The sequence below is a fragment of the Salminus brasiliensis genome, chromosome 19, assembly GCF_030463535.1.
Source record: "Salminus brasiliensis chromosome 19, fSalBra1.hap2, whole genome shotgun sequence".
Lineage (NCBI taxonomy): Eukaryota > Metazoa > Chordata > Actinopteri > Characiformes > Bryconidae > Salminus > Salminus brasiliensis.
In genome coordinates, this window is record NC_132896.1 from 26,595,986 (window position 1) to 26,737,877 (window position 141,892).

Below are 141,892 nucleotides of genomic sequence, written 5' to 3' on the forward strand. Positions count from 1 at the left end.
CTGTGATCTGATGAAGCTGGCCACAATAAAATGACATATGTGTAAAGAAAAGGGGTACAACTGTTAAACACAGGGGTAAATCATTCATGCTTTAGGCTTGTGTTGCAGCCAATGGTATACAGAACATTTTCTTGGTAGAGGGAAGAATGGAGTCAATTAAATACCAGCAGATTCCAAAAACATACGCAGTGGGCCACCTCCAGAGGTTCAAGCTAAAGGTTTTGTCTTGGCCTTCACAGTCCCTCTGTTTTGAAGGAAGAATGGGTGGAAAGCCCATTGGAAAAAATATTGAAAGCTGGTTAATATGCTGTGATATATCCAGGGCATGTAACTAACTAATATTAGCTTCTGGCCCTCTTTCTTTTAATTGTTATTTTAAAGCTGTAACATTTTAAAAAGTAATCTTGCTTAAAATATTTAGGAAATGTCTCATCTTCAACTTCAAGCCTTTTGGAAATGAGGCCATCTTTTCCTCACTTGGCTCTTTACAGATATTTTGACCAGGGTGTCCAAACCTTCTCATGCCACTGTGTATTACATTGTGCCGAGGCTCAGAACCCACTAAAATGTTTAGGGCAGGTGTATCTCAGAATCTGAGGTTAAGAACAGGCCTATATGATAAGATTAGGCTTTTTTCTAAAGCCTGCTGTAGACCCATATTTAGAAGTTGAAGTATTTGCTTTAACGTTGGCTTTTTTATTCAGGCCAGCAGTGATATTGCCCTCTTTGTCAGTTAATGTCATGCAAATGAATGTCTCTTCTTCCCAATGCTCAAAGCCGCCTGAGTTTCTGAAGGCAGGGAACCTTGACCTACTCATTCTTCTCGGGGCTGCACCCGGCCCATTGGCAGTGCGACCACTGCAGTTCATTGAAAAGCGCCATTCAGCTGCCATCATCAGGCTCTGTTCATTGTTTGGGAGCCAGACGCGTTATTTGTTTCTCCGCCAGTGTTGCGACAAAACCCCGCCCACTGCGCTGCGATTGGCTGGAAGTTCATATACAGGCATGCAGCTCGTCTTTCGACTTTCTTATCTATTTCGTCGATGTCACTCAAAAACCTTAAAAAAAACAAAAAAATCTCTTTATATTTTTTTTTCAGTTTTTTACTGCTTGACGTAAATTAAATCTAGCATTTATTGATATTGTATCAACATGTCATGGTGAATGGACCAATAGAAATGCTCCAAAATGACTTGACATTAAATTTTTAATAAGGGTTAAAAAAAGGTTTTTCCTTCTCCTGTTGGCTTTTCAGATATACGAGTTTTTTGTATCTTTAACATGCAAAATGTAATAATAATAATAATATGAGTGTTAGTTTTCTCAGGAAGTAACATTAAAGCAACCCTATTTTTTCGTAATTGTTTTGTATATTTTAACATTTGTTCCAAATATGCCAAATAGATAATGATGTCCATCAACTAAATGAGGGAAAGGACAATTATAAGTATTGGCTTTCCATTACAGACCAAAACAACGGTAGGAGTAACTACCGTTAACGAACTATTATTTATGTATTTATATATAAGACATTAAGAAATTATCCATCTTTTAAATTAGTTGTTTATATATATATATATATATATATATATATATATATATATATATATATATATATACGAAAATAATAAATAGCTGCCTTAATGTTACTTTCTTTACAGATATAACTACACTAAAAGACGGCGGCATACTAACCAACCCAGCGTGCAGAGGGCGGGGTTTGTCTGAAAACGGGTGCGGACTGAAATAACGCCAGATGGACAGAGGAGCCAGAGCAGCGCCTGAGATTGATAAAGGACCCAGTCGCAGCTGAAGTGTGCACAAGTTTGCACTAAGTTGCAGGCTAGCGCGAAACAAGACCACCTATTCCAGTGATGGGTGAGTAAATCCAGGTTGATCATTGGCTTATTTGGTTCAGGGGGGCTTTGAGCTTTTTTTGAGCTTTACTGGAGGCAAAGTTTTTAAGTTATTTGTGGATACTCTGACTTTGCTGCTGGTCTACCTTTGTCTGCAGGATTGTCTGTGTAGACTCTGTTTGGAACATTTGGTAATAAACTAACCATAAGTCTGTCTCCTCTAACGCTGTGATCAGGCTGGCATAGTAAGCTGTGAACCTTTATATACTGGGGAAAGTTCTCCTCAGTAAGTTTCTATGGGCCTTTAAACTCACTTTGCAGCCTAGCATATCCTGAAAAGTGGCCTAAAGGTTATTTCAGTATTATTTTGTAGTTTTACTGTGATTATTTTACTTGATTATGATTGTACAGAGTGTTTCTTCCCACTAGGTATAAATATTGCCCACAATCCACATTAATTTTCTTCCATCCCTAAATAAGCTACTAATAAATTCACTGTAAAATGCATAGTATGTAGTCTGAATGAATTTACCTGTTTGTCTGTGAGTGAAATAGCTGGAAAAATCCATTATTGTCATGTGATATTAACTGCCTATTCAAACAAAGCCTCTTGTTCATGTTGATATCCTGAAGTTTCAACTGAATCCCCATGTCAAGTGGCGCACGGACCTGCCGTTGGTCCTGCATCCTGGGAAGGCTGGCATCTTCCCACGCCTCCTCCACCCAGTCTTCCATCTCTCCTGCAGTCACGAGCCAGCTCCCCAACCCCCCCACAAACCTAAAATCAGCTTTCAAAAGTGGATGTGTTTGTGGCCGAGATGGCTGTGGCCTTTTGTTTGCTTGACATTGCTTGCCCTTGTGTCCCCGAGCTGCTCCAAGACAAAGCCCATTGTCAGCGAAGCCACAAAAGGAGACACTCTCCCTCAGCACCTCGGTCCTCCCTCTTTTCTCACACTCTCGCACTCCCAGTCTGCTCCGTCTTCCACACGCCGCACGGTGGAGAAATCCCCACTAGCCTCTTTCCTCTCTGCTGAGCGCTTTTATGGCCCCAGCTGGATGTTTAAATTGGCACTGTGTCGTCTGTGATGGAATCCGGCAGTGTTGTGCCCTGGGCACGTGTATACAGTCAATGAGATGCAGTCATTGAGTTCTGTTATTATTAATAGTACTCTGCATTAGATACGGTTCTAAATCCATTCATGTAAAGCAAGTGTTGGTGATTGAGGGTCCCTGGAAGACAAAGACTTGACGAAGACAATAACAAACTTGTATTATGTCATTTATCCAGGCTAAGAACCATTGAGGCACTCAAATCAATGATCAGTTTCAGTTACTGTGGTTCTATAGAGAACCACTGCATTTGCTGAAGTACCTTTAATAACATTGCCCCTTTTAGGGGTGTAGCATATTTTTTTTTGGGTGTAACTCCTTCATTAAATTTGGTTTGTCTCTAGACCATGAGCACAGAAAGTCTTCAGGCTACTTCACAACAGTTTAATGATGTATGATCAGTGAGTGTTAGATTTTGAGACAAAAGGAATGTTTTGCCACCTGTAGTTACATGACATTTCCTTTGGGACTGCCAATTAACCCACCCATACGTACATTAGGAGAGTACTGGCTTATCACATGTCTCCACCGATACATGCAAATCCAGCCACTGCCTCTTTTTGAGCTACCGCCGCCATTGCGTCATTGTCGGGCAGCCAACACACTCAGAGGAAAGTGCCTAGTCCCCAGCTCCACCACACCAGCCATCAGTTGACGTCTGTGCTGGCCAACATTGCTTTAAGACTGATGAGGGGAGAGAGCGCTATCCACCCACCCGGAGAGCGTGGCCAATTGTGCTCTCTCGGACTCTGGACAAAGATGGCAAAGCGTCATGGCTCGGTATTTGAACTTGCGACCCCCAGGCCATAGTTGTAGTGCATTAGACGTTGAGCCACTCTGAGCGAAATTTGATTGATTTTCTAAGTAAAACTAACCTCATAAAAGCTCTGCGGAGAGCGATGTCACCCAAATACCAAAACCAAATACTAAATCAGAATTTCAAAGATTCTTCTTTTCACTCAGATTTATACTAATAATCTAATCTGTAATGAAAACTTTGTATTCAATTAGAAAAGAATGCAAATCATTTCTTTTTACTAGCGGTCTCAGACTTTTGGACCTCACTCGATTGATGTGCTTTTCCCCTTTGCTGTTGATTTCAAGGAACATGATGGATGATCCCCCTTTTCTAAGGGATGTCTTGTTTGAGTATTTTTGTAGCTTCAGAAGGTTTAAAGTATTGTGCGAAGTCTTTGTGTGTTGAATTGAGAGGCCTGTATTGAACTGTGTTATGGGACTCCGTACATGAGCCTATCCTCTGCCAGCTGTAACTTAGTCAGGCTTTGGTTTATCTGTGTCCAATGACCAGTAAATATGTGAAAAACCTTTGATCAACAGAGCCTTTGTGTGAGAACTGTGAGGCAATGTACCTCCCCTGCTGCAACAGGAAATTCGATACATTTTTCAAACTTTCTTCATAACTTCATCATTAAGCTGAAAATCGTGTCATTCAGAGTGGTTTGATATGAAGTGCTCTACTCCTCACATAGTCTGAGTTGTTCACAGTGGTGGGGATAGAAACCAGTCTGAAGTGTTTAATGCCTCTACTCAGAAAGCTATCGCAAAAATAGACTTCCAAATAAACTACCTGAGCCTGAGACATCATTTTATATTGCTTTTGAGACAGTGTTGGCCTAAAACCTTTTTCAGATAACTATTTTCCTTCATCAACATTACATATTGTTGTGTCATGTGGGTATATGCAATGATGACACCTTTGCAAGAATTCAGCTTTAAATGGAATAAAATTATTTTGTTCCAAGTCATTATATATAATTTCTGTTCTATTTATTATGGTTTATTTACAATGTAAAGAACAGCTGTCAGATTCAAATGATGGCAAAGTAAAAAATGATAATGGCTATATACAATTGTGTAGGTTCACTTGTGGTTCTGGATAGTAAATAAAATATGTTCCATACAAACATAATACGAGCAATCTGGATGCCATCACCACAACTGTAAAGACGTATCGGTCAGATGCACCATTTCAAAAATGGCTATAAATGCTGTGATGATTTGACACAATTTTTAAGTTACCATCAGTTAAGGTAATCTTAACATTAGCGTGCTTTTGCTAATAGCAAATGAAATCGCTACACTATATATATATATATATATATATAGTGGTGGTTTCCAGCATTCACTCACCATAAGTGGTGTTGGCATGTTCAATCAAACTATTCCTTTAAAGAGTTGCACTTGTTATATATTGTTACACATTACAAAAGCCCGGCCACTTGTTTTAAAATGGGAGTTCTCGTAACGCTCAATATGATCTTGTTTTACGAACAATATCCCGCCCTCCTGTGCAAGTACAGTAGCCAGAACAAGCTTTTTTTTTGTGCATTTTTTTTTTTTTGCTACAAAAAGTTCATGAGTTGCTTTTCCAGATTTTATCAGTCACTTAAATTAATAATAAAGAATATGTGTTTGAAATGGCTAACCTTCAGTTTCCAGTAATTTGGTCTCTCTCCGTTCATAGAGATAGAAGCCTGGATTTGTGTGACTGACAATAACTGCCAGCCAGCATTGCAAAGACGGCAGCTGAGTAAACCAACTTGCTTTATAGGGACTTTGGTAAAAACCAATGCAAATGTACAAAGCTAGCCAGATAAAAGGCATTAGCGTAGTCACATTATCCATGAAATGTTTGACTGACGGTTTTGACGGTCATACACTCTTAAAAAATAAAGGTGCCATAAATGGTTATTTATAAACCATTATTTAATTTGGCTTACTTCATTGAGTCGAATAAACCCAGGTCAATTGCTTGTTACCACATGAAGTCTTTTTATTTATTTATTTATTTTTAACAGTTTAGAAGAACCACTTTTGGATCCATAAAGAATTCTGATTGCATCGGTAATGTGTGAGTGTGTAAATGTTCTTTACCAGTTTAAAGGTTCTTCACATTCTGTTGCAAACATGGTTCCTAATGGAACCAAAAGTGCTTTGTTTTTGGCAAAGAAACATTTGTAGCACCTTTTTTTTGCTGAGTGTAGTAGAAAGTAGGCCTCTCGCCTCCACAGTGTCAGAGCATGAGCAGACAGCACAACCGCGACGTACTTCAATCCATATTTCCCCAGAGTTCCTCATTAAGACTCTGGCGTAGGAAAGCAAAGTGTTTATGAAGATGACAGAACTAACAAAGTGCTAGTCGATGATGATGGTTTTGGTGGTGATGATTATGATTATGATGATGACAAACCTGCTGTGCCTTGCAGGTTGCTACGAGTGCTGCATGCGTTGTCTGGGAGGGGTGCCCTACATCTCCCTGGTGGCCACTCTCCTCTGTTTCTCTGGCATTGCGCTGTTCTGTGGCTGCGGACACCAGGCACTGACCGAGACCGAGAGGCTAATTGAGAACTATTTTGCCCGCAACCTGCAAGACTACATCACCCTGGCCTACCTGTGAGTGTCTGTATTAACCGCCTGCATATTGCCTAAAGAGTACAAAAACCCCTCCTCTAACTCTGACAGACCACTTTAGTGTTAAGAGTCTGAAAGCATAGTGTTCTATTCGTCTGATTGTGAACGACTACCCAGCTATACGAAACTGATCCATTATCAGCAATTTCGAGACACTAGACGCAAAAACTCGATATTGTCACTGTAGTGTCAAAATGAAAGGGCACTTTACAGGAAAAGGAAGAAATCACAGCGATTAGGGTCATTTTGGACCTGTTCTGCTGGTCCTTTACTCATTAAATGTTCACGCAATGTAAAGGATAACTGAGATTTTTGAGGGGTAGGACAAATTGAGTTAAGCGATGGTGTTATAACAGTGACAATGTCTCTCCCTCTCTTTCAGTATTGAGTATTTCCAGTACATAATCTATGGCCTGGCCACCTTCTTCTTCCTCTACTGCATTGCGCTGCTGGCTGAGGGCTTTTACACAACCAGTGCGGCGAGGCAGACGTTTGGGGAGTTCAGGAGCACAGTGTGCGGCCGCTGTCTCAGCACATCGGTGAGGGCTTTGTGTGTGTAAATGTTTGTTTTCTAATACCACAGGTAGCACACTTTTTAATAGAATGAGTGTTTGAATGATATTAATGTTGAGTGGTCTACAATGTCCAAAACAATGGCATGAAAAGAAACTACATACAACAGCGTGATAAGGGAGAAATGAGTGAAACAGGCTCTACATATTATGCAGGTGGTGTCATAAAAATGTGCCATACAGTACAGTGTAAAGGTTTTAGGCACCTGTGAATTAAATTGCTCCTTATCTGAGCAGTAAGTGTTTATTTGGTCAGCAAAACACTCATATTAGAATGAACACAAATAACATTAATAGGAAAAGTGGTGGTTTTATGTCACAGTGTTTAATGAAACATCTCCACTGCTCCCCTCATGGTAGTCTAGCATTATTTATAATTAACATTCAACACCTGGTTTGCTAAATCAGTGCTTAATGAAGTTAAATCAGACGAGCTGGGAACGGAATTGAAACACCCCCGCTTGGTGGGGACATCCCGGACGTATCTGGAACAAACTTGCTTGTTTTGTTACTTGTATTAACTTGTTAATTGTTGTTACTTCTGATCTGTATTTATGCTTACTTTCATTTGTCCTAATGTAAAGAAACTCTCTCATTGCAGAAATAAATCATTTTTATTGTGTTTAGGTGCCTAAAACTTAGGCAGAGTACTGTTCATCCAGCAAATATCATAGAACATGTTCACATTGTGTTTCATTTAATTTTTTTATTTTTTAGCTATGATATTAAAAAACGGGCCTTCTCTCAGGACTGTCTCAGCTTTCTAATGCACTACCACTACGGCCCAGGGGTCACAAGTTTAAATCCTGACCATGCCGTTCTGCCATCACCGGCAGGAGTCCGAGAGGGCACAATTGATCGTGCTCTCTCCAGGTGGGTAGATGGCTCACTCTAAAAGCGATGGCAAAGGCGCCTGTTAGCTGGTGCGGTGGAGCTGGGGACCCGGCGCCTTGCTCTGAGCGTGTCAGCTGCCTAGCAGTTCGCTAAAAGGTGGTTGCTGGCTTTGCATGTATCGGAACAAATGTGTTCAGTCCTTACCTTCCTAGTGTTGGAAGCGTTGCTCATACTAGGCGGAGTTACAAACAGGTGGGATAATTGGGGAGACAAAAGGTGAAAATTTGATTGATAAATTAATAAATAAATAAATAAATAAATAAATAAAGGAAGTAGCATTTACTCCTACGGCTTTGAGTAGTTTTTTCACCAAAATCTTCATATGTCAAGCCTGGTCTGCTACCCATATTCTATCAGCAAGGTCACTCCACAGCGGTATATGGGGATCATTTGTTGTACCTTGGGGGCCACATCTGCTTTACTTTTAGGGAACATCTAAAATACTAATCCTTTTTACAGGTCATTGTGATTTCCTATTTTTGGAAAAGCTAATTTTCTGTTTTTTGCTCAGTAATATTTGAGAAAAGAAGCGGCGAGTCAGATCTTCCAATTTACCCTTTGACATTTACTTTTTTAACGGGGCATCAACATTACTCGCATGTCCCTTTTCATTCACAGTTCATTGTGATCACGTATTTCCTGGCTGTCGTTTGGCTCCTGGTGTTCGCCTTGTCAGCACTTCCCGTCTACTTCTTTTACAACATGGCCACCACCTGCCATACCATCAACGTCCTCTCTGAGACGCCCTCCAGCATCAACCAGCTGTGTGTCGATGCCAGGCAGTATGGTAATGAACTCTCACTTGAATCTTTTAATATCTTTATTGCACCTGTTTTGCCTCCTGTCGCAGCCGGAATTTGATTTGGGGCCCCTTGTAACACTGATTAAAATTCCAAGGTTGTGTCTTTTTTTTTTTTTTTTTTTTGTGCTGCTGTAATGGACGGTAAATGAGGCCATTACTAGGAAATGGGCCATGAGTGGGGGAGTTATGTAGTCTTGATAAATAAGCCTTATTCTGAATATTTGAGACTCTACACAGAAAAATCCCTTATGGTGGGGAATTTGAACGTTAACCTAAAATGCTTTTGCTGATGGAAACATTGTAGTGCAATTTACGTTTACTGCACTAAAATGTGCGTTCATTTCTTTATTTATGTATTTCTTGTATAAATTGACAATTTGTTTTTACTGTATTACTATTTTTAATACATATTTTCACTTGTAGTAGAGAGGTCATATCAGTACCGATGATATTGGTATTGGGCTAATATTAGTAGAAAAGGTTGCATCTGATTTATTTTTAGAAAAAGTTATGTGGTGATGTTGATGTTCTGTCCTGTGAGGTTTTTTAGTAGTGTGAGGCTGATGGCTTTCTTTTAGACACTAGTTTTTAAAGGAAGTGCATCAGTGAAACAGCTCATTTTAAGGCTTGGTAGTTTCAAAATAAAAAGTGAAAAACAAACATCCAGTATGCCTGGGGCCGGATTCACAAATGGTTTTCAAAGAAAACTTCAGAAAGATTACTCAAATTACGTATTTACCTTTTTTTTTGGGGGGGGGGGGGGGGACTTATGAACAATATAGCAGTGGAACCTATGAACAAAGTATGGATTATTTTCAATAAAATCTTAAATATGTTGTTATTTATGGTATAAGAGAGTTAGATTTTATTTTTATCTTTAACGGCATTTTTACGAGACTAAACTGCTGTGGGGTAGGATGTGTAAATACACTATTTTTGTGACCCCACAAACAACGCAGTTATAACGGGTTGTTAAAAAAGGTTTTGAAGCACCAAAACATCAGATTGGTTTACCTCCTTAAACCCTGTACATAGACCCACCCTTCAGTTCTTCACTCTTAAAACTGTGGTACTCTCATAATTAACATCAGTTTCATAGACCTAAACTGAACCTTGTGGGACTTCACAGAATATGCTAAACCAGGCTGTTTAGCATAGATTCTTAACAAGTTCATTTCCAAGAATAAAGTGTTTTAGGCTTTTTCTTAAGTATGAAGATACACAGGTGCACACACATATGAAAGCTAAGATCTTGGTAGCTTTTTTAATGCACTGACATTCGTTTGGGAAAGCTGTGTCATAGTTATGTTGTTATTCTTGTCACCGAGGCAGAAAAAAAAGGCTCAAAGACTTCTTGCTTCCTTTAGGTTTACTCCCATGGAACGCAGTGCCGGGGAAAGCTTGTGGGATGACCCTGTCCAACGTGTGCAAAACAAGGGAGGTAAGTCGTGCCTCCGGGTGTAGTGTGTTTCCACATCTCTCGTTCTGTGTCTCTCTCTCTCTCTTTGTGTCTCTGTGATTCCTCTGAGAGACAGCCTCAAAGGCTAGCCAGAGATGGAACTTACATCAAACGGTAACTCTGTGCCTTGGGGCATCACAGCTCTGACTTTGTGGATTCTGTCCTTCTTCGCAGTTTTTCCTGACCTATGATCTCTACATCGCCGCCTTCGCCGGAGCCGGGATCACGTTATTGGCTCTGGTGAGTACGAGGCCCAACAATGTAGCCAGAACGCAGCACACAATCAGTCATGTGTCCCAGTGACGCCATGCAGCGGCTGTAGGTGTGAAAGAATTCAAACCCTCCATTAGTTATGAGCTCAGCTTCAGAGCGACTCCAGTTACTGTAAAAACGGCTTTTAAATGCAAATTTGCAAAAACAGTTTGTGCCATTTCAGGCCTGAGCGAGAATGTCATGATGACATGATGATGTCTGCATGTGACTCAGTATTGACCACAAAAGAGTTTTTCTTCCTCTTTAAAGACACCTGGCTTTAGTTTTTGCAGAGGTACTGACTAAATACAGCATGCAGCTCATTTAAGAACATTAAAAAAAAATAATAATAATGTTTTAATTAATATCTTTTTAACACTATTTTTGAAACCACTGTAGCTTATGCTACTAAGATTATACTAAGGATTCTTACTATGTATGACTAATCAATGAGCAAATGACTATAATTTGATATTATTTTAAAGACCCTTATTTCATTATGATATGTATTTCTATGACCTCCACCTATGATGTTTCTATGCTTTTCTAACCTCTCCATCATCTAGAATTAGACTGGGGAAGGGGGGGGGGTAAATGTTCTGTATAGGCAAACTGCTGTTGGCTGAATTGGCAGAAATATGTAAATTAACTTGTCTTTGTGCCATCAAAAAAACTTAAGAATTTGAGAGGTTTAGTTTTTATATCCAGGTGTGAACAATAATGCTTTGAAACTTTCACAATGTTTAGACACTCCAACAAGCCCTTATTTCAAAAAAAGGAGGGAAATTCAATTTTGCATAATAAATAATAAATGTTGTGCTTATGCTTATTAATGGAATTCCTCCCAGCCCGATGTTACTCTGATAAATCTTAACAAACAGAAATATCCTAAATAATTTTTTTCTGCCTGTTTTTAGTGCTGTTATAATAAAGCTGACTCTCTTGGCTTGTGTTCCCTTTTCTGTCTCCCTTTCTCTCTTTAGCTCACTTATGTGGTCTCCACTACCTATAATTTTGCCGTGCTGCGCTATCTAGGGAGGAAAGGCTTAGCTCCACGGTGTTAGACCTCCTGTCCTGTCCTGCAATCCATGCTGTCCAGTCTGTTCCCATCAACAGTGCACTACATGGGACACTTGAAGAAATCTCTTCACCTACCTGTTCAACATCACTCCATTATCTCTTCTGGCTTGGGGAGCAATCTTTCCTTCCAAACTGACTGCTTTCAAACTGCCCAATTTATTTTTTGCCCAGCAGGTGGTGCTGTAGTTCTGAACCATTGAGCCTGTGGGGGCGAGTGGGGCACAACTGAACACGTTAGCTATTTAATGAAGATAATTCATATTTAATATTAATATTCTTAATAGAAGCGACCTGCACATCTTGTTTACAAATGCGGGAAAAAACGTTTTTTTTCCAGAAGCAATTCAGCTGAAAGTGTTACAAGTTTAAACGTAAAACCAATAGGGTTTGTAACCAATAAATAAAAAAACAAACAAAAAAAGTGTTATTGCAACTAAATTTGATTAGTTAAAAGGGTCTGCATCCGACCATACATTGCATCAAAATGTATTACTGGACAGTAAAACATCACATGAAATTTTACCCCGTGGCAAATACTGCTATATTTTATTTATATGGCACCTGTTCTTCAGTTTCTACTATGAATGAATGAGAAAATGAGCTTTTCTCATTGTTTATTTGCAGAGGCTCAATTGAAACACTGTATAAAAACTAACCCCATGGTGTGGAGGCTGTATTTTATCCTCTCCAGCTCTAATTATGAGTGGTTTACATGCTTCAGAATGGTGCGGCCCTACGGCCACCAAGAGGGAGCTTAAAGGTTATTGATGTGAATTTGGAATTTGCACAATTCTGGGATGGGAAAAGTCACTTTTCCTGGTACAAAACAATCTTCAAGGTGAATCTGTAGATACATATGTCCGATTGATTTCTGAACGAGAAAGTGGCCAAAAGCTTCAGTTAGATCAAGAACATAAAACACCTGTGTTACATTTTACTGTGTTAGGTTGTGCCTCACTGTCCCCTATAAATCATGTAAAGCCACAGTTTTGTGTGATAGTGCCTTTTCTCTCTCCCCTGCTGGACAAAAACTGTTGTGAACTTTGACACTTTGCACCTAATCGTTTCCCAGTATGGTGTTAGTTAGAAGGTTTCTTTGATTTGCGTTTGATTTTCTTTTTTGTTGCTTTTATTTTATTTTTTTAATGTAATTCTTGTTCAAGGCGCTGCTGATTATACTTGTTTTGTGTTTTGCAACTCCAAATGGCATTCTTGTGTCTTTTTTGTTATTTTTTTAAACTAGTGCCTGCATCCCTTTTATAAGTGTGTGTGGGGTGTATTTTTTTTGTTTGTAAATCATCCAACATGGGTGTTAATATGTAGAGTAATTGCGTAGTTTATTAGACTGTGTGAAACATGTCCTTTAGTTAAGGATGTAAGGAATGATGAAGAATTAGACACGCCATCCAACGAGACCTAGACTAGGGTTTTATTTGGATTCTCTTCTTCTTTTTTTCCTTTTTTGCCTGGGGTGCACCAAAAACAGCTCTCTCGTGTTGCTGATGACTGGTTACTATGGTGACAGTCTTTCACATCTGGTTGCCATGGTGGCAGACAAAGCAAAATGTGTGCCTAGTTACTGTGACCTCAGCATTTTTTTTTTCTCCTCCCTTCTTCCCCCTTTTTTTCTCACTGTCTTGAGAATAATGGAGGTGGGCCCACTTGGTGAAGGAACCAGTCAGAGGAGGGTCCTATCAAAAACCTAACACCCTTGATAGGAGTCAGGTCCAAGTGCAAAGGGAGACCCCCCCCCATCCCATGACAAAAAAGGGGGCAGAAACCTTTCAACTAGCTGGGGTACAGAGCGGGAGAAGGCCTTATTTGATGGTTGTATTCTTTGATGTGTTGTTTGTGATGCAAGGGTTTTTTGGCCGGTTCAGACTTGTGCGTAAAAAATCAGGGAGGCTTTAAGGACCTAACATTGATCGAGGCTGGAGTGTGATTTTTTTTCTTTTTTCATATATATAATTATACAGTATAAATATTTCAGAAGGCTGTCCCTCACCTGTCATTTAGTATTACTAGAGGGTATTGGGTTGAATGGATGCTTTGGCTCCCCCTAGTGTAAGGTGAATATTCGTCTTAAATGCAAGTGTAAGCTTAGCCATCACAGAAAGCTTTTGTATTGTCCCTGTAACTATCAGGAGAGTATTTGTAGTTATTGTATAACACCATTTTAATTGAGCTAGATATTTACTAATCATAATTTACACTTCTTATTCATCAATTTTATATTTTTTGCTACTAACAATATTTGTTGGAACCTTTTTTTAAGTGTTTGTGTATTATATGGTGAATGCTTTGTCCAACCTAGGTTGCTGTTTTTGTTTGTTTTGGGATTTTTTTGTTAGCTGGCTCTGTTGGCCGGCTCTGTAGGTTTGCTATGTTCTTTTCAGAGAGTTTGGAGGGACTTTGGTAATAAAGTGAAATAAATGCCTTTCAGTGTTTTCCATGTGTGACGGCAGCTTCTGTAGCAGCCTGGCATCTCTGTAAAACCATCAGGGTGTGTGAAGAGGTTCTGGATAGTTTCTTTTTCTCATTAACAGGTTCACTGTCCTCTGCACCTAGCCACATGGCAGCTTCTGCTGAAAGACCACCGCCGCAGAGTTAAAGAGGAGAAGAGACAATACACCCTGTACGGCCACCTCATAAAAGGCCAGAGCAGCGACGTCTGCTCCCCTTATGCTCCCAACCCCAGTTGCCCAGATGAGTTATGATTGGACATAACTCACATTTGTGTAGCTCATATGTTTGTATATTAAGTTCAAATATTAATATTCAGGCTGATGTTAATAGTTATTCAAAAGACAGGAAAATGCTTTGCTTTCAAGCTGATTATGCTGTTTATTAAATTTTTGTTGTTGGCATTCACAGAAGTGTCCAATCTTATCCACGATGGGTGTAGGTGCAGTTTGTCATTCCGACAAAGCAGAGCTGATAAGATTGACTGTTTGATGACTGATTAAGTCAGCCACCCCTGCGTATCATATTGAACACCTGTGCATTAAAGCATCACAGTATCTCACTATGTATCTTTAGTTAGTGGAGCAATATGAAAGAGTTCTAGTAAAAAATACATGTTGGCATTCTTTCTTTCCCATTTCAAAAGATCTAGATCTCCACACAGAAGTCCAAAAACTCATGGTCAGTTTCTAAGGTTTATTCATCGCACTGGCATCGGATACTTGCAAACTGATTTGTAAACAAAAGCAGTCTTGCCCTCCTTTATTGCGCAGGGGTGAGGGGGGGATGGGATGGGAGACAGTGGGTTGGATGTTTTGAGGAGCTGCCCAGCCATTCGCAGGCATCATTTCACAACTTGAACTCAGTTCAAAGCACATCAAGCAAACACTATGCGACATCAGAGACAGCAATTTGCTACCATGTCAGTACAGCATTTGTGAATGAACAGCCAGTGCAACACATACAGCATCTGACATCAGCTCGCCAAGCCACTGCCTAAACCCGGTATTCAGGGCAGAGATGGTGGCCCCTGTAAATAACCACAGACTTGATCCTCAACGTCATCTGGAGCAAACAAAATGTGGTTTGGAACAGTAAGCGACACACTTCCAAAACTGAATACTGTGGAACGAGTAGAACATAATGTGCAAATGTGTGTGCATGTATGTGTACAGTAAGGTCCATAAGTATTAGAACAGCAATTTTGCCTCTGTACTCTGCCTGGGTAGGGACTAAACTGCAGACTTTCAGCTTTTTTTCAATGGATTTTACAAAAAATACTGCATTAATCATTTAAAAATTACAACTATTTTCACAGGCTCAAATGTAATTGGACAAATTGTAAATATAAGGAGTGTTGTTAATATTAGGAAGCTAATATCCTATGGCTGCCTGAAGTCTGCAAGCCACTGACACAACCAGATGCTGATTTAATGCTTGTCTGTGGGTCTTGGCTTGGCTTGTTGCAGCTTCAGTTAGTTAAAAGCTACTGGTTTGAGGTCATGTCACTGGTCAGGTGACTGGCTCTGGCATTTAAGAGCTTTCAGTTCCTTTTTCCAGTATAGTTTGCGTCACTTTCCATCGATACAGTGAGGCGCCTGCTACCTGTTTTGGAGAAGCTGACTGAATCTGAAGCTGTCACATCCTCTATAAAACACCAGTGAACCAGTTCCACTGGCAGCTATACATCCCAATGCTGTAACACTGCCTTCGTCATGTTTGGATTGTGAACCCTGCCTTTCTTTTTTCATATTCGAGATAAGTTTGGTTTCATCTGTTTGAAGAATTTTGCTCCAGAACATTTTTCAGATCAGATTAGTCGGACTGTTCCGTTCTTGAGTGTTACCAGGGGTTTACATCTTGAAGTTACTCTTGATTGTAGACTTCAACAATGATAAGCCAACCTCCTTGAAAGTGTTTTTGGCTTTTTTTCCAGCAAGGAAAGAATTCTGCATTTATCTACTTTAGCTGTTTTCTTGGCATTGCTGAGCTCGCCAGTGCATTCCTTCTTTTTATAAAAATGTACCACAATGTTGATTTTGGCAACTTCTTAAGATTTGATCTCTTTGATAGGTTTGTTTGTTTATTCAGCTCAATTCAAACTCAATACTTGGAATCAACTCCTGACCTGACAGGACACACCAGGCCATGAGACTGCTCATCAGTCAACAGTACAATTACTTTGAACCTGTGAAAATGGAGGGACTATGTAAAAATAAAAAGGGCTGTTATTCCAAAATGGTTTATTTAATATTTGTGTCAAACTTGGTGAATAAAAACTTTAAAACACACTTAAACCACACTTTGATAACTGCAATTCAACTCCATTGTGGTAGTGTACAGAGGCACAATTATAGAAAACTGTCTCAATGGACCTGACCTGTATACTGTATATATACAGTAACATAACAGTGTTAATATTATCAACAGAAATATAACTTAAGCGTACCAGAACCAGATTTTAGTTTTAAAAAACAAAACAAAACAAAAAAATAATAAAAAGACATTGCAGCCATTTAAGGTTAACAAACTCATTCAACAAGTCTAGATACTTTAAAAAAAATTTTTAACTAGACTATTTAAACATATGCAAGACCATCCAGCTTTGATTTACATGACCAGATACCTTCCTTGGAACGCAACATCTGTAACGCAACACCTGTAACACAACACCTGTAATAAAATACTGTAAAACAAGTTACAGTAAAACCAGATCAGAATCACAGTGAACACACTGTCGCAGCTTATTGTGGTACCTCAATTTAAATATACCGTCAGCAACTGGCAGTTGAATACTGCTTTCCAATACAGAGGTCAAATACCTGTATAGCTTTACATACCAAAAAGTAAACGACCCAAAGGGGGAAGCACAGTGCCTTAACTGATTCTGTTTCACAGTGAACTATTCTCATTAAACATCAGAGTAACTGGTAATATTGTATAGGGACTGGCAAAAGGTAGCCCACATGAGGCCCACTCTAAACAAGCAACAATACAGTAGCATATAGCGCTGTGGCAGTTACATGCAAGTGCGAGGCAGACAAACCATTTACTGGGTTAAAAGCAAAGCTTTTCAGGCTTGGAAATGAGCATATGTCAGTAAACTTTTGAGTTGAAGGGCATCTGAGCTACATCTGTTGCTTCGTATAGGCAGCACTAGTGAATATCAAAATTCTTACCACTAAAACTGTCAGGTCAGAGGCCACAAACCGGAATAAGTGGTCAACATCTAGTATGATTAGGCTTAAAAAAACAACAAACAAAACCCCAGAAGATTCAAAGAAAAAAAAAATCCTATCAATAATATACAACATTTTAAGTACCAAAGCTGGGTATCTTGTCAATTAAGAAACAACAGGATTGTTCACAAGTGCTTTTTAAAAGATTAGAAACCAAGTTAAATGCAGAACACCAGGGCAAGTGTGCTTTGGTTTTTTCACATTCAGATTAGATGGAACTGAAAGAACATGAACATGAAAGTAGTGAACTTTCTTAGTTCTGAAACAGCCAAGTAAAAGGCAGTGAAGCAATGAGGCATCTTTTTTACTGACTTCCTTAAAACAAAAATGCTGTAGTAAACACTACAGAATAAAATTAGCGCTGAATTTGTACAAACTTCTTCAAAATGCGCATCCACACCAAACTACAGCAAGTCATTCAGTTTCCTGGGCCCTCACAATTCTAGAGAGCACAACAGCCCTTATTTCCACCATGACTGTGCAGTGGAGCAAATCACAAAGCTCTATCTCACACAAACAAAACCTCTCCAAATCATACAACAGAAGTTTCCAACTAAAACCAAAAACAATAACAGAACTGTACCACAGAGTAACATAAAGTCAATGTACCTAGAAAACAATGAGCAAACAAAATCACACCTTTTTAACACCACATCAAAGACAATTCCCTTTTCTCAACCACACACACACCTGCGTAAATCTGTAACAGACATTCTGATGTTTTAGACTTGGAAAGTAGACTCCACATCTCTCTCTGAGGTTAGCGTATCATAGAACATCAAGCAAAACACACAAGCAAAACTACGGTACCGATAACTGGCAATACAGCAGGAAAGAACTCCTCCTGATAAGCTGAAAGGAATGTTAATGACAAGCTAAGCGTTAGAGGCAGCAATGAGTTGTGCAATAAAGCCGACTGTGCTCTTGGGGACAGCAGTATGTTGCGAAGAAGACAGGAGCCTATTGACCTTCAGGGTAAGAAAGCTGCATTGTTAGAAAACCTAACACAACACAAGCACAAGAAAGCATAAACTATGATGTTATAAGTGCCAGACTGCAGAAAGCAGATGCATGTACCTAAACAAAATGCTACCGGTGATGGTGTACCAATTACTGGTTAAATTTGTACCTAAGTAACCCAAGAATACCCCCAAACAAGGTTACGCCCTCCTTGTGACATGTCCTCAACTCTTGCGAGTGTGTAGGCATGGCAGGACTACAAAGGCACCGTGGTAACCCATCACGCCTCAGCAGCAGGAAGAGCGGGGAGCCTTGCGATTGCCGTGGAGGTCAATGGTGCTGCTCAGCAAGGCGTGGTCAATCTGGTCCTCGCTGGCCAGCACCTCCCTAACAGCCGCTTCGAAGGCGGCGCTCACGTTGGTGTCATCCTTGGCACTGGTCTCAAAGTACGGGCAGCAGCCATTCTCCTCGCACCACGCCCGGGCCTCATCCTCGCCCACCTCACGGTTTTCTTTGTCCACCTTGTTTCCCAACACCACAAAGGGGAACCGCTCAGGGTCACGCACATCCGAGTAGTACATGAACTCCTTCTTCCAGCAGCCCAGATTCTGAAAGCTTTGCAGGTCATCCACAGCGAATGTGAGGAGGCAGCAGTCAGCACCACGGTAGAAGGGTGTGCGCAGGCTTTTGAAGCGCTCCTGGCCTGCCGTGTCCCAAATCTGCAGTGTGACCAGTCGCCCATCCACCTCCAGGTCACGGTTTAGGAACTCCACACCAATGGTGTGGAAGGACTGTGAGTCGAAGCGGTCCGTCACATAGCGGTTCATCAGCGAGCTCTTTCCCACACCACCATCCCCCAGGAGGATCACTTTCAGAAGGAGGCTCTTCCCACTCATGTCGCCAGCGAAGGCTGGGTGACACACAGGCTCAGCATAACCTAAGACACACACACACACACAAAAACACACCCATAAATATATGTAATATATCTCACTATTAGAACCACAGAAAATCAAAAAGTAACCTTTTTGCAAGTGTAGACCAAGCATGCTGAAAGCAATGTAGCAGAGAACGTATTTAACAAAAACAGCTGTGCTTGAGCAGTGTTTATCTGGGTGGATGACCCTGAGACTTTGGACAGGGTACCTCCCTCTTGCTGGACACACAGAGATTGGATAATTACAGTGATTTGAGGCCCTAAGAACTACACAACACTGCTTGAGGACTTAATAGACCTTAGCCTGTTATTCCGGACTCCTAAATAAAGACTAATCAACATTATTGATCCTTTGGATCAGTGGATCACTGCCCTGCACCTTTTTACTGTATCCCCTGCCCCGAGCACACTTGTCCCAGATAATCAGCTCATGAACAAGCGTACAGTGGGTTGAAGTGTGTACCACAGCAGGGGAAACACAATAATGTGCTGTGGAAGCAGGGTTGGAGACCATATCCATAGATAACCTAGCTACCCTTCACAGTGTAAAACAACAGTCAGTGTATATACTAAACTATATGAACGGTTATGGAATCAAAAGCATATCACTTTAGCCACGTCAATCTGTAATAATATGTAATTACGTGTAATTACGACTAAGTTAGATAAGGAATTAAACAGGAAAACACATGATTTTACCACCCCTCCCCATCAATCTCCTTCGCGCATGCGCAAACAGCCGTGACAGGCACCAGTATTCGCACCCTGAAACTGTTGAAACTATTATTTTGTTGGTAAATAATTTCTTTCGCAAATCGAAAGCGTGAAAATGAAGTTGTATAATTCCACACATATTTAGTCTCTCTTGGCAGTGCTACCAAGTCTGAGCTGTGCAAAAAGCAGCCCGGAATCCTCGGAGGCTAACGTTAGCCTTCAGGTTTAGCTAGCTAGCTACATCATCCACCGCGTCGCTCTGTTGACGCTCGGCGAAATAAATGCAGGACTCGTTCATTAAGCTACTCTGAAACACGGCTGACCTCGACGGCAGCAAATTACAACAGTAAAATGCCTGCAGTTCACAGCTAGTTTACTGAACTTATAATGAAACCTGTCTCTTTACCTCATTCTGTGCGGAGGCGAGTGGCCGCGCGCTGTTGCCGAGATTTTGACGCGGTGCGCGTGAGGTCGGCGTCCCCGCGCGGTCCTAACGTCCATTCCCGATGCGCTAGTCTCAGTCACACCGGGATACGGGGACAGTCAGGGGGGACAGCCAGGGGGGACAGCCAGGTGCTGGATTCACAAAGGATATTCTGAGACAAAAATGTACGAAGTATCTGAAGATAAACATGAAGATAAACAGATGTTCGCTAGACCATATCTACTTAAATAAATTATTATAATTATAATTAATTAAATAATTAAATAATTAAAAATAATTATTATAATTATTACTACTTCAAAAAAAGGTTTTACTACATTTTACTAAACATGCCTGAATGTTTTTTTTTTTTTTTTATTCAGCCTTTTGTAGCCGTTTTACAGCTTATTATAAACCACCCGAGACACATTTTTAATTTTTGGAGGAAAAACTAAGCGCTCAAAAGAAATTCTGTAAACAAGAGCTAGCAGTGGTGGTGGATGAAACAGCCAACGGAAGAGCAATCCTTTATTTTAAAGCAATCCTTTATTTTATTTAGTAATTCAACTATTTAAACTGGTCATTCAGGGGACTACTGGTACTGGTGTTCACAAAACACTACTTAGGGAAAAATCGTAGAAAGAAAAAACAGTAATAAATTCATAAAAATTGAGACCTATATAACAAACGTTATATAACAGTTTTCACGATTTTAAGATTGCTGAGAACTTCTTAAAAAAAAAAAAACATTTGTAGGAAGATGTTGGTGAATAAATGCCGAGTGATCTTAAATGCAGTCCTTTCTAAAAATAAAAATAAAATAAATAAATAAAAAAAACACATATGAACTTTTGTAATAAGATAAGATAAGATAAGATAGTCCTTTATTAGTCCCACAGTGGGGAAATACTCAGTGTCACAGCAGAAAGGGATAGCAAGACAGCTACAAAAAAACCTAGATAAATAATTTACACTATATACACAATATAAATAAGAATAAAAATGCAATAGCAATATTATTTACAGGTTATTGCAAATGACTCTTAATTGCACGTGGGGGGGGGTATTGCACATAGTATTTTTACATTGAGGGACCTCTGTTCCCTGAACATGTGTGTGTAGTTAAGTGTGTAATATTATTCTATATATACAAATACATTATTAATAATATATACATATTTCTCCTTCCGTTTTTTTATTACAGAGGAGAGCAAAATAGAGGAAAAACAATTCAGTAAACAAGAGCTAGAAAATATGGTGGAGGAAACCACCAACAGACATTTAATTCCATCTCATATCTGTTATTCTCCTTATTTAGAAACTAACAGTGCTTTACATTATTTTAAACTTTACTTAGTAAACTAAAGGCTGACCTGAGCCTAAAACCAGTGTGAGGCCATGGTAAAGTTGACAGAATATTATTATTTTATCAAACATTATTTTAAGAATACCAGATCATTTTAGATGTTTTCGTAACAAAATGAGAAAATGCATGAAGATTTTTGAGGAATAAGTAAATGTTATCTTTCGTTTAATTCGTTTTGTCTTTTCATTTTATTTCCGTCCCACCTTAAATATTACAGTAGCTGAAGTCTGTCTCGTGAGCAGGCGCCTGAACGCAGCTACTGCCTCCTTTAAGGTGGACCTGAAAAGTCGCGCAAGGAGGCGACATCCAAAGCTGCAGGTGGCGATAAAGCTCGCTGTTTCTTTCTCATCGTCCTTAAAGTTGACGTGGAAGAAGAAGGAAGGCTACAGCCCTCCTCCACGTATTGTGTTTTTAACCCCGTTGTTTTTCTCCTAAAGCACGAAGGCCAAAGGAGTTCAAGCTGCAGAGCATGCGGCTGAATGGTAAGGAGCTGGTAAGGAGCGTGTAATTGCCTGTTCGAGTCTAGTGTCGTTACCCGGTTGTGCGACTTTGCAGGAAGGCTGTCAGCTGTTCATAAATCTGGGTTCTGTGTAGATCTGATGATCGTTTCAGTCTAGTCTTTATGAGTGTTTATCGTCATCAGAAAGGGTACAGTGACAGTCAAAAGTTTGGGTGTTTCTGTAGGTGGATGAACTAACTGATCTTCAGGAGGTATAAAACTAGCTACTTGACCTCAGATAACAGGGTTTACCAGGGTCTCAGTCCATAATTAGCTTGTATTGTATTAGTATTGTGGCTTGTTCACAATCATTGTTCGCAAATCCTCAAACCGTGTCCTCCAAGTGTCTGTCTAGCACTCTGAGCATGCGAATAATTGATGCCCACAAAGCAGCAGCAGCAGGAGGATATAAGAAGAAATATCACCTCCTATAAGAATCAAGGGTTTTTTGATTTGCCCACTCTAAGACACATAGTAAACTAGGTAATGCAAGAGTCCACCCCCCCCACACACACACATAATAATAATAATAATAATAATAATAATAATGACTACCATAAGGTGTGTCCACAAGGTAATATTGAGCCATTATTATATTGAGGTCCTGAATTTAGTCATTTGTGGCCACAAATTAATACACTAACCTGTAATGTTCTCAGTACAGTGGCCTCAATATACTATTTCATGGCCACGCCTTACTAGAAATGATCACCATGTCAAACTCTGTACTTCTGTATCACAAATATTTATGCAAGTATTTGTATTTCAGTCGAAAGTGTTTGAATAAAGTTGTAAATCCCTGGGAATTCCTAAGCATTATTTTTTTATCCTTGTTTTCCAGAAGGAAGGATTTGTGGTAGCTAGCGTAATAGTGTGTGGAGTTTTTCCACACCCCTGTTCTACGCATTTTGGTACCTGCATAAGTCCTAAGTGACTGAGCAAGGGGACTCACTAAACATGGGTAGACCGTGGGAACCACTGATCTATTCACTGTATTCAGCAGCTGCCCAGTATTCATTACTGTTTGTGGTAACCAATGGTTGGCTACAGATAGAGATTAGGATGAGAAACACTGCGATATTCCTTTCAATGGTAGAAACTAACCCAGACTCCATTTTCCTCCTCAGATGGGTGCAGGAGCTGTGCTTGTGCTGTCGTTGTGGCTGGTGCAGCTGTGGACTCCGCAATGCAGGGGCCAGGAACCCATAGACATGATGGACAGGAGTGTGTTCCAGCCCCAGAGTGCACTTTCTGACATGGAGTTTGTCACTGTTAGCTCCTACAGAGGCCCAGGCAACACTGACCTGCGCAGCAACAAAGAACTACCTATCCTCCTGTGGTGGAGCGCCAACATTTTCCCCCACTTTCCTGGAGACACAGAGCGGGTGGACTGCGCCCGTTCGTCTTGCCTGGTCACACGCAACCGCAAGGTTCAGCTGCAGCGCCGCACCACGGCCATCATCTTCTACGGCACAGATTTCAGAGCGTATGAGGCGCCGCTGCCCCGCTTGCCCCACCAGACATGGGCGCTCTTCCATGAGGAGTCGCCCATGAACAACTATGTCCTGTCCCATGGCCCTGGCATCAGGCTTTTCAACTACACTGCAACATTTCGGAGGGAGTCTGACTACCCTCTCACCCTGCAGTGGCTACCTTCACTGGACTACCTGCTTAAGCCTCCCTCCGTCTCTCTGCAGGAGAAGAACCGCTGGAGACGGGCCGGGCTGGCTCCAGTGCTCTACATGCAGTCCCATTGCGATGTGCCTTCAGACCGAGACCGCTATGTCCAGGAGCTCATGAAGCATATACAGGTAACTCTGCTATATTATAACTTGGCCTGATGTTTAATATTGTGAATTTGAATCTCATGAATCTCAATACAGAATTCATAGGGTCAAATTTGGACTCCTTAACAGTTTGCCAGCCATTTTGATGTCATACAGGTGTCTTGATTTTTCTTGCATTGTGCCTTTACTGTTCTGATGGATTGAGCTTAGACCTCAAAAATTCATTTGTAGTTCATGTCTGGACTAATGCCTGACTCACACTGAGAGGAGGTAAGCTGGACTTCTCAATGGTGGAAATGAGTGGGATTTCTTCTTCTTTTTTTTTTTATTGTTTTTAATGAATTTATTTATTTATTCCCTGTGTAAATTCTGTGTAGGTGGACTCTTACGGGAAGTGTCTCAATAACAAACCTTTACCTCAGCATTTGGAAGACACCAGCACCGCCACTGGTGAAGACAGGGAATTTATGAGCTTTGTGGGACGCTACAAGTTTCACCTTGCAATGGAGAATGGCCTGTGCCCTGATTATATGACCGAGAAACTGTGGCGGCCCATGCATCAGGGATGTGTGCCAGTCTACAGGGGTTCATCCTCGGTAGCCGACTGGCTTCCAAACAACTGCTCTGCCATTCTCATTGATGATTTTTCTTCCCCACAAGAACTTGCTGAGTTCATCATGGCTCTGGATAAGGACGATGAGGAGTATTTGCGCTACTTGGAGTACAAGACTCCCAGCAAGATCACCAATCTCCGCCTCCTGGAAGGGCTCCAGAACAGAGAGTGGGGTGTCAATGACATGAGCAAGCCCAACTACCTGAATGGTTTTGAGTGTTTCATCTGTGACCAGGAAAACAAACGTCTGGCAGCAGTGAAAGCTCACAGACGGCACCCAGAGAAGTACCCTATACCCATGCCCAAGATGGCCAACAACAGCCACATGGGCTGCCCACTTCCTAGCCCTGGCTATAGACCTGTAGAAGACATTGATCCCAATGATGGGTAAGTTATTTACCAAATTATAGTTATAAGCCTTACAGTTGTTCTCTGTGCCTATGTTCATATCAGCCCTGCCCTGCCACAATTTAAAGAACAAAGTAACCCCCCCCCCCAAAAAAAAAGGATGTAGTTTGGAGACGTGAATATGACCATACATGCTGTGTATTTGTGTTTAGCTGGCTTCAGATGTGGCCGCAGGACTACTGGCAGAGCCTGGACCAGGCAGAGGGTCTGGAGTCACTGATAAGACACAATGAGTCTGATCCTGGACTGCTGTGGCAGCACATTCACAGCATGGCTTTAAAAAGAGGCAGCAGCCAGTAACACCAGGGCTTCTCGAAGGAAGTATCATACCCTGTGGTCTTCTGCATGGGAAGAGTTTCCAAATCATGGAGTGCTTTCACTGTGCCAAAGTATGTCAACCTAGGCCGAAGCCAAAATATGAAAAGCCACTTATGGTTTATCTGCCTGCTTAAGCAGAATTGAGCTACCAGAGAAGGGTCTTATACACTAAGTCTGTGAATAAAATCTTTAGGTCAGCCATCCAATCAGGTCATCAGGTAAGTATAGCATGAAAGACATTTTAATCAAAATATTTCAATAGTACATACAGTGCTATACAAAAGAGACCACCTGTTATTCATTTCATTGCCAGTCAAAATAGCCATTAGGTACAAGTTCATCATTCTTTACTGTCAGGAAAAAAACAGAAAACATACACTATATGTCCAAATGTTTGTGGACACCCCTTCTAATGAATGCATTCAACTACTTTAAGTTGCACATATTGCTATCACATGTGCGCAAATGCATAAACGCAGCTTGTCTAATCCCTGTAGACTAGTGTTGCCAATATAATAGGAGACTCTGGAGCAGATGCACAGGAACCTTTTGGCACAATGCCTAATGTCAGGCATGGACTAGAAGGGTATTAAGACCCCCAACATTGAGCTGCTTCATCCAACACTTTTGGAATGAGTTGGGGTATGGAGGGGGGGGTAGTAGAAAACCTTCCAGTTATTCTAACAAAAGCAGGATAAACTTGCAGTATTGTGTGTTTCAGTGTTCACATTCTCGCTTTATCTTTATTACAGCTTACATTCTTTTCAGGAGACGCATTTTCAGTTTTGCAGGGAGTTTTTCTCCAAAGTTCAGCCTAAGAAGCCAAGAGTACTTTCTGCTTATCACCATCTTCACCACTTAAATTTAAAGTTGGTGATGGTTGTTCATTGTTCTGAGAACACCAGCTGCTTTATATTTGATCTGATCAAATGTTTCTTTTTGGTCTGTTTGCATTTCTCAGTAAGATCTTTTCTTGATCAGCTCCACATCCTTTCGGACCCACAGTGTTAAGTTTTCTTCTCACAGTGAAAAGATGAGCAGAAAGAACTGTAGATGTTTTCAGAGGCGAAATTGGAGCGTGATTGTATTTTTTCCCACTCTTCTTTTTTTAAAGATGAAAGCTTTAAGTGCTGTTTATCCAATGAGGACCTTTTTGGTGGTTTGGCCTGGGTTGTCAAAAGTCCCTTTTTTGATCCATTTCTTGGAATCATTTTTAAAAATCTCCTGAAAAATGAGTAACATAATGGCCATTTTGACATTTGGAAGGGTGGTCTCTGACTGAATTATACCTTTCGAGTATTTGAGTTGAAAATGACAGCAGGTTATACATCATTTTCTGAAGGCGTCCATTTTCAGTGTTTATATGCATAACTAGGTTTATATTAGGTTGCACTGTTTACAATGTAACGAGTCATTAGAGTTTGTTTAATCCATGTTTATATGGAGACACTTTTGAACATGATCAGTGTGGGAACAGAATTGTTCTAATTTTGCCTTTATCAGTGCAGCTGTTCCGAACAAGCCCTTCTGTGATTTATGAATAACATATTTGTCAGGCTGCCAAACTTGACGTTTATATTCAGCTGCTGCTCATGTCCAGGATAAAAGATCTCTCTGAGTAATTGTTCAGGGTTTGTAAGCCTTTTTAGCCATTGCAATGTGCACATATGTAAACTTTTTCACTCTGATATATTTATATATTTATATTTCTTTTGTACTTTGAGTATTTTGTAAGCCATAATGACAACACTATTAAAGAGGGTGTACATGAAGTTTATTTTACTGTGTGGGTGATATTTTATATGTATGTATGTATTTATGCATATAAAATAAGGAAATAGTAGATATTTATAGTTTATTCACAGTTATACATTCAGTATGTAGAGACTGAAACAGCAGAGGAAAGAGCACATATTATTAGAGGTCTTAAAAGAAGTCAGAAGGTGAAATAAGACTAGTAAGATGTTAGAAAAAGTGAACACCCTGCCATTTTAACACCCAGACGTATTTAATGTTATATTCAAAGGTAATTTGCATGATCATGGTAATGATACAATGTGAGGGATAGTAAAAACGAGTTGCAGGACTGTAGAAGAATTCCTTCTGATGCTAAAAAAAGAAACTTGTGTCTCAAGGTGTCTAAATTACTATTTAACATTCAACAGAGCTGTGAAGAAGAAAGACTAAAGAACGTTGGCGTAGCAGCTTTCACAATGGACTGTCCCACGGTGCAAAAACATGTTGTCAAGAAAATCGCCCATTGGCTTACTGCAAATACCGCACTGTTGGGAAAAAGAAGAAAAGAATAATTTTGAAACTAGAAGTTTGAGTCAGGAGCACCAGAGCTGGTGTCTGAATTTTAGGTATTACTGTTTGAAGGTTACCTACATTGGGTCATCACACACACACACACACATTAAGAACGACATATGTCAGCTCTGAAAGATTTGATGCCCTCAGTGGTATATTTTTAAATATATGTGTGTGGACAAGTACACACAGTCCTGTACTTGAGTGATAAATAATAAACCTATCTTTGGTATAATAATTCAAAAGTAGAACATTTTTAATGTACTCGTGTATCACACCTTAAATTATAAATGTTCCTATTAGGAGACCTATAAGGCTGCACAAAATGTGCTGTTGTCTGCAGCTGTACATTTGTATTTAAATTCAATACACATGGCGACATAACACATGGAGTACATAACATATCTTTGCCGTGTAAGTTCCCCTGGATATTATGCTTCATAACAGTGTTCTCCATTCTGTCAATACAGTCATTTCTTGCATCAAATATAACATGCTTGTGATAACTGGCATAAGCCAATCAATCATACATCCAAAAGTGCAGTGTCTAAATATCCTTCAAATGATTATTTTTTTATTAAATTTTATTAACAAACACAGTGTTTGCTAAATGACATATACACATATGTGTAAGACGGCAGTTAATTGTTTGCCGCCATTATTGACTGGTGCTATTGAAAGCAGCTATTATTGAACTTTCTTATACCAGCCTTGAAAACAAAATAAGCATGTCCATACGCTATATATTTGCCTTATATTGTGTACTACTTGGAGTTTACAGATCTTTATATAATGTATTTTGAATAATAACCCATCCGACGGCATGCATTTGAATTCTGTTGATTTCTAAAGCTACGTTCTCACACCAAGTAAAGTGTCCCAAATCCGATTTTCTCACCAAATCCATTTTTATAGGCTGTTCACACTATCCTTTTTTAATGTGGCCGGCATTCATCTGAACAGCTCAAGCTCCTAAACTGACACATATGCGCAAAAACGTAATGCTTTATGTAAAGTTTCAGTTCCCAGTGGCTGACAGCTGGGCTTATCACCAAGAATGCGTTTGAGCTCGTTGTACAAGAGGCATGTTTTTTGGTTTAAAGCTTTTTAGATTTCTTTGACACTGCAGCCACATTCTTCTGATGCTGCTTCTGGCCATTCCTTTAGGGATTTCATCAAACACAGAGTGGTTGTGATATCTAATTTTGTTTGAACAGATATTACCTCAATTATTTATGAGGTCTGTTACAGCACTATACATACTACCACCACTGAAACCCTCCCTTACTGCTGGCGTCCATCTTCCCTTCTCCTCAGCAAAAGCTGAGTTGGATTGATGTAAAAGTCGCACGTATAAAAGTGGCAGAAATCGGAACTACCACTACCAAATGACAGATTTGCACCACTTTTACCTGCTGTGTGAACGTAGCCTAAGTGAATTCCAGGATTTAGTGAATATACACACAGCATAGCTATGTCGCATGTTGTATACAGAGCATGGTTATATTGGAAGTAAACTAAATTTATGTTTAAAATATGCAGTTTGTATAAATAGCTCTAAAAAAAAAGTACCTTGAAGCATTCAGGGTGGCATGAGATGTTGAGGTGTTCAATGGTGATCTTGGCATCATTCCCCACAAGAGCACCGCAGTATGTGCAGGCACTCATGTTTGTGCTGCTAACCAGAAAAGACCAGGAAAAGATGAGGCCATTGCAAAAAAAAAGAATGCTATCACTTATTCAAATGCATAACTAATTGATTCACTCATTCTTTTAAGGAGGAGCTTCTACCATTAGCTGTACTGGTTTACCAAACAGAAAACAGTGCATTGTTTGTCAGTGTCTGAGCACAATTATGTTATTCCACATTCAGAGCACTCCGAGTCCTCAGTGTTTCATAAATGCTTGAGAGACCTTTTGTCATCCAGCATAATAGCCTTGCTAATATGGTCCTTCTGGCCTCGGCCTAGCCTTCATTAGCTTAGCTAGTCGGGTATATTACCTGGAGGGGCTGCTGTATGCATAGCTGGAGCTGGTCGAGGTCACATAATCCAAGTCGCTGTGGGCGAGAACACACACACTGGCCTTTTTAATACAAGATGATAGCTTCATTCCCTGATCATTTCACTGCTCGGTCCACCGCACCGCCAAATTGAACACAATAGCTGCTACAATTGCTTTGTGTTTTGATGATATGATTAGTAGTGTTGCACATTGGCATGTTCTATTCTTACGCTGTTCAGCTGACCACTGCCTGCTAGAAGGCATGTTTGACCTCAAAGGGCCTTAAAGAGCCTAAAGCAATATTAAGCTTTATTTTTTAAACATTCAACAAATAGTTCATATAACAGAAGTTAAGGTTCTATATTGATCGCAGAGCAGTTTTGCTCTCTTTGTGCTTTGTAAAAGCAGACAAAATAAGGCCCTGGACATATACAGAAAAATTATATGATTTGATTTTCTCAGGCATTTTGTCAGCATGTAGAGATTTTTTTTTAAAACAATAATTTGGGGGGATTTCTATCTTTGGAAAAATAAAACTCCCAACGCCACAGCAGTCTTAATCACTTCTGGAATCCTGTTTTTGTACAGTATAAATAGACATTATGTGTTTGGTTTGCCTTGATTTTTACTTCAGCCTGGTTGGTAGGACCCATGGTACTCTAAACAGCAAACTGTCTAGAGCAAGCTGTGAAGATGATTAGACCAGTCACACACTAAAACAGTTGTACAAACATCAGATAAAGCAGGAGCTCACAGTGTAGTGGGAGCTTGTGAAAGCAGAGCTGCTTTGCATATCTCAAAAAAACTGTAACCTGTCTGACTGAGGCTGATTACCCCGGGCATTAGCATGCATTTTCAGTGATTGTATCAACGCTCTGAATTCAACTGACCCCCCAAAAAATCATGTGTGATTGTGTTTGAAATAGTCCATCCCATAGTGTTTACCCAATTATCCTCCCCAATTTTAGATGCAACCCTCCCCTATCACATGTAATGCTCCCAACATTGGGAGGGTATAGACTGACACATGACTCCTCCAACATGCACAACCAGCCATCGCCTCTTTTTGAACTGGCGCCGATGCAACATCACCAATGCATTCGGAGGAAAGTAGCAGGTACCCAGCTCTGATGCAATGGCTGAAGTGACGTGGGGGGAGAGTGAGTTCAACTATGCCCCCTCAGCCTCCAGCTGTTGATGGCAGGCAGCATGAGGTCCTTCCCATTGTCTGATAGAGTGGTTACAGGAATGTGTGGAGCATCTACTGTTCCACTGCATTGTGTAAGCCCCCACCGTTCCTCAAAACCTTTCACAATCTCCCGGAGCTGTACCTCAGTGTTACTGTGATTTTCTGGCTGAATGCAGGTGTGTTGTTTTTCTAGAGAATAATGGCCTTGTGTTTCTTAACTTTTCTTGTCATGTCCAAGAAGACCCCTGGACACCCCTTAGCTGCACTGACCACTTCAGGAATTACAGAAGAAAGATGGGAAGTCTTTTCCAGTAAAGGCAGTAAGAAATGGAAGGGTAAAACGGAAAGAAATGGACATGTTGGTATGCTTTTTAGGCGGGATCTCATCTGGTCATACTGGGGACACATTTTAGATACTAGCAGTGATACTATGCAGTGACCGTATTTCAAAGTGTTCACAAACAAGAAGTATGTTGAACATCAGCAGATATCCAGTATATGACCACTACATAGTGTAAACTAGTCTATGAATGAAATGCATTGCATCTTACCTGCCATTGTACGCGGAGAACTGAGGCGTGTTCACATACTCTTTGACATAGACGATACCCCTAAGAGAAGGGAGAGGTGAAATGGTGCAACTGTAAGTTTCATAAACACACTTATTCACCAGGATGTACAGCATTATTAAACATCTAGAAAATGACTACATACTTCTTAGGGTCAGGGTCCTGAGACTTTGGGTCCAGTGCACTCTTGTCCACCTTTCTGGTGTAGGCTGTATAACTACTGTCAAAGATAAGATAAAAGAAAACATTAGCATTAAACTGCTTTGCAAGGCACCACAACACTCAATGCTTCAAACAAAGCTGGACTTTGGTTTACTGGCAGCTCTTTAATCAGAATTGAAGGAACAGTACAGGCAAACATGCTAACGTTGTTAACGTTGTCAGAGAATGGATAAGAATCATTCAAACGTTATCATAACAGTTGGCTACTAGCCTCTATGAATTGTTAATTACATACATTAGCAATTTTGGTCAAGGTAGTACTTAACAATGGCTTGGTGTGTTTCTAAAGAACAGGAAAGGGGGCTGATAAGGAATCGGTGAGGTAGGCCCAAATACCTCCTGTCCTTAAAGAGGAAATCCATTGATTTTTTTTCTTAATATTTCTGCATAATTGAATTGTTAAGATGTAAGCAAAGTTATTCAAAGTGGTCTGATGTAAAGTGTGCCATTCTAGAGAGACCTACTGAGTCAGATTTGTGGATGTGATAGGAACCAGACTTCTGAAGCATTTAATTCCCCTAAAAGCACCCTCACATAAAGCTATTACACAAAATGGTTACGAATTGTGCTGCCTAAAGTCTGAGAGAAAGTTTTACAATGGTTTTTAGATAAGCTTTTGGCCTAAAATGTACTTTTTAAAATCTATTAATGGAAAATAAGTACATGCAGGACATTGTGTGGAAAAACTGTCCCTAAATAAAACTTTTTATTTTGAACTTTCTATTATTTGACCACAATTAACATCTATGTATAAAACATGTACATTCATTATTAGACCTCGGGCTGCAGCCTATCACCACCACTGTAGAGAAACCTGAGTTGATTCATTTTGCTACAACAAACCATTTCACACCAAACAACTCTGAGGAACAATGGAATTATAGAGCAATTATGAAAAATCAGCCGAGTTCCTCCTTAATAGTCTGTAGTCAAGTCAAGTAAAATTTATTTGTATAGCGCTTTTTACAACTGTTGTCGTCACAAAGCAGCTTTACATAATTAGTAATTAGTAAAAGACAGAGAATGTAATACATTCATCAAGGCAGTATTACACTACAGTTCTGTCTAGCAAGACTGAACGCTACGTAAGCCGAGGCCTCCCTTTAAACTTTCCTGAAAGCCTGACCTAAATGTCCATCTAAGATGTCCATCTTCTATTATACAATGCATGTAGTGAACAGGTACAAATGATCTACATCAAGACATGGCCGGTGGGAGCAAAGCACTTGCCCTAAAAAAAAAGGCTTGTCCATCATTCATAATCTGGGATGTGCCTATATCCTGTAATCCTAATCCGTCATTTTAAAGGATTACGTTCCGATGCGATTTTTGCGGATGTAAGGTGATCACATTGTAAATGACCCCATTTCCACTAATAGCAAGATGCTGCCCGCATGCTGCAGTCAAATCAGGTGTTAAAGTGATATTAACGGTTGTAGGTAACACTGAACAGTGACAGAACATATGTCTTGATCTTTTGATAAATTTAGTGCCCCTTTCTGGCATCCCATACTTCAAACTCTTGATAAATCGAGAGCCGTTTTTAGCACGCCCTCAAACTCTAATCTGTTTAATCTGTGGAAGTATGTTTTAAAATTCTGACATGATGAACTCCAACACTTTGGATTTCCTGAACAGAGGTTATATCCAGTTTAACATCACTAAGGTTGGGGTTAGGGTTAGATATCTGTTCACTCTTCAAAAATACAGGCTACTTAATAGCTTTTGGTTTTGACAAGTTAAAATCATCCTCCTAGTAAATCCTAGACAAGGCAACCGTATTTAGCATTTGTGATGGACACAGATGGAATTTGGCTACCGCTTTTATCGCATCCGTGCAACAAACACACACATACACACCAGAAAAACACACACAGTGGACAGTGAGCACACGTGCCTGGAGCGGTGGCAGCTTGCCTGGGTATCGCACCCACAACCCTGTCATCAATAGCTCAGAGCTCTAACCGCTGAGCCCCCACTGCCCCACAGGTTCATTAAACTTTCAAATGGTTCTTCACACTCTTTCCATCTTTTTTACAAAAATGAGTCTTTAAAGGAAGAATCACTTAAAGACAGTTTTAGGAATCTGTCCAAATAATCAGTCTTTCTGAACCTTTAAATATTAGAATGTAGAAAGTTGCACTCACGTCTCCATTGGTTGCGGGTCAGCCTTTGTTTCCCTGTGAGGGGAAAAAAGCAAATGTGCTGAAGCTACTAAAGCAGGTGTAGTGAAAGGGTAGGGTTGATCCTGTACTTTGCCTGCCTCCAACAACTTTAACCCCATACTTTCCACATATGCTGTTGTTACCTGTGCCTGTAAACTTTTGTTTTTATTTTTGTATTATAAGTTATAAAGTGTAGAATGACGAAATTCCACATGATGCTTGTAAATGCTTTTTACATTTCATTTGGTGGTGTTTTCACATAATGCTTGTATTATGCTTGTCTCATTTTCGTTTTCGTTTACTTTAAACTGGGACTGTTTCATTTCTCTGAGAAAACATCTCTATATCTTTATAATATAATTGTATAAATAGTAATAAGAAATAGAATGAACCACAATCACAATTATTGTATTTCCATCATTCTAGTTTAACACTTAATGGGAAAAAGTGATGTCTTTCTGACAACGGTCTTAATGGTCTGCACATTTAATAATTCAAAACATAACCATAGGCGCTCAGTAACTTAAAAATATGGCAAAAATAATAAAGATATTAATTTTCTTTAAAAATGACCTAAATATACCCCAAATAGGCCTAGGGTTAAACTTTTTGAAACAAAAAGAGCCAGCAGTGATGGTTACAGCTGTAAATGAAACTGCTTTGGTGTGAAATTACCCCTAATGAGGTTGACCAATCTATTGTTTGAGCTTGAGGTCCAAATGTTCAATTCTTTGGTTTTAAACAAGTAATGAGGCTAAACTATCTTACACTATCTAATCTATCTAACACTTAACAGACACCCAGGTCCACAAATATATACCCTACTTTCGATGTGGTTTAGAGCATGGTATGACTTACTGTGAACAGAAATAGAAATGAATACAACTTTTTAAAGATCTCTAAACCACATTAACAACTTTATGCAATCTTGTGCAACCATAATCCCTCATGCTTCATGACTTTTATTACACCCTGAGGATTACTGATCAGAAACTACATGCAAAGCAATGCAAACTGGCTGAGTTCTTAAGTTATAACAGTTGTGGGGGAAAAAGCCAGGAACCGCTGGTGGTGGAGTTTTCGGCATCTATTTAAAAAAACATGTTAGGTGACTACTGACTTATAGTGTTACTTAGAAACAGTAGCTTCACAGCTTTCAACCTTAGGAAGGAAAATTTGGATATCAAACAAGTTTTAGAGTTGGTCAGCTTACTATATCTGGGGTACATAACCAAAAAAGTGTACATATGACCATTCACTGGACCATTCCTTAAGTTTATGCTTGAAGTTTATGCTTTAATGCATTTTTCCCCCAAAAGAACATTTTAATGTTCTTTAATTATGATTTACTTCAGAAATAAAGTATGCAAAGCTGGCAATGGGGTGCTACTTCAAGAATAAAAATATAGATCAGTTGTAACAGCAGAGTGTATTAAACAGATGACCAGTCACCATATCCACCTGAATAGCAAGAACACTGATGACGTGTTACTGTACCTCGGCTCTGTTGCAGTGCTTAGAATAGGAGATGTCCATCTGTCCCAAGGGGAGCTATTGTCAGATGACCTAAGAAGACATATAAATAACAGCTTCAGGCGGATACACGGCACGCATTTTCAATACGAAGGGTCAGTGGTGACGCCTGTAAAGTAGTAATCGGATATGCTGCGGTGCTGTAGAATAGAAGAGGCTTCGCTATTTGGTAAAGCTAGGCTGCGTCTAGGCTATTTTTACGGAGGCACCAGTGTACAATCAGTTCTAGGTCACCGAGCCAAATGTGGGCATTAATAATACAAGCAATGTGACTATTGTGGTGTGTTGAGGCGTGAGTGAGAGACGGAGGGAATGAGTGCAAGAGTGAAAAAGAGAGAGAGGAGGAGAGAGAGAGACACACACACACATGACTCACTCCTTCTCAAATGTGATTGCAACGGTCTGCTGCATGCTCTTCCATCTCAAAGACAGCATTCAAAGGTCACACACCAGACATACACACATGCACACAGACGCCCTCCCCAGCCGAAAATGTGCACTAGAGGCTTTGATCACTCACCTCTGGCCTGAGGCAGGAACACCACTGTCAAAATGCTCGTCTGAAGTGTCAGTGCTGAGGCTGAAATATAAAGAAAGGGATAGATGCATGTTCATGTTCGATGGGCACCTTTAGTTTGTTTCTTAGACAAGCAAATACACCATCTAAGCGCTTTATAAACACGTTACCTTGTGAAATCTGTGTCGCCTGGAGTAATGTCCTCAATCGAGAAGCTTGGGCCATCACTGGGGATATTGTCACTGGAATGACAAAAAAATAAGTTGAACGTTTATCTCAGGGGTCCTCCAATCCTGTTCCTGGAGATTCAACATTGGAGACTGAGAGTTCCTCTATCAGACTTTCTCTAATATTCAGATGCATGTGAAGACCATTACTTGATTATGGTTGGATATGAACTATGCAGGCTGGTTGATCTTCAAGGCCAGGACCAGGCACCCCTGACCTATGTACACTATGTGTCCAAATGTTTGTGGACAACCATTCTAACGACTTATCAGCTTTTCTAGAGAAGTATTGCCAATAGAATAGGACTCTCTGGAGCAGAGTGAACCATGAACATATTGGCACCATGCCTAATGCCAAGCATGGACCAAAGGGGTATAAAGTTCTCCAGCATTGAGCTGTGGAGCAGTGGAACTGTGTTCTCTGGAATAATGGTGCTCCATCCAATACTTTTGGGATGTGTTGGGGAGTTGGGACAAGGTGGGGAACTGATGATCCAACATGATCGCTTTTGTTGCTAAATGCAATGCTAATGTCAAAATCCAGTAAAAAGCCTTCCCTGCACAGGAGAGACAGAGACTCCAACACAAGCAGGATAAACTCTTCTAAAAATCATTGATTAAAACAATAAATAATCACATGTCCCATTACTTTTGTCCATACAGTGTATATCTCATCATGTTTGCACTGTTTGCAGTTCTTTAGGAACTGTTATTGAGTATTGAGTTTCCCAACCATTGATCATTTTATCCAGTTCATCTACTACACAGGTGTCTTTTTTACAATTACAGGCTGTAACCCTGCTGCTACATAATTGATCACACCTCATCTATCTAGTTCATCACTGTTAAGGGTCCACTGTAGGGTCACTAATGACAATTTATCATTTGGGTGGTGGACCATTCACAGCACAGCAGTGACATGGCTAAAGAGTCCAATAGTTTGTAAACACCAGTTTGTCCAGCGTTCCAAGGTCCTTTTCTTACAATTTGCTGCATTACGAGCCTTTACTCTTCTAGGAAGGCTTTACACTAAATGTTGGAAAATTGCTGTGAGCACTTGACTGCATTCAGCCACAAAAGCATTGTGAGTGAGGTCAGGTAACTCTCCAGTTTATTCCAAAGGTATTGGATGGTGCTCATCACTCTAGAAAACCCAGTGCTTTACATTGGGCATGGTGATCTGTGTACATATGCACTGCTCCAGAGCTTCCCATTCTACTAGTAATGCTTTTCTATCTAGATCACACAAGCTAAGTGCAATCAAACTTACTTTTGGACACATAGTGTCATCAGCATATGTAAAAAATTGGCAACTCAATGTATAATGGTGGACTAGGGTTCAATTCAAAGGCCAGGCAAGCACACTAGACTACACCAATAAGAGTCCTTGGGCAAGACTCCAAACACTTCATGAACCTACTTGTGTAACATGACTCAAATGTAAGTCACTCAGGATAAGAGCGTCAGCCAAAGGCAGTAAATGTAAATGTAATAGAGTTGGGTTCATGCTTGAAATCACTGAAGCGCACGGCTGATGGACTCTTTCAGAGCGCTTAGAGAGCCCTGAAGAATTACATATACAAAGCCACGTCAAAGCGAAGATTCTTTTCAATCAGTCAGCGTCATCATTATCATTCCAGTGGCGCCTCTCTCGATCTCACCCTTCTAAATTTCCTTCATCTCTAACGTCATAGCTGTCTTTGAATTTATGTGTATTGCCATCTCGTCATTGTCTTCTCCTGACTCAGTAATATCATGGGTACAGCAATCATGCTGATTTACAGCTGTGCTGTTTTGGCATAATCGCTACCTTCATCCCGCCCACCTTCCACATTACCATAATCATTATCCTCATCATTATCGTCGTCATCATCATCATCATTACTCAGTGGTGTGTTTCTGTGTTTGAGCCAAGCACATACCTGTCCAACAGCAGAGGATCAAACAGCTCCACAGGACTGCCAGAGAAAGAGAGAGAAGATGTTGTATTTGTAATTGGTGTGATATGTACACAGACGATTGCGTTGCATTTAGAAATTGTCACCTTTAAGCCAAAATCATTACCTCTTTGTGCACTCGCTCACTATCGGAATAGGATCAAATGGATCAGTGGAGCTGAAAAAACAATTTCACACCGATTTCACTCTGAGTGGTGAGAACACACTCTGTCATATGCAAATTGAATTCTGATGTGACTGTTAATAGGGACTCAACAATCCGCTCAGCTGTGGGGTGGCCTCTGCTGCTCCTAGAGGAGGATCTAGTGTTGTGCCACAGCACTACACCTCTAGCGGTTCTCTGTTCTGACTGTATTACTAGTAGAACATTAGAATAGCAGAATAAATGCTTATATTTTTATAAGGTAATATATAAAATATCAGCCATGATATTAAAAAAAAACAGTTCAATATTGTGTAGGTCCCCCCTTGCTCTGACCTATTGAGGCATGAGCCCCACAAGACCTCTAAAAGTGTCCTGTGGTACCTGGCAATACCTGTTGTTTTGAAGATGCTGTGACCCAGTTGTCCAGCCATCCCAATCTGGCCTTTGTCAAAGTGGCTCAGATTATTACATCTGCCCATTTTTTTCTTCCAATACATCAACAACAAGAACTGACTGTTCACTTGCTGCCTAATATGTATATCTCAACCCTTTGACAGATGCTACTGTAACCAGATTATCAATGTTATTCACTTCACTTGTCAGTAGTTTTAATGTTATGGCTGATATGTTTATTAACAGACTCATTTTGGGCATCACACTGTCTTTCACACTATCTGATGATCAGGAAACTGGGCCCAGATTCTTCATTAGGTTCACTTCTGCGGAATCCCCGGCAGAGTTATTATTACAGCTCTGATCAAATTCACCTGACTCTCCCTTTCAGACGCTCCTGAAGGCTTAATGAACTGAACCAGGTGTAAAATTAGGATTTTGTAAATAATTAGATTTGTCAATGCTTTCCCCTAATAAATAGTTACAGTAGGACTACATCAATGCAAACCAATGGAAAATTTGTGGAGTCCCACTGGGTTCTATTTTAGGGCCTATGAAACTGATGTTAAGTATGACAGTCATGTAGTTATGAAAGGGAAGAAGTGTGGGCTTACACACAGGGTGTGACGGGTTAAAGTGGATGTTAATAAACATGTATTGGTTGTGGGATAATTAAAATGTTTCAAGCAAATCAAAGGTGGCCTTCTCACTTTTGACCTGCAGTGTAGATGTATTCATCATCAACTATTGAGAGGTGGCCGTAAGTTGATGTAAGGTATTGAGTTAAAGTCATTGTATAGTACTGATTCTGAAAGATGTGGCCAAAGTCTTACTGTACCTCTTTGTTTCCTTCTTTGGCTGCAGCACTGTTTGCATTGTCTCAACTTTGCTTTGTGTTTTGTCAGTGCTGAGTCTGAGAACGAGGTCAGGACAAGAAAAGAGGAGGTAAGAGTGCAGGGTAATGTTGCATAGTCTTTCAGATTCATGAAATACATTTGATGTGTTTATTAAACACAAATTAGAGTAACAATAGGAGTTTACAGTATGAGTTGCTAGTTTACAAAACAGTCCTTACTTGTCATTTTTAGTGTTGATTGGGATGAGATCAAATGCAAGCAGGTCCAGAGATTTCTGAGTCTTCTCTGGTTGGGGCTGAGAGCTGAGGGAACAATGAATGACATGCTAAGATCAGTACATACTAAAATACTAATATGCTTAGTAAATTGCTCCGGATTACAGAGATATATAGTTGTGCCTGCACAATAGTCTGTGTTGTTTCAGTCTGGGTGCTTGCATTATTGGTGCTGAGTCTAAGGACAATGGCAAGCAACACAAATGAGAATATAAAGGAAAAAGAAAGAGAATCTAAGAAGGTGTTTCTTATATTGCTTATTGTATAACAGAACAATAAAGTGCGTGAAGCTTTTACAATGTCTTTTTTTTTTACATAAATCAGATAAGAAATGTAAGTAAAGTCTGAACCATGATATTGCCACCACCACATTTAACGGGTGGAACAAACAAATTAATGGTAAATACATATTTTTTTGGGTTCTTTATCTACTGTAGGGCCTTAGACAAAGATCTGATCATGTTACAGGTCAAACAAAGAATCTCACTTGTCAGTATTGGTATTGATGGGGATGATATCGACTGCAAGCAGGTCCAAGGATTTGTTGGTCTTCTCAGACTTGGGCAGGGAGCTGTAGGAGCACATATTGTATGTATGAAATTCCAGTTGTGCATTAACCCCTTAACAATCTAATGCTTATTACATGGATGAATGAATGGAATATGTATGCAAAATATCACCTCATAAACATGTTTTTTTATTTATTTTCTATAAAATAATACTAATACATACTGTATATATGTAGGTAATGTCTTATAAAGTACTCTTCAAATGTAAAGGCTTTTTGGATGGTAACCAAATACACAGCAATCACCCACATCTATGCAATGGTGATATATTTTTCTAAGCTTGCATGAATGCCTTAAAATAGTTTTTGGGATATTAGCTTTGTTATTATTTGGAGAAAATCAGTATTTAATTTACACTGCTATGTGCAAACTAGCCTAGTCTTGCTAACAACTACTCAAAGAATACTAATTACAGTAGACAACAGCCCACTACTGTGTGGGTGTAACTAATGGACCGCTCAGATTCAGCTCGGCCTGTTAACAGCCTCCTACGCAAAAGTCCTCCCACGGAATTCACAGGAAAGCTCCACAGGAGACGCAGCAAGAGCTATTTTCAGCTACCCCCTCACTTTCAAACTGCGTATATTCTCTCACCTGTCAGCTCCTGTCAGCAGGTCTGTGGTGGTGGGGACGGGGTTCACTGGCTTCTGTGAAGTACTGTAAGGGGTTGTCAGGGAGGGGAGAGGAAGGTGTGTTAACTATGTGGGAAATAGAATACAAATGCTCAAACATGATGACTCAAGATCACTACGAGGGAGGGGATGCAGTGTCTCTGCAGTTTGCTTTGAAATGGAGCTGTAGCCAAGAAGAATTTTACTCTTTTGGAATCTCAGACACTAATATAGAGTTCTGGTGCCCTCCTCTGGTGGATTTCTAAATTTTATTATCTATTATTTTTTTTATTTCTGGCTCATAAACTGTGTGAAGGTTATATGGACTGTGTATACAACAATGAGGACCAATAGGAATGTGGGCACAGTGTGTTCAGTCCAGTGCTTTGCAGAAATTCTCTCATGCGTCACACTGACCTCTGAGTTAGGCCCAGGAGATCATCATTATTCAAGTCGTTGGTCTTCTTGACTGGCTTAGGGTCATCACTGAGGAAAGATGAATGATAATGCCTCAGAGGGAATCTTGCTCTGCTTGATTATATATGATTGTGTTATTTGATTCTAATTTGTACAGTATGTCCACAATAGTACAATGTAATACAACGACATAATTACTGCCTAAGATCACAGTGTTTTTGCTCTGACTGATTAAGAAACACTATGACTGATGAATCAATTTGTGTACATATTTACACGGTGCAACTATACATGTACCTTTAGTGCATGTCTACCTTTCTAAATTACAGTAAATCAGTACATATATATATCAAACCTTGCTTTAAGAGTGGGCTCTGTTTTGGGTTTTGGTGTTGGGGTTTTCTGTACAACTGGAACTGGCTCGGTGACACTAAGAATAAAGGGAGAAGCACAAAATATAAGAAATTCTGATGTTAATATTATATTTTTATTAATAGTAATAACAAACATTATAGCCACATATACACTTTATGCCCTGCATAAGTACTGCCAATGAAGAGAAGTACTGCCAATAGAATAGGACTAAGAGCAGATAACACCAGGCGTGGGTCTGGAAGGTATAAAGCCCCCCATCATTGAGCTGTGGAGCAGTGGAACTGTTTTCTCTGGAATGGTGGTGCTCCATTCAATAATTCTGGAATGAGCTGGGGAGTTGTAGATAAGGTGGGGTGGTAATCATCCAACATCCTGATTTTACTAACACTGTCAAATCAATCAGATTCTTACTGCACTGCTCCAAAATCTATTAGAAAGCCTTATTCCCAGTACAGTAGACAGTTACTCCAACAAAAGCAGGATAAACTATTTTAATAGCCTTAAATTCAGAAGAAACTATGAATGAACAGGTGCCCCAGTATATGAGACAACATGCAGTCTATGTGTCAACAGTAAGGCAAAGGTAACAAACCTTGGTTTAGGAGTGGGCTCTGTTTTGGGGTTGACTTCTGGTGTTGTGGATGGAGCTTTCTGTGCAACTGGAACAGCTGGAAGTGGCTGAGTAACACTGAAGAAAGTGGAAATAAAGTCAGAAGCAGTTGTTATTGTTGCAGTGTACATTAAGAATATGATCAAATATGTTTGCGTTGTGTAAAAAAAAAAAAAAAAAGGTAAAGGTAAAAACCTTGGTTTAGGAGTGGGCTCTGTTTTGGGTTTGGCTTCCGGTGTTGTGGATGGAGCTTGCTGTGTAACTGGAACAGTTGGAACATCTGGAACTGGCTCAGCAACACTGAGGTTAGAAAGATGAGTATAAAAAATAAGAAATGTAGGACTGTTGTTTTAATATCATTATAATATATTGTAAAATAGTGCAATAATAATACATATGCTAATTAAAATAATAGGCAATGCAGAATAATGTAATTTGATAATAATGAAAACAATGCAATTTAATAAACCTTGGTTTAGGAGTGGGCTCTGTTTTGGGTTTGGCTTCTGGTGTTGTGGATGGAGTTTTCTGTGCAACTGGAGCAGCTGGAACTGGCTCAGTGACACTAAGGAAAGAGAGCAGCAAAGAGAATAAGGACTGTTTAATATCAGTGGACAAGGGGAGCACAAAGCATATTATTTCACTTTTTATGTTGTGGTAGAAATACACTTGGTACAGATGTAAAGGAAACAAATCATGGTTCAAAGACATTTACCACATACATATAATGTATGTTTCTAAATATTCATAAAATATGACCATTATTTCTACTGTTTGCACCTACAGCTCCACCATCCTGCACATGTCACTGTTTTCTCACTTCTGTCCATGAACTTTGTAGATACCTGCTCATCCCTTTTTGTTTTTACTTAAATCAAGGGTATTAAAAGCAAGCTTGCCCCCCCATTTACTGCGGTAACAATCTCTACAACCTCTGGGAAGGATTACCCTAGATGTTGGAACATTGCTGTGAGTCATCCTACATGTATTGGATGGATCTCCATCCTTCCAGATAACGTAACCCCACTGCTCAGTGCTGGGGGCTTAGTGCGTGTGTGGGCTTTTGAAACACCCGTAAGGTGTTTACCTTCACTGATTAGAAGGTATGTGTGGATGCTTCTGGACACGTATTATATTTGAGCAAAGTATGTATGATTTGTTTCTTTTTACTCTACATACACATGCATATCATCACTGTGACAAGGGTCATAAAGTAAGTAGTAATTCAGTAAAGTAGTAAAGTAATTTTAAACCATTTTTATTGGTACATTTGGCATTCACTAACTCATGTACACATTTTAAAAAGGGCAGCTAAAGTTACCAAATAAACAAAGTTCTGGTATGACAGTGACAATATACACTAGGCCAGTGATTCCCAGCCCTGGTCCTGGAGGATCCCTTGCCCTGCACATTGTAGAGTTCAGCCTATCAGCTAATTAACAAGCCTTCTCGAGCTAGAAGGTAATATGTAGGAAACCAGGACAGGGGGCCCTCACAGACAAGGATTGGGAACCACTGCATTAGGCTACTCATCTAAAGTAAGCAAAATGGAACAAACCGTGGTTTAGGAGTGGGTTCTGCTTTGGTGGTTGGTGTTGTGGTTGGGGTTTTCTGTGCAACTGGAGCAGCTGGAACTGGCTCAGTGACACTAAGGAAAGAGAGCAGCATTGAAAATAATATCAGTGGACAAGCGGAGCACAAAGCACTATTTTATTTCACTTTTTATGTTGTGGTAGAAATACACTTGGTACAGATGTAAAGGAAACAAATCATGGTTCAAAGACATTTACCACATACATATAATGTATGTTTCTAAATATTCATAAAATATGACCATTATTTCTACTGTTTGCATCTACAGCTCCACCATCCACCAACCACTGCATTAGGCTACTCATCTAAAGTAAGCAAAATGGAACAAACCTTGGTTTAGGAGTGGGTTCTGCTTTGGTGGTTGGTGTTGTGGTTGGGGTTTTCTGTGCAACTGGAGTAGCTGGAACTGGCCCAGTGACACTAAGGAAAGAGAGCAGCATTGAAAATAATATCAGTGGACAAGCGGAGCACAAAGCAGGGATTGGCTCGATGACACTAAAGAAAGAAAAATGTTCAAAATGACTGTCTCAGTGAACTAGGGCTACCGTGGTACACAGTTCTCCTCTATAGATTGTTTTTGTGATCCTGTTACTGAGTTTAGAATAACAATGCAGTGTCGTAATGCAGAAGGAGAGAAAATGGACATGGACAATGGCATGACCACATAGCTGTTTCTGATCACACTGATGTCCTTGGCTGGATTTTTTGACTTAGCACACACTATCATGTCAATAGTCCCTGTTGGGATGAGATGATGATCTACTACCCAAATTAATCAGAGATGACAACTTTTGATATGCTATTATTTGATATGGTTAATAGTAGGACTGTTTCAGCATATTTCAATATACACTGTACTGTACAGTACAGATACTGTAAGCAGGACGATATATGTTTATGTTTTTAGGAATATAATACAAACCATTATATGCATGAAATCTGAGTAAACGGAAAGTTACTTTTCATGCAATAAGAACAGTGGGATCTGAAGATAAGGGTACAACATTACCAACACTACTGAAACACAGGATCTAAACACAAAACAAAATGAACTGCTGTCTGCCACCAAATGTGCATGTAAACATATTATTTAAAATGAATACTGTGTTTTTGAGAACTGATACAGTATTGCAGAACATCTCAATATGGTAATATATCAATATTTTCTTACACCCCTTGTCAACAGTGTTACTGTGGTTTGAAACTGACCAATAATGAAAGAAAAAGTGGAAAAGGGCTGATAACAGATAGGGCTAATCTGCAATTGCACTCAAAGTAATTAAGATTAGTGTAAGATAATATTACAGGAATATGACATAGGGGTTAAAATATTAAAGATTATTATATGAAAGTATTAGACAGCACCATAGGTATCTTATGATTTCTAGTAGTACTTCTTTTGTAAGGCTAATGGACCTACAAGATACACTGAATTCATTAAACTCAAGCAACCAGTGAGTGGAAGTATACCCTCACCCCACATGAATATATTCTGATGTGATTATAATCTACCTTGGTTTAGGAGGCTCTAATTTGGCTTCAGGTTTGGCCTCAGGCACTGCAGCAGGGGCTTTTGTTTCAGCGGCAACTGGAGCAACTGGAGTGACTTGAGCAATTGGCTCGGTGACACTGTTTGAAAAAGAGAGCCACGTGAAAAACAAGGAACAGACAACTGTGAAATGTGATATGTGAAGGAATGGTGAGAGAAATTGTAACAGCATTTGTATGCATGGCCATAAATATCACTTGTGAGATGTCAGTCTGTTTTGGTATTGCATAAGTAAATTAAGATGAAGCTAATAAACCTTGGTTTAGGAATGGGCTCTGTCTTGGGTTTGACTTCTGGTGTTGTGGACGGAGCTTTCTGTGCAACCGGAGCAACTGGGGCTGGCTCAGTGACACTGCAGAAAAAGGAAAGAGGAAAAAAAGAGCAAATATTGTATCACAAGGGACTGGATCCAAAGTGCTATTTATTTATATATATTATATATTATATTAACACACTGGATCTACCTACACAATACCGACACATACATAGACTTTCTCATTAGGCTATTATTCTAAAAAAAAAGACGAATGTAAGAAACCTCTGTTTAGGAGCAGGTTCCTGTTTGGGTTCCGCTGTTGCAGATGGGGTTTTCTGTGCAGCTGGCACAGCTGGGGCAGTGGGGGCAGGAGCACTGAGGAAAGAGATAATAGCAATATGTACACATGCACACATACACACTATTATACTACATGTATGATACTAATACCACATCATATTGCACTGGAAATTAAGCGTTATTTATTTGTTTGATTGGCTGAACTGTGAAATTGCCATAAACAGAAAATATTTTATTGCATATTTTGGTTTTCTTGATGTTACTTGTTGTAAAATATTAATACAGCCACATAACTTCATATTTTGTGTTGTAATACCCATAAAATAATGTAATTATTTGGACTTGTGTGAGAAACGACTACTTAAACTAGTGGTTACCAGTCCTAGTGTTAGGGATTCACTACAATACACAGTTCAGTCTATGTATGGTAGAAACATCTCCCTTTGTATGTCCACTCACTGACCACTTTATGAAGTGTCTCTACTTTTGAAGATGCAACAATTGGAGCCACAGTGCAGGGCTTTCAAATGAAGTTCCCAATGAGGGAATACAATTATTCTGCATTTAGATTGACCATCTAAAATGAGACATAAGTAATAAACCTTGGTTTAAGAGTGGGCTGTTCTTTGGGTTTGGTCTCAGGCGTTGTGGATGGGGCTTCTTTTGCGACAGGGAGAGCTGGAGTGACTGGCTCAGTGGCACTGAGGAAGAGCAGACATCAGTCCAGAAAATGAGACACGTTCCCAGGAGGTTAAAGCAATTATTCAGCCATAAAGATTTACACAGGCTTTTATTTCAGCCAAATGCACTTGATCACCAGAGATTAGAGCTACAAGGCTAATGCAGATGGGACATAATGGAAGCTTACAGCCACCAGTTAATATAACTGAATATATACGACACCCCAGTACTGTACAGTTTTCTTTTATGTGAGCATGTTTTGAGTGCATCAAAATAAAATTAGTTTGTTGGCATTTATGCCTCCCAAAATTTAAAAATGTAGAGTGGTGTGACCATCCAATTATATACATGCAGATATGCAATCATAAACAATCAGATGCATGCAGATGCACATATATATGTGAGTGTGTGTGTGTGTGCAGCCTTGCTGCGTTAAAGGGTTAAAAAAGCATCCTTTAGCCTGAATGTCTGTAAAATGTGTTAGATTTAAAGCACCTCATGAACCAGGCAAGTAACTCACTCAGTTACCTTTAGCAGGCTCAAGATTAGTACGGATATAGTTTTTAGTGCCTCTAATCAATGGCACACTGTTCTCCTTTTTCTGTATCTGTCTGAGGAATTATTAGTGTGGTATTGTTATGCTGGCAGCGGAAATGACAGGAAGGATCAATCAGACAACAGATGGCGCTAATAATTTTAATCTCTGTTCTTACAGAGATCTCAAATAAGGTAAACAAAATAAACCTTGGTTTAGAAGTGGGCTCTGTTTTGGGTTTGGCTTCGGGTGCTGTGGATGGAGCTTGTTTAGACTCTGGAGCAGGAGGATTGACTTCAGCTGCTGGCTTCGAGACGCTGGGGAAGAGAGAAAGATCAGCACAGAAAATAGGAAACAGATGACTGTGACATTTCGGGGATCTGTAAGAAGAAGAAATGATGGTACATATTTTATGTGCATCCCAGGAGATCACGCTTGTGATCTTCACTCATACTGGTTTTGGTATTACTGTGGAGTCTGAGGTTCTATAAAAATCTCATCACAAAGGAGAGTGTGTATGTGTGTGTGAGAGAGAAAACACTTGAAGGAACAGACTGTATGATATGAGGAAATAAACCTGGGCCTGCATTCACAAAGAGCTTCAATACAAGAGGGCTAATATAATATATCAGGTGTGTCAGTGTTCCTACACTTATACAATCTCTGTCTTGTAATTCTATCTTTTCTTTTTAACACCAGCTGTATGAACATTTCTCATTCCATTAACGTAAAAGTTTCTCATTCAATTAACACTTATCTACTGTGGGCCCAGTTGTGTTTCTGGTACCTGGAGGGTGCTGGAGTGGATGACAGCAGAGAGTCAGAGAGGGCATCAAGGGCATCACCACCACTGTATATAAGAGATAAAACCCAATAAGGTTGACATATTGAAGCATATATACCCACTGTATAGTGTGAACTTTGAAATGATTTAATTAAAGGGCCCATATATATATATATATATATATATATATATATATATATATATAGAGAGAGAGAGAGAGAGAGAGAGAGAGAGAGAGAGAATATATAGAACATATAGAATATATATAATATATATATATATATATATATATATATATATATATATATATATATATATATATATATATATATATATATATATATATTCTAATAGAAAGCCAGGTGAAAATAATAAACCTTTGTTTTGGAGCTGCTTCGGCTCTGGGTGTTGCAGACGGTGTTTTCTTTCTGACTGCAGCAACTGGAGGCGCTGGCTCATCCACACTCATCTCCAGACTGTGGGTTAACACACATACATACACACACAAATTTAATATATATACTACATATATACTGAATCTCTATTTTTTACATAATGTAGGTTTGCTAGTTGTTCTTTACCTTGTGTCCAACATTTCTGATTAATGGACCAGCATAAATGTTCAAAAAGACTTGGAATAAAATATATTATTATATTGACTTCAATTGAAAGTAAGGAAGGTTTTTTTCCTTCTCTTGTAAATATGAGATAAGAGATTATTGTGTGACAGTGACAATATACAGTGTATATGTCAAAGCTTTGCAGATAACCTTAATCATTACAAAACTTGAACCCAATCCCTGTTATTATTGTACAGCATGTACTTCTTATGGCAAGTTTTGCATAGTTCTGTATCTGATTTCAAACAGAAGCTGCAACACCTTGTTTTAAAAAGGACTGATCGTGTACCTCTGTTTAGGTGCAGGCTGAACCTGAGGGGCTGGAGAAGCCGGGGCTGCTGGAGGCTCAGCTGCTTTAGGTTCAGGCGCTTTAGGCTCAGCCTTGACACTGTCTTCATCATCACTGATCATAACCCTACACACACAAATACACACAAACACATTGCCATCAGTCACAATGTATATCCTGTTTCTTGCACATGCAACTATAATTCAAAACAAACTCTACCTTTTTGCAACGAAAGAAACAACTGACGGGTCAGAGCTGTCTGGTTTTTCAGATGGAGACCTAAAAACATTTGACCAAGCATAATTAAAAATCAACTTGTAAAACATAAACAGTGAATAAGGAAAATAGTGGATAGATACTATATGTATATGAATAAAATACTAGGTACATTCATTCTGTTGCATTGAAATACAGTGACTGAATGAGTGGCTCTGAATGGCTCTGAATGGCTCTGAAGTACTATGATATGACAGTCATACTTATTGGATGCATCATTTCTTCTCCATAATTACAGCTACAACAACAGAAGATCATGTTAAGTTCCACTTCTGTCAGCCAAGAACAGAAAGCTAAGGCCACAGTGAACACAAGCTCACCAAAACTTGACTGGAAAAATATAGGTTAATCTGCTGAATCTGATGGTAGGGTCAACATTTGCCACCAACAGCGTAAATCCATGGACCCAACCTGCCTTGTGTCAACAGTTCAGGCTTGTGGAGGTGGTGCAATGGTTTGGGGATAGTTTTCTTTCCACACTTTTGGACTATGTGCGTCCCTTCATGACCACAATTTACCCATCATCTAAAGACTTCATGATACCAGCATGATAAAGCATCACGTCCCAAAGCAAAAGTTGTCTGACACTGGTTTCATGAACAGGATTGATGCTGTCAAGGTATGTCACAAAGTATTACAGGAGATGTGATGCATGTGACCTTTTGCCCAGGAAGCGTAATATAAATGCTCATAAATGATTCCAGTAGAATCTCCACCTTTATATCAATGCCTTTACATCAGAGTGAGACATACTCATATTTCTTTGCAGCTGAGAGTACATATGATCGCTGTCTGGCTACTGAGTTCCTCAGAACATTGCTGGCTGCCTCTGTCCTAAAAAACACACACAACAGAAAAGAGAAGAATCAGGGAGCAGTGTTTACACCTAATTTCAATGAGAGGAAAATTACAAACAATGGGCCATAATTATCAAACGTCTGAAAACAAGTGCTGATCTGGGACAAGTAAGAACTGAGGAGAACTGTGTTAACTGATGAGACCTGATCTGAGGTCAGCATTCTGATTACGAGACGCTTAATATGGGTCAGTGGGAGACATTAGGAAATCTCTGCAGGGAAAAGTTCCCCTCACCTTCTCTCCTGTTCCTCATTGCTGATGGCTGGCTCTGTCTCTGCAGCTGTATTCTCCAAGCTTGGACGAACAGTGTGAGGAGCACTGAAAAGGACAGGCAATATTCCACAGAAAAACACAGCTGAATGCAAAATGTTTTAAACTCTATAACTGAAATCCTGAATTTATACTTTGAAACATCTGCTTTCAATTTTTATTTACAAATAGTTTCTTTTATTTTATATCATAAAATGCTATTTTTGAAAAGCCTATGTTGTTTATCAATTCTTGTTTTACAGAAAGAAAAAACATGCCATTTTCTTAACCATACTGTAGTGCTAAAACATTTAAGTGCAGACTTGATCCAGTCAGAATGTAAATCAAATGTAGTGGGAATTGATTGTGTAATTAAGCATGTAATTAATGTAATTAATTACTATATGCAATATATGGTTTTCCATCCACCTGTTTCAATGCAAAGTCATGTGTTTGACACCATATTCCATTAGTACTTGCTGTGTGTATAGGGGATATAGTGTATATATTACATACCACACTAAATTCAATATGAATGCACTTCTAATTTTGATGCCCCTCCTCCAGAGGTCATGAGCAGCTGACAAAAACTGCTAACCATGGTTAAAATTCCTTTGTGGTAAACATCTCTTTATTGCTATCATGTTTTTTGGTTTGATTTTAACTCACCCTTTAAAAAAAAATGTAGGCTGATCCAGGCCATATTATGTATGATGTAGTTCAGATGTTTAGGCTATATTACACATATTGTAGATTAGCTATCATCAAGTATAGAAAATATTAGATTAACTCGCAATATGTTGCTAGCTAAACAGCTTGTTTGTCTTAAACGGCCATTGAACTTACAATGCACCCTAAAGGCTTTTGAATTGGGCACTTCTCTTTAAACAGTAAAAGACTCACAGCACAACTGTTGGTGCCTGACCATGCTGTTTTGATTGGTAACACCCTCACTGTTTATACTGTAAGGTGAAAGTTGTTTGTTATTTCTCATTGTTCACAAATATTTTATTATGAAACAATTTACAGGGAAAATAAAAATGTGGCAGTATTAGCACAGAGAAAACTGTTGGAATTACACATGGGAGATGCAAAACAGTTTAGATTAGAAAATTAAGGTGGAAAATGGGTGATTTTGTCATTGAAACATATGGGGATGGGTGGAGCTAAACATCATACTGCAACCAGCCAGTAGATGCGCTAGACAATGCACTGTCAGTGCTATTCTACAGTCATTTTTTTATAAAAAAAAAAATCTAATCAGAACCAGTGAATCATCATTAAACATAAATTAATACTCAAAATCATAGTAAAGAAACAAGAAGCTAAGTGTTGCTAAATGTATTAGAATATACAAACATTTATGCTAACAAAACATCTGCAGTCAAGGTGTCCCCAAACTTTTGACAGGCAGTGTATGTAATGCTTTTTTAACAAAGTGGCTTTCATCTGAATTTTATGCAAATTAACAAAATATTCTAGATTAATTAAACATATGAAACACTTACATTTTCTTGTATCCTTCAGAAGGTCTTTTGTTAAAGCCAGATGTTCCACTAAAACAGAGGGTGTGAGAATAGAACCACTTATAATACAGGACTATTTTCTTTACAACTTGACATAAATTACTACGTCTAAAGAAGTCACTGTGCTTGAGAGTTCATCTTTTCCAACTGAGAACACATCTCGCCCTGTCTTTACTACAAATCATTTGGAAAATTGCTTGCGTACATGTAGCCGTTGGTGGCATTCAAAGAAGGTGGCTTGGTGTCCGTCTTTGTGAAAACCCCTCTGAAAGAAATATTTTGTGGTTCATAGAAAGTAACAATTTCATGATACGATACATACCATATATATGCAGTTAACAGTCCTGACTTACCTGATCAGGTATCCAGGTGTTTGTGCTTTAGGACTGTTAAAAAGGTCAAACATAATTAATGTCATGTAAATAGCATTTAAAAATTGTTGAGCCAAAGGCTAGACATTCCATCACAAGCTAAATCTGAAACTCACTCGTCAGTGCTGGTTTTAGGTTGGGGCTCTGGTTGGGTAGGCATGGTTTCAGGAGCCGTGTCATTAATTGCACCATTGACGCGACCTGCACGCACCTCTGCGACCCTTCAAAGGAAAGTTCAAAAAGCATATGCTATTTTATATTCCTCATTTTCACAAATGTACAAAATCAACCTATTAAACTGCAAGAGCTCATATATGGCCCACATACTATCACTATACTATCTGCATCACCTACATATGAGCTTTATGGCTATCAAAACCATGTAATTAACGTAATTATCCTGCCTCCTATACCTAATATACGCACCTCCACTGGTGGCGTTATTTCTGCTGCATTCAAAAGCGTATGATCAACCAACAAGAATAGACATAAATAGTCATTGAATATTATATTTGTGAATTTTCCTGCAATAAGTCTATTTTTTTAAATAGTATAATATAGAGTGTAGCGGACTGTCAGACTAATACTACGGAAGCTGAAATACACCAAGTTACCCGTCCATTTGTACATTCAAGAATATTCTGCCTGTAGAACTTGCATACAAAACAAAACCCTTTAAGTGTGGGTCTACGGAATAATGAAATAAGGAACACAGCAGACTCCGTAAATCTGAAATCCAGAAACTTAGAGGTACAGTGTGTTGGTCCCCATGAAGCAGCTAAAAAAAAACGACACGCCAATTTTGGTTGAATTTTCAAATACGTTTTCATATAAACGTCTTTTCAACCACTTGAAAAAAGACGTCTTTTCATCTTTCAATTTCAACCAAACAAAGGATGTAGTTTCAACAAATAGCATGGCCATATATTTAAGGACGTATTGCTGGGTGGGTCAGGTCGATTTAGCTAAAGATAAAATAAAATCAGGCATAAAAACAGCAGTAACCCATATTTCGATTACCAGTAAGTGTTATTTAAAAATGAGGCACACACTTACTCTCTCTATGCCCTTCTGTTCTTTAAAAAAATGATTTTCCAGTAGCTACACATAGCTTTAGGCTCAGCTACACTAACCAAAAAGCTTATCTTATTAGCATTTTTGCAAATCATCTTTTTTAAACAGTTATATTACATATTGTAATGTACTGAAAAGAACAAATGTGCAGGTAAATTCATGTATCCAGCGGCTGCTTTTACTGTTAGCTAGAAAGCACTAGCCTTAGGCTAGCAAACATTTGTCCCTTTTTTGTGATAAGAGTATGTCATACAGGGTAATAAACCACATAAGCAATTCTGTTTGAGATTACGTAACAACACTGAACACGGTTTGTGATGATTTATGCATACTGTTGGCACGATGCTTGCTAATATGTGCAATTAACCTTTGAATAGCTTCAGAGCTGGCTAGACAACATGTGTTTGGCTAACATAGCTGGCAGATAAGATTTTTCCAAAATGTATATTTTGTCTATAGTTTATACTATAGTTTAGTTTTATGAGTAAAGTAGGCCTTCTGTCATTTTTCACATCTCTCTCTCTGTCACACACAGCACACATCTTCACCATGGCTTCTCCTCCTCCTCCTCCTGATCAGGGTCTTTGCGACGTTGGATCCAGCTGCTGTCGCCCTTCAGCGCAGTACGGACTTTTGTTGTACGCAACACAGACTGTCTGTCTCCCTCTATACACACATACACACACACAATATTGCAATCTGTCAGCATCTCCTAATATGACAGTGCAAGTTATGACCTCCTGATGGTTCTGCATGAGAAGGTACGAATCAACATCGGATCAGCAATGTAAACTTGTGGATGTGACTGTGAATGCGCATACACACACACACAAACAGCACACTGTATATTTTACTAAAGACACTAGTGGTGAGTGATATGTTGAATGACAGGTTTTGACGGCCACTACACCCCAGTGTGGTGTGGCCTGGGTGGGAATGAGGAAGGACACAGCAGTTGTGGCATTCATCCACACAGCATTGATTGGTCTTTCATTACTCATCACACTTCAGGGTTTGGTACAAAGTGTCATGTGCAATTGCATGTGTATCAGAGAAATGGGGGTGTGGTGGATCAACAAAGGTCTGTGCAGCTCACCGGTAGTCATGACTGGCTGTCCTCTGTGTCCAAAATTCGTCTGTAGTGAAAGCCTTGTTCTAATACAGAAGAAGGAGTCAGTGTGAGTTTTGTTAAATTAAATTGTATCTTACAAAAGTGGCAATCACTGTACGTCTCTGCTTTCTCGTAGAGGAAACACCGTTCAGGCAATGATTGGTTTAGCCATTGGCTGTTGCTTTTTTTTTTTTACTTAAAGGTGTGAGTTTTGCACTGGAGCTTTGAGGCTAATGTAGGAAACAGATATTGGAAGTTTATTAGCGCGGCAAAATGCCAAAAAACACATTTTCCAAAAATTCCATAAAGTTTAACATTTTGTAAAGCAATCGTTTACAGTTTTTGCCGATTGTGTACACTAAATGATTCAGATTGGTTTCTTATAATGTGCTTCCTTCTAAAGAGTCTTAAACATTTACATTTACATTTATGGCATTTAGCTGATGCTCTTATCCAGAGCGACTTACAAGGTTACTCGTATTACAGAGGTGGGCCAATGTAGTGTTAGGAGTCTTGCCCAAGGACTCTTATTGGTGTAAAAGTTTTTCTATAGTTTTTAAGGTAAGGTTTAGGCCTATGAACATTTTGTAGGCACATAGGGCACTGTAAAGCAAACTTTTACCACCATTATTGTTATTATTATAGTTAAAACATACAGAGACTTAGAAGAAGTGTGTCCATTTGTTGTTTTGGACTAATAAACAATGAATAACTATATTCAAATGACTTCGGTTTGTAGACATTGCAACCCTGACTATCACTGTGAAATGCAAGCCCCTGATAGCAAAAGGAAAGGGGACCACTGTTGGCCCACTAATTGTAGAGCTGGTGGTCCAGTGGCATTTCATTCAGTGTTTTTTCCTTTGCTGGTGGTAAGGCAGAATATTAAACAAAATGCCACTTATCTTCTTTCGTTTTTCACCAACAGTCTAAATGATTTGTTTTCCTTGTATTTCTTACTGTTATGAATTAGTGTAGTGAATAATGTTCAGTTTCAGCAACAACATTTTCATCTAAATAATTTTATATCCAAACAATTATTATTTTTTCTCACAGTTTAGAACATTTGTCTTAGTTCATTTAATAAAATAAAAGTCTCTGTTGGAGAAGATTAAAAACTAGTTTGATCTTGTACACATGGCTGCCAGCCTTATCAAGCCAGCGGACCAATTCATGCCGGGTCTTTATTCAAACCAGTCTGAATGACTTTGTTTACATCTCAAATGACAAATGTTTTGTCCATTTTAATAATGAACAGCTTATCATACACTGTCAGAAACCTCAGAGGCAAGTCTATTTGCTATTCCTTAGCAATTTGACACTGTTTAAGGTAAGTGTAAACCTTGGCCACTGAACCTGTTTTGATTGATTGTCTATTTGAGGTAAAGGAGTAAACAGTGTAAATATGTTTATTGGCTGAACTAAGTAAGTAACTGCTACCCATCATTTTGGTGGGGTGTTCACTCATTCTTCTGACATCTGGAATTTTCGATTCATTACTTAGCCACGCTGTCAAGCTTGTCCCACCACTTTCCCATCACACTATCTCTCTTTTACGCATACACATTTAACACGCCATCAGTCACTGTTTTACAGTTGCAGATTGTCCAACTGTGTTAGCAGCTATATGGTTGTGTGTAGTTTGGAATGAACTGGTCTTATTTAAATAAATATAGACATACATTGAACAGTGCCATATTTTGAGTGAACTACAGTCTTCATTGATGGAAAAGGCTTAAGAACCTCTAGGCTAATCATTAAAAGATAACGTTAGTAGATTCCCTAATCAAAATGAGAAGGGTTTAAACTGACCTGCTACTAAAAACAAACCAGAATACTAAGCTGACGGACAGCTAAAGATGTACAAGCATACCCTGTACTCAATAACTTTCTTGAGTTCTTGGTTTTGGTTAAGTTTACTGGCAATAAATGAGGTTCCATTAGTTCATAGATACAAAGGCTCATTAACTACCTTTAGTGTTTGTTTGAGTTGAATAAAACCAGTTAATCCACATGAGGTATGTTTTTGGGCGAACTGACAAACTACTTAATACAGTGTAGATCATTCCAGTGGTTTACCAAACTGTAAACACAGTTAATACTCCGACCATATAAACCAATTATTACACTGGCATGTCAGTTCTGTCCATTCTTTTTATTTCCGTGGGAGACATGTCGGAACCTTTTTTTGCCAACTGAAACAATATTACAATACTGTATATTACAAAGCAAGGGCAGTGATTTCCCCGGTAAAACACACAACTGATCTCATGAAAGTCTGCCAAAGTGGAATTCCACTGGTTTTTCAGCATCATTTAATGTGAAATGGTGCACTGCCTGCAAACTTGCTGGCTTTGATTTCTTCACAGTGGTATTGATGGGAAGTAGGGGTCCACAACTCAAATACAGCTATAATATTTACTGTCCAAATGAACCTGCTGTTATTTGTTGAAAAATGGTAAAGTCATGTTAAATGTAATAGAAAATCTATTTCCTTGGGCACTATTTTGCCTTACAGCGCCCTGCATGTATCCCTCCACCTTGAGCGGATTTTAAAAATACTTTTTTGTGCCGAAACTCTCAGGACTATCAGCAGTACTCCAGCCTCAGACAACATATCTGTAACCATAATCCATAATAAAATAGTTCCCAGTAATGTAGCTTTTAAAACTTTGAACATTTCAGATGGGTTCTACCACCACCACTGAGAACAACTGATATTCTGTATGACTTTGCTTACATTTTGATGAGTGAATTACAGAGAAATTAAAATAATCAATAGAATTCCCCTCTAAACTCCTGAAGAACTGAAGCTTTCATCCAGTACAAATAGCGTGAACCCTATAAACCATTGGTCTGTAGTAGCAAATCAATCACAATGCATTTGAGTGCCTGACCCAACCTCATGCTTCTGCATAAAATGAGCTGAGTACCAAACAATGTGACACAAGATTAAACACTGTGACATTGCGACATGGAGAGACTTCCAAAAGCAAACAGGCAGGACAGGACAGGAGAGGGAAGAAAGCAATCATGGCGAGCAAACAGAGTGACAGGCAAATGGTTATATGAAGTCAAACAGTCTCAGAGCAACACACACCGTCAGAGGAGAGGCCCATTGCTTATGTATGCTGATCTAAGATCATCTCCCTTATCCATATTATCACATTCCCTAAGATTATGATAAGCATACCCTAGCTTAGCATGCTTGAAAAGGCCTCCACAGAAAGCGGGAAGCCGGCCTAAAACAATTTACAGGTGTTAATAAAAAAAGGTCTCCAATGAAAATGAATTCCATGACAAACAAGCTGTAAACTACTGCATAAGCTGAACCTTGGAGCACCATAAAACACTCTTTCACACATATAAACGTACCTTGGCTTAGGAAACACACATCCAACAGACTGCAGAACACCCAAAATTGGCCCAGTGTGAGCTACACAAAGCTCAGACTGGACGAGATGAAGGACTGAACAGCAGGAGTACAGTACACACTTACTCACTCAGCGATACTGAGAAAGGCTGCCTGTTTGACAGCTGTCTCCTGGAGTGAACAGGTATAGGCGTTGGCAGAGACGGACTAGCTAAGCCAGTTAGAAGTAGGCGTGTATGCGTGTGTGTGTGTGTGTGTGTGTGTAATAGTGTAATAGGAGGAGTCCTTTTCTATTTACCCAAATCTCACATTTTTTTTCTATGTGTCATTTTTCCAGACAAAGACAAGACAAGAGGTGTATGTGAGATAAACAATTCAACACTCAGAGATCTCACACAGATTCCTCCCTCTGCTGATCACAGCAGGTCTAGGATCAGTGCTAACTGCTTGAACCTTTGACAAGACCTTCCTAGGCCAGGACGGCAACACAGCTGCGAGATCAGCCACACAGGTGCAGGATGTGTCTGACCAATGGGTTCCAAAGGGACTATTTGTGTAAAGCTCAGTGAATAAGCACACAGTGTGCATGGTCTTCATTAGAGCGAAACATCAGGGGAATAATACAGCGGCATTAGAGTCAGAATCAGAAACCACACTCGGAAACGCTCTCTATGGTAATAGGTATGCAAGTATATGTAGTTTTGCCATGTAGTAAATGGGCTAAAGACTGATCCAGTCTGAGTGATGAAAATCTATATATTTTATTGGCCAATTACAGTTGCATGTTTGAGAAATGTGTCTTTGTTAAAAAGGACATTTTCACTACCCTTCAAATTCTAGAATAATCATTCAGAAAGTTTGGAAATAATGTTGAAATGTTCGAAAACACCCTTCAAAAGTTTGGAATTGCTGATCTGTCTGAAATCACCAGTGAAAAGTTCAGAAATACTGTAAAAAAAAATTGGGAATCACTGCAGGACTTCTCCCTTCAAAAGTTTGGAATCACTTTTAAAATATGTGGAATTCACATTCAAAAGTTAGGAATCACTGTTCAGAAGTTCTGAATTGCTGCTCAGAAGTTTGGAATTGCTGCTCAGAACTTTCAAAGCACTGCAAATGTTTAGAGTCATTGTTCAAAAACAGAATCAGTGTTCAAAAGTCTTTGAAATCATCAATCGACAGTTCGGAATCCTTGCTAAAAAGTTAGGAATCACTGAGTATATGTTTGGAATTACTGTAATAATACTGTACTAATAATACAAATGTGGTTGTTCATAAAATAACTCTTAATACTTTATATACATGTAAAAAACCTAATGCTAAAATTACAGGTTTCAAACAACAAATAAAACGCTGTGAGAGAGCTGTAGGTGATTACACTAACTGAGAATGCAGTATAGCATTAGGAATAAACAAAACAATATATATTTAGAAGGTTTATTTACTTTGAAAAGTTAATAATAATAATAATAATTTCATAATACTGGATCATAGTGTATTGTTTACTAATATCCATGCCATAACAGTTATCCCATTAAACTTTACATTGTACTTTACTATCAGTTTCACGTCTCACTTTTATATAACACAGCATCAAAGTTATTAATGTGACGAGTGTTGTTGTTATTGTTCATTGCTCATTTACTTAAACTAACCTTAAAATGTTCTTAAATAATGAATTAATACAACATTCATATCCATCTTTCACATCAAATCCATATTCTCCATATTATAACAGAGTGTTACGCTCTAAAAATGCATGTTGTGTCACATCACTGCTGACAGCAGGACAGGAAAAGAACTGCTGACTGGCTCTCTGTGGACAGTGTTATTTACCTGTGGGACGAGCTGCGTTGTCACTGGCAACACAAAATACGGAGGTGTGGCTCCGACAGTGCTCTGTGAAACACACACCCATAAAGCACTAGACCGTTTCACAGCTTAGGTGGAGGAATAAAAGCGGTCATCCTCACCTTAGGTTGGTTGGTCAGGAACAACTCAAGAACACCAGTGTCACAGTCTACAGTCCAGCAAGTCTGCCGACTGCCTTCTTCGTAATTTAACTCTATTTTCTTCAGCATAACCTCAAACCAATCAGCTAGACAGTTGAAACTTGGACACAATGTGGGTATTCCAACTGGGCAGTATCTCCAAACTGTATCTCTCAAAGGTGGTTTGTGGAGTGGATAAAACAGGGTAACTTTAAGCTTTCAAACAAGCCTTCCCAAAGTCCTGACCTCAATCCTATCAAAAATATGAGAACTGTGCCTAAAGGTTGGTTCTGTGCCAGGAAACCAATACATTTAATTAAACGGTACCAACTCTGCCAGAAACAGTGGTCAAATATCTTTTCAGATGTCTGCCTGAACTTTGTTGCTGTCTACCAAAAGCTTCTGTTCAAGTGGGCACCTTTCTGATCATTTAACCAAATATTAGGTGTGTGTATATGTATATTTTTTTACTTGACTTTTGATATCAGAAAGAAATCACTGAAAGGCCAACATTGCCATGATATTGATGTCCATAAGTGTATGTAAACAGAGACTTTACAAATGAGGAGATCGGTCACTAGTTGAAATATGAATGGGAGTCCTGTAATGCTCAACATGGCATCTGTTTACGAAAAAACGTCCTGCCTGTCAACAAATATAGCCAATTAGCTCGCTGGTTACACCACCCCATCGCCCAATGTGTGTACCCAGAACAAGCAGCAAAATAAGGTTTTCAAGCATTTTTTAGCCAAACGCTATAAACTATTCATGAAGTATTCAGATTTTATCAGTGATTAGAGTATTTTAGCCTCTCTGAATTAATTCATATGAATCCTGGTCTCACATGACTGGGAAAACTGCCCAGCGGTGTTGCAAAGATGGCCATCGAGTTGACAGACTCGCCTTTAAGGATATTGATGTAAATCTCTGAACACAAGTCCAGATGCTTTGTAACTTTCACACAAATAAAGATTGGCCTCCAAACTTCCACAGGTTTTGACCCAGCATCTGCATCTCCACTCAGAGTTTCTCTGTACCTTTTCCTCTTCTGCCCTGGGCTGGACAAGCGACTGCTGTGCATTCACACTCCACCAAGCGGCCCTGTAACAGTTTCACGCCAGCTACCACCTAACCCACACCACAAACAGGTTGGACAACCTGAGCTGATGTCTCTGAGTCACAAGCTCAGCTGCAATGTGTATCATTGTTCCAAGAACGCCAAGTATCTCATCAACATCCCCCTCTGTCACCATGCAGAGAACAGGAATGCGAATAATGTGCTGTGGGACAGGCTGAGCCGCATCAGCGTCTGTGTGGTCACTGTGATGTATTGTGATGTAGTGGAGATAAATGGGTGAAAGGATCCAGGCAGAGGTGGTGAAGGGCGTTAGCGATTGAGGGCGTGGAGTGGGAATATGCGCAGCACATTGCGCAATGCAAGCACACAGCCATAGTTTGCCCATTTCTAGAACATTCTTAACCCTTGTTTATATTCATATTCTACTTCAAATTGAGGAGACACTACATCAAGATTTAGTTCATTCTGTTTGTTATTACTTTGTATACAGTACTTACAGCATACTACTGAAGCAGAACTTAGCACTGTGTTACAGTCAGAAACCACTTTTCATTGATTTACTTTCCATTCATTCCAGTCATTCATTCTCCACTTTTAAGGAGATTAGATAAGATGATTCACCTCCATAAAGAAGGAGAAAGTCAAGTAAATAAGCTTCAAAAACTGGGAGTTGATAGATCTCCTAACAACCGTGCAAGACCTGAGGCTCAGTATTGTGTGTGGCCTCCACGTGCCTGTATGACCTCCCGACAATGCCTGAGCATGCTCCTGATGAGGATCTCCTCCCAGACCTGGACTAAATCATCCGCCAACTCCTGGACAGTCTTTGAACCTGCTTTCATCTGTGAAGAGCACAGGGCGCCAGTGGCAAATTTGCCAATCCTGGTGTTCTCTGGCAAATGCCAAGCGTCCTGCACGGTGTTGGGCTGTGAGCACAACCCCCATCTGTGGACGTCGGGCCTTCATACCATCCGCATGGAGTCGGTTTCTAACTGCGGACACATGCACATTTGTGGCCTGCTGGAGGTCATTTTGCAGGGCTCTGGCAGTGCTCCTCCTGTTCCTCCTTGCACAAAGGCGGAGGTAGCGGTCCTGCTGCTGGGTTGTTGCCCTCCTACAGCCTCCTCCACGTCTCCTGGTGTACTAACAGACACAGCAAACCTTCTTGCCACAGCTCGCATTGATGTGCCATCCTGGATGAGCTGCACTACCTGAGTCACTTGTGTGGGTTGTAGAGTCCGTCTCATGCTACCACGAACCTTCAAAAGTGATCAAAACATCAGCCAGAAAGCATAGTTACTGAGAAGTGGTCTGTGGTCCCTAGCCTGCAGAACCACTCCTTTATTGAGTTTGTCTTGCTAATTGCCAATAATTCCACCTGTTGTTTATTCCATTTGCACAACAGCATGTGAAATTGATTGTCAATCAGTGTTGCTTCCTAAGTGGACAGTTTGATTTCACAGAAGTTTGATTTACTTGGAGCTATATTGTGTTGTTTAAGTGTTCCCTTTATTTTTTTAGTATAATAGTATATATATAACAGACACATAAAGGGTTTTATATATATATATATATATATATATATATATATATATATACAGTCATGCCCGAAAGTATTCATACCCCTGTCAAAGTTTGACTTAAATTTACTTTTATTTAACCAGAAATTATATTTTTGCCTGGAAATGACACAGGCATCTCCCAGGAGATAACACAATGATGTACAAGAGGCATCATTGTGGGAAAAAATATTTCTCAGCTTTTATACACATTTGAACAAAAAGTGGCATGTCCAAAATTATTCATACCCTTCTCAATAATTAATAGAAAAGCCTTTATTGGCTATTACAGCAATCAAACGCTTCCTGTAATTGCTGACCAGCTTTTTGCATGTCTCCACTGGTATTTTTGCCCATTCATCTTTAGTGATGAGCTCCAACTCTTTGAGGTTCGAGGGTCTCCTTGCCATCACCCTGATCTTTAGCTCCCTCCACAGATTCTCAATTGGATTCAAGTCAGGACTCTGGCTGGGCCACTGCAAAACATTAATGTTTTTGTCTGCTAACCATTTCTTCACCACTTTGGCTGTGTGTTTTGGGTCGTTGTCGTGCTGAAATGTCCACCGGTTCCCAAGGCCAAGTTTCTCTGCAGACTGCCTGATGTTGTTGTTGAGAATCTTGATGTATTGCTCTTTTTTCATGGTGCCATTTACTGCGATCAAGTTCCCTGGTCCATTGGCTGAAAAACACCCCAAAACATTAGGTTCCCACCACCATGTTTGACAGTGGGGATGGTGTTCTTAGGGTTGAAGGCTTCTCCTTTTTTACGCCAAATGGTGCACACATCATTGTGGCCAAACAATTCAATTTTTGTTTCATCTGACCATAAAACAGAACACCAGAAGTCTTCTTCTTTGTCCAGATGAGCATTTGCAAAGGTCAAGCGGGCTTTTGTGTGCCTTTTCTGGAGAAGTGGTGTCCTCCTTGGCCTGCGTCCGTGGAACCCAGCAGTGTGCAGTGTCCGTTGAACTGTCTGCCTTGAGATGTCGCCACCAGCAGAGTCACCTCCACCTCCAGATTCACCAGGATGGCCTTGGTGGTGATCCTTGGATTTTTCTTCACCTCTCTCACTATTCTCCTGGCCAGCACAGGTGTCACTTTTGGCTTCCGACCACATCTTCTGAGATTTTCCACAGTGCGGAACTTCTTGTATTTTTTAATAATACTTTGCACTGTAGCCACTGGAACTTGAAAACATTTTGATATGGCTTTATAGCCCTTTCCTGACTTGTGAGCGGCCACAATGCACAGCCGCAGGTCCTTAGTGAGCTCCTTTGTCTTAGCCATGACTGTCCACAAACCAACTGCAGAGAGCTGCTGTTTTTCTCCTGTTGAGTTGATTAAAACAGCTGTTCCCAATGAATCAGGGTAATTAGGATGCTTTAAAACAGCTTGGACTATTTGGAATGGTATAGAACTTTGGATTTTCCCATATACTGTGACAGTTTTCAAAGGGTATGAATAATTTTGGACATGCCACTTTTTGTTCAAATGTGTATAAAAGCTGAGAAATACTTTTTCCCACAATGATGCCTCTTGTACATCATTGTGTTATCTCCTGGGAGATGCCGGTGTCGTTTCAAGGCAAAAATATAACTTCTGGTTAAATAAAAGTAAATTTAAGTCAAACTTTGCCAGGGGTATGAATACTTTCGGGCATGACTGTATATATATAAAAGAAAAAATATATATACATACATGCTAACGTTAGAAAATCTACACTGAACCACCTTCCTGCCTAACAGGACATGACTAGCTAACATTAGTTCTTCATCATTTTGTGTTTATCAGGCACTTCTTTTCTGCCAGATTCTTTCCAGTGGTCCTGCTCCGTTTAGTCTCTGTTACGTGTCTGTAGGCTTTTTGAAAATGTGCAAAAAACACAGATTTTTACATTTTTAAAAAGACAGGCTGATCTTTGAAGGCATGGAAAAATCTCCCGGCCGATTTGCGCAAAAATGCAAGCAAATCTGAAAAGACTGGAAGCTATGATAATGGTAAAGAGTGGATGCACTGAACATTGAAACATCTGGTATTATATGTAGTTGTTGAGGCTTCCGTGTCATTTTCTGTAAATTAACTCATCCTTTGCCCGTCCCCCGTGACACAGAACAATAAATAATCAGTACATAAAGGGTTATTTAACTGGAAGTCTGTGCTTTTGATAGCAAAAATGTGTCCATTAAAAATCAAAATGTAAGACAACAATATTTATTTATTGAGTAATGTATTGAGAAAGTGAACTGTTCATATAAAATATAAAGTCTTTAAACTGTCTTTGTAGAACCATCAATGAATGGACATTATTCAAAAATACAAAAAACGGCACTGGGCAGCAAAATATAAAGCTTATAGCTATTTATATTGACCCCAATAAAAAACACATTGGGAGAGGTACAAAGAAGTACTTTGTTAATTAAATTGCCTACACAGTAAACATGGGTAATCCAGCATATTTCAGGTTCAAAACGCTGCAAGAGAATGAGAATCAAAGGCTTCACAGCATGCAAAGGTCTATTTTTTTTTACTGCAGTCAAGATGCATAAACACATGCAAGAACCTGACCACAGATGAGTGTTTTGTCTACATTATGCTTCATGAATAGCAGCCCAGCAAATATTAATGACAGTGGACTAAACTCTGCAGCCAGTATCTTGAACAAAAGTTCTGTCTGTTTAAATTTACAGTGCCTGAGATCATTGGCCAAAATAAATATCAGTCTAGATCAGCACTCCTATGTTATATGAGTCTAAATTATACAGACTCATTCACAGCCAACTGAAAAGGGCTCGCTCAGATACTAGGCCCCCCTCCGCAGATGTGGGTAGCTGGCCACAGTTTGGGCTATAGCCTCCTGCAAGCTCACTAGTGGCTTGTAGCCCATGTCCTGTTTGGCCCGTGCACAGCTGTAGTAGTGGTGGGTTCCAGCCAGGGCCACACGCATTGGGGTGAAAGTAGGCTTTATGGTCACCAGGGGGCGCAGCAGCAAGGTTAGCAGCCAGAGCAGCAGGGCTATTCCATAGACCAGTGTGTAGGGCAGGTGGTAGCGAGGGGCATCATATCCCAGACCCACCAGCACCTGTGACATGAAGTCCCAAAAGCGGATAGGCTCATCATTAGTTATGTGGTAAGCCTGTGAGGAAAGGAAAACGACAGAATGGATTTAGGGAGGCAATGCGGCACATCAAGATGTTCAGTAAATGTGGGTTCCTTTTCGATTAAACTGGCCAATGGGAGATTTTTTTTAAATAGCCATATTTTTTTTCCTTTTAATGGACAAAGTTGGCATTATAAATTCTTAGATAAAACAATGTATGTCAACTGTCTATTTAAATGATATACACCTAATATAAACACATTTACCATAATGAAGATAATCGCTTAGACAGCATTTTTTTTATTACACAGTTCTACAATGTTTAATGTTTTAGTGATCTTCAATTCCCACTAGCTACAACATCTATCAGACGATGCCAACAATGCTGGGAAGGTGAAAGCCTCCTCTGACTCGAATCCAGCCAGGTTCGTCTTTTTGACCTGCCACTAATTCAACACCATTGGACAGCTGAACATGCTTGGAGAAAAAAGGGGGTGGTGCTTTGGCAGGTGGTACCCTATTTAGGTCCAGAAGGGCGGAAACCCAGCACAGTTTGGTGAATACCCAGCGTAAACACATGAGACACACCTGACACACCTACTTAACCTGGCAATTAACTGATGATCTTATCCAGGTGTGTTTGAGTAGGGACATCAACACGTTGTACTGGATTGCGGCCTTTCAGGAAAGAAACTGGGCACCTTTGCTTCTCTGTCCTAACGTCAACGCTTCACCTCTACAGAACAGTCTTGGCAATCATGTAATCGGCACAATTAAAACATACGGCCAATTAAAGCATCCCCACCCCAATAATGCACTGCCGTTGTTATGTGTTATACAGTGTAGAAAGACTTGTGTGTGTGTGTGTCTGTAATTATAGAATAATTAACATAATTATATAAAAATATATAAATGTAAATATGCGTGCGCACACACACATACACACACACACACATATATACCCACCTTTCCACAAAGTGGGGAGTCTGCCTTTAGATATTCAGCAGCTAAGATGTGACCATGAACTACATTCTCCACAAAAGTGAAGTCCACCAAGTTTGATCCATCTCTGCCAAAAAAAATAAAATAAATAATAATAATAATAATAAAAAAATAAAAAAAAATAATAATAATAAATAAATATATATATATATATATATATATAAATATTAATAAATCATCATCTTGCCAGATCGAAACGTCCAGACGCAGCCCCCCTATGCAGTCTAATGGATGAAGGCAGTTAAATTAGCTTCTACCACATATCAAATATTGATCTGATCTTTTCCTCCAGGACAAAAAATAATGGATTCTGTTTCATCACTTTCTGATTCGGCTTGTGTTCGCACACTATTCAGCAAATAATCTTGCCACCCAAATCCGATCAAGGTCAGGAAATAGATGCAAAAAGAAAATCTGATTTCCTTTGTTGCTGTCTATAAACATTACATTTTAAATTACGATTTTTCTTTCTTTTGGAGAGATTAAATATAGTCGTTCCTGCATTAAAATACGCATTATTACCAGTTCATGATTAACTATTAAAATTAACACAATTACACAACTGATTTACACAATTACCCATTAAAATTAATGACTAATATACGTTTATGTTAGACCTCAAAAGGCAATGAGGGAGTGTCCCTGTTTTAAAATATGTTAGGAGAAATATGATTATGTGAGGGAAAAAATTATGCAGAATGTGCTTCTGCTCTGTTATGTGTGTTGAAATACTACCGACATCACAGAGTCAATTTGTTCTGCCAATGTCCCTAAAGACAGCCTGCCACCTAGTGGTTATTAGAATTCATGCAACAAACGAGGAAGTGTGTTTTCAGACCTCATGAACAGTGTAGTTAGAACAACATTTAGAGATGTCATGATACCACCTTTTCATTCTGATAACGCCACACTATTTTTTATTTAGGAAAAAAACAAACAAAAGTCTGTTCAAAGTACTGTGTAGTCATGTCTTGGGGGCGTCTTTAATGTTTTAATGTTAATGTGGCCGATATGAGAAAATTGGCTCAGAATAATATTTATTTTTTCTGGAGAGGTCAGGTTGGACAATTTAAGATTAGAGGAGGATAACATGACAATGGTTTACTGCAATAAAATTATTGTTATTGTGGTAAATAATATGTTGGTCTGAGCATATTGTAGATATCTGCAGAACTTGAACTTGAAGAGCAAAATAAGATTTAGCTGGATTTAGCTGCTGCATTTTTTTTTATAAAATAAAAAATCTGGCACTATTGGTGCCTTCTGTCTGCGTGTCTAAATATTGTGATAAATATTGTATTGTGAGTATAACCATATTTGGGGTTACTGTTTACTGGAGCTATCTAATGTGTCTAATGACCCATCCAAAGTCTTTCTCACTTACCCAATGATGAACTTCATCTTTCCTCGACGGGCTGTATCTACAAGAATGGGCACAAGCTGGGGGTCTCGAGGGCCAAAGATGCCATGAGGACGAATCGCCACGGTCAAGAAACCTTTTTCTTTATTGCTGGCCTGTAAGACTAGCTAGAATGCAGAAAGAGCGACAGATTCATTACACAAACAGGCGAGGATTTGAAGATCAGAGTTTCTAAGTTGTAGTCGTGGAAGTCAACATTTACTGCACAGTTACAGTACAGGGTCCTTGAAACCAAATCATATCATTAGGTAATGATCAAGACCTTCTGTTGAATCAGCATATTTACCTTCTCCTGTAGGATTTTGGTCTCTGTATAATAATCGATGGGCTTTTTTGCATAAGGCAAATCCTCCTGTCCATTTTTGATGTCCGTTCCTTCAAACACCACACTGGCACTGCTGGTTAGGACCAGTTTCTGCCAAACGCATAAGAAGATCTTGGCTTACTGGACAATTCAATGTGCAGTCATCACCCACCCAGTGGAAGCTGGAAATGGACTGAAGCGTTCTCTACCTGTACTCCAGCCTCTTGGCAGGCTTGGATGACCGTGCGCGTGCCCTCAACATTAACCCTCTGGAATAGGGCTTGGTCATCACTAAAAGGGGCAGGAGAGGCACAGTGAAACACTAACGATACATCCTTCAGAGCTGTAAGCAAAGCCTGGGGAAACAAAAGGAAGCAAGGAAATGTGTGTAAAAACAATAACCAAAATGTGGACTTCCTTAAAGAGCCCTGTCCTACAGTTTGTCTCTGATTTTAATAAAAAGATGGACATAAATACTTTGTGAGGGTCTGTGAGCTTGAGATGGCCTGTTCACCTGTTTATCACAGAGGTCCCCTTGATGAAACGTGACCCCAGGAAGCTCGTAGCTCTGTCTGATGTCAAAAACAGCCACTGAGTAGCCCTTGTCCAGCAGTTTTTCAACAAGATGCCTGCCCAAAAACCCAGAGCCTCCTATGACAGCACACCGCTTGCTGCTCTGGTGAGAGTAAACATTAACCCAGTGATTAGGAGGTCTCGCAGTTGTGCGAACCACTGTCCAGGTGAAGCAGAATAAAGTTTAGCTGAAACTGAAAGACTACACTCACCGACCGGACACGTGTCGCCATAACTAATGCCTCTTTCTTAACGAGTGAGCGGACTGACCACAGCCCTGGGGAGGCAAATAGACGTCAAGTCAAAAAGCAGGTTATCACATGTTAGCTAGGCTACATCAACATCTCTGAAGCTAACAGGACTAAGTGAGCCCCTCTCATCCACAGACTGTGTAAATCTCGACACTTATCTAAGTCTCCCGACTCACCTGAACAAGTCAGCCGAAGAGCGGAGGCGCCGTGGACCCGCGGGGGAGAAGCACTATGAACACGATCAGCTGAGAGTGGAGGGCGCTGCCATTGGCTGATCTCATTCTCTGCTGTCACGTTCACACACACGTCTGACCAATGATGGCGAGCTGACGTCACATTACACCATTCCATAGACAAATCAGTAAGCAGCACTATCACACGGCCCGCCTCCTCCGTGAGCGGTCGTGCCTTCAGAGGCGGTCCGTTCAGACCAGGCACACATTTACTGTATTTGTCCAAAAATAAATAAATGAATTAATTAAGGAATAAAAATTACATTAACAATTAAGTTACATTAAAAAATTAAAAAGTGAAATAATTAAAAATCATTAAAAAAAATATATAGCACGTACTGTTTGACACACTTGTGTGTTCATGTTGCAACCCAATAACTAATTGTGATGATTTATTCTCATAACAGATATTTTGTGAAATGGAAAATAGATTTGTTTTGGATGGATTTGTGGGGGAAAAAGGGAAATGTTAAATTCGGTGATATATAATATCAAAATAATTTGAACAAAACGTATTATTATCTATATATTTCTTTATTAATATAATCATATTTTTAAAGAATTTCATATTACTGTTCTGTACAGCTGTATAGACTACTGTACATACACTTAAATCACTATATACTGTATAAACGGTTTAAAAAAAAAATACAACTTTTATTTAACATAAATATGTATAATAATGAGGACCCTGCAGTTCCATGCAGTCCCTGCTCCAACTTCAAAAGGGCTTATAGACTGAAGAGCTGGGTCTGTATGTTAAGGCAGGGGATCCTTAGAGTTAGAGCTGGAACTGTAGTCTGTATTACCGTAGCTAAATGCTGCTGTGTGAATAATGTTAAACAGTGCCATGGTCACACATTCACTAAAATTCCCATTTTTTGTGAATGCCTCATATATTTATGTCAGGAATGGAAAAATAGAAGTAAATAAATAAATAAAAAACAGTGTTCATGTCGTTTTCGACCAAAACCACAAGTCATTTGCAGGATTTTTCAAGGAAGACCAGAATGGCAATATAACACTACGCAAAGGTGTCACTAGGGGGCAGCCAACTTTGTTTGGCAAGCAATGACATTTATAATATTATTTTTGATTCAATATTATTATTTTTGCCACATGTTATGATACATTTACGAGTACCGACTGCTTGGATATTTACTGTCCACTATAAAAAAAATTACATTTTCGGACATTTTCCGAAATGTTTATGTAGCCTAACACCACGGTGTTATTTCACTGAGACTATTTTTTGAGATCAGTGCTCCTTTCCACATTTCACCTGCCATTAAACTTCCACCCTTGTGAATTTGCCTGAAGTGTGGCGAATGGTATGCTGCCCATTAGTTTCCTGAGAAGGTGGGCCTAAAACCACAAGGACCAATCAGCGCCGGCACAGGCCACCAGCCAATCGGAGCTCACTGCACGGTGGAAACAGGGAGGAGGGGGATGCTGCGAGTACGAAGGTGTCGTGAGGTCCAGTGATGTAGCCTGGTATTTTCTCCATAGCTGTGTAATCTCTCTCCAGACCTGTGTCATTTCAAAAGACGAGTATATTGCTTACCACACAGTGCCGGGTCCTGAACAGCACCACTGGTCGTTTGTAACTGGTGATCTCGGGGTTGTAATGGTGAGTCATATCCATACCCATACCCATCTGTTGAGATGTCAATCGAGGTGGCAGCTCTGTTTCTGTACGCACCAGCGGTTCGTGTAACATCTTGTGTTGTCTTATGGGTTTCAGTATCGTTCTGCTTTCTGGACACTTTAGTCGTGATGAACAGGCGCGTGCTGATGGTCCAGTCTCTCTTACGCTGCTTCTGTGTCCTATAGGCCACTAGCGCCAAGAGGCCATCGCTTGGAGCCGTGGCTCCCCGTAAGAAAACCAGTCCTAAGCCTGAACTGACCGAGGAAATGAAGCAGGAGATACGAGAAGCCTTCGAGCTGTTTGACACTGATGGTTCTGGCCACATTGAGGTGAAGGAGCTGAAGGTGAGTGAGTGCAAAATGCAGGCATTTATATATGTTACATATACAGTGGGGGAAAAAAAGTATTTAGTCAGTCACCAGTTGTGCAAGTTCTCCCACTTAAAAAGATGAGAGAGGCCTGTAATTGACATCATAGGTAGACCTCAACTATGAGAGACGAAATGAGAAAAAAAAAATCTAAAAATCACATTGTCTGATTTTTAAAGAATTTATTTGCAAATAATGGTGGAAAATAAGTATTTGGTCACCTACAAACAAGCAAGATTTCTGGCTGTCACAGACCTGTAACTTCTTCTTTAAGAGGCTTCTCTGTCCTCCACTCATTACCTGTATTAATGGCACCTGTTTGAACTGGTTAACAGTATAAAAGACACCTGCCCACAACCTCAAACAGTCACACTCCAAACCCCACTATGGTGAAGACCAAAGAGCTGTCGAAGGACACCAGAAACTAAATTGTAGACCTGCACCAGGCTGGGAAGACTGACTCTGCAATAGGCAAGCAACTTGGTGTGAAGAAATCTACTGTGGAGCAATAATCAGAAAATGGGAGACCTACAAGACCACTGCTAATCTCCCTCGATCAGGGGCTCCACGCAATATCTCAGCCCGTGGGGTCAAAATGATCATAAGAACAGTGAGCAAAAACCAGAACCACACGGGGGGACCTAGTGAATGACCTGCAGAAAGCTGGGACCAACGTTACAAAGGCTACCGTCAGTAACACACTACGCCGCCAGGGACTCTTGCAGATCTTGCAGTGCCAGACGTGTTCCCCTGCTTAAGCCAGTACATATCCGGGCGCGTCTGAAGTTTGCTAGAGAGCATTTGGATGTTGTGGAAGAGTATTGGGAAAATGTCTTGTGGTCAGATGAAACCAAAGTAGAGCTGTTTGGTACAAACACAACTCGTTGTGTTTGGAGGAGAGTGAATGCTGAGTTGCATCCAAAGAACACCATACCAACTGTGAAGCATGGGGGTGGCAACATCATGCTTTGGGGCTGTTTCTCTGCAAAGGGACTAGGACGACTGGTCCGTGTACATGAAAGAATGAATGGGGCCATGTGTTGTGAGATTTTGAGTGCAAACCTCCTTCCATCAGCAAGGGCATTAAAGATGAAACGTGGCTGGGTCTTTCAGCATGACAATGATCCCAAGCACACTGCCAGGGCAACAAAGGAGTGGCTTCGAAAGAAGCATTTCAAGGTCCTGGAGTGGCCTAGCCAGTCTCCAGATCTCAACCCCATAGAAAACCTTTGGAGGGAGTTGAAAGTCTGTGTTACCTGCCAACAGTCCCAAAACATCACTGCTCTAGAGGAGATCTGCATGGAGGAATGGGCCAACATACCAGCAACGGTGTGTGCCAACCTTCTGAAGACTTACAGAAAACATTTGACCTCTGTCATTGCCAACAAAGGATATATAACAAAGTATTGAGATGAACTTTTGTTATTGACCAAATACTTATTTTCCACCATTATTTGCAAATAAATTCTTTCAAAATCAGACAATGTGATTTTCAGAATTTTTATTTCTCATTTTGTCTCTCATAGTTGAGGTCTACCTATGATGTCAGTTACAGGCCTCTCTCATCTTTTTAAGTGGGAGAACTTGCACAATTGGTGACTGACTACTTTTTTCCCCACTGTTTGTACCACCTGGTTCCCAAATCAGTCCTGGATAAGTCAGTCTTTTAGATACAAACAAAGTCATTCAGGAGTGTTTTGGTCAAAAATGAGCCACTCAGAATCCAGTCATGTTGGTGGCAGTGATAGAAACCAGACATCCCAAGCATTTAATGCGGACAAATTCATCACAGAAAAGGATTACACAAAAATGGTTAATGGTGTTGACAGATGGCTGAGAAACTGTTTTTTTAAGGTTTGGCCTACTTGACATTTTTAAAATCCAAGCATGGCCTCCGTACATCCACCCATCCATCCCTCCATCTTCTTATCCAAATCTTCCTGGAAAGGAATGAGGTGGGTCTGGAGTGGACCTGGAATCTGTACCAAGGCCAAAGGCAGGAATCCAAGCATGGCGTAAAGAGTCAAAATTTGTTACATTTAGCATTAATTTACCATTACCAACATCAAATGTAAAAACTGGTCATTTTAGACAGCGAATAAACCGGCTACATTTACAATGTAAACATTGCATCCCCTGGTTTCTATCACCATCACTGTAAAGAGATCAGAGGCAGTACATTTCTCTACAAGTAACCATGTCACACCAGACCACCCTGAATGGCTGTTAAAATAATAATAAAACAAAATACTGGAGCTCTCTCTCAATGAAGTCTTTCATGATGCAGGTGGCCATGAGGGCCCTTGGGTTTGAGCCCAAAAAGGAGGAAATCAAAAAAATGATTGCAGATGTGGATAAGGAGGGCACTGGCAAGATCTCTTTCAGTGACTTCCTCACAATCATGACCCAAAAGATGGTGAGTGAGATTTACACACTGGTCCTGAAATGTTGATAATGCCATTGCCCAGTAAGGTTGTTTACCTCTCAGTGGTCTCTTCAAGGCTGAGAAGGATTCCAAAGAGGAGATTCTAAAGGCCTTCAGACTGTTTGACGATGACGAAACTGGAAAGATATCATTCCGTAACCTAAAGCGAGTTGCCAAAGAGTTGGGGGAGAACCTCACTGATGAGGAGCTTCAGGTGAGAACCTTACTTGGCTGAAAGTAGCCTACACACCATCAGACCATGTATGTATGCCTGATGTTAACATTGCACAGTGTTGGGTGGTCTCTGATTCATAGCCTGTTGTAGAAATTCATTTCTCATATGTAAATGCTTTGATCTCCTACTGTCTGCCCTCCATCTGTAGGAAATGATTGACGAGGCAGATCGGGATGGCGACGGAGAGGTGAACCAGCAGGAATTTCTTCGGATCATGAAGAAAACGTGTTTGTACTGAATGGGTGGAAAATTACGTTAAGGAAAAATGGGTCCATTTTATTAGCAGTTCTTACAACCTAATAAGCAGTTTATAAGATTTTACAGGACCCCTGGGATTGCACAATCCTCCACTTAATTAATATCCACAAGCATTATTCCAAATCTCTAGGAGTTGAGATAATTGTCTTTGGAAAGCTGGCCCAAAAACATGCTCTTAAAGTGTGGTCACCAACCCTCCAGCTGGAGGGCTGTTACTTTTGCTGTTTAATCCCTGGAGAAAGGTGTGGAAGATTGGTTCGAAGTACTCTGCAGGAAAGCAAAGCTCCAGGCAATCAGTTTTACCTACGTAACTCTCCCAAATGCTCTCACACACAGTTTTGGAAAAGGGACCATCTTCTATTGTAGCATCTATCTATTTGGAATCAGTGTTACCTTCCGCAGTGCCTAGAATGGCCTTTGGTGGTACATAGTAAGTTTTGACCTTAGCGTCAGCCCTGTCTGAGGGTTTTGCTACCCCTCATTTACCGTACGCAGATATTTAGCCTGACTGTGCTGCTTGCTACTCCTCTGGCCATATATTCAGGGAGTTCTTCAGTGTATAATTCTTGTGCCGACCTTGTTGTGTGCCTGAGCTTTTGAAAAAGGGAAGCGTAACACCCTCTTTCTTAGATCCACAGCAGTTCTGTAAAGTGTTCTTGTGGTCGTATTTTTCCACTTTGTATTGAATGTCTCCTATTTATACTATCTTTAACTGGTATTACGTGTTTTGTACAGAAGAAACCCAGTATGACTGTTTAAAGCAAAAAAAAAAAACAATCCAAAAAAATAAAAATATATCAAGCAGTTCTTGTCACTTGTCATATTATCTTTCATGTTCGCCACCATAAGCTCCATTACGCAGGAAATAATTATGAGAGGTTCCCGACCAACACTAAAACACAAACAAGAAAAACCTTGCAGGTCTCCAATACCTTTGTTTTTTTTTTTTTGTTCTATTGAAAGCACATGTAATTGCATAAAACATCTGCACCTAGGCTTATTCACATAGCAATGCATGGGATATAATAATATTAGCATGATGCAAGCCATGGAGTTACTAGATTATAAAAGAAACTATTGGCTAATATGTCCATAATCAAGAACTTAACCCCCTCTCCATCACTGCCCTTTATAAATGGATAGTTTGTCACAGTCTAATCAAAACCTACCTTTATCTGTAATTTTTTAAAACCCAAGCATGTAATGGTAATTTACTTGTTACATTAACATACAGTTAAAATCCTTTTCTGCCATTTCCAATTCTACCATTTTTCTTATAACAGCAATGTTACAATACACGGTAGATGAGATTTGCATGTATCGGAGAAGAATTGTTAAGTATTGCTAGTGCTAAGGGGAGCTATAAATTGGTGGGTTAATTGGCAATACCAAACTGAGTGAAAAAAGACAAATGGAGGAAAATAAATATATATTTCATAGATGCTCATGTACCATGTATTGTAACAATGCTGTTATAAGAAAAATGGTAGAATTGGAAATGGAAGAAAAGGATTAACTATGTAACAAGGAAATCATCATGACTTGCTTAACTTCAATGCCCCCCTTATCTGATTCTATACAGATATGTGAAATATTTGAAAAATAATTCCATTTATTGAACAAACAAACAACATTTAAAAGATTTCTGAACATATAAAACACCAAACATTCAAGTCAAAGCAACCACAACCTCACAGTACAATACAGACGCCACATTAAAAACATACACTGAAATGCAAGGTCTTTCAGTCATGTTAAACAATGATTTCACAGTGTGTTACTGGCCTTGTTTATGTGGGTGTCATACCAGTTCATTCTGCTAAGGATCAGAAGTGTAATGCCCTTCACAAAAAGCGGTTTCACTGAGGTATTCGAGACTAGCAAAAGTGGTTATCTGTAATCAGGTCCCCACCCTCCACACAACTACATTTAGAATGAGGGAATGCAAAACCAGACTGCAGACTAGCACTATTGCTCACAAATATGACATATTACACCCTATAGACCAATGAGAAGATACCTGGGGCCAAGATCAGCTCTGGCTGAGGCGTGTCTTGCTAGCAAAGTCAGCACTGAGCTTGCGCATGACCTCGGCGTGACTCTGGCCGACTAACTCCTGCCGAACCTGCCCATAGTTCTCCTTTACAAACGTGGCAAAGGGTGTAGGTCCACGTGAATTAGACGGGGTGAGCAGGACCAGCTTCCCAGTGCACAGGGAACACACGTACTTCTCAGTGTCCAGTGACTTGGAGTGACGGCCAATCCTGGGGATAACCACAAGTGGAGATTCATTTGAACATTCAGGGTTGAGCATTAAAAGTGGAGTGTTAAAAACTATTCATTGACGGTCTTGGCATATCATGCATTCACATTCTTTGCATAGTGAGACTTTTCAGGATGTGCCAAATGCAATGCACATGTGAACTATGTTTGCAATTAGCAGGGCCTGAAAAACAAAACAAGAGCACCTAATACTAATTAATGGAATAATCTACAACATAAATATATATTTTTCTTTCATGTATTGTCCAACAGTTGCTGGCTGCTAAAGTTATCAGTCAATTTTCACACACAAACTGCAGAAACTCAGTCTTTAATACAAACGATTGGAGACTTGATTGGAAAATTAGAGGCAGCATTAATCTTTTTTTTTTTTTTCTGATGATAATTATGACCTAAAACAGGCTTTAGAGAGCAGGCAGGTGAAGCCGTTTCAAAAACAGGGAGCTACACTCCTACACAAATGAAGATGAAACAAACCATTAAATTTTGGTAAAGAACCTTTAGACCAACTTTTACACTTTTTAAAAAAAAGGTTATTCACATATACATCTTCATTTACAAAAAACGCTCAAAGAACCCTTTGTAACACATTCCTTTTTAAGACTGTAGCTGTTAGTTGTGGCTGTTCTCGGTTTTCTGCTGTGTTCCATGTCCTCAGTGCTGCCAGCTAGGAAATATTTTGTGTTATTAGCACCTTGAGACCAGACTGGGCTCTTTGGTTAAAACATAGACTCTGAACATGATTAGGATTAAAATAACCATTAAAATAAGGGCAGATCAGATCAGATCTCGATCCTGTGAATCGAATTGGAACACCAAATTAATTCAGAAGGAAATTCCTCATTTTTCATCCTGTGTGGGTGGCTTGAAGCTATAGACCTCTCCTTTTGATGTCCTTGACTTATGGGGACATTTTTAAATGCAACACAGCTGCTTTGCATTTTAGACATGGTGCCACCAATTTCCAGTTGCCAGAGGGACAGGCTTGTTTCCAAATGGGGCTGCGGTTGTTTGAACAACAGAAAAGTGACATGCATGCTCTCATCTTTTTTGGGGGTTGCGTCCGGTTACTCCTATTCTAAAAGTTAGGTCCAGGCCCATTTTATATGTTTGTTATAGCAACCATGATGGTGTTTTGTGCTCAAATTCACTAGTTTAGCCTGTATTGCTGCACAATGGATTCCCCAGTGTCAAAATGCCTCGACATTAGGAATTTGAGAGTTTAAATTCTGGTGACAAGGCACCTTAAAAAGTTATCAGTGGTATATTTGCCAATATTTATAAAACTGCAGCTCGTCAATATTAACCAACAGACATATTGTCTGCCCGTAGAAATTAGCAGTTAAACTGTTTAAATACAGTGTAAATATTTAAACACTGAGACTTCAGGAGAAAGTTGATGTTGAGCAATGAGGGGAGAGTTACACTTACGTGTTCTTGCAGCGGTTGCACTGATATTGATACTTGTAGTTAATGTCATAGCTGTGGCAGCGGGTGACCATAGGCAGCTCTGGGTGAGCCAGAGTGGCCTTACGGGCATAGATTTTCCAAAAAGGTCCGTGGCCGTCCCGCACGTTGTTTATCAGCCATGTAGCCGCATGGCACATCTCATGAACTAGTGTATCCCTTAGCCGATCTGGAAGGAAAGGAGATATTAGCAAGAAATATGGCAAATCACAGCTGAAGAGAGTTGTCCCATGTACTTTCTATACTACTGTAAGAAAACCTTCACAAAGTACAATGTTCAAGAGTGTCCTGGAAATTTAAAATGCCCCATTCAGCTTCATAATAAGAATTATCCAATTACCTGCAGAGTCGCAGACTTTAACAGACAGTTCAATCCGGGCATATCGTTTGCTGGTGATCCTCTCTTGCCCCGTGATGCAATACCCTGCCGTCTTCCGTAGCTTTGTATTCCAAGTGACTGACATGTCAGTAGGCAGCTGAATGAATTGACACTTTGAATTAGGACCAACATTACAAGTACAGGATTATCAGTTGTGCACTTCAGAAAGCACATGCTAACCTTGCTGTCAAACACACTGGTGTTATAGAGTTGATAGAGCTTCTTGGTGAGCTCCTCCTTGTTTTGCTTGAAGTTGCGGCAGTACCCAGAGCTGGGAACTGACAGAGACTGGAGGAAACAGCCGGGGGTTTTACACACAGCCACTCTGTCAGATATAGAAATAGAAAATCAGTATCACAATCACCCACACTATGGGCTGGCTTCCTAGACAAGGATGAAAATACTACAGGACTAGATTTAATTACTGTATGGGAAACTGGCCTTTTGAGTCTAAATAATTAATAAATAAATAAATAAATAAATAAATAAATAAATAATTAAATACCACCCAAGCCTGGCTCTAAATATGTCATAGGCTTGATGTATCCACAAAAAAAAGACATTTAACTCAAGAAAAGAAATATAAACCGACAAGCAATGATCTTAAAGGTGCCCTAGAATGGAAAGCTGCATTTTTATTTGCGAAGTTAAATAAGCATAGTTCGGTACATGGACATGACCTACTGTGAATCTCAAACACTTTTCCTTGAAATGCATATCCAGTACAACCAAAATAGAAAGTTAAAATGCATCAATTTCTTTACTCATTTTATTTAAGCCCCTAGAATGTACCTACACTAGCAAAAAGCCCTTATAGCCCTAAAGCTATACACAGTAAAACGCCAATGGGCATTTCAGGAAAATATGGGGTTGATAATCATTGTTCCAAGACAAGCAGCACATCCCTGCCGCATGCAAGCATGTATCTGTACTTGGCTAACATCTAACCCAGCTACAACCTCAATAGCTAGCAAACCAAGTGCTAAAAACAAAGCTATGCTATGGTGTGCGGCTCATGTGAGCGGTCACAGTGCTGTAAACCAGCCAATAAGATTAGCTCAGCATTTGTTTATGAGGCAAAGTAACAGGGTTGCAAATGGGTGTGTAAAACCACAACCATGTTATTTACAGATCAAATAACAATTTAAGAAACTTAAATGCATTCTATGACACCTTTAAAAACTGGCTGGTTATACAACACCAAGAACAGCAAAAGAATACATCTCAAATCAACTCAAATAAAGGAAAACAGCTTAAGCAGGTATACCACACACTGTCCTCTACCTGGTAAGGGGGGGTTCTCTAGGCTCAGTCTGGCTCATAGGTCTGCTTAAAGGAAGCTGTGCTGGAGTCTTGTTTACCAGTGATCCTTTTACTGGTGCACGGTCACGCTCTCTCTGACCTTTCACTGATGGGGTCACAGAGGCTGTTGCAGCTTTAGGCTCTATACAAGAGGCATAAGCAGAGAAACACCAGAAATAAGTTCACCATAACATACATACATACACACACATATATATATATATATATATAAACTGACTGTACACAATGCAAACCAAAACTTTCCAATTGAACCTAGGTTTAATATGGATGTCAATGACCTCACCTGCTGGGTGCTTGGGAGAAGCTTGAGCGCTACTGCTTCCTAACTTCTGATTCTTCCTGATGCGGTCCAGCAAGGACTGGAACTCGTCTTCCGAGCTGCCAGAGTTGTCACGCCACCCAGATTGTGTGGGAGGTGCTGAGGAAGGCGGGAGTGTGTGGACAGGAGTAAGAGGAGAGGGAAAGCGAGAGGTGCTCCTGGGTTCATATTCTTTACTGGAAACGTCCTTCTCCTGTGAGGAAGGTCTGCTTGTTTCCTGGCTTGCAGGCCGACTGTGCCGTGACCTCCAGGTGCTTTTGATAACTATGTCACTGTCGTCATCACTGTCGCTGAGAAAGACTGGGGAGTTGTACTGAGAGAGGGGTTGCTTTTCCAGCCTCTGCACAGACCTGGGGGTTTTGGGTGTCTTTGCTTTGGGTGGAAAAGAAAAAGTATGTTGCTTTACAGAGACTTTATTTTGATATTTTATTCACATTCAGGTTTAACTTTAAACGGCAAGTATGAGGTATGTTTGTACTAACATGCACATTACCAGCCTGGGCTGCTACCCAAGCTAGCCCTTGCAGACCCTGCTACAATCTCTTCAGCTAGCTAACAGCACAACATACTAACTGGACTCAAAAAGGACAGGTATCCAGTAAGACAGTAAAAAACCCGTTCCTCCTCCCTAATAAAGAATTTATAAAACATCCTGTAAATTCCATCCTCTACCTTGTTCACATGTCACTGACAAGTCTGCGCAACATTTCACCACCCTGTTACCTCCTGTTTAACCCTGTTATCTATTATTTGGGTCCACATAACTAGAACACACTAGAACTTGACAGTTCCATTGTGTTCTATTGTACAAAGCAAGACTACCAGATTTATAAACTACAGCTACAGATTTTCTAAAGGTTACCTTTAGAAATGGGTGGCTTCTTCTTCTCAACAACAAAGTCATCATCGGATTCATCCACTATGAATTGTTTAAGGCTGTAGAATAGAATAAAACAGCGAATCATAACCTTGTAAAAAAAACAAAAAACAAAAAAAAACACAAACCCAAAACAAACACACACAGAGAAGTGCAGCTCTCACTGACCTGTCATCACTTCCACTCCCAGAATGCAAGCTGAGCTTAGCCTTCGGTGTTTTGACACGACTGAGAACTATGGAAAAAAAAAAAAGGTTTACATACCTCCAAACTACAGCAGTCATAACACAGTTTAACCAAAATCTCCATAAATATTGTTTTACTTACAGTTTTCAAAACAGTCATCACTGTCTGAGGATGAAACACAAATGGGCTCCCTAAAGAGAGCGAGAGTAAGTAAATACAGACCAACCTAAATCAATACTTTCACATTTGCAAACACCAGGTCAGACTCCACCCTAACCACAGCACAGCTATTGGCTTCTGAGCAGCACAAGCAGGGGTGCAAGTTTGGTCTGACAAGTAGGTGGATGGGCGACCAACAACGGTTGGCAACAGCTGATATACAGAACAGCCAGCCAGAAACAGAAATGTTAAAAATGAGACATTTGGGATAACTCTCTTAATTTGGCTACTCTAACAAATACATATGAATGCAGTGATGATAAACCATACACAGCCCCCCAAAATGATCTTATACTAAATCAAAAAGTCAAGTCAAGTGGGTTTTATTGTCATTTCAACTACATACAGAGTACACAGTGAAACGAAACAACGTTCCTCCAGGACCATGGTGCAACATAGACAGTGCATACAAGACACAAGTGCAACACAAACAAACAAGTGCGGACAGACAACACAACACAGTACAGACCAGAGAATAATAAATAATGACGGTAGTGTGCAAAATTGTGCAATGTGCAATAAATAGAGTCCAGTGAGGTAGTAAAGTTATTAGTGCAAATGCTTGTGCAAAAAAATGCTTCCCATGTTATCTGGGGTAAATGGTTGGTTGGAGAGAGAGAGGGAGAGTGTACATGTACCAGAAAGACAGGTAGGGACATGTCCCTATGTCCCCCTGCCCCTCCCCTGAAACTGCACCATTGACCACAAGAGACCAAAGCACAAATTGCTTCAACAGTTCTTCAGCAGTAAAGCCTGAGTGACGGTTTGACACTTAGACTTTTTTTTTTTTCCTGCCACTCTTTGTGACAATTCTTAAAATAAAAAACACTATAAACTGGAAATGACACAAATAAACTGAATTACTAACTAAAGTAAAGTTTACTGACTCTCACCTTGATTCCTTGGCAGAGGAGATTGGTTTGGAACCAGTTTTCGGTGTAGCATTATACGCAAGAACTAAAAAGAGACAACAGGACATCATCACCATCACCATCACTACTGCTACTTAGGGCCGAGCAATAAATAATAAAAAATAATCAAACCTGGCATTCAGAACCTCTGATAGATGTAATCTTGCCCATGCTGATCATATACATATTTTTATCAATTTTATCCGATATATCCCCATTTTTCCCCAATTTGGACTGCCAATTACGCAACCCATAATTACTCTCACTTTGCCTGTGTGAGGGCGGATCAGCACACGACCCTCTGACGCATGCAGTCAAGCTGCCCTTTTTAAACTGCTGCAGAAGCAACATTGCCGGGCAACCAATGCGAATGGAGCATACCTGGCTTTAACAAGCCTGCAGACACCAGTGACTGCCAGCACCACCACGAAGCAATGTGGGGGACAGCGCCATATACCCACCCTCTCTGGGCCTCGGCTGCCCATGGCCAGCAAAATTACCATGATTCGAACCAGCAAACCTCTGATCCTGGTGACCTCCCCTGAACCAGCCCGGGCCCATATGCATTTCTTTAAATCTGTTAAATCATGTATTGCCCCCTTAAAAACATACTACCACTTGTGTAACCCTCTCCAGTGTAACTCCACCCCATCCAGTCAGTGACAGAGAAGCAACTTAAACACAGAGCCAACTGAGCAACCCGAGCAGCTTATCTAATCATTTATTAATCATGATCGAGGTAAAGTGTTTAATTGCGGTCACGTCACCCAGCATTTCTACTACTATTAACACTTTCATTTCCTTTCCTGCAATCAACACACACACGACTTACTCTGATCAAACTCATCATCACTGGAGTCCAGATTTAAGTTTGTATTTCCCTTCCCATGTCGATTCTCTTTGCCAGAGCCGTCGCTGTCTGAGAGGAGTGGTTTGCGTGAAAGGTCTCTGCTCAAAGCAGAAGGACTGGCCACAGCTGGACGCCTGCTTTTCAAGCTTTTTCTTAACTAGGCAGAGAATAAATAAAGAACTGGCTTCAAATGTCAGTTTTTGTCCAACAGAAAAGAATAGCAGAATCTCTCATATCTCAGAACTCCAACACAGACATACATCAACACTCACCATCAAAAAAAAAAGAAAAAAAGAAGAAGAGTACGTACCTCATCTTCAGCTCGATCAAGAGCACCAGGTTTGTCCCAGCCGAGTTTTTCAGCAACCCTCCGGAACAGCTTTTCAGTGCTGGGCTCCATTCGCAGTCTGCAAACAAGGGATATCTTTTGTAAGGTGGGACACTCACCGTCTGCGTGAAGCAGTTCATTGTACACATCTCAGACATGCCTACAACACAAACATGCCCTTTTCATTTGCTATTCGTGGCAAAGAGGTGAATCCTGAATCTGAGATTATGCACACAGATATGTAGGGGGCTAACTTAGTGAAAATATACATTAGCTATAAAACTGCTAAAACTTTGCCAAAGCCACCAACAGTTTTCTGTGCTGCAGATTTTAGAGACTTTAAACTCTTCAGGCGTGTGAAAGCAATTCTGACTGGATGGCTAGTGATGGTTCTTCTACAGGGAAGCGTTTCACACCACGACACTCTGGATGAGCTTGTTTACATCTTAAAAATACCCATATTCTGCCTGTTTACAGTTCAAACGAGCCGTAGATATGTCTTAATACCTTAAAAACCAGGCGTTGATGAAAGTATAAACGTTAGTGCTCAGATGTTTGCTCCACAGTTCGCAGTTGTGGGAAGTCTGACTTAAGGTGACATGGCTTTAGTGACTAATGAAGCTGGGCAAAGCGCAAAAGCACATGTACTAAACAGGGTGTTTTTCTATCTGCAAAATTGAATGTGAAAAACGTTTAGCCTGTTATTCAATCTCACATTTAAGCAGTTATATTCACGTATGGTTACATATCTATCTAGCTAACTGTCCAGCCCAACCTTAGCTAATTTAACCAACACAAGCTTCAGTCCTCACTATGTAGAGCTAGCTAGTTCAATTTCGACTACACCAACTTAGCTATGATGGAGTTAGCTAGCTACCTATCAGCACAAGAAAATACCTTAGCAGTCAGAAGTAGGTTAAATTCAGCTATATTTCAGAAGAGTGAATGAATCTCATGTCGAACCTGGAAACCACAAATATTTTTAAATTGACCTCCCCGGAAATGGTCACGACTTCTGAATACGTCTTTCCGGTGACGACTGTGGGCTCCGTCCGAATACAACCCCACTTGCACTACCTCCCCACTGACTGCCTGCGCAGTGCACTTTCTATGTTTAAAGCAACGCTCCTGCTCCCAAACTGTGCTCATGAATACGTCCAACACAGATTCGCTTGAAATTCTGGAAATTGAAGTGCTGGATAAACAGTGTACTATATTTTGGCTCAGAAGTCATCATTTGGCAACTCACGCAACTCACACTGTGCACTATCTAGGGTGTAGGAAGGGAATTGAGAGGAAGCCTTCCGAGCTGCGCGCTTCGATTATGCCTGATCTGACCGCCATACGGATCCACCGGTTAGTCCGCTCCGCGATGTATGTAGTGAAGCCAGTGTCTACAGATCAGGCAAAGTCGAGGACCGGCGACGTCTAGTAGAGGATGATAACGGCCTTGCTCCCTTTCTGTGCGTCTTAGATCCTCTAGTGTTCAGACGCTAGAGGGCGCTGCCGAGCGCGTTTGTGCAAAATGATAAAATGTAATACAAAAAATAAATATTTCTACACAGAGAAATGCACTCAGTTCGCATCGCAGCACTGCAGAAAAAAAATCAAACTAGTAGATACATGCGATGGACGGTCAGTATCCGGATTTATCATTTTTAATAAATTGCAAACTGCATTACACTCACAGTATTTACTAATACATCCACAATACTAGTATTCCCATACTACTGAACCATGCATATCACTTTGCCTAATTTGCGCATATGCACTTTCACTTGGGCAGTAGCGGCTCAGCAGGACAATTGATGCCATGTTTTGTGGGTCCGCAAGCTACCACTGTTGGGCCCTCGGCTGCCCACCGCTGCGAGCACGTGTTCTGTCCACTGTGTGCACGTGTGCGTTCACTGTACTGGCTGGTCTTCGCCATCTGCGCACATGTCTAGGTCATGTTTATGTCCCTACTTAAATTATGCCCTTTTGCTCTTAACCTTTTAAAACTCGACGTCATACTGTTCAACAAGCACGTCATATAATCATGTATTTGCACGTTTGGATAGAAGCATTTTATTTGCTTGCACTTGCTCAATAAAAATAAAGCTTAATCTAATTTGGTGCATTTTGTGTAGCCCTATGCTGAGCAGAGCAGTCCTGTGGCACGTGCCTTCTGTCCTTGGTTTACAAACAGACACATGTCTGTGAGGCAAGATAAGAGACATGGAAAGGAGTAGTCTTACAGCCTGAAAAATGCAAATGCAAATGCAAAATTATGGAATCCACAGAAACATTGAGACCACAAGAAAAGCTCAGCCACTTTGACAAGGTGGTGTAAGTATCCACAGTTCTCATTCTAGTTAACCCCCGCCATAAAGAAACATACAGAATTTAAACCACGTACAACTCACATCGAAGGTTTGCCACATTTCTTTATTTCGGTTTAAGAGCCTCACAGAACTTTTTTGACAGGACATAAATAAAATGATTGACAGGAAGACAGCTTAGAAAATACTTACCTACACCTTTCCTGGTAAAAATAATAAAACAAATCAGCAAGTAAGGTCAATACTGGGACAGTTTGCAGACCATTTTTTTTAGACTGTGTACTGAGAAGCTCTCCAGTCTAATTTGTCCATACAGACACTTTGAGCACGTTTTTATGAAATGATACAACTGAGAGTTTAACGATAAATGACATGGGGGAAAGAAATCCAAGACGTGGGCAATTAGTGAGGCGGAAAAGCAATCATTTCCATCCACACGTCTTTACCACATCTATTCAGGGTCATGATGAACAAGCTAAAACAGATAAAGAAGCACATCTGCCAACTAAAAAGGCTAATGTTCATGTTAGCATGTTAAAGCCAATCATTCATTTTAGTAGCATGTCAAAGTTCCAAGGTCCATCACAGTGCCTCTGACCCTTGAAGACAAAAAGAAAAACCTTCATCTATAAACATGTAGATCACAATTTAACCTAAGGGGACTCTTTAAGTCCCTTTCAGATTCCACACACAAGCAGAAGAGAGAAGCAGCTGGAGTGAAGCCAGTGTGAACAGGACTTTTGAGGGAAGGAGTCTCAGTAAAGGAGTTCAAGTGTTTCACTCTCCTTGCTGGCTCGCAGGAATGAAAGCTGTGGCTGGATGGTCAGATCATCATGATGGTGCTCAACTGCAGGCTCTATAGAGTCTCTGACACTGGAAAAAAAAAAATCTGGGGGTGGGGTGCATGGGAAGTTAGGTAGCTGACTGAGGGAAAAGGTCCAGAGGGGAGGGGAGGGCATGCGGCCACAAAACAGTTCAGGTGCTTTCACTGCTCTCAATGGTCTGCATCTTGAGAAGGTGGTCAGGCTTAGCACCACTGGCATGATGCTCCCACATCTGCAGGTAGAGGCGTTCCAAGTCCATGGTGTACTGCTTGGTGTTGAAGAGCGGGCTGCCGATGCGCTGCCTCCACACGCGGGAACGAATCTTCTTCAGGCTGCAGAAGACAAGAAAAGGAGGTTTTTTTTTTACATGCTGGCATCTTTGAATTCTGAGTAATGGAAGTAATTGGGAAAGTTGACTTACAATTCCATGTCAGTGCCAAGCTTAACAGCAACATCCTCATACTCCTGGCGGCTTTGGGCGATGAGTTCAGGACAGCCAAGGCAAGTCAACTGAGAGGCAGCCACTCGGGAGGCAAGCGTCTCTCCTGTAAAACACAGTATTGTCATACAGATGTTTTTTTCTTTCTGTAGTCTTGATTAATTAAATTCCTGTCTTTATTTCGCTTCCTGAATCAGTCATTTCAAATTAAAATTCCTTTGCACACTTAACTGCCCGCCACTGCTAAATATATGTAGCAAAAATGACATTGGTGATATTGGCAGACTTGGTGATTGGGGACAAGTGATATTGGCAGCTGTATACACAGTGTCAAATTCTAATGGCAAAGTTTCTTCCTTCTCTGTAAAGTTGGCAATCTGGAGCAGCAGCCAACAGGAGACACCTGTTTATAGTGCATGTGACTTACCTGGCATTGTAACCATGGGTGTTCCAGCCCAGAGGACATCCATGCCAGTGGTGTGGCCGTTGCAGAGCGGTGTGTCAAGGCACACATCAGCCAGCTGACCACGCCTTACATGCTCCTCTTTGGGTGCCACAGGGGAGAAGATGATGCGACTGGCAGGAAGGCCCATATTCTGGGCATACTGTTGGATGTTGGGCTCACCCACAGCTGGGAAGCGCAGCAGCCAAAGCACGCTGTTGGGCACACGCTTCAGAATCTGGAACAAAACAGGACATGATGAAAACCTTTAAGTTTGTGATTGATTCACTGTTCTTCCATTTCCAAGGTCTCATTGAAAACTAGGGATGGGAGTTTGTCAGTACTTACATTAGCCCACATCTGCAAAGTTGGAGGGTCAATCTTGTACAGCTGGTTGAAGTTACAATAGACAATGGAATCTTCAGGCAGACCATACTGAGAACGGGTTGTCACCACAATCGTTCTGGGAACTTCCTCTCCTGTGGCAGCCTTGTTATTGATCTATTAAGGAAGAGAAATAAAGAAGGGTACAAACATGTGCCAAGGGTTAAACAGAGGAATGATATGTGCCCTGCGTTTACTGAAGGCATTCAGACAGAGGTCTGCTATTGATCAACTTCAACAAGGCTAAAGTATTAATATTAAGTAGCTGTCATTTTGCACAACATAACCGCATCTGCTAAAAGTCATAATATAAAGTCATAAATGCATAATAAGGGTGTTCTCTCACAAAAATCAAAGACAAACCTAAGAGCAAATGCTGACCACAATAATTTGCAATCTGCTCTATATTTAGTGCAACCAGGGAGATTTGCTACTGTTTCATCTGCTGTTGGTTAATAAGCATGCCCAAGCCCTCCTGCAAACTAATGTGCTGGAGGCACTATTCTAAATACCAAAAAGTACTGAAATCAACAACACGTTCCCCAAGGACCCATAGTAAAAAGTTCTGCTCTGGTGAAAACAGCAAAGTACACTTCAATGAAAACAAAGCTTATTATATTGGAAAGGAACATCCTAGATTAATGTCTTTAAACCTCAAATCATTTTACATAAAAAAATAGATTGTCATGAATATATTTAACAATGTTATTTACAAAATTGATCAAGCTACCCACCCATCACCCTAACAAACATAAAATGTCAGTCTAAACACGACTTGGTGACCTTTTACACAAACCACAACTCCAGTCCCATGTTGTGGGTCACCTACAGCTATGTAAAAGACCCAGGACAACTGAGGAATTTGAGATTATGTTGCTATTGCATATTCCGCCTCAGTGCACTCTTCTGGACCAGCTAAAATGCCATACCTGCAAGGCTACAGTCCCAGATACTACAACCTCCTCGAGAGTAAAAATCTGAAAAACAACAACATGTAGTGATATTCCATCCCTGTCCACTACAAATGTAGTGTATTATGAAAGGGTGGGATTCGCTTTACTCGATCTTCCATGTGTGATTCAGGCACCAATCAAGAACACATGCAGATCTGGGAGAGGGGTTTAGAATTATGTTCAGGATAACCCTGCGGGAAAACTAGGCATTTTTATTTTTCATTGGACAAATCCAGAGATCACCAAAGCACACAGATAATGCTACTTGCCACACTGCTGTTCAACACTATTGTATCAGCATCTGACAACTGTCAATCAGGACAAAAATCAACAAACAAGCAACCTTGCCCACGTTTATATAAATTAGAGTGCACACTAAGGCCATGAGCCAAACCACAACCAACAGTTAAGAAATCAAATAACAGCACCCACATGCAAGAAGGAACTTAGCCAGCAGGATCTGAATCCCGGTATTCTCTGACTCGGTATTCAGTAAACAGTACCTGAGTGGTTGCCAGGCCATTGCTGACAGTGAAACCATTGATGGTGACCTGGATCTGGCCCTGGTTAATCATGTTGATAATAGCCTCAGCAGCAGTGTTCATAGGGATGACTGGCATGGAGAGGGCTCCATTACTGTCTGGGGCTTCCTGGCCATCACACTCCATCTGAAACAAGATCTCAAATCAACCTCAAATCAAACACACCACATCTCTAAATATAAAGTTTATTATAGAGTTCTATGATTATTTACTTACCTTGATGACTTTCACATCTGGCAGGCTGTCTAAGAAAGCCTTGAGATCAATGCCGTTCAGCACAATGCGATTGTCGAAAATGTGTCCATTTGACTTGAAGTCAATCACAGCCTTTTTCTAGAGAGCACAAAGGCAAACACTGAAAAATCTGCACCATGAAACACAATTTTCCTCCCCAGCTCAAAAACAATATTCTTACCTTGAGGTGGGGGAACATGTTGGCATGGTCTCCAATAAAGAATGTGTTGGGCATGTAGGCCATTTTTTCAGAGTACTGCTCAGCAAGGTCAGCTGGAGAGGTCTCTTTATCTGTAATTATGTAGTCCATGAAAGGAGCTCCACTGGTGCCTGGGTACCCAAGCCACATAGCCTAAAATGAAAGTACTCATATGATTAATCCGAATTCTCAATTAATACATGCAATCATGCCTATGTCAATTATCAACTGTGTACCTGAATGGGAGCTGGACGTAGGGCAAACAGCTCATTGCGAGCACCTTTGGTGTAACCATTCATGTTGACAAGGATGTGAACTCCATCTTGTTGGATCCTGTCTGCAGCCTTGCCATTGCAAGGGATCTATGCAATTAAAATAATAATAATTAAAAATCAGGGGCAAAACACTGTGTTAACAAACAAATGGAAACAAACAGTACAGTCCAGATTAGTTTGTTTTTAAGTTCTTACTTGGGAGAGGTCAGTAAAATGGTGAGCTTCAGCCATCACTTTGACTCGGAAGTTTGTGCTGTCATCAGGACTGAGAGCATAACAGAACACCTATGAAGCAAAATGTAACTGTTAGTGTACCGATCTTCCTTTAAACCACAAGCACTTTAGATGCACATTCAAAAACTGGACCAACCTCAAACTTCTCAGAGTTATGCATGCCAGGAATGGACTGCATGAGGTGAGAAGTGGGGTGGTTGCCAAAGTCAGAGCTGACATAGCCAACACGCAAACGGCCTCCACTGGCCTTCAGGTCCTTGGGATGCTCATAGGCAGGTTTATGAAGAGCGTTGATCTGTAGCACAGATCATCAGAAGAGTTAAAAGAAATGCAAAATCCTTTATGTGAAAATATTTCTTGAACTGACAGAAGAATACTGTGCTGTGGTGTACCTTGTCCAAACAGAGATTGCCATGTCTCTCAGCAATGGCTTTGCGGAAGCCGTGGGAAAGAGGATATAACATGCTATGGTGGGGGTGTACTGAGGGCAGACGGTTCTTTTCCAGCTGGTCAGCTACAATGCTCACCAATTTCTTCATGCGCTCATCATAGTCAGTCCAGTCACACACAATCTGAAGGCAAAGGTTGGTTATTTTTTTATATAAACAGAAGAAACTATCAAAAAAATCTAACTATCAAAAAAAAATTATGAAGGAAAATATGTACCTGTAGACAGTGAGCAAGATTGCAGTAAGCATCAGGGAAGTCAGGCTTGAGCTTCAGAGCAGTGCGGTACGAGGCAATTGCTTCTGGAATGTTCCCAGAGTCCTATGGGGTAAAGCACATAGATTCAGATTGACTTAATTATTCAAAATTGAATTAGAAACCTTTACTACCCCAAATCTGTATTAAAAAATACCTTGTGGATGGAAGCCAGGTTGCTGTGCGCATCTGCAAAAGCAGGATTGATCTGAATGGCACGTGTGTAGCACTGCAGTGCCCCTTGCACGTCCTGCATTTCTTTTAGGGTGTTCCCCATGTTGGAGTATGCATCAGCAAAGGTGGGGCTGATCCTGTAAAGTTGTTTAAAGATAAAGTATTATTGTCTTTGGTTAGAGAAGGGATATCGATCTATCTATCTGAGATATCAAAAATTTTTTTTTTTTTTTTTAAAGCTTGCCTAATAGCTTCTTTGTAGTGCATTAGGGCTTCCTGGAGCTTGCCCTGCTGCTGAAGGACACTTGCAAGGTTGGAGTGGGCAGCAGCAAACTCTGGGAACACCTGTCAAACACAAAGAAGCATCCCTTGAGCTGAGGTATGCAAATATATGCCTTCAGATAGAATGAAAATATGACAGGAAATCTATCAGATATCCACAGAACAAGTCTCAGACTCTTACCTCCAGAGCCTTCCGGTAGAGTTGTACAGCCTCCTCAATGTTACCTTGCTCCCTTTTGATGTTGGCCAAGTTGTTGAGAGAGTCTGCATGTGTGGGGCACAGACGCAAAGCTGTGTTGTAGCATTCCTCTGCCTCAGACACCTGACAAAAGGACAAATTATTAGCCTTGGCTACAAGGAGACTAGGCCAACCCAGGCAATACTGTTGACATCACGGTTATCCATTTAAAACAAAACAAAAAAAAACAACAGTTCCTTACATTGCCTTTCTCTTTCAATGCATTGGCAAGATTGCAATAAGCATCAGGGAAGTGAGGCTGCAGCTCAATGGCACGTCGGTAGGTGTCAATAGCAAGGTCGATTAAACCCTGTTCGTAGTACACGCAGGCCAGGTTGCCATGGACCACAGCATGGTTGGGACTCAGGCTGAGGGCTCGTAAGTACCCAGCAACAGCTCTGTAATGAACAACATTTCTCATCATGACCGAAAACCCTGCCCATAAAACTTTAATATAATTTACAACAAAATTCAGTTAACACTGTACATTTTTACCTGTCAAAGATGCGGGCTTCCTTAAGTACATTGCCCAAGTTGATGTAAGCATCCAAAAAGTTAGGATCCAAAGTCACTGCCTGCAAAACAAACAAAAGTCCACCAACAATATTAACAATGTTACAGAAGTGCATGTCTTCAAGTTGCTTCAGCACTTATGTATGCAAGCCAAATTACCTTTTCAAAATGATGAATGGCAAGCCAGATCTCTCCCTGGGCATTAAAAACGCAGCCCAGGTTGCTCCACGCCACAGCAAAGTTTGGCTGAGTCTCGATGGCCTTCAGGTAGCAAGCCTTTAACGGGTTAAATATGAAAACAGAAGAAAGAGGGACAGAGAGGAGCAGTAGAGCAGACAGGGGAGATGGGGGTTGTAAAAGAAAATAAGAGATTGAATAAAAAGGAAGAAAACAAAAAGGGCAGAGAAAACCAGAGTTAGAATCTGTTTTCCTAAAAGCAAAAAGTGAGTCTACAGCGTGGGCTCGCAAGCGCACCATTCTGCCGCGCTAAGCTGCACGCTTTTTCCTGCGCTGCGCAAATCTGACCAGCACCTACATGCCGACTGACATTCTTCAGTTATGGTCTCAACAGTGAAAATAAAAGTAGTTACGAGACACATCAAGAATAAACCATAATTTTAATTTCGTATTATGCTAGTAAAAGTATAGGATGTACAAAGTCATTTCAAAAACAAAATCCTGATAGACAACTACATTAACAAGCACAACCTTAAATGCCTGTGCAGCATGTAGATGGAGGTCCCTGTAATGCAAGCGCAAAATGCCACACGGGCGGCTTTTGTGTCTTGCCACACCGCGGTCGCCGCTCGCGCTTCGCCTGCTTTTCGCCAGCGCTTACTCCGGCTTTTACAGCAGACCGCAGACCTAAAGCCATGTACTCCCGAGCCCATCAGTCTGGCACACTCTCTGAAACCCACCACCCCTCAGAAACACGGTAAAGGGAGGCCAAGGTTAAGGTCAACTCCATTAGACTTGACTTTGAGGGGGATATACTGAGCGTAAGCAAGCTATTGTTACAAATGTCGCCAATGGTGTCCTGGGTTGGGTTGGAGGTCCACTGGGTGCCATGCTAGCAGGATGGGCAGGAAGGTCTGCGGTCCACTGGCCGGGGGGGGAGGGGAAGGTGGAGCGTCTGTTGCGCACGCGCGCCTTTGGGTCGCAATATAGGGTGTTTTGTCGCTGCGCAGCCCCTGCGTCGCTGCAGACTCACAGCGCATCATCTGCTCAGCAGAACGCTGCAACTCCAAATCAAGAGGAAAAAAATGATAAACCAAAGCAACAGGAAAAAATAATTAACAAGTAAGAGTTAGAGGGTTCTTACTGTGTTTTTGTTTGCTTACTGCATCCAATCCATGTTTCTTTTAATTACTTAGTTGGCCGGTGTTAATTTTATACAGAGGAATTTTAAATAATACTTTTTTCCTTTCTTTCAATTACTTTTTTTCTTTTGTTCTCTTTTGTTCTTCAAATGTAGCCACAAGACAGAAGAACTCATGTAGAATTTTTTTTATTTTTATTTTTTTGGCAGTTACAAACCCGTTACCATATTTTTGGACTTTGTCTGGGGGGGGCGGCCGCAGCTGGAAGAAGAGGAGAGGACTGATGCTGCCCTAGTGTTCCTTTCCGCCGGACCGCACCTACGCAGGAATTGTGTCACCCACCTGAAACCTTCTAAATAACAATATCAGTGGTGGAAAAAACCAAAAGAGACAAAATAAGAAAACAAGACCGTTAGTAAAAGTTGGCAATCAATACATTCTTTTCATATGGAAATAAAAAAAAAAAAAAACTATTCACAGAAACAAAGCAAAAGGGGAAAAAATGAATAAAATGTCCTACTCAATTTTCACTCATGCAATGCATAGGATTTCAACTTCAAAAAGTGAAAAGAAAATGCTTACAGGGGGACAAGAGAGAAGAAAGGCTTTCTGTTATGTTTCTTAAACAAAATGACCTAAATTAATTTACCTTATTTCTAATGTAGACCAAGGAGGGAGGCTAACTGGCTTGATCTTCCCCAAATGAACTGAACACATTTGTTTGGGGATAATATTAAAATCATAACATTAATCATACTTGGAGAGACAAAAGTGAGAGAAAATAATCATGAATTCTTTTCCTTCCTTTAGTTTAAACTCTTAGTTTACATGGTGCAATACATCTGCTTGCTTTATCCTGTCCTGCTTTCTTGAATCCTGGCCAATGGGTAAAGAAAAAAAGTCTGTGGTTTAATGATTTGAATCTAGAAGCCTCCACAACTCTGAAATAAAGAGGTCAATGCTTGTGCTGCGCATGTGTATTTCTTTCTCTCTATCATCGCTTCTGACGCGTGCAGTGGAGTGCAAATAGGGAGCTGCCTGCCTGACACAGCCCAGGGCCAACGTCACAGTGTTGACAAGAGATAACACCCAAAACCTCCCAAATGCCAATCAGTCATTCTGCAGTGAAGGAAAAATTTGGGGGTGAAGAAAAACAGTGGACCACTAGGGACTTAACAAGGGGCCAGTTACTTGCTAAGACACTGTGGGGGCCCTCAGAGCATTAGTAGGCTTGGCTGGAGGGTCAGACAGGCAGCTCTCAGCGCGCACACTCCACGGGCCCTGAGCAAGCGCGCGGGGGGTTAGAGCGACAGAGCCAATGTGAGGGGTGCTGGCACCCCATTGCTCCTCCCCACTCCTCCCCCCTGAGGCACCAAATAAGAGGGCTTCTAACCTACAAGGAGAGATCTCTCTCAGGAACTTCATCTGATTCGCCCATAGATCCACCATTAAGGGGCTTGACCCCATACTGGCCTACATAAATGACGATCTACAAATACCAATGCTGTTATTAATGCTGGGTGAACAATGCAAATCTGCAGCTTTTGCCAAAAGGGATGTTTTTCAGCTTTCGAGAAGGTGAATGTGACTGAACAGCTTCTCAGTAGACAAAAGAAAACAACAAAAACACGGAAACATGTTTTGGTTAGAAGCCATCTTATTTTTAGCATAGCAAAGATCAACTAACTTCATATATCAGTGCATTGTGTGTCTTTCAAGACCGAGCCAGCATAATCCCTCCGTAATGCTAAAAGAAACAACATGCCAGAACAGCAATCTTGGTTTAAAGATTCTTCATTTGTTGAGACACAGAAGGCCCCAGCCTTTCTTCCTGTGTGGAGGGGCACTGACAAAAAGGCCAGGCCAGGATGAAGCACAGTGTTTAAGAAGAGAGAAGCAGAAGGAGTGAGAGAGGGCAGGAGAGAAGGTGATGGAGAGAAGGGCAGGGGGGCATTCTAACCCAGTCAGCATCCACTTTAAAGAAAGAAATAAAAATTATATGGAGATCCCTGTATTTGTCATGAAAGTGGTTAAGGCTACATTTGTGGGGGGATTTAAAAAAAAAAAAGAAGAAAAAAATGTTGGGGGAAAAAAGAGGGTGCATAAAGTTAAATTTGAGGGTTTTTTTTATAACCTCTTAAAGTAATGAGACTACTTGAGAGCTCTGTAGCCATCTATGCAGAAGAGCTGAGGATAGGCCTGCTGGGCAGCAGAGTGAGTGGTGGCATGGGGCTGGAGAGGTGGGCCAGAGTAAGGGTAAGAAATGAGTACAGAGCACCACACTCAAGAAAAAGGACTTGGGTAGAGAGTTGGGTGGAGAAGGAAACACTCACTCCAAAAGGATAGTTAAAGACTAAGGGTTAAGAAGGTATGTAAAAACCAATATTTGAAAAAAAATAAAACAGAAAAAAAGAAAGAGGAAAACTCAAAAAACAAAAGACATGCACAGGCTGACATGTCAAAACAGACCTTTGCTTCTTCCAAACGCCCGAGAGCTTTGAGAAGGTTCCCCAAGTCACTGCGCACACAATAGAGATCCTACAAAGGAAAAAAAAAACAAAACAAACAAAAGTGAATCATCATTCATTATCAGTTACCACAGTTGCTCTAAGCTAGGTGGCTGTGAAACACACATTGTGATGACTCACAGGATTGTACTGGAGAGCAGACACATAAGCCTGCACAGCTCCCTCCATGTCCCCTGCAGCAACCAAGGCCGCAGCCAGGTTTATGTAGCCATCAATGAAGTCTGGTTTCAGGCGGAGCGCGTGGCGGTAGTGCTCGATAGCCTCCTGCAGCTGACCACGTTCCTTGTACACATTGCCCAGGTTTGAGTAGGCCTCAGCAAGCATGGGGTTCTGCTTGATAGCCAGAGTGCTGAAGTGCGCCGACCTGCACACCAGTACAAGGTGAAGAAAATGAGTCTATTGTTAGCAGATAAGTGGGGCACATTAAGAACAGAAGCTTAAATGGGCATTTAACAGACTATGGATTAGAGGACACTTTAATAGTATGGTCAATTTACCAAAGTTTACTGGCTCAAATTCTTTAGGACACCTTCCTCATGAATCAACTTAGATTCAGATCTCAATTTTCTAAATCTAAATTTCATTTCCTGCAGGCTGCCATTTTCTTTAACTTTGTTAATTTCTAACAAGAAATCTTTTACTAATGGTGAAATCATCAATCAGATCAGCCACTTCATAGCTATTAAAACCTTAAAAGCTGTCAATATATACACAATATATGCCAAATACATGGTGCAAAACACAAGACACCTGCAACATTATACCACCACCTGTAAATAACAAAACAACCCTGTGAGAGAAAGACCCAAAATCCCAAAGACTTTCAAAAGAAACACCACTCCCTGGATGTGCCCATACATCCCCACCAAGAATGGACCAGGCCCTCTGTGCTTCAGGCAGGTCACTGAAAGGGCAACAGGCCCTCCTGAACCACCTCACCTGTCAAGCCTGCGGCACTGGAAGTGGATGGAGGAGAGCAGCAGCAGGACACCAGTATTGTCAGGTTCCTGTCTCCATAACTGCATACAATGGCGCTCTGCTGCCTCGAAATCACCAGACTGATACTCGCGGTGTGCCAGCTCAGCCAACCCTTGGAAGGAAAGCATATGTTTTGTTGGTTCTGTGGCCACCAACACAACCCGAAGGAGGAGGGGGGGAAAACAACATGTTAGAATAAATGGAAATGAAGCAAAATAAAAAAAAAACAATGACAAGAACAAAAAGGTGACTTATTTTAACAGTATCTTTATCATGCAGACTAGACAAATGCCTTAGGCCAAAAGGTAAATGCTATGAATGGTTTCTTACAGTACAAGACAAACCTATAGAAACTCATTCACATAATATTTAATTACAATTTAAGGGAATGTTAAAGGATGAGTACAGTATTAAAGACTGTCCCATTGTGCGCCATTGGAGTCTCATTGAAAGGGGAGTGTCAAGACTTGCCAATAGGTGATATAGGTGATTTAATCACCTGATGTGACCCCTGAATCAATATTGTGGATTGGTTTGGTTTAAATGCTGAACTCATCCTTTGAATAAAAGAAAAATGCAAATGTTGAGAAAGAGGCATAAGCAGGAATGTGATGAGACAATGGTGATGCAAAATAAAATGATGCACTTTGATTCAGTTGAATAAACATTACGGTGAAGCGGTCAATGGGCAAGCATTCAAACAATGGAAAACAAATGTGCAGACAAGTAAAAAGATGAAGACAAGGTTTAAAAAAGAAAGTGGACACACCTAATTATTTTTACATGTCCTATTGTCTTTCAAAGATTTATGAAAGTTTGCTTACTTTTAGCTGATTTGCCATTTATTCCTGCACCATCAGAAAACCTCCCCCCCCACATTATTATTTCACTTGTGATACTGAGGTGCATGACAGTTATGTCTGTAGTCGACATGTACGGTACATGTGAATAATCTGGTGGACATTTTTCCCCCATCTATTCTCATCTTCAGAGTTTTCTTTCTTTTCTTTTTTTTTAATTGATCTACTGAAGTTCACAGATTAGGTGTGTCAACAGGCAAGCATTAATCTCCTGAGAGTTTCTATTTATATTCACATCTTTCTTAGCACTTTAGAACCCTACTCGGTGAGACAAGCTTTTGCTTGGATGGACGTTATCGGCTACTTACTTTCTCCAAATGTCTATTTGGTAAATACATGACTACAGTGTAAAGGTTCATTAAAGGAGTGCACCAATATTGAGTTTTTCCTTATGGCTGATGGGGGTGTTAAAAAAAACAAAACATTAAAACAATAATACAAGTCTCATCGTAGAAACGCATCGGGAGAACATCCTTGGTTTGAACATCAGATTGCAAACAGCAGCACCAATCAACACCCCAATCAAACAGGTTCACTAAGGGATCATTAACTCATCATCACGAGCCTAGTGTACAGTTACATACCCCAAAATATCCAGATTAAGGATGTGCACCCCTGGTTTGCTTATTAGTCTTTGCTACAGTTGCTACTGACTGAAAGTCTTTTTCTAAGTAGGTGGCACAAATTGAAGCACTGGAAATAGTTTAAGTACGTAGTTTTAATTAATGCAAAATATAACTTTACAAACTTTGTGATTAAGGCAGAAACAACTAAATTATAAGATAAACAATTAACCTGTATCACAGACACATTAACGTCTGTAATTTACTGTCTTTCATGGAAACCAACATCAACTTTTTTTTATCAAAAATATTTTTTTTTAAAAAATGAATATAAAATATATAATAACTTTTTCACATTATTTAATTTTTTTAGGATGCACTAGTACTCCGAGATCCCATGATGTGTTAGAGCTGGTATTATTGAACTTGAGAACGAACAACCCTTTCAGTACTACATACACAAGCCGTTCACTTAGATTCTACATCAACCTTGCCAGGCTTTCCTTCTTCCACCATTTTGGTTACTAATATTGATTAATTAACTTGTATTATAAAGTCTCAGCCAATATCTGAACTACAGGTCATTTCTGAATGGTTTTAAATTCACACACTGTTTATTCACTGACTGTGCACTAGAAAGTCTGAAACTTCTCCAAATCCAAATCTATACACTATATAGAAAACCATCACTTTATACTAAACTCAGCAGCTTCTGTGGCATTACTTCTCATCACACTAAGTGCACATAAGCCAGACATCTTAAGCTGAAAAAGGGATGGTTTTTGTTCAATAAATTTTAGCTACGAAGAGCCTAGCAATTTACAGCTGTTAATATACAACCATAAAATAAAACATCTGGTTTAATGGGTACCAGGTTACATGGTTCTTTTATATGATAGAGAAGTCCCATTTTGTAAATAACACCAAAAAGGATTCCTCTAGTGTCTTAGACTCTTTTTCAGTTCTATGTAGGACTGCTTTTACATGTAGCTACCAAAACTAAGCCAAAACGATCAGATTTCAGTGAGGGCTGATGTTAAACGTTTACTAGGTTACCAGTAGCTAACTGGTCTCCATTTGTTCCTGTTTAAGTGTCAGTGGCTGTGTGTTTTGGGGGCGTATTTTGTTAAACGTCTGGAATAGCATTAGTCCTCTGTAGAATCAACAGCTATCTCTACATTAACACATACAAAACCAACAACAGGGCCACAATTAAACGTGTATCGTTTGCTACATGGCTGGGTGGCACATCGTATAAATGTTATAGCTAGCTAACTGCACTGTAGCCAGCAGTATTTACATTCTCCATGTTCCAGGCCACATTGAGCTAGCCCTGTTAGCTAGCTAGCTAGCTACGTAGATAGCTGACATTAGCTGGATGTTGTACGACGTTAGCTAAGTCTTATAGACCTGGAACAAGAATAAAACACAAACTGACGTCATCTGCGTCTAATTAGTGTTATTTTTTAGCATGTTATCATGTGTGATTTCTCTTGTAAACAGCTAGCTAGCTAGATAGCTATGCTACCAGCTAGCCAGCCAGGCGTTAATATGCGGTAATGAAGCGCATCCAGGCTAAGCGCGATTTCAGACGGTTCTGCCCAACCCTACTTCACACAGAAAGCCAAATCATCTGCTAACCAACTAGCCTACCGTACACGTGTTATCTACAGCACTGTAGTCACGTTAGTAGAAGCTCTAGGCGGTTACGTGAACCCGGTCACACGACCTGAAGTGTCACGTTTACCTGTGCTGTCGGCCACGTTTCCCACGGAGCTCGCCATCTCTCCCGTCTTCGAGTCTCGCCGAGCGGTCGTCAGGGTGCCAAAACAAGCGCGACGCTACCGACTCACAAATAATATCTACCTAGCTAACAAATACCAAAGACGGCCACTACCTAAGAAATACTGCGAGTCAGCCACTCTGGACAGGCCTATTAAAATGTTTAACACGAGTCAGACGAAATGCTGGAAGCCGGTCTTCGAGGAAGGCGACCTCTCCTTTCTTCTGACGCCGCCAGCTAGCTACAGCTAATGAGAGAAGCTAACCGACCCGAGAAGCTCAATTCACGTTAGCTAGGTTACGTCTTACGCGCACAAATACAACGGGTTAAAATGGCTGTTCGGTCCTTTTCTTATTCTTGTATAACGAAATGCAAACCTACGGATATTCCGGCTCAAATTTGGTCAAACTCGATCACGCTACTGTTTATTTCCACCATCGCACTGACTGCTAACAAAGCGTCTACCGAAATGGCGGAATACGGGCGGGACTTCTTTTCGATATAAAAAAATAGACCGCGTTCTCCCGCTCTGACAGATTTAATAGGTGATGAGAAAACGTGTCCGCATTATTGGCGTAATATTAAAGTACGTCTTCGTTAATTATACTGGGACAAGAAAAAAATGAGAAGACTTTGTTTTCCCTTTAGAAAAAGCCTATTTTTCGTCTTTACTACGGCGGAGGAACATTGCCGCCTTCCGCTTAGGAATAGATATGCGGCTTTCGTTGTATCACTGCGCCAACCACTGCGGCAAAATCCGGGACGTTCCATCAGTGGAGGGAGGGGGTTACTGCACTCCTCCCGCGGTTTTCTGAGGGCGATAATAATTTCTATTATAACCGATATTTACGTACCGATATTAAAGGTTTTTCTACCGAAAATGGGAACAATGAGACACGAGTGTATTACAACATAGAAAACAGCCTAATAAGCACACACTTTATTAATATATTGTTTTATTACTATTAACCCTATATAATAGGGCTTTATGCAGTTCATTTACAGTAAAGAACAGTAAAAACATTTTAGCTATTTCAAAGTATAAATGACAAATAACAAGACATTCCTTTAGCAGACAACAAAATGTTTTTTGTGGGTTTTTTTTACTTGTTTGGATGTTCTTTGTTTGTTTGTTTGTTTTTTGCTTTAAATGTTTTTTATTATTTACAACAAAATGTACTGTATTGACAATTGTGATATAAGCCACACAATATTATAATTCAATTTAATTAAAATGTATTTATATTGCCCCTTTTACAACGAATATCACAAAGCAGCTTTACAGAGATCCGGGCCGAGTCTCTTTTGAGCAAGCCAGTGGCAACAGTGGCAAGAAAAAACTCCCTCAGACCAAGAGGAAGAAACCTGGAGAGGAACCATGACTCAAAAGGGGAACATTTGAGTCATTAGGAAGATTAGTCTTTTTGAGGATGGGCTTGATAGTTGCTGATTTGACCATCCCATTTTGATTTGTGGGTGTTGATTTTGCCATATACTGTACTTTTATATTGAACGATGACATAGAGACAAGAGTTTACTGACAAGATAACTCAATTATCAAGGTACTTTAACTCCAACTGCTGATTTCCTCACTGATCCAGGAAGATTAGACAGGAGGTACAATATATTGCAATTGCCACTTACAAAAAAAAAAGTATATTGCCATTTTATATAAACTTTTAGTGAAGATTTGAACTAAGACTATTTCAGTACTGCTGGTCGGTAAACACTCTTGCTGTACCTCTACAGTACTCTTACTGTCAAAAGGCAGCAGAGGGCGACAGAGGAGAAGGTCTCTGCACATGGTCTGGCTTATAGAGCTCAGTTACAGCCCTGGAGATCCTATGTTGTGTATAGTTTCGTGTTTCCCTTCTAATACATATCTATTTAGGCTTTGGAAGTTTGCTATGAATGGTATTAGCTATGCCAAAACAAGAATAGTGCAAAAATGTGCAGTGCAATGGGTGTCTTAAAATTAAATATTGATTTAAGTGCTTTAAAAGGGTTGAACTAATGTAACCTGTAGATCTAATGTATGGGTTTCCTTTGCACTGTTTCACTGCTCCTTATTTGAATGGTAGAGATGTCTAGATATGCCACTAGTACACCAGTACATAAAACTAAAACTTGTAAAGACCCCCAAAAATGGTTATATTTGCATTGCGCACATGGCAACCCTGGTTCATATCACCACCACTGTAAGAAATTTGGAGTCAGTATGATTCTCTACAGTAAACCATTTCATAGCAAACCACTCTGAATGGGGGCTTTAGAAAAATCAGTGGAATTGCTTTAGGAAAATGCTGTTTTCAGATTACCTATGATAACGTCACACAGTTTCTCGTGTATGTCTGTTCGCCAAACTTAGAATTACAATGCAATAAAGCAAACTTTTGGGTCTAGGCCCCTTGAGGATCCCCTTAATCAAGTGGCCCCAAGTATGAGGCTTTGTTCACATGCAGAAATGTGGAGACCATTGACTTTATTATGAAACCCCTGAATAAATTAACATGTATATGTCAACATAAATGAATATGTTGTGCTGTGACCCGCAGACCTGCCACATTAATGCTGGGGTGCATAATTTAGCATTTACCAATACAAACCTATGAATATCACAGAGATGTTTGGCTTTGCAGTCAGAATGATGCTTTGTTGACCTAATACTGAATTTTAGCTATTTGTGATGAACATCTTTGCCTTATTGTTTTCTAACCCCTTAATACAGCCTATGGTCCGCCGGTGGGCTGAAAGTGTTCCCAAAAGCCTCTTAGCACAATTTGTTAAATGGCAGAATGAACATCACATTAAACACTTCCTCTCCTTCATCATCTTACTGGATTTTCTGAATGTTGTCAGAAAACTACTCGCTACTGAATGATACTGGTCTCTGATGAACAAACCAAGGGTAACAACTAGTGTGTCCTCCCTCTCCATCCCATGGCAATTCACAGAGCCTCACACACACACACACAGGCCCACACATACAAGGAAAGCAAACATACCACAAACCAATTCACCCCCATGTCTTGCCCTAGCCTCTTGGGCTGATTGACATGTCAAAAGAGCCCCTGAAGGCTCGGGCCTGTGATGTGAGAGTCTCATTAACTTCCCGTTTTTTTTCTCCCCTTTTCTCCCAAAGCCCAAGTGCAACTTTGTTTGCCTCTCGTCAACTCTGTATGGGAAAGGGTTGACATCATCAGCCCGGATGGTGCGACAGTGTGTGCCTAGTTCATGTTGCTTCAGTGTGGGAGCTTGCCCTGGATACCCCCTCCTGCCCACTGCGCCACTTGGACGTTGCCTTGGGAAAAAAGCTGGCTTGGGGAGAGTGATGTCATGTGCCGTGTCTTTGGCGATCACATCTGACATGCTTTATCTTTGTGCAGGGCTGCTCCAGGCCAGGCTTGGGTGGACACCTCTCCTTTGATGGGCCAGTGCCATTTCTTTCCACCATCGAGGCCCTTTCACACGGATATTTTAGGCAACACGTGAACCTGCTGAGGCTCCCGTATCTAAATGTAGGCAGCGGCCTACACAGTGATGGCTGAGTTTTTGGGCACGCTGCTAAGAAATTAATGGAGCAGAGTGTTTCTTTTTTAATTGTCTGATCTTAGGGCTGATGTAGTGACCCACATATTTCAGGTCGCATCAGCTCACAGTAGCCACAAAACAATGACCTTGTTTATTTCGGCCCTGGACGCATTAAATTGCCTTTCGTCCATTCGTTCCAGCTTGAGTGATGTAGATTGCGGGTTTGGTGAGGGATGTTTGCACAGTCATGGGGACTGCTGTGTGGACAGTGTAAATGTATGCTATTGAGATTGAACAGTTCTCACCATCGAAGCTCTTATAAGTGCCCATGAGTCACCCAGAATGGATGGTCTGCTTGCTCTCATTTTATTTGCACACATTACTTTCACTGTCCTGCACTGATGCAGTAGGTAAACATAAGTGTACCATTTCCCCCTCAGTCCATGCAGTCCATATATCCGAATCAGAATCAGGATTTATTGACCAAGTCAATGTTTGCAAGTTCAAGGAATTTGTCTTTGGTTACACAGTAGCTCATAGTAACAGACAATACACATTTGGACTTCCATACCTTAGTTATGCCACATGTACACACTGTCATGCCCTCTCTCCCACACACACCTCCATACCTGTAAACTTGCGTTCATTCATACATTTGTGGAAAAAAGATTTATAAAGTTGCAACAACAGCTCTGATTCATCATTCATTCATCCTGCATTATATGGCACAAAGACATCAGATAGCAGATCCTTTAAGTCCTCTAAATTGTGAGCCTTCAATGAGCCTTAGGTGGCCATGACCTTGTCTCTGGCTCACCAGTGAACCTTCCTTGAAGAGTTTTTGGTAGGTGCTGACCACTGCATACAAGGAACACTCCAAAGTATTTGCCTAATGTTTTGGAGATGCTCTGACCCAGTAGTCTAGCCATCACAATTTTTTGCCATTGTCAAAGTCTCTCTGTCCTCTTTGATGTAAGAGCTATACCAGACTGCAGTGGAGGTAGTGATGACAGACTCTATAATGGCTGTGCAGAACTAAACCAGCAGCTCATTAGCCTGGTGGGGATCTTCTGCTGGGCTTTCTCTGTGATGGATTAATGTTGATATCTCACTATAGGTCCCTAGTGATTGTAGATCCCAGGAACTTTAATGACCCAACAGCCATCATGGACTTGACAAGGATGATGAGGATTGGCAAGGGGTGGGGATTCTCCTGAAGCCCACCAGCATCTCCACTCTTTTGAACGTGCTTGGCTTCAGGTTATTTTGACTGCTCCAGAGGGCCAGTTGTTCAACCACCTGTCTGTATGCCAGTGACTGCCCAAAGTGTAGTTTGAAAGTGGTGTCTGTGGTGATGCAGTTATTGGTGTACAGTAAAAACAGCGGTGAGGAGAGCGTACGTCCTTGGGGGGGCGCCAGTACTGATTGTTTGTGGGCCTGAAGAGATTTTTCCCAGCCTTACCTGCTGCTCTCCTCTTGTGTGGAAGCGGGTGGTCGACTGGCAGATGAAGGTAGGAAGGCTGAGCTGGGAGATTTTATTGTGGAGTAATTGCAGAGTTATGGTGTTAAAGAAGCTAAAATCAAGAAAAAAAAATGTTGGCATTTACTTTGGTGAGGTTAATCAAGAAATACCATATTCATTGCATCATCCACAGACCTGTTGGTCAGATATGCAGACTGCAGGAGGTCCAACAGAAGGTTTGTTATGTCTCTGAAGGAATTTCATGACACACACATTCACCATTTGTGTTTGAGACAGATTGAATTTGGCCACCTTTAACCAGTCCATGTGGTGAACACACATACACACAAAGTTAAGAGCCTTGCTCAAGGGCCCCAACAGTGGCAGCTTGCCGAGCCAAGGTGCCTCTCCAAACCCACAACCCAGAGTCCAGTGCTCTAACCACTGAGCCACCCCTACTCACTGACTAGAGAGGTCAGAGCAATGGGTCGGTAGTCATTTAGTCCAGTGATGGTTACTTTTTGGGGCTGGGCTTTATTGTGGAGTGCTCAAAGCAGGAAGGTACTTCACACAGCGTCAGTGATTTGTTAAGCCTGGTGCCTTTCTCACTTTCAGGTCCTTAATGGTTGGCATGGGTGGCAGTCATAGGTGGAGAGAAAGGTGCTGAGGTTTGTGCTGTTGTTTGAATGAGGTGTAAATTGGAACTGAGGAGCTGCATGATGCTTAGCTTTTCAATCCTACAGTAGTTAGAGTTCAGTCAGATAATGATTCTATATTTTCTTGATGGCTGCATGTCCCCAGAATAAATGTTCCTGGGCCTGAAACACTTTATATATATATATATATATATATATATATATATATATATATATATATATACATTTGTGTTTTCCTGATTAAACAGATTAAATATGAGCACAGTACATATATTGCTGCTTCTGTTTACTTTTGTACTTGCACAATGCACCTTACACATGCACATGCAACTCTGCATTATTTAACTTTCTCTACTTTAGTCTATACATAAAATATATATATATATATATATATATATATATATATATATATATATATATATATATATATATATATATATATATTAATTGTATTTAAATTGATGTTTATAAGATTGTTGGTAAATGGAGGAACTGCCATGTAAGAATTACACTGTACCGTGTAACTGGGTAAATATCTTGGGTAAATAGCAAAGCACTTTGTAAGTCGCTCTGGATAAGAGCGTCTGCTAAATGCCGTAAATGTAAATGTAAATGTAACTGCTTGTTTCTACTGTGCATATGACAATAAACTCTTGAATCTTGAATAAACAATGAAACAGTTGCTATCAGAGATTACAGTTATTTTTATAAAATCCTTTTCTTTCATCCAAATGCTTGCAGTCACATCTTCTCATGTTTCTTGGTACTTTCTATTGTGTGGGTATCATTGACTAGTACCTTCAAATAACTTCTTTTAACTAAATGTGTTAAGTACAGTGTGATTGTTTTTAAACCATCCTGTTCATGCCACACCAATGACTGTAGAAAAAATGGACCCCGTAGTTCCATTCCCTTCCTTTCTATAGAAATGAAGCCAAACTCGCCATCCATGTTGTCAAATCTGTAACCAGGGTCAGCACACTAGAGACACTAGAGAGGTGGAGAGGTGGAGCCAGACTTGTCTACTCATGCCCACCCCCTTCTCCCAGATCCAGCATGTCTCAGACCACCTTCACTAAGCGTATAGTGTAGAAGCAGACTGGATTTTCCCTGGATTCCCAGTTTGTCCGGTAAGTGGAATGTTTAACAGTACAAGTGAAGTTCATGTAAGTTCCACTACAAATCAGCTACTCCATGTACTGAACAGAAATGGCGCACTGCAGGTCCTGCAGACAGGTCTCTTCTAGCCAATGTGGCCAATCACTTCATTTCCTATGTAGCAGAAAAGGGTTTAAAACTAACTGTTGGAACTACAGTTTAGAGGAGAGAAATTAGGTGGAAAATGGGCTGTTTTGTCATTGAAACATATGGTGATGGGCGGGGCTACACATCATACTGCCAGCAGAGACGCTAAACTTGTGTTTGCTTCACTTTTGAGAGACACTGCACTTATATGTAGCATAATTTTTTTTATGTAATGCTAAAACATTATATATAACCATTATAAATATTTACATTTTGCTTATTTAGTTTACAGTGATTAAGCTGCGCCCATTTATCCTTCTATCTGAATGAGGCATAAAAATATAGATATACCAGTAGAGACTATATGCAAACTAATAAAAAAAAAATTGTTTCATGGTTGTTGTTTATTAAATTCAAATTACTTGACAGTGCTACTTCATCAATGCAGAAAAAGCCTTAAATGACTTAAAGAGACAATTCAGCCAAAAATATAATTTTAATAATATGCAAATGCACAAACAGCATTTGGTAAATAAATAATGATTTATTTTAAAACCAGGAGGCTGTTGGTTCTAAACCCATAAGGGACTGAGTATTCCTGGTTGGCCACTGTGTCACTATCCTGGGCATAGTTAAGCACATAATATAATCTACTACTTTCCACCCGACCAAAGTCTTCCTTAGTTTTCTGTTGGAGTAAACTGTCCTTTAGCAGACAGTTGGACTTAAGACAAGGATATGCAGCGCAATTGAACTTGCGTGCTTACTAACAGGTGACCCCTCAGTCACCTCAAGCTGATTCTTCTTCAGCACGCACTGCCCACTTGATGCTTATTTCTACATTGTTTACATGACAAGCAATTCGAACCTGAGTCATACACAGTTCGCTGATGTCATCCTGTACCACGCAGCAATGTATTTCAGCTTTAGGCAGACGAATCCCACATCCTGACTTGACCTATCCGATAATATGTACATTCACAATGTTGTACCGAAAACAGTTAGCGACGGTGGAGAAAGGACAAGAAAACGGGGAGAGAGAATGCAGTGACTGCCAGCTGGGAGCTGTTAAATATCAGGTGTGAAGGGTTTGATTCACACCTGCGGCCTCTTTTTAATACAGTTGTAAGGTTGAGGGGAGTGATGCACTACTTTTATAGCCTTATATTTTGTGGTTAGATTTTGTTTGCCCAGACAACACAAGAATGTGGAAAAATGCACCTTTTAAAATCTTGGAGAGCTTTTGTTTGAAGTCTGAGGCTTTTTTTATTGCTTTGGAGCGGGAACCTGCACCATGTTTCCTGTAGATCTATGGCTCATAGTTTGTAATGCAGCCTTGCCGCAAGCTATTACTCAAACATCCAAACTTCAAGGCCTCTAGATTCCCATGGTGGGCATGTTTGACTCACAAATATGCGTATCTTAACTAATCGCATGTGTTTTTCTAACCATTTCATGGTTCTGTTTCTGAGCCATAATTTTAGTCATTATTACGTCAGTTCCAGTCTTTCTGTGTGCGTAGAACATTTGAGTCACAGGCAGATCTGTGTTTGTGTTGAGCTTTTTTATATTGTATGTAAAGTTTGAACAAAAGTCGTGGTCAGTACAGGCAGACTGTATTATCACAGGCAAGAATGGGCAGGCATGGGAAATACGAGAACTAAGAACATGATGGAACAAAAGAACGAGGAATGAGGCTCAGCAATGCTAGAAAGAACAAGTAAGCAGGGAAACTGGAGAAGCATATATGTGAGAGTAATCAGCCTCTGAATTGAAAACAGGTGCATATACAAGAGAGGATGAATATGGGAAGACCAGTCAGGAGCAGTGGCGTCTCCTTGGGTGGGTTGTAAACTAATATATACAGTGCCTTGCAAAAGTATTCCACGGCCTGGTGTTAATATGCTACCTTTTGCTTTAAATATCAGCTTTCAATATTTTATTTAATTTGGCACCAGCATTTTCAGCACAGTCTTACAACCCCCTGCAATTCCACCATGTATCACTTAAGGTTTGCAAAATCCTGGTTGGTAAACCCTGGTTTAAACTAACTAACAGTGTGAAGGCTGTTGTATTGCTGTAAATGCATTGTTGCTTTTATATGATAAACCTACTCTCGGTTTCTCAAACAGAACATCATAAAATGTTCCAACACTGCTGTCATATTTTCGAAGCTTTTTGATAAGTATTAATTTTTTAAAACTTACATACTTCTACTTTGCAAAATCATGTCAAAGACTTGATAGGTAGGGGACCCAAGAGGTCCAGTGGACAAGGGCGCTGCCATGATCTGAGGATTGCTGGTTCGAATTTGATGCTGGGCATCATGTCCGTAACTCCTAGTGGTAAGGTGTTGTATCAGACCTGGGGAGCGCTGACAACCTAGCCATGCTGCATCAGCAGCAGTTCAAAAAGAGGTGGTGGCTGACTTCTGAGGGCTGTGTCAGAGGATACATGTGCTAGTTTTCACCATAGCAAGTGATTGGGGGATTTCACATGAACAGGGACTGGATAATTGATCTTCCAAATTGGGTAGAAAATGGGGTACATTTAGAAGAAAAGACAACATCTAGCAATTTAGTCATTTTGGTAAAAAAGGAAGAGGCCAGGCTACTTATAAACTAGCTCTGGCTGTACTCTAACCTGGCTGGCTCTTACTGTGAGTTTGAAATAATGCTTTTTTACAGGGACCAAGAAAGTCTCAACTCAATAACTAAAAATAGAAGCAAAATGGAAGCATTTTCCTTCATAGTATAATCTGGAGAACTACAGATTGCTGTCAAGATTCCCAGATGATTTTGCTATGGGAATATAATAAAATGACCAACAGCACTATATACTTGTTTAACTACATTAAAAAAAGCATATGTTCCATTTGAACCCATACAAGGTTGTCCCCTGCTCTCCCCAACACTACTGAATAACTCACTTTAACACGCAAGCTGCATTCCACTCCACAGGGGCCCTAAGCACCGCCCTTGTATTCCCTACACACTAATCACATGACATTGGCTAAGGGGACTTCAGTGGGTTAATTGACTTCAATTAGAATGCCCTGCAACATCATCACATAAACATGCCACATTGACAGCAATATTGGACTGCTCCTCTGCTTTCTAAAAAAACTAGCAAACTAATTAACTGCAGCCATGCATCATATTATGTACATAACATGGGACTAAATGTAATTGTATGGACATACAACAGGTTTGTGTCATGTTTACAATGTGTTCTATGGCTCGTGATGCTCAGATAAGACGCCAGCTATTTTAACCCTAAAGATGGGTTAACCCTAGACTGATGGGTAACTTCCTGTGTGGAAACCATTACTCACCACCCATTATTCCTATGCAGTTTGAAGTTCCCTTAGAACTGAACAGAATCTGGAATCTCACCTAAATTGTATGAATTCTCTGTGTAGTCCACTTTACAGGGAATGACTTGGGTGACTGAAATGCACCTGCACCTTTGAGCACCCACAGTGCTTTACAGTGCTGCTTTAACACACCTGATCCAACAAATTAACAAAGCCTGACTCAGTTCAAGTGAATGTGTTGAAGCAGTGAAGTCATTACAGTGTGCAGGGCAGATGTACAGGGAGTGAGCTATTTCAGGAACCTAGCCTAAAGTCCAGCGTTTGGTAGAGGAATGTAAGGGACTTCTCAAACCACCAGCTAAATGCAGAGATCCTGCTTTGTGAAATTGCAAAAAAGAAAAGTGAAAAGTGTTCAATTGGGGCTCTGGCTGCACTTCATCTGAAAAACTTCCTTAAATCATTCATCATCTGCAAGTCTGACCCCTGGCCCAACACTACTCATTCTCAAAGGGGCATTAGCAGCTGTCACCGGCCCTGCACTGGGCCCCTATCATGACTGACCGATACGGCATCCAGTTTTGCTGTGTTTATTATTCCAGTGCAAGCCAGACTGTACGCTTGCTTTGGGGAGTCCAAAAGGCAGACGCAGGTCAGCTTAGCCTGAAACTTAACTGCTTAAGTCAATAAACGTTCAGCTTGAGGAACCTGATATCTTGCGTATCTACACACATCAGATATCTGCATATTCAGACTAATGCAATCATGATGGAGAGCTGATCTTTTCACCTTTCAGAGGATCTGGAAGTGCAAGATTGCAGTCCGCCTTATATTTTCTAGTGCGTGTATCGTGTGGTGTGGAAACCATTCCTGTTATCCTCACTGGTACGCAATCTCAGTGTGTTTGGATCATTATTGCGGCGCTAATTATTTAGTGATGGAAACTTCCTGGCTTTGTCAGTTCTCATTTGGATCTGCTTTAGAGCAGAGCAGAAAGTTGTGCAGGCAGGCCAACCTGCAGTATGAGTGGGGAGGATTAGGGGCTCTCTCTGGGTCTCTGAAACTGTGTGTGTGTGTGTGTGTGTGTGTGTGTGTCTGTGTTTTATAAGTGAAAAACAGTGGAAATTTCCTGTATGATTTAGGTTTTTCTGCTTTGTATATAACATATTACATATTACATTTTTTAGGGAGTTCCCAGAGCAGCTGTTTAGTGCAATGAGTTTAAGACAATGTATTGGTAATTACACTGATCAGCCATGACATTTACACCACCGCCTACTCTTATTGTCCATTAGATCAGTACCACTTACCATATAGATGCACTTTGTAGATCTGTAATTATAGACTGTTGCCCACCTGTTTCTCAGCATGCTGTGTTAGCCTCATTTCACATGGTCGGAACCCCACAGGACCACCAAAGGTATTATTTGGGTGGTGGGTCCACCGAAAATTCAGCCAACAGCGTCCTGTGGGCCGCGTCCTCTGACCACTGATGAAGGGCTAGAGGATGGCCGACACAAACTGTGCAGCAACAGATGAGCTTCTGCCTCTGACTTTACATCTACATGGTGTGCTCCTATGTGCTCAGAAATTGCCCTGGAGATCATCTAAACAGCTTCCCATTCCTTCTAGACTGCTGTCCACACATCAGCCAAAGTGGTTTAACCCATCAGTGGACAGGGTTTTAATATGGGATAACCTCTGATTAGTTGATATTATTTGGCCGGTGGGATTCTCAGCAGAGCTCTGAACATGACCACGGCCATGCAAGTGTCGCTCCAGTACAGAGAATAGTCAGCCCACATACAACATCATGCAAACACTGGTTGTGTGGTCAGAATTTGACCACTGAAGTAGAGCGTGTACAACAGCCTCACATGAAAGTCGGTGTACATGTATCTACTACAAATTGGATTTCTATCACTCAAAATACTGAAAACGAACCTTTTCTCAAAATCAATTGTCTGAATAAGTCACCTAATTGTGTTTTGGCGTGACTGTGTCTGTACACTTAATCTCTGTAATTCCAGCCTACAGCAGGTGTGTACACTAATGTGCTCACACTCCTTATAATTATGCCATAATTACCTTCATGTTCAGATGTCTAACGGCTGACACGAGAAGACATTATAAAACGCTAGTAGGCCCAGCTGAAGGTCGAAAGGAGGTTTCTTGTACGGTTTCTCGCCACAGGTGCCCCTGCCAGCAGCAGTCAGGGCTTATTTCTGACCCATGTCCAGTCTTGTGCCAACAGGCATGCGTTGCCCCTCGTTTTTACACAGAAAGTCATCCCACGCTTTGCTTCTCTACCAGGAAAGAAAAAAAATGGATCATTAGCCTAAAGCTGGTCCTCCCCCTTTCCTGCCAGTTATGCAACAAGCGGTACCTTGTGAGGTAGCGGGGGGAGGGGGGTGATTTGGGAACAGTATGAACATCCTGCCCCATTGCAGAAATCAGTCTCGCTCTCTGCTTGCCCTGGCACATTACAGCTCTGATGGAGCAGTGCTAATGGTCACCTCAAATCACCTGCTCCATTCCCATATTATACCATACCGTAGCAACACTCTCTTAAAATAATGGTTCCTTAGGGCCTAAGAACTTTAGGCTTTTGGGCCTTTATATTGTGCAAAGACCAAATTCATTCATGCTGCTGAAAGTGATATGCCATTAAAAAGGTTCTTCACACTTGTAATCACGTTTAACAAATATCAAATTTAAGGCAGCAAATGTGGCTCTTCTAAGGCAAAGGTACATTAATGTTCTCCATGTTACAAATACTATACATGTACCCAAAGAGGTATTTAATGTCCAAGTGTTTAATTAATAAATCATGTGACATAAACTGTACATAAATACTGATTTTTAAGTCCATGTAGTTTGCCTTCAAATGAGGCGTTACCTTTATTTAATAATAATATTTTTAATTAAATATTACATTTATTGCATTCGGCAGAACACTTACAATTGAATCATCATTAGGAGTCTTGCCTAAGGACTCACTTTGGTATGTATGGTTGGTGTGGTGCAACAGATAACACCACTACCTGCCACTGAGCTACCACACCATGTGGGAGACTGGGGTTCGATTCCCAGTCGGGGTGACCATGCTGCGTTACACCAATAAAAGTCCTTGGGCAAGACTCCTAACGCCACCTTGGCCTACCTCTGCAATACGAGTAACCTTGTAAGTCGCTCTGGATAAGAGCGTCAGCTAAATGCCATAAATGTAAATGTGTTGCGCTTGCCCAGGCAGGGAATCAAACCCTAGTCTGCTTCATGGAGGCCAGCAATGTGACCCAGTACACCACACCAACATTTTACAAACAAGACATCCAAAATACATTTTTTTCTTTTATTCAACATTCATTTTGAATTTTGAATACTGCCTGCTGTGTCTTTGCACAGAGTGTGCTGTGGGCTAATGTTAGCTGCTTTAGCCTCATAGCTTCAGTACTAATCAGTGGGGTATGGGTTTCTTATCAATGGAGTATGACATTGTAGCTCCAGTGCTAATTGATGGGGTATTAGCTCTTGTTACTTGTTAGCTATTTATGCTGCGCCAGGGTCGCGCCCTTGATTATTTGCTTGTTTAAAACTTGAAAAATATTCAAACTTGTAATGTCTTGAAATTCAAACTTGTAATGTCTTCTAATATGCTCTGATAAAGATTTACTGTTTCCACTGGAGTCCAGTCTAGTCCTTTACCCACCCTTCTCTTTTCCTTTCAAGTTATCCTGTTTACATTCATTTGCACTGTAGTGATTTGAGGAAACAGGGGGTCAGAGTTATAACAGGCACCAATCTATTGTCAGTTTTTGGAAGCCTGCTCTGATTTATAGCATATTCTCTAATTTGAGGTCAAAAACAATGGATTCATGCCCTGCAGTAATAGCTCCACTTCATAAAAATATCTGGGGTTTTGGATTATCCATGTGGCGTCTGACTGATACTCAAAGATGGGCTTTGGTTTGTTCAAGTGTGTGTGTTTGTCTGTGTCTATGCAACCCACTCTGCTGTGCCCGTGAGAAGCGGAAATGGGGGTGACCGACGGCGGCCCTGGAAGTGCCTCAAGAGGAAGCTGCAGGAAAAGGTGTGTCAAGAGCAACCCAAGATCAGGACAATTAGAGGTTCAGACAGGTTCATACTTATTCCTCTATGAAACAGAGCCACGACATGCACCACTAGCTACCCAAAGGCAATGCAACATTGCCTAATAATGTTGCATAATAACTGTTCTGCAAAATACAGATTTAAATGTCATTGACTGCTGAGTGATATTTCTGAGAGCACTGTAGTTCAGCACACAGTAGCTCACATTACGTGTTCAGCTCAGTGATGGAGGCTCAGAGCTTTGCTGAAACAAGTAGTTTATGACTCAAGTGTGATGACTGGTTGCAAATAATTGTTACATCAACACAGTTGTAGCCTTTCAGACTGCTTCTTTGTGCATTTTGCACACATGCTACCATTTGACATATCTGACATAATGTCTTAACTAAAAACACCACTTCAGTTCAGTTCAGGACACGATTCTGGAGAGCGACTGTTGATATTTGAACTCAACAGAAAAACAAACACACCCCCTTCTACCGAGCTCCTTCAGAAGCTCCACCCCCCAAATTTATGCATGTGCTTTGCCAAGGCTTGCAGACGGTATCCAAAACACAATGTACAAACACAGCATGTAAAACACACTAATGGCCTTGTCCAACATCATTGCCGCAGTGCTAGAATGCTGCCTAACCGCCTCGTCCAACATCGGTACAGCAGTATTAGCGGTCCAGATAACTGTCTCGTCAAAACCAGTGTTACCCAGCATATTTTGAAATTATGCATGGATTAAAAAAAATCTCACTGTGCTAGCAAACATCTTTTAGGATCATCATGGCCATAAACCCTTTACAATTCAAATACCAGCATTGATTTATTGATTGAAATCGCATACAGTCCCTTTAAATACCAATTATAACACTAGATCTAAATAATCCTAAAGAATATATTCATTCCTTAAGTACCAGAGGTGGAAAGTAAAAATCCTTCACAGGATTCCATCTTTCCTTTGCTGAGAGAGCTCTATTTACCCTCAACAGCAGCTGGAATAAAACATTTTTGTATTCCTGGTTTTTTACTTTTGGGACCTGACATTTTCATCTCTGGTAGTTCAGCAATTAATGTGATGTCTTGGATAATTCAGCTCTAGTGTTATAGTTGTTAAACGACAAATCAAATTTATCAGTGAGACCAGATGCCAAGACTTTTTATATCTGACTTGATTCTTTAGTTTACAATGGCAGATGCTGGAATCAGATTTAGACACTGAACTTGGACTTTCAGCAACATAGACTTTATTTGAACATTTAAGATAAAATAGGAACGACACTGGCAGCATGATGATGTAGCAGGTTTTGTGGGCTCCATCTTTTTCAAACTGGACTGCAATGCGCAGAGGTAAAAGTGGTTTCAGTTTACCGTTTGTTTAATTTAAACATACAGTATATTGTCCCATTATTTCAATGTGAAACAAGTGAAATTGTGTTCTGCTTAGATTTCAATGATAACTTGACTTCTGAACCACTTCCTGCTATGCTTTTAGGCTTTACTCAACTGTAGCTGCAAAGTCTGCCCATGTTAAACGGGACATAAATGATAACATAACAAGTTAGCACATGTTTTTGACTTCTCTAGAAACAGTACAGCACTTCCATTCCCACCTCGATACTTTGGTCGTAATCTAAAAGTCACATGGAAAATAAGCTAAGTGAGGAATGATTGTTGGTTCTGTAAAAAACCTTTAAATTGAGCGATTTCAAACAAGGTTTAAGAAAATTCAATGTAAACATTTTACTAACTAATCTAAAAATGTTATTAGTCCTAAAAAAAGTCATATTTATTGTAATATCCAAACATATTTGATCAATAATAATAAACATATTTGCTGCCCTTAATATTTTAACGCTTTTGTAATGAAACTAACACCTAAAGTAACTAACATTTTATTTTAATATATGGGCAGCCAGAAAATGTTGGCAGTTTTATTTTTAAGATGGGGTTTTAGACTATCATGGTCAAGTCTGCACAGGAAGCACCAACTGTGCTTTAACTGGGATGCTACTGCAACAGATGGCTGTTGAGACGTGTGAAAGCAAGGTTCCTCCTGTGTTAAACAGCAGCTGTGACGGAGAGAGGGAGGCAGCAATTTCACTTTTACCACCATGCTGTTTATAGACCAACCTAAACACCTTTTTTGACACACTGAATCTACACTTAAATGAAATCATACTGTAGTTAGTTTTAATCATCTCTCTTTCATTGACTTGAGTTAAACTGGGTCAGCTGTGTTGTTATAATAAAATACTTTGACTGGAGTGTAATTTCAATCCCACTGAGTAAAACACATTTTTCCATTAACTTGCCTTTTCTGGCCAGCTCAGTGACACTGCAGGCAATGTGTGTGTGTGTGTGTGTGTGTGTGTGTGTGTCTCACAGCTCAGCATAATATGAAAAATGTTTTATTTGTCTTGCTATAAGGAATCCAACTATGTTACTCATAAGGGCCTACAATGACAAAAAATGACATTTTTACTAGTAAAAAAATCTATTTCTGGCATTAAGAACTGATTTTTTACTAATAATAATTCAATTTCACTAGTGAAAATAACATTTAACTGCTCAATTGGTACATGTATTACTAGTACAATTACTAGTAGAAATTAAATTTTTCTAAAATATTTTTATTTTAAATAGGGAATATATTATGTATTGAATTTAAGTAGTTAACAATTGAAAAAAAACAATACAATTCTTGATATCAAAAATCTAAACAAAAATTGTACTAGTAAAAATGTCATTTTTAATATGAAGAAAGAACAAGCAGATACGATAAATAAAAACTTGTATTTGTATTGTATTGTACATTTTGTTCTCTGATAAACTACCCAATCTTGAACAGGTTACTGTGTTTTCCCATGCTGAAAGAATTACTGACAGAAATGTAACTTAAAGCTGCTTTATGCAGTAATAGTTTTTTCTCCTCCTGAGCTCCCCCTACAGTGGTGGAGTGTAATTCACTGTAACGTCACTGCTGTAAATAGAAATCACGCTTTGAGCTCCACCTCCACAAATTGTACAACTGTGTACATTTGCTGACAAGCTGAGAGATTCAGAACTGGTATCTGCAGTGACAGAAGCATGAAGACTGATGCTGTAGAGTAATATTACAAGATTTTACACCTGCGAGATCTACTTGTGCTGCACTTCTGAAGATACATAGCTAGTGCAGTAGCTGCTGTTCCAGGCCCAGAGTGGTAATGATAGAGTCACCATTCTTCCTATTACAGTCAGTGTACCACCGACATGATTCAGAAGCTGCTATATTAAGTTATAATTGCTACATAATGTTGTATTGTACACAATCTTTGGATTCCTTCCTTTACTTCAACCTAGAAAAGATCTTTAGTGAGGTCAGGTACTAGTGTTGGATGGTTAGTTCAGGATCACAAACAATACTCCAGTTCATCCCAAAGGTAGTGGATGAAGCTCCATCACTCCAGAGAACACAGTTCTACCTGATGTATGAGTTAATTTACTTTAGTCAGCCCAATGAACTTTAACTCAAGTCATCAATCACTACAGTGGCAGTATTTTCTGTACTTTCCTCCCCTGATTTGGTTTGACTATATCTGTCTGTGAGAAGCAGGATCACAGAGACTAGAAAGTCTCAACCATATTTCGGGTTCACAAAAACACTCCTCACAATCGTCCTTTTCCCAGTACTGCAGACTGAATATGCAACAAAGTATTATGCAACAAACCCTTGCAGTGAGTCATTTGTGTTTCGTGGTAATTATAGGGGCTTTCGCGTTTGAGATATAAGGTACTTTTGCCACTCTGAAAATGACTGTTATGAATGACTAACCACTGGTAGTCGCTGATAGAAATGATCGCCTGTATATCCAATCTGGGAAGAGCAGTGATTTAAAAGGTGGTTGTTTGACCATTCTCAACTCGCTGAGCCTTTTTTTCTCTTTCACTCTTGCAGGAAACAAAAGCTGATCAAGCATTAAATCATGCTGTTTCACAGGAAAGAGCACTCCAACTGTACAACTCTCACGTGGCTGGACTTTGTCAAGAAAAAGTTAGTGTGGACAGCAAGTTGGACTGACTTTCTGTTTTCACTGACTTTCAGTTTTACTTGTATTGTGTTCATTTATAAGTGTTTAGGCTTGGCATGAGTTTACTAGTAACAATCAGTTGAATTAGTTTCAGTTCAATAAATAATTTGACAAAATAATAGTCCAAATATCAAAAACAGTTAAACTCAGTTTCAGATCATATTCATTTTTACAGTGTAGGCAATTCTTCATTGATTCTATACCCTGGCAAGGAAAACCATCTGCAACTTATATCCAGATGTTTTTTTTTTGCTTTAAAGCAGCATTATGCAAGAATCCTGGGTTCCCTCTACAGTCAGGAAGTGTAATTAAAACTTTGAGCCACCCCTAAACAACACTGGATAAGCTGAGAGATACAGAACTCCTAAAAGTGAAGGAAGCATGTCAACTGTTGCGGTAGAGTAATATTACAGGATTTTACATGAACCTGACTGGAGTTATGAAGCATTATGCAGTTATCGTAAGTGTGGTCCTGTCCACTGCACCAAAGTTACACAGTACAGTGCTGAACCCAGAATAGCAATGATAGGAGCTCTACTTTCTCTTTGTTTCTCTTTCACCACATAATACTTTTCATTTTGACAAGACAAAATAAAACAATTTCTCATAGTGAAATGATGTAAAAGTCTCTTTCTTTACATTTATTGTGTATTTGGTTCCATGAGGTCCAGTGTAGGTTTGCATGTTAAAATAATTCACAATTCATTTTTTGTATCGCCCACAAACTTATTATTAGTGAGTTCAGCTGAGTTAAGGTGCACCTACTGTTAACACAGGTGTTAATTTGCATACGAATCCTGTACAATCTCCATAAGAAAGAATTGACAATAGAATACAACACTCTGAGGAGCTGCACTTGAGCCGAAGGGCACTTTCACCTCCGTCTTGTTTAGTGCGGGCCAAAAAGATCTTTTTTTGTAGAACAGTTGTAGAGGTGGGATCACTCCACCTGTACTCGGTTAAACCTGAAACAAGTGAAACACGGTCACAAATTGTGGGTCCCAGTGAAGTGTGGTTCAGTTCGTTGCCAAAGGGAATGCATCTTTACAATAGCCTGCACTAAAGCATGAGTGCTTGAATCTCTGAGTAATCTCTGGTCCAATCCAAGAACAAAATGAACACCCACACTTCATTAGTTGCAGTGTGAAACCAACTGAATAAAAAAAAAGATACACACAAGCTAGATATAAATCAGCCTATGGTCACCATGCCTAACGCCAAGTATTAGTAAAAGGGGTATAAAGCCCCCAAGCATTGGGCTTTGGTGTTGTGGAACTGCATTTTCTGGAGTGAATCCAAAATCTTTGAGGTGTATATCAGATCCAGAACAGATCATCCAACATCAGTACATGACCTCATTAATGCTCTCCAAAATTTAGTTGAAAGTCTAAAGCAGCACTCGCTATTAATGCTCCATTTACTGGCTGTCCTGCATGTGCTTCATTCAAAGAGCAGACTCAAACAGCCTGTATAACTTCAGTGTGAATGGGTGTGGCAGTTTTTGCAGTGTAACTACCAAACTAAAAGCCATGCATCTATTTATGAGCCACTAAATGTGGCTTTACATCACAGTAGCCTCAGAAACGTTGGTGCTTGTGTGCCACAGGCCTGCGTTCAGCCACGTGAGTGATGAGCTTCTAAGTTCCACCCCAGAATAAGGAATGAGGTGTGCCTGGGGTGATCTTCAAACCCCTAAAGGTTGAGGACCCCTCACAGGGAGTTTTATAGGGCTTGTTGGAGGGCATGACCTTTGGCCTTGGTGACCTGTTCTTGCAGTAAGCAGGTCTGGGTTATAACAAACTGGGTACACTGTCTTCTGAAGTACCATTCTTTGTTATGCCACTGACAGTCTCCTCTTACGGTTCTTCCATAGGTCATCTAGGTAACATCAGTAAAGCCCTCATGAGGTTTGTGCATTCTGCATGCAAGTAGAACACTGCTGATTTGTGACACTGCTGCCAGACTACGAGTGACCCAGAGTGCCCCCCACTCCTTACACATTTGTTTAATTGCCTGTGCCGGGCTCATTAAGTGAGCCTATCCCATTGTGAAGGTTTTATGGTTCTGGCCTTGCAGGCTGGGCAGAGTGCCTTTGATGTGAACAGCAGATCGTAAGGGCCAAACAGGGGAAGTATGTGCATTGGAAGACTTGTTATTGGCCACATTAATCAAGATTAAGGTGCTGACTTGCCACGAGTGTTTTGCTCTGATAAGGAGGAACTCTGTGTTTTCCTGAAAGAGAGAAGTCGAAGGCTTAGAAATGAACGTTGGATGTGGTCCTCCGCAATGAACTTGGGTGATACTTATCTGAGGTGGTCATTGCTCTAAAGCAACTGAAATTAGCCGATAGCATCCAAGGAAAAGGAGACCGGCCGGCATAATTCCATCTGTATCTCAGGATCAAGTCATGTGACTTCCGTTCTCACTATTGCACGCCTTTCATTCATTTATCACTAATAATTCTCTAGGAAATATTTTCCAGGCTGTCAGCTAAATCTGAGATAGCAACAAAGACTAATGAAAGGAATTGATTGCCTTGCTGGCACTCTACTGGCCCAGCCAGTGCATACTCATGCCCCTATAGCTAGATGTGCAGGACTGTAAGGCTTCTTTACTGTAGAGATTCTATCCCAATGCTGCATGGCCCTCATGCAAAGAAACCAGAGGCTTGGTCTGTGTCTGGAGAATTAGCCGGGTGTAACGACAGCACAGAAGAGATGCAGCTAGGCAACAGGCTTACAGCTATAGACAGAGTCCTGGCATGAGGAGCGCCATTCTGTGCTTCGTCAAGATCCAGAAGCTTTGAATTAGCGCCAGTAGGGGATCTATAGCAAGTTAAACTGACTTGAATGACCAAATAGTAAAATTATTCAGAATTTGGCACCAGTCTCATGGAATGAACCATTAGGATTTGGTTGCCAATCAACAAGATCTTTTCTTAAACATTTTAATGTTTTAATTTGAACCGGTGTGTACACAATAGGGGTGTAAACCAGTGCAATTATCTATAACCAGTACTGGGTGAGGCCTAAATTTGAAAAAACAAATTCTGTGTCCTTCAGGAGCATTTTATTATTCCTATATGATTTAGGATTGACCAAAAAAAGGACATGTATGAATGTTAAAGTTAATATTTTTTATTTATTAATTCACTGGACATATGTACTAATTTAATAGCACATTTTATTATTAATATATTAATTCATTCATATCTGTGTACCCCTTAAGCCTTAGTAGGCCAACAAACGGAAAGTGAAATCAATCAAAAATACATGCCATTTTCAAATTAAATGCAGCAAAATGCTAATACTACAACATTATTCCAAACTGCTAACTGTGATACTAATAATGAAAGCTTTTCAGAACAAGTTGGGCTAGCCCATCATTTACTATCATGCAAGGGAAGCACCGCTTACCACAGTCACGGCATCAAGCAGGAGAACACAGCTATAACAAGCACTCAGTTTATCTCTCTGTGTGTTTTTATGTGCATACTGTATCATTAAGAGCCCAGTGGATTTTTCTGTGGCCTCTCGGTTCAGAGGCTCCCCTTTCTTATGTTCTTATGTGAGGCACCTGGTGGTAAATGCTGAAGGAATTAAAGCAGAGCCTAAACCATGTCATTACTGCACCAAGGAAGCACTCCTCCTCAGCTGGCCAGAGGCTATGTTAGCATCTGTTCTTGGTTTCTTACTTATCTTCTGCTATCAAGCCATTCTCAATTTAAACTGATAATTCACTGAAAATAATATTTATACATTTGTCACTTAATCCCAAATGTAGTTGATCAGCTGTGTGTGATGTCCAGTGTTTGTTTCTTTTGTTTTGCACTGGAACAGGAAGTTTATAGCTACTTGTTTGGCATTGTGCAAACTCCATGCCTAAAGCAAGATCTCTAACAGGCTTGCTAATATGGGTTAGATTAGGGTTGAAGTTAGTCATGATAAAATGGACAAAAGTACAGAAAACATTCTGGTGTTAAGATGTCAGCTGGTTCTTTTTTTAGCTGTGTAGTATAGGCCAAGAGTGAAATCTGTGAGATCACTAGTGCATTCCTTTCTCTTTTTTTCTTTTTCTTCAGTTTTTACCCAATTATTCTCCCCAATATCAGACAGCCAACTCGCTTAGTAAGAACTCTTCCCCTATCACATGTGATGCTCAGGGTGAGGACTGACTCATTCCTTCTCCGGCACATGCACAACCAGCCTCCGTCTCTTTTGCGAACTGCTGAGGATGCAACATTACCAGGCAACCAATGGGCTCAGAGGAAAGTGCTGGGTGCCCATCTCTGATGCATTGGCTTGCAGACGCCCGTGCCAATGTTTGAAGTTATAACATGAATTTCTTAGTATTCTGTAATTCATGATGGAATGACCCATTTTTGTTGAAGAGTTGTCAGAGCAAAGGATTCAACTCTGGCCTTTTTCAAAGATGGTTAATGTCAAAAATTAGCTTACATTGGATCATTGCAGAATATTGGATATATCTTCATTTGTCCAAACCCTAATATACCATTGCTGCTATGGCTAACCTCATCTAAAGCTCCAGGTTCATTTAAATACACGCGAGCATAACAATTCTGAGGCTTTGAGGTTGATGTTGGGGGCTTTGGGTTGACGTTCCAAGATGAAAGGGCCTTGACAGCATTTGAGCGCACAGATCTTATGGTGTTACCCAGCAAATCCCTGGTCCATGCTAATGGCTACATTGTGATGGTGGTGTATAGGGGGTAATCAAGCATTGCCTGTCTAAGCAAGATCACAGCCAACGTGGCCGCACAAGCCATTACATTACTGCCCTATATGTACTTCAATTTTCACTTCACTGGAGTTGACCGTGGCTGACCCTAGCTGGACGCACAAACACAGTTTTCAGCCAAGCGCTCACTTGACACTAAGCAATCTATAATACTCTTCTGGTACTTGTGAGTGATTTTGAGACAGTCAACAAGAACACATGTGCTTCTGTCAGGCTGATCGGACGTCACCATCTGATCACACAGAGGAATTTATTTACAGTGGGTGTAATAGACTGAGCTCTGACACAGCACACTAAATGGGCAGACATTAAACTGGAAGGACTGGTAAAAGATGTTGGTAATTACCCTTCCAGCCCGCCGGTGGTCCATAGCTGTTTTTAGAGGTTAAAGGAGCCAAAGAATTAATTTATTGAAACTTTAGATTTTTTCTTTTATCCATAAATAGTAAGTATTTGATTTTTGGTGGGGTGACATTTAACAAGCCTCCCAGCCAACATGCTCATGTGGGGCTCACATGGGTGCAACGTGGGCTAGGTGGGTTTGAGGTGGGCCCTGTTGTTACAGCTCATCTTAATCTTACATGGGTCTTCTAAAGGTATTCTAAATATTCTATTACATATTACTAGTCACTTATTTTACTCATTACTTCTTGGGGAAAAACAACCTCACCACATATTACATTACTCTTTAAAACCCATATCAATCAAACCAGCTGAAAATAGAGTGAATGTAACAGTCCTTGGAGTGCTTTTTTTTTTGGATGTTAGACAATCACAGTGCACACAATTTAAAATGAACTCTCCCTGCCTGAACTCTGTGATGACACAGACAGTTTTGCCGTTACTAACAGGAAGTTAAGAGGCCTTGGCCTTGGCAAGTTGAAGACACTTGTATCAACTATCAGCACCATTAAATGAATAATATAAATAGATGTATGTATAATTTGTATTTCAAAGTATTTGTTGATTTCAGAAACCCCTCCAAAATAAAGGTTTGTATGCTGTACACTCATTCTGGCCCAGAGGAAGAAAATAACTAAAAAAAAAAAATAATAATAATAATAATAAATAATTAAAATTCCTATATTTCTATGACATTAATGTCCATAATGAGTGTATGTAAACTTTAGGCTGTGCTGTTAGCTCAATGAAGGCAGTTTGAGATGCTTGGTCAGGGTAAAAAGGCAGAGTCTGGCTCTGCCTCTGGTCTCTACTGTGCATGAATGAAAGCCTCATTGACAGGTTTACGTTCACTGTTAGCCATGCCTGTTTTTCTGGGTAAAGTTTACATTTAAGCACAATCAGTATCACTCCTTCCAACCTTGACTCAATTCATTTGCCATGTCCCAAACAGACACTCCTCCCACTGTCTCTTTTTAGCATCAACAGACAGGTGTGGACCGTCAACAACAGGATGACAGGCCTCAACACCTCCCATGTTGCCCGCTGACTTCCTCTCTCTGACCTACCCACAGAGCATCCCTGTTGGTCTGTGGAGGGGGAGGGGGTTTGGACAGGCCCTGCTGCGTCTGTTTCCAGTCGAAAGACATCAAGAACAATGTTTACATAGCACCACACGAGTTGGACTCGAAAGGTAATCAGTCAAAGAGTGATCCAGACTCACAGCGATAACCTCAAGCCACAGGGGGTTCAACTCTGACCCTGGTTTTGGCTCATCTGGTGGGAGTATGGCCGTTAGTACCATCCTGAGCTGTTTTCTTGGCTTAGATGAGCTTTAACCAGAGTTGGGGTCTTTGCTAATCTTTTGCGTATTTGGTTTCACTAGGCCAACACTGAGCTTTCACATCAGATGGGTGAAGGACTGTGGCGTGTGCACGTGAGATGTAAACAGGGACACATGGCTTTGTTTAAACTGATAACAGCTGGCGTATCTTTGCTTAAAACTGATACAGTGCTCCAGTATACAAGCACCAACACCCTGTTTTTGTCTCCTGATAAGGATGCAAAGTTTAAAGAAATTGCTGTAGGAGGTCGTGTTTAAGAATGTCAGCAGATCACAGGCTTTATTTTAAGTTTCAGTTTGAAGCTTTTTTTTTATATTGGCCTTATCTGTGTGGATTTCTTTTCAGATGAGTGGATGGATGCATGGATGGATGCATGGATGGATGCTCGAATGGATGGAGTCATATGCAGAAGTGAAAGCATCCCCGGTCAAATGACCCAGTTCAGCAGCAGCAGCAAGCATGTTAGAGTGTTATCAATAACTAAAGCTAAACCTTTCTGAGTAATCTGCCGTTCCTCTAATACAGTCTTTAACAGCTCAGCCATATCATACCTGTTTTCTTTAGTGATTCCATGACTTTGGTCTCATTAAAGAGTTTAGGGATCACTGTGTCAGTGAAATATCTTCAAGATGGGACACTGCTGTATCTCGTTCTTTCCAGAGTGCCAAAGTGTTCTCAACTGCAGGTGAATAATTACATATGCTGTATCTCCACATAGTTCTCTATTCTATAAAATGAATTTCCCTGGATCTGTTTTCTGTATCTATCCATTTCAAGTTCCATATGTCACCTTGGCTCTAATGTAAGAAGGAGCAAAGTGTTTTTGGTGCTTTCCATCCATCCCCCAATCTGACAAAGAGAAACAGTGTAGAGTGTGACGGGGGGGGTTAATGTGTTTGAATATTCAGGGGGGTCAGGATGAATGAGTGGACTTAAGCTGCAGGAGGGTCTCTGCTCTGGTTTCCCCGTTTTATCATATTTTCCACCGTCAGAGGCCACACAAACAGTAGACTAAAAACAGATAGGAATGTCATGTGTGTTTGGACTGAAAGCACCCCGACAGGCGAAAGAGAGAGATTTTGTTCTGTCTGTTTTGCTCAGAGAGGGTGCGGGGGAAGGGCTTTTAACTCTGTACTGGATACCAGGTTCCTAAATTGCTCTTGACTTGGATGGGTGGTTCTACAAAAACTCTGGTAATGACCTTTAACATTGTGTAAAGGTTCTTTCAATGTTAAAAGAAAATTATTGAATTAATTGAACAAAATAAAAATATTAAACGATGAAACAAACAGATATTTTTTTTCTGACATGACTCCAAAGACCCTTTTTGAAGTAAAAACCCAAGATCTGTGATTATGCTGACTTTCTTGAATTTCTGCAATGCATGAGAGCAACACATCTAGGTACTTTGCCCTTGCATAATATCCCGCCCCTTTTTGGGTGAAAACAGTCACTCTAATTTTAACTGGTGATAAATACACATTTCCAGCTCTTTGACAAATTAGTAGCATAAAGTGAGCATTCCTTGTTGATTTATAGCTATTAGCTATTATATAGTCCAAAACCTATGGCCAGCCAGGCAAGCAATCATATCATATTGTTGCTGGTCAACGATTGGCGCCGTTATATAGGACAAATAAATGAATAGGTGCTGATGAGTATCCCTTCAGTATGCCGCTGTGAAAGTGGACGAACATTCCCGAACAGTTATGTTTATTAATTAGTTTAATCAATGACAGTTTAATTCACTATAGTTTTATTATCATTGCATTAATGCAGCATTTAGACCCACTTTTTCTCAATTTTGATTATTATCATGATAATCATGACATAAAAATCCCTTCATGGAACAGGCAGGTGAAGCTGTTTTGGTACTTTGTTTCAAGGTAACAGCTGGCTGCAATCAGTGTTAGTGAGCTAGCTTTTAGTTAGCACTATTTAACTTAAACCTTTTGTTACAGGCTAACATTAAAACAAATAAAAAATATATATATATATTATTTTTTAACATTCAGTACTGACCTGTGATGAAGCGTTTTCCACAGATGAACACATGTTAACTGGCTGAGTTTAATATTTTCGTCTTCTCTGTGGATGGCCTGAAGCCACAGCTCTCTTCTTTTGTTGTTCTTTATTGAAGTAAAGAATATTGTGAACTAGGGTTTGTTTAATTGTTGGATGAGCAAAATGTCCCACAGCTGATTTTAGGCATGGTGGCGCTATTATGTTCAAATTGACACCAACAATATGATTGGGTTCATTTTCACCCAAAAGGTATAGTTGCTCGGGTGACAAGGAAGTGACGTGTGGATGCTCTACATTGCCCTTTGGGATTCTAGTAGAAAGATAGAAATTAAGGTTAATGTTATTTTTAATGTAATTGCTATTAGTAATGTTAGTGCTAAGCTAATTGCAGTGGACTGGGACAATATTTGATCATCCTATTCTTTGACCATTCTAACCATTTAAAGCTTTTAACAGACAGCACATATTTGACCTCAGTTGTAGTAGTTTAACGGCACCTCTTTCAGCAAATAGCCCTTAACCTGGGCTCCATTTTTAATAACTGACTGACATCTGATTAGGCTACTTATCGAATTCAGTCTCATGGCCCGTCTGTAGGGCTTCCAGAAGGTCCTTCTATATTTTGCTCATCCATTAGAAGTCACAATGTGATTGGCTGATTCCTCAGTTCTAATTATGTTAATGGGTTATCTGGTGTATTGAGGCCTTCAGTTCTGCTTTTAAAGTCCTAACCAATGAAGGAACTCGCTTGGATGACAGTTAGATACCAATGCAGTGGGGTACCCAAAGGTCCTTCTAGGACTTTAAAAATGCTAATTGGATTTTTTATTTGGTAGTGTAACCCTTGTATTGCTATAATGTCTGCAGATTTCAAATACACACATTATTTCATTGAACAACAAAGAAAATGACAAAAATGACAAAAATCCATCAATCATTCAATTCAATCATTCTTTAAAGACATAGGATAACCCAAGGGGGATGGGGATGCCTGATATAAGCATTTGTACATAGCATATTGTTATTATAGTATACATCTCATATTTATCCTGTACACTCATTATAGCTAATAGGTTATTGTTATTGATGTCAGAAATACAGCTAATGCATTCTTTTCTGTTCTTTTTTTTTGTTTTTGTTCTTTTGGGTCATTGTCTTAAGTCTTGAATTTGGATCACTCAGTAAAAGTGGGTAAGAGAGAGTAATCGTCAATAATAAGTGTAATTTGGGCTGGCTGGTGTCTTCATTGAGGCTTTTTTTCTGCCATTAAACAGAGCCTGGTCTCTTCTTTACACAGCAACCTAGCAACAGCATGTCCAGTCTTTTTGCTTCAGCCCGACTTGGCTGGCCATCTCAACCCAGCCCATACTGGTCACCCCTCCTTTTGTGCATTTTTTCCCTTTCTGGTCGTGCCAAGCACACTCTTTTTTTTTTTTTTTTGGTGAGAGAGCGAGTGTACATGCTTTCACAAAGCAGAATAACTTGACCCAAACCCCACACCCAGCAATAGTCATTGATTTTATTGACTCAAGCAACAGAACACTATTGTGAACCCATTTCCTCTTCTAATGTCCCACTTTTCATGCCTCCAAATGCTGAATTGTGTCACTGGACGTGGACTGAAAGTGATTCAGATTTGTGGGAGCACAAGGGCGGTCTTGAAGAAAGTGACAATCATTAGGGTAAGAAATGGACAGAGCCTCGGGTCACTGGCTGTGTCTGGAGTGTGAAAGAGTGGAAGTCAGCTACTTTGAGGTCTTGCTGCCATGCTGTCTCATGAGTCAGTGCCTTAGAAGGCAGTGATTTGGTAGGAAGGTTTGAAAGGAACTATGCGTCATAACCAAAATGACTTGAGCTATTGTACTTAAGTTTTATACTTTTCTCAAGAATTATTGCAACTAAATACTCAAAGTAGCTTTCCAAAGGATGGCTACTTTGTAATGTAGACAATATACTATATAATTCATGATCTATAAATACTATATAACATCAGCGGGACTAGGCTGCTAGTGGTCCAGCGGACTAAAGTGCTGCCACTATAACCCCAGGTCATGTTGCCTGCACAATTGGCCTTCCTCTCTCTGAGGGGGTGGATGGCTCACTCTCTCTCCCCACATAACTTCAGTGTTATACTGGCCAGCACGGGCATCTGCCTGCTGTGATATGTGATAGGGGGAGAGTACTAACGAGAAGGTTGAGTAATTGAATGTAAAATTACAGGGTGGAGGAGGACTAAACTGGGCAAGCATCTAATACTATTTATTTTAATTTATAAAGGGAATTATTTTATGCACATATGGCATGTTACACTCTTCCAATGATTGTTAACATTTGTTTGACTACTTTACTGTTTACTGGAGACCAAATCCTATATTGAACCCATGAACTTATTTCCAAGAGGTTTTCAGAGTATGTGTGTAGTTAAAGTTAACTAGCTATTGATGTTGCTTGTATAGCATATAATTAAGTGGAATAATTTTCCATTGAATGCATTTCTAACCTAACCATTAGTTTAGAATGATTGTACAAAAAGAATGGCTAAAATCATGACACTGCCAAAATGCCAACAGCAGACTGCTAGCCTGTGGAGTAACATTAGTGGTTCTCTTCACTGGCTTCCTGTAGCTGCTGCCCGCATCGGATTCAAAACCCTGACGCTGGCCTACAAGGCCAAGAACAGACCAGCCCCTCCATACTTGATGGCAATGGTCAAAAGCCAATCCACACCTAGAGCCCTTCGAGCTTCAAGTACGGCTCGGCTCGACCCGCCATCCCTCAAAATCCGCGGAAGACAAGTGTCCAGGCTTTTTTCTGTCCTGGCACCAAAGTGATGGAACGAGCTTCCCCTGGGTGTCCGAACGGCCGAGTCACTCGCTGTCTTTACACACAGACTGAAGAACCACCTCTTCAGAGAATACTTGGACGAATAGAGTACTATCGTCACCTTATTGTCTTGTGTTTAGTAATGTCTAAGCTTAAAGGTATCTTTGAATTATTAGTCTATTCTTACTAGCTAAAGTTTTCTTGGGTAAATAGCAAAGCACTTTGTAAGTCTAAATGCCATAAATGTAAATGTAAATGGTTAGCATCCCCCTCCAACACACATAGTTTCAAAAGACTGCACTTAACCTAGGCTACAACAGTTTGTTAGTTAAGCTAATATATATATATTGCGCTAGGATGTCTACTATAAATTACAAGTTCATTGTGGAAGATTGTAGTGCTCTCAAAATCATGGTTGTATTCCACTTTATGATTCAGACACTCCAAGATAAATGGCTGACATGCTCATTAATTTTCTAAAATGTAAATAGGGAGCCATTTGGGTCACAGCCATAAAAAACACAAGGCCTTCTCTGAAAGCCTCGAAGACCCTGATTCATTTGAACAACCACTGTACAAGTACTATTCAAACCGAATACAGACAAAACAAATGACATGGTACACTTTTAAAAAAATAATAAGCGTAAAATGACTTAAGCCAAGGTATGAGTTTCTACCGCTGAGCTGATGCTTTCGGCATCTTGACTCCAACTGGACAGATTCAATAAATTCATTTTAGCAGCATTTTATGCAAGCATTTGTCTTAGACAAGGCCTTTGTATTTGTTCTGTTCATAGCAATGACGTATTAAGGTCATGTGATGCATCTGACGTGCCAGCAGTGGCTGTAGAATGTGTGCTGCGATGTGGTCAAAGGCATGAGGGTGGCTTGTTTAACCAACATCTTGGTGGCCCAGGCAAAAGGCAGGCCATATTGTTATGTAACAGTTTAGCACTAATGAATGGGGGGCTTGGGTAAGACCTGCTGAATGGACGGCCTGGAAGCATAAGCAGGGGAGACTGAGGGTGGTGGGGGTTTAATCCCAGAAGCAATTCCTTCAGGGCCTGCCTCACATCTACATGTCTTTCATTCACTCTCAAACACGGTGCCACAGCACAGTTGGGGAAGGGGTGAACCAAGGGCCTTCCCAGTTTTGTAGAGTTGGGAACAGCCTGCTTCCTAAAGGGAATTCCAACACCCCCCAGTCCCAGGGCCAAGCCAGGGTCCCTCATAGTCCCCTGCTGTTGTCTCCCACCCAGATGCCCACCCATCCCCATACAAGGCATCTTGCCAACAACTCCATGAAGGATGACATCACTGCTTGGCATTCGTGGGCTGTTGATGGGAAAGGGGGAGTAATGAGGTCGAAATGGCCAAGGCAATAGAGAGTGTGTGTGAATAAATGTGTGTGATTAAGTGTGTTAGCTGAGGCAAGAGGGGGAACATGAATGAGGGGGCCAGGCACTACGGGATGAAGATCACGTAGATCTTTTCCACCCCACCTTTAAAATTAGTCCAGTTTTGGTTCTTTTCTTAAAGAATAAAGAGGTGGTATAAGACTTGTTTTACTCATACAAAGTTGAAGAGTTTTGAAACCAGGAATTTGAAGATTATCTAAACTGGAAGATGGTAAAATCGGAATTGCATTTTGACGTTGGCCAGTCAAATAACTAATAACATTATACATCACTGATGTTGTTTTCTGTATTTAATATATAATGATCATAATTTAACTTGAGATGTGAGATACTAAGTTTTTATAAAACAATAACTTGGTATCTCCAAAATGGCAACTTTACAGGTAAAAAAAAAAAAACATTAACTTTCAAAGATTTTATTTCAAGTCATTTTTGATTGGTAGAATGTAAAGAACATCTACCAGATTAAAATTGAGATACAAGGTTTTTGCATGACAGTGAAGATATGTAGTGGTATTTATGACTGTATGCATACACTGCCATGCAAATTTGTGCACCCCTGGTCAGAATTTCTATTACTGTGAATAGCTAAGTGGCTGATTGTTGACCCAATTTATGTTTACACCTTTTTTACCTTTAAAATAACATAAGAAATGGACAAAGAAAACACCCTTTTGGCAAGTACCACAGCTTGTAAGCACTTCTTTAGACAGTCTTGCCATCTTGCAATTCTTGTTTGTTTGTTTTTTTACCCATTCTTTCTTACAAAAGGCTTCCAGTTCTGTCATATACAGTACTTGGGCAAGCTTGCATGACCTGCTATTTTGAGGTCTACCCACAGATTGTTCAAATGTTCAAGTCATTGCAGGCCACAGCAAAACCTTCATCTTGTGCCTTTTGAGGGAGTCCATTGTGGATTATGAAGTGTGTTTAGTATCATTATCCTGCTGTAGAAAGCTTCTTCCTTTTATTTTCAGCATTTTTACAACTTTGATGTTTACTTTTAAAATTTGCTTATATTTCTGAATTTCAGAACTGAATTCATACTTCCATCCAGTGAAATGTTCTCTGTGCCACTAGGGCAACCATCTCAGTCTAACCCCCCGATGATTCTTCTTTCATTCGCTAAATTAGTTATTCTTCACCACTATTTGAACAGACATTTGGTTTTGTCCACTTAAGGTTTGTTGAGAAACTCTACGTTCCAGTTGTCTCTGCATTGTTCTATGCAGTTCAAAAGGTGGTTGTTGGGATGGAAAGGGGTGTGGCCTATGTAAAACAAGTCCCCATGGACTGTATACATGACCACACTACCAAAGCCCTCCTTCTCCTTTGCTATATACATAGCCCATTTAGTGATGTGCCATTGTGTGTCGGACGCGCTTTGTCAGCTCCTTTGGAGGACTTCCTTTACGAGGCACTGGCCTTTGAATATTAACTGTGTGATCACTCTTGCCACACAAGGAGCCTCCTTCGAGCCCTCAGTCAAAATAGGCGAGTTTCGGCCAAGCACTCGGCTCTGCCTATTGTGCTCCTGCTGAAGCCTGCATGGTTAATTATAAAGGAGCCCTTGAGTTTTCTCAATGGTCTGGAGCAAGCTTTGCTTTTGCTGCTTCTATCCCTGCAAAAATAACATGCCTTTGTAATAGCAAATGTGAGAATCTACTGAAGCAGATAAATCAACTTTTTCTGCAGGATTATAGAAAATTAGATTGGTGGAAATGGGATTTTGTTGGCATTTCAGATCTGTGGGTCCAAGCAAAATAAAACCTATGCAATAAAATGGCCATGGCACTTTGGGCAGGAAGGAGACTTTCCCTGATGTTTGGGTGGCCTAATAATGCATTTTATTGAGTCGCAGGAAATCCTAATTAGAATCGGAAGTGTCTTGTCAGAGCCAGATGTGCAATAGCAAACAGACAGGAGACTGACTGAGGCACTAGCATGGAGCATACAAGCATGCACATCGATCATTGTGGTTACAAAACCCCATCTCCAAAAAATATTATAGTCAAACCTGATTTTGAGCCACACTTAGAAATAAAAATAATAATTGTAAGTTGGTCTTATAAGCTGAAAATATGTTAATTGCCTAAAGAAAACTGTAACTAATTTGTATGAAACAAACAATAAAAAGACATTTCACTGAATTTAATCTATATATTTTGATCCAAAGAAAATTCCATTGGTTAAAAGACAAATTAATTGTATGTGTTTCCATTTTGCTCAACAACTGCCAACTTTTATTTTGGAGGGTGCCCTTTTGTGAATTTTGTAAATTTTGGTAATGTTTGAGTTTTGGGTCTGCGGGTGGCCTAAATAGCCTGTAGGCAGAATAGACAAATATCAAGTATTTGAAGAATATGAGGTATTTACATCCCTTTTCATTGCTAAACAGTACCTATGCAAGTAGGAGGGGTGCTTTGTCAAGTCGATGGCTCCACACCTAAAAACTATGCCAAATCGGCATAGTTATGCTGTGACCAAAATGATCATGGCTCTGTTGGCATACAGTGCCATGCTAAAAAAGAGTATACAGGATACAATACAAAGTTTTTTGGCATGCTGATTATCTGCTGTGTGTGGACAGGGAGGTTCACTTCATACTGGGTAAATCTGTATAAACCTCAAAAAAGAGTAACACTTAAACTGGGTATTACTTCCTTGCTGTAAAATAAAGAAGGGAGAATGTGAAAGCTGTCATATCACTTCCGTTTCTTTTTGCCGCCACTGCTTTTGTGTCACAATCTCAGGCTAACAAGTAAATACTTGCTTTGGCAGTCCACTGAGCAGCAGGCTTTCTCCGGGGTCGCCTGTTCTCAGACTACTCCTTCATTATTTATGAAAGTGTTGGATACAATGCCTGTACATCTATGTCACAATAGGGAGAAGAAAAGGAACCTTTTCTTTATCTACAGCCTGGCCCTGGGCTTCAAGCCAAGAACAGCTTAGCAGAATAACAGCCAAGTATGAAAAAAGCTGCGCAACAGTTAGAGACTGGCAGACTCTGAAGGCTTCTGACGTTCCATGCATTGAGATCCTGGCTTCGGCAGCAGTGGTTTATTTGACCAATTGTCTGTCCACTGGTCTCTGGTGTTCAGTGTCTCCTCGTATGTTTATATCCATGTCTCACGGCCTGTCTCTGAACTCACCGGTGACTCTTCGCTTATGGAAATCTGCTGTATGTATTTATTGAGTGGTATATATATATATGAGGTATGTAGGTCCAATGAGGTATGTAGGTGTTTGTAGACACCTGCTCATTCAAAGTTTCTTCTGAAACTAGGGTATTAATATTGACTTTGTTCTAACGTACCCATTTTCTGAGGTTATCACTCTCTACTCTTCTGGGAAGGCTTTCCATTACATGGTGGGTTGTGGTGAGGATTTGATTGACTTTTGTTTGAGTGAGTAGAGTTGCTGATGTTGCAGGATTTGTTTTGGATCAATAATAACTCTTCACTTGACAGCTGACATTTGACAGGGTCACCTAAGCTTAATTGCAGCTGCTCTAGAGTGTCCTTTTTATTCTTTTCATTCCCATATAGGAACTTTGCTGCACACAGTATGTTTGCAGGGTTCTGTTCATCTAAATTGTACAAGAACTAAAAGATAAAGACAGGATAGACAGAATTAGTCTGGAGTCAGTTCAAACTGCAGACACTGTAGAAGTAGTAAGTCAGGCAGGCAATTTAACATGTATATTCCAAAATAATCCAAAAAAGGTTCTTGCTTGAAAACCTTACTACATACTCTTCAAGTCGGCAAAGCTTGAAGGACTGGTTTCCATCATTTCCATAATTTCTGTCATTTTTAACAGAGGCACAAAAACAACACAGATGGTTTTTCCTCTCTATAGTTGGCCAACATTCAAAAATGTCCCCAATGTGGGCCTTGGATTACAAAGCTAAGACCCCTGAAAAAGTAAGACCAAGGACCAAAACTCGAGTTTTGCACATGACCAGAGCATGTGGACATGAGTGGCTGGGGTAGCATTGCACCGATTACATTCAAGATTAATGTCCGTGAAAGGTTTTGATCCTTTTTTTTTGTTCATTCGTTCAGTGAGTGTATTGTGTAGAAGTATGAACTCTAAATAATGTGAACGTTGTTCCTGTGGAATGTTTGCATCTAAATCTTGTTCCCAGTGTTTGTAGCCCCCAAAAAGGAGCGCTGGATCTTCCAAAAATGTTGTCCAGGTTGAATATTGGGCCTTTAAAAGACAAAAGTGGTTTCACAAAGGTGTCACACAGGGGTAAAGCTACATCACATTTCACAGTCCTCTTATATTCTGTTTACATGTTCATCACTGTCACTATGAGCCAAGGATCACTGGTTCGAATCCCGGGTCATGCTGCTTGCCATCAGCAGCCAGAGTCTGAAAGAGCACAGTTGGCCTTGCTTTATAAGGGGTGGGTTGATGACACTTCCTCCCCACATCACTCCCAGTGGGCTGTCTTTTTTGGCAATTACAAAAGGTGGTTGGCTGGCTTGCCTGAGGCTAGTCCTCAACCGCCTAATGTTGGGACCATTGGTAGTGATAGAGGGAGTAACATGAATAGGTATTGGGTAATTGACTTTTTTTCTAAATTGGAACTTTATTTATAATTTTTTAATAAATTATAAAAAAAAAATTAACAAATGTTTCATTACAAGTTCATCAAGTTGACTGAATGGAAAAAAAGGCAATAAAATGTTATGCTATATAAAGATTTTGTTATTAGTACATTTTGTATATTCAAATAACATTTAGTATTCAAATGGTTCTTTGAGTTGTCACAATCTATATGGTTATATGACTGTCCAATTGTGACCTATACAGTATGTACATCCAGTATATGTACATATTCAGTAAACATATATACAGGCTATATATTTATGAACACATATTTAGAATATAATTACCTTGTATAACTAAATAAATCTATAAAGAACCATTATATATTTCACTTTGTTTTCCTCCTTTTTAGTGCCTGGCAAATCAGAAACCTGTCCTTTTAGCCCCTGTGCCTCACAGCTTGCACTACATTTGGCTTCAAAACAAAACACCTGGGTTCTTTTAAAAAAGCCTTTGTACATTGGTCTGTGATCCACTAAATGTACTGAAACCCCCTACTGACCCCCTAACTCGTTCACAAAAAAACTCCAAACAGGTTCCATTCCCAGCCCTGAGGGTAATCCAGCCAGTGCCAAAAGATCAGCTGTTCCATATTTACTGCAGCTGTGAAGTTACCAATAATTATGAACTCTCAGTCTGAGGCTCTGTTCAGACAGGCAGCTCAGGTCGGATATTTTGTGCCACAATCTTTTGGCCGTCTGAATGGTGAATGAGTGGGAAATGGGACTTTATCCAGTGAGATTCAATCCTTATTTGTATGATTCAGATTAAATCTCTGGACATGTGACTATTGCCTGGCCCACTTTAGGATAATTGGGATAATCGAGACGATTTTGAGGCCGATTTTCTCTTCCAGACAATCGCAAAATGTCCTTCAGAGTGATTGTGAATCATGATCTCCCAGATCATCATGTAGTGTGTGGTGTCTATTATCCAATGTTTAATCCTCTGATCATCACTCAGAGAAGTCAGGGCCACCCGATTGTGAAATGTAAATATGGAACGTGTTCAATAAATATAAATATTTTCTGTAGTGTGGGGTGGAGTTGTGGGAAATGCGGGAAACTTTGACCTCGTGCCTGAAAGACTGTCAACCAAAAAGAGCCAGGGTGGATGGTGAGTGTGACCATATAGCTATATTTCTTTACCTTATGTGTGCAATGTACATAGCTACTTATGCATGTGCATATTCACCTCAAGCTTATGTTACAATATGCATAAGCCTTGGTGACTTAATTTGACGTTTTCTGAACAGACAGTGCTCACTACCAGCATAGCAACAGTTTCGCTGTCATTCACCATGTTTGTTCACATCCAGTAACTATCAAATGTGTGGTGTTTCATTCAGGGCAGATGACTTATTGTGGGGTGACTAACAACGAATACCCGATCGATCAAAGACAACATCAGTTGGGATTTTAAAATTCCCGTAGTTCCTGTCCAGAATTTAGCCTATAGGGGCAGTGGTGGCTCAATAGGGGCAGTGGTGGCTCAGCGGTTAGAGCGCCGGGATATCGATAACAGGGTTGTGGGTTCGATTCCCGGGCTCGGCAAGCTGCCACTGTTGGGCCCTTGAGCAAGGCCCTTTACCCTCTCTGCTCCCCGGGCGCTGGAGTTGGCTGCCCACCGCTCTGGGTGTGTGTGTGTACTCACTGCCCCTAACACATGTGTGTGTGTGAGTGTGTGTTCACTACCAGATGGGTTAAATGCGGAGGACACATTTCGCTGTACAGCGACAAATACGTGCACCTTACCTTGCACCTTACCTTACACCTGATCAGTGTATGCATGCCTGCATTGTTACTGTGACAATCCAGGAAAATGTGACTATAATCTCATCACATATTTGTGGACACTCACTCTAAAAACTGGATTTAAAACCCCTCACACAAGCACATAAAACAGCAAGTTGACAGTAATTCAACTGTAATGGGTAAGGTATGAAGATGCGTAAAGAGTTCAAATCCCAGTTGACGCACCAGTTTAATATCCAGGATAATTCAGAAGCCAATACAGTATTGTGGAACACAAAGACTGGTCTAGAGTACAACTTGAAAAGCAGGACTTTTCCATAATACTTTTAGGTATATTAATTTTTTAGGTAGAATTTCACACATCAAGCTGCCTGCCCACTTTTTAAAATGCAAATGGACAGCAAAACAAAATGTTTCTGTCATGCTTAAGTAGAGCTAGGTTTGCTGATGTGGTCACAATCTGTTTGCAAGGCATAAACAGCCTCTAAAAGTCTGTAACTTCATTTAAATCATCAGCAGCTGCAACACATACTTATTAACTCCTATTACCTCATAAAATGTATTAATCTTCTTGTCCCCTTTTTCCTGATCAGGGTCATGGTGGGTCCAGTTTGTGTGTAAAAAGGGCGTAATCATTTCTGATGCCTGAACTAGGCCCAGTGGCGCTGTATAAGGGGAAGGGGAAGTTAGGACGATTCTAAGGGCCTGTGACTGACAGGGGCCAAAAGAATGTAATAATTCATTATTAATTGAAGATTTGGGCAGAATCGCTGGAGTTGTGAGGCCCAGTTTGATATCTTTTCATGAGTCCCAAAATCCTTGGCAGCATCCCTGAATAGGCCTAAAAGACTGTGTCACAGATTGTGCCATAGGTGGCCACTGGGTGTTGTTTCGGCAGTGTCGTAATAGGAGTGTATAATGTCAGATCAATATTTGCAACTTTCCACTAATTGATCTAATTACAGCAATGGCCACAAACAATTTTTGTAAGTGCTTTTTTTATCTGCCCTGTGTCGTCATGCCGAAAGCTCGCCAAAGTGGACAACAATGAAAAAGGTTACTTAACTGGAATAACCTGTTGCACAACAATGGACACTCACCCTCCCTTCCTCCCTTCCTCCTTTCCTCCCTCCACACTTTCTCCTCCATGTTTTCTTTTCCTTTTTTTTTTTAATATGAAGGTTTTTTTTTCTGCAGTGGGCCTGAGGTGCATTAAGGGGCTCACCTTTTACATAACCCTCCCAGCACTTCAAAGTGAGATTAAGATTTCTAAAGGGCTGTCCTGGGGTAATCCACTGCTCCTAGACCATGACGATCAGCTTCTCTGTGATAAGCTGTTGGCCACTTAGCCTCTGTGTGCGTAATTGGAGGTGGGAATGAGGGGTTCTTCTCTGAAAACATTCTCACGCTCTACTGGTTTCAAACTACCTCAGACATTGGTACAGTTTACCATGCATCAGACTTTCAGTTACTGCAGTTACTCATCTTTCACTTACTCGCCCTAAAACTTGCAGAGTCGACATTAAAAACTAAACTAATGTGCTAAACTAAAAACTTGGATTTGAGAATTACAGCTATTGGACTGTTGTTTCAGTATTGGTGAACCATTATGGTTTCATTACATACATTTTATAGACGCTTACTGCACATTTGACTTCTTCAAGGCTTTGATCAGGATTAGTTTGGTTTACGATACACATTTACAATAAAACGCTGTCAAACGTTGAGGTTTTTTGTGGCATTGCACCCTTTGGTGGGCCTCGTTGTTGTGAAAAGAGGGTGGTGAGGAAGCTGTATCAATGTATTAATATTTTATTGACCTTTTCTCCCTCTAGAGCAAATCTAAATAAAGCATATTTTAAATTGGAAATATTAGTAATTAATTGTTTTTTTTATAACAGCAGCATGCAAAAATTACCGTAACAAACATTGAAAGTGCAGTGTCAATGGGTGCTATGCAAATAATAATGGTATAAAACAAGCTTGCATTAGCCTAATTAATAAAGGGTGATGTTATGAATAAAAAGTTGGCTAGCCTGCTAAGCTATCTTACAACTTGTGTATATTATATTATATATGTATATTATATATAAAATGTCCATTTTACTGGCCACTACTACTTTGGCCGAAGGGTCGCGAGTTTGAATCCCGAGCCATGCCACTTTGCCATCAGTGGCCGGAATCTGAGAGAGCACAATTGGCTGTGCTCTTTCCAGTTGGGTAGATGGTGCTCACTCTTAAAGCAACGTTGATTTGCACAGATGCCTGTTAGCTGTTGTGGCAGAGTTGGGGACCCAGTGCTTTCCTCCAAGTGGCTGCCCAGCAATACCACATTGGCGGCAGGTGGTGCCTGGTGGGTGGCTATGAACAGGCAGTACCAAATTAGGAGGAAAAAAACAGAACATTTGTTCTTTTCCCAAAATATTTGATCTTAACCCATAACCCTGTCATCAATACCTAAGTGCTCAATAACGCAACACTGAGCCACCATTGTCCTGAACACTACTTTGTGATGACTGAGAAGATTGGCTGAATTAACATCGCTTTACTTTAGATGACATCATGTGCATAGCTAACCATCCACTGATTTAGCCAAAAATGAACCCAATGATTGAATAAGTGTCCAGGATTTTTTTCAGGGTTAAGATGGCAACCCTGGTCTTGGGGCAAACACTCTTTACATGTGGTATCAGTATGGAAAAAGAATGTAAGTACTGCCACAGAAGAAGCATTTTTGTTCTTTAAAGAACCGTTTAATAGAGAGAGCAATAGTGAAGAACAAAGATTTTGGCAGTACTACAACTGAATTTAACCTCCACATTTAACCCATCCATGGTAGTGAACAAACATACTAGTGAATAACAGCAGTGGATAGCCACCTCAGCTCAAGGGCACCTCACACTGTTGCACAACATTAAGGGTCTGGTCCTGGAGAATTTAACCAGTGACCTTCTAACGCTATGCCCCCTTCTCTAACCTGAAGGCCACTGTTTAACTTAATGTTTAGAGAACCTATAGAACATAGTGTTCTAGGACAATTCTAGAGCAATTTAGAACATCAAGCAAAAAGTAGATCCACAATGTCTGATGGTAATTCATTGTTCCAGTGGCTTTAAGGTCTAACTATAACCATGTGCCAAATGCAAGGACATGTTTCTTCACAGTGCAATAGAATTGTCAATGCTACCACACACAGCTCAATTCACTAATGTCCTACAGCTTTAGGTCAAGCAGCACTTAAGACTTTGCTCAGACTGTGGCATTTCCTTGCATTCTGAGTGCAGTAGGCCGAGACAGACGCTTAGCATAAAGCAACATTTCCTGATACAAATTTGTTCTGGCACTGTGAATGTGTCCATAATACCCCTCATGGAACAGAGCTTCAAGACTGAAAGGTATAGGGGCATAACCTTTCTCTGTTGACAGAGACTTTCAGCAGCATGCGTGAGTAGATCAACCTGAGAGCGAGGCTAGCATGGCGTAGCAGCACCTCCAGTGCCTCTGATGAATGCACTGTGTCATGACTCAACACTTGCCTTGTCACCTGAGAGTCTGGCTTGTCCACACATTGCTTGACTTCAGGGATCTTGGCTTTCCTGACCTTCTTCTTTCTCATGGAAAACCAGGACCTCAAATGCTCCTCGCTCTGTTTCCCAGAGTTTGCCATGTTTGATACTCACCTAACTCATTACAGATCAAGGCCTTCAGCACCAAATGGGAATACCGCTGTGACTGAGTTTACACTGATAAAGCTGAGAGGGAGATCAGACCCCCAGCCGATTGAATGACGGCTAATGATCTTCTCATCATGGTTCCCCCGTGGACAAAGTCCAGCCTGTCCTGTCATCCACAGGCCCTTCAAAGTTAACACAGACAGATGCTGATAGTGAGAGTGATAAACTATCCTATTTGCGAGGTCATGTTGGAACATGGAGATAAATTAGTTTTAGACGCAGCAGAATTAGTGTTGTGGAGTGAGGCATTTTGAATAATGATAAGAGTCAAGAAGGCTTAAATGGTGCAGGATTCTAAAGAAGGATGCATGACTGCACTAACTTTTGAATAGGTGTCTCAGAAAAAATATATATTTTAGTTAATTAATATAATGATATTGATTTTTTATTTAATTCAAATGTTTCATAAATTGGTTTCCAAAAGGCATGAAGTTAAAGATGACACATGTATTTAATATTTTAAGCAGTATTACTTTTACAGTTTCAAAATAAAAAAGGTCTGAAGGTCCTGAAACAAGAGTTTGGGCAGCCTGCATGGTCAGCACTTAATTACCCCTCCCCCCCACCCCCCACCCCTTGTAAGTATCACAGTTTACACATTTTAGTACAAAGAGTCTTGAAATTCTTCACTTTCTTTTTTACCAAACATACATTTGCTCATTGTGGCAAAAAACGTCCACTTTAACTTCATT

General features: G+C 40.3%; 8 protein-coding genes across 15 annotated transcripts; 3 read left to right on the forward strand and 5 right to left on the reverse strand.

Annotated features, from left to right (window-relative positions):
• The first annotated feature begins 1,804 nt into the window (after positions 1-1,804).
• Positions 1,805-14,294, forward strand: plp1a (proteolipid protein 1a). Of its 2 annotated transcripts, none has more exons than XM_072663129.1 (7): positions 1,805-1,878; positions 6,194-6,380; positions 6,781-6,937; positions 8,483-8,651; positions 10,034-10,107; positions 10,300-10,365; positions 14,004-14,294. In XM_072663129.1, exons 1-7 carry the CDS (start codon positions 1,875-1,877, stop codon positions 14,172-14,174), a joined length of 828 nt encoding a protein of 275 aa, XP_072519230.1. In that variant the 5' UTR covers positions 1,805-1,874; the 3' UTR covers positions 14,175-14,294. The 2 variants fall into 2 exon arrangements, with proteins under 2 accessions (XP_072519230.1, XP_072519229.1); XM_072663128.1 differs by lacking the exon at positions 14,004-14,294 and adding an exon at positions 11,361-13,936.
• A 308-nt stretch (positions 14,295-14,602) lies between these two features.
• Positions 14,603-20,229, reverse strand: rab9b (RAB9B, member RAS oncogene family). The gene is made up of 2 exons (XM_072663130.1): positions 20,177-20,229; positions 14,603-19,056 (listed from the first exon to the last, which is right to left on the reverse strand). The coding sequence occupies exon 2, from the start codon at positions 19,013-19,015 to the stop codon at positions 18,407-18,409; it is 609 nt and encodes a 202-aa protein (XP_072519231.1). The 5' UTR covers positions 19,016-19,056; positions 20,177-20,229; the 3' UTR covers positions 14,603-18,406.
• Positions 20,230-21,933: 1,704 nt separating this feature from the next.
• Positions 21,934-25,479, forward strand: fut11 (fucosyltransferase 11 (alpha (1,3) fucosyltransferase)). 2 transcript variants are annotated; one of them, XM_072663815.1, is made up of 4 exons: positions 21,934-22,053; positions 23,187-23,870; positions 24,224-24,846; positions 25,020-25,479. In XM_072663815.1, the coding sequence occupies exons 1-4, from the start codon at positions 22,030-22,032 to the stop codon at positions 25,165-25,167; spliced, it is 1,479 nt and encodes a 492-aa protein (XP_072519916.1). In that variant the 5' UTR covers positions 21,934-22,029; the 3' UTR covers positions 25,168-25,479. The 2 variants fall into 2 exon arrangements, with proteins under 2 accessions (XP_072519916.1, XP_072519917.1); XM_072663816.1 differs by having other exon boundaries at positions 21,934-22,042.
• A 1,544-nt stretch (positions 25,480-27,023) lies between these two features.
• Positions 27,024-57,742, reverse strand: znf185 (zinc finger protein 185 with LIM domain). Of its 3 annotated transcripts, none has more exons than XM_072663819.1 (40): positions 57,579-57,742; positions 54,189-54,247; positions 53,641-53,758; positions 52,135-52,239; positions 52,001-52,033; positions 51,853-51,912; positions 51,630-51,677; positions 50,107-50,190; positions 49,768-49,848; positions 48,958-49,017; positions 48,739-48,864; positions 48,207-48,305; positions 47,833-47,895; positions 47,255-47,362; positions 46,432-46,530; positions 45,812-45,904; positions 45,530-45,625; positions 45,237-45,353; positions 44,055-44,144; positions 43,690-43,779; positions 42,601-42,696; positions 42,327-42,431; positions 42,114-42,209; positions 41,502-41,576; positions 41,147-41,215; positions 40,713-40,775; positions 40,037-40,120; positions 39,493-39,576; positions 39,256-39,330; positions 37,986-38,036; positions 37,844-37,879; positions 35,865-35,936; positions 35,698-35,757; positions 35,142-35,210; positions 33,627-33,659; positions 31,403-31,474; positions 31,240-31,299; positions 29,498-29,554; positions 29,068-29,173; positions 27,024-27,467 (listed from the first exon to the last, which is right to left on the reverse strand). In XM_072663819.1, the coding sequence occupies exons 2-40, from the start codon at positions 54,196-54,198 to the stop codon at positions 27,369-27,371; spliced, it is 3,042 nt and encodes a 1,013-aa protein (XP_072519920.1). In that variant the 5' UTR covers positions 54,199-54,247; positions 57,579-57,742; the 3' UTR covers positions 27,024-27,368. The 3 variants fall into 3 exon arrangements, with proteins under 3 accessions (XP_072519920.1, XP_072519919.1, XP_072519918.1); XM_072663818.1 differs by having other exon boundaries at positions 29,068-29,170; positions 31,403-31,477; XM_072663817.1 differs by having other exon boundaries at positions 31,403-31,477.
• A 6,712-nt stretch (positions 57,743-64,454) lies between these two features.
• nsdhl (NAD(P) dependent 3-beta-hydroxysteroid dehydrogenase NSDHL) lies at positions 64,455-69,059 on the reverse strand. Its single transcript, XM_072663640.1, has 8 exons — positions 69,028-69,059; positions 68,813-68,877; positions 68,542-68,703; positions 68,237-68,383; positions 68,010-68,138; positions 67,688-67,830; positions 66,268-66,370; positions 64,455-65,337 (listed from the first exon to the last, which is right to left on the reverse strand). Exons 2-8 carry the CDS (start codon positions 68,831-68,833, stop codon positions 65,005-65,007), a joined length of 1,038 nt encoding a protein of 345 aa, XP_072519741.1. The 5' UTR covers positions 68,834-68,877; positions 69,028-69,059; the 3' UTR covers positions 64,455-65,004.
• Positions 69,060-70,518: 1,459 nt separating this feature from the next.
• cetn2 (centrin, EF-hand protein, 2) lies at positions 70,519-74,822 on the forward strand. Its single transcript, XM_072663159.1, has 5 exons — positions 70,519-70,714; positions 70,918-71,076; positions 73,388-73,516; positions 73,602-73,739; positions 73,909-74,822. Exons 1-5 carry the CDS (start codon positions 70,712-70,714, stop codon positions 73,996-73,998), a joined length of 519 nt encoding a protein of 172 aa, XP_072519260.1. The 5' UTR covers positions 70,519-70,711; the 3' UTR covers positions 73,999-74,822.
• An 860-nt stretch (positions 74,823-75,682) lies between these two features.
• Positions 75,683-83,232, reverse strand: gcna (germ cell nuclear acidic peptidase). The gene is made up of 12 exons (XM_072663853.1): positions 83,143-83,232; positions 82,815-82,989; positions 81,965-82,028; positions 80,994-81,043; positions 80,835-80,901; positions 80,651-80,725; positions 79,754-80,166; positions 79,432-79,591; positions 78,328-78,472; positions 78,109-78,244; positions 77,733-77,937; positions 75,683-76,282 (listed from the first exon to the last, which is right to left on the reverse strand). Exons 1-12 carry the CDS (start codon positions 83,230-83,232, stop codon positions 76,051-76,053), a joined length of 1,812 nt encoding a protein of 603 aa, XP_072519954.1. The 3' UTR covers positions 75,683-76,050.
• A 2,336-nt stretch (positions 83,233-85,568) lies between these two features.
• Positions 85,569-100,420, reverse strand: LOC140541586 (UDP-N-acetylglucosamine--peptide N-acetylglucosaminyltransferase 110 kDa subunit). Of its 4 annotated transcripts, none has more exons than XM_072664288.1 (23): positions 99,912-100,420; positions 96,703-96,853; positions 95,884-96,127; positions 95,705-95,773; positions 92,076-92,192; positions 91,899-91,978; positions 91,606-91,801; positions 91,347-91,487; positions 91,128-91,228; positions 90,867-91,020; positions 90,674-90,775; positions 90,400-90,579; positions 90,144-90,302; positions 89,969-90,058; positions 89,735-89,860; positions 89,481-89,651; positions 89,282-89,398; positions 89,027-89,191; positions 88,500-88,547; positions 87,535-87,687; positions 87,172-87,424; positions 86,727-86,850; positions 85,569-86,637 (listed from the first exon to the last, which is right to left on the reverse strand). In XM_072664288.1, the coding sequence occupies exons 1-23, from the start codon at positions 99,946-99,948 to the stop codon at positions 86,457-86,459; spliced, it is 3,159 nt and encodes a 1,052-aa protein (XP_072520389.1). In that variant the 5' UTR covers positions 99,949-100,420; the 3' UTR covers positions 85,569-86,456. The 4 variants fall into 4 exon arrangements, with proteins under 4 accessions (XP_072520389.1, XP_072520388.1, XP_072520391.1 ...); XM_072664287.1 differs by having other exon boundaries at positions 96,703-96,883; XM_072664290.1 differs by lacking the exon at positions 88,500-88,547.
• Between the last annotated feature and the right edge of the window lie 41,472 nt (positions 100,421-141,892).

Bases quoted from the DNA above. Each gene is read 5' to 3' on its own strand.
- plp1a (XM_072663129.1), top strand. The intron at 6,938-8,482 runs GTGAGGGCTTTG...TTTCATTCACAG, and splicing joins GCCGCTGTCTCAGCACATCG to TTCATTGTGATCACGTATTT. The intron at 10,108-10,299 runs GTAAGTCGTGCC...CCTTCTTCGCAG, and splicing joins ACGTGTGCAAAACAAGGGAG to TTTTTCCTGACCTATGATCT.
- rab9b (XM_072663130.1), bottom strand. From the start codon at position 19,015: ATGAGTGGGAAGAGCCTCCTTCTGAAAGTGATCCTCCTGGGGGATGGT.
- fut11 (XM_072663815.1), top strand. From the start codon at position 22,030: ATGCGGCTGAATGGTAAGGAGCTG. The intron at 23,871-24,223 runs GTAACTCTGCTA...AATTCTGTGTAG, and splicing joins AGCTCATGAAGCATATACAG to GTGGACTCTTACGGGAAGTG. The intron at 24,847-25,019 runs GTAAGTTATTTA...ATTTGTGTTTAG, and splicing joins GACATTGATCCCAATGATGG to CTGGCTTCAGATGTGGCCGC.
- znf185 (XM_072663817.1), bottom strand. The intron at 50,191-51,629 runs GTAAGTGTTTCA...TGTCCTTTTCAG, and splicing joins TCTGAAGGATACAAGAAAAT to TGCTCCTCACACTGTTCGTC. The intron at 46,531-47,254 runs GTTTATTTTGTT...GCTCTTCCTCAG, and splicing joins GAGCCCACTTCTAAACCAAG to TGCCACTGAGCCAGTCACTC.
- nsdhl (XM_072663640.1), bottom strand. From the start codon at position 68,833: ATGGCGACACGTGTCCGGTCG. The intron at 67,831-68,009 runs GTAAATATGCTG...TCTGCATTCTAG, and splicing joins CCAAAATCCTACAGGAGAAG to CTAGTCTTACAGGCCAGCAA. The intron at 66,371-67,687 runs GTAAGTGAGAAA...TTTTTTTGGCAG, and splicing joins AAGATGAAGTTCATCATTGG to AGATGGATCAAACTTGGTGG.
- cetn2 (XM_072663159.1), top strand. The intron at 73,517-73,601 runs GTGAGTGAGATT...GGTCTCTTCAAG, and splicing joins CAATCATGACCCAAAAGATG to GCTGAGAAGGATTCCAAAGA. The intron at 73,740-73,908 runs GTGAGAACCTTA...CTCCATCTGTAG, and splicing joins TCACTGATGAGGAGCTTCAG to GAAATGATTGACGAGGCAGA.
- gcna (XM_072663853.1), bottom strand. From the start codon at position 83,232: ATGGAGCCCAGCACTGAAAAGCTGTTCCGGAGGGTTGCTGAAAAACTC. The intron at 82,029-82,814 runs GTAAGTCGTGTG...GTCTCTTTTTAG, and splicing joins TGATGATGAGTTTGATCAGA to TTCTTGCGTATAATGCTACA. The intron at 78,473-79,431 runs GTAGAGGACAGT...TATATCTGACAG, and splicing joins AGAGAACCCCCCCTTACCAG to AGTGGCTGTGTGTAAAACCC.
- LOC140541586 (XM_072664287.1), bottom strand. From the start codon at position 99,948: ATGGCGAGCTCCGTGGGAAACGTGGCCGACAGCACAG. The intron at 91,488-91,605 runs GTAAGGAACTGT...TCCTTTTGTCAG, and splicing joins CATTGAAAGAGAAAGGCAAT to GTGTCTGAGGCAGAGGAATG. The intron at 90,303-90,399 runs GTACACCACAGC...TCTGTGCTACAG, and splicing joins GCAATCTCTGTTTGGACAAG to ATCAACGCTCTTCATAAACC.